The sequence below is a fragment of the Diadema antillarum genome, unplaced genomic scaffold, assembly GCF_040938485.1.
Source record: "Diadema antillarum isolate AM-2024a unplaced genomic scaffold, OU_Dant_1.0 scf00000040, whole genome shotgun sequence".
In the NCBI taxonomy this organism is placed as follows: domain Eukaryota; kingdom Metazoa; phylum Echinodermata; class Echinoidea; order Diadematoida; family Diadematidae; genus Diadema; species Diadema antillarum.
The window spans coordinates 379,417-523,595 of NW_027270929.1; the positions used below are offsets into that span (position 1 = coordinate 379,417).

Sequence of the window (144,179 nt, forward strand, 5' to 3'; positions counted from 1 at the left end):
GTGGTTGCAGGATGTAGTAACCTGTTGGACGGCAGACTCCATGTCAAGGGCACAGAAATACTGGGACGCAACAGTCTTCAGTTGGCAGGTTGGTGAGCATTAGGGTGCTCTAACTGGACATGGATGGCAGTGAGACCATTGATGACATACCGAGGGACGACAATGGCTTCGAGGGGTGGGGGGGGGGGGGGGGGGGTAGGGGGATACCAAAGCTTGCTCCTGACGGACCTGTTAGGAGTTCGTCCTGTGCGATTGTGGCTACCGGGATCACGAGGTAGCGCTGACACCCTGAACATTTGTGAGTTTCTTAGACGGTCGCGTACCCTGGACAAGATTTGCACGAGTGCGTCGTTAAGACGGACATTCAGAATGAATCTTGATCCAAGATGGTCGAGATGTGTAAGGGGGTGGGGGTGGGGACGAGTGTTCCCAGACAGCACGTCATCATTCTGCTGAAATGCGACGTGCATGCAGTAGAGTCCTCCAACTGTCTAACAAATGTGCACACTTGACATGATATGAGTCATTGCAGTCTGGTGCATGACGACTTGCGAAATCGGACTGGACACTTGTAGATCCAGAGTGGTGGCGGAGGGACAATTGGTGTGTGCTCATCGTTGACACGAAATTGGACACTTGGGAGCTGGCAGAAAATTCAACGCGACACAACGTCTCGAATGCCTGTACACATGGTTTGTTGTCCGTAAGGACACATGTGCGGTGCTTGGACTGAACAATTATAAATGTATAGGTTGACGAGGCAGCAATAGATAATTAGGCTTCCATCTCGCATGGGAGCCAGGGAATCTGTTGTTCCCCTAGCTTGGTACTGAAGAAAACGCACAAGAGGTTTCTGATTCCTCATGACATATAGAGTAGAACCGCTGCCATGCTTCTTTACTGATCCATCTGTGACTAGCCACAGTTGGTCAGTAAAGAGTGGGGGAGAGTGGTCGTGCGGGGGAGGTAAGGGCATGCTGGGCTTCCTGGAATGCAGAGCGGAGGTCATTAGTCCAGGAAATGGCATCCGGCCGAGACTATCGACCTGCAACGACGCCATCTATAAATGGAAAGATATAGGAAGCGCAGTAGGGGTTAACGCGGGTAAGCATCCTAAAATATCTTATTAAAGAATGCATACCTTTGACGATAGATAAATGGGAGCATGCTGCTAGAGCAGCGATACGATGGGGGCTAGCCCTGAGGGTGCCCTGAGACCATATCTAACAAAGTATGGTGGTAGTCTTGGGGGAGATGGTAGTCTTCGAAGCAGAGAGGTTGAGCCCTGACTTGCTCAGCGCATGAAGGACATGACCCCAGTTATGCAAGAGGGCTTCTGGTGTGTCACCACCACCGTACAGGTCATCAGGAAGTTTGACGACAACACCTTCCATCAGGAGATCACCCAGTACGCGACACATGAGTTCTGAGAGGTTTCTGAGCCAGGCATTCTCATAGCCAAGCGAATGTACACACGCACTCCACGGAAGGGCGTAGCAACACCATGTAATGTGCAGTACTTCATGGACTCATGGAGAAGGGATAGGATAAAACGCATATGTCAGATCTGAGGCTACAATATTCCACTGGCTGATCTTGCGCAGAGTGGAATCAACATCTGGTTTAAGTGATAGTTGAGGTTCAGAATACCGGCCAACATCAGCGAAGGCAGTCACGAGATTGTAACCACCAAGGGGTTTCTGTACCAGGGAAGAAGGATTGAGGTATTCCACAATGATACCAACATCTCCATCTTCATCCTACTTTTTATCCTTGTGACGACAAGGGTTGCCAGTAATGTCCTCCTTCATAGGTAAATTGGTGATCGACGCACGGGATTCAAGTTTCCAGCTGTCATCACACCAGTAATGAAGAACACAATCACAGAACTTCAGTGTAGTTCTCCAGGAACTTTATTATCAAAGTGTAGTAATTCTTGGGCGGAACCAACATAGCGCCTCATAACAAAACAGAGTGACATAACCAACAGACCAAGGGCGCAGATTCAAGTTGAAAACTTTTCCCGGGCTATATGCGCCATTCCATTGCAAAGTGATCTAACGCTTTTCCTTGTCATTTGAATGATCTGCTTTAAAAACATCAACAGTAACAACAATCTATCAAATAAAAAATAAAATTCCATGTCTCTCATGCTCTTGCCTGCCCCGAACACTGTGGCCAAAGTCATTGCCAGCATTCGCTTGACCTTGCTGCTGTTTGAGTTATGCATTCATCTATTATACACGGTGGTTTGCTGTTCATTCACAGTCACAATTATTAGGCGGACATTTCAAACTTCAAAATACGATGGTCCTTGCCTTCTAAAAAAAACTTAAATATGCCTTTCTAGTGATGGTATAGGCACAGGTAAATTAGACTTCTGTACCACCTTTCCTTTCGAAGAATATCACAATTACCCTAAATCGAAGTAATTTAAAGGGGATGGCTAGTAACAGATCAGTGGGAATCAGTTGGAATGCTGGGAGATGATTTTTCCAATCCTTGTGGGATTCATTTAAGAGTAGGCCTACATTATATCTATTGTTGTGTGAAAATGATTTGCTTTAGAATGGTTTCATATTCAAATAATAATATGCAGTTTAATGTTTCCAGGTTTGCATGCCTGTTGATCGCCCCGACACTGTACAGGCCATTCTGAATATGAGACCATTCTGAAGCAAATAATTTTCACACAACAATAGATAACAAATGTACTCTCAAATGAATCCCACAAGGATTGGAACAATCACCCCCCCCCCCCGCATTCCCGCTGATCAGTTACTAGCCATCCCCTTAACCTATTCTTTAGTAGCAATGAATGAACTTACATTGTTTAAACTATGGCACGTCAAATACACCATAGTTGTGTGCGTAAAGTGGAAATTCAAATTTACAACTTGACACAAACTATATGCTGTGTTTATGCTAGAATCTTGGAAATGACAAAATGAAAGAATTTTTTGCTCATCCCACAACGGGGAATGAACAACAGCAAAGAGAAAATCCATACGACGCGTCGTTGCCTGCTGGTAGATTGGATTGTTAGATAAATTACGTCTGTAAAAACCTGCTTCAGTTCTTTCATTACCCTAGACGTCGTATGGATTTTCTCTTTGCTGTTGTTCATTCCCCGTTGTGGGATGAGAAAAAATTCTTTCATTTTGTCATTTCCAAGATTCTAGCATAAACACAGCATATAGTTTGTGTCAAGTTGTAATTTTCTTTGAATTTCCACTTTACGCACACAACTATGGTGTATTTCGAGTAAAAGTAATATAGTCAGCTGATAGTTGTGGTAATAGTAATAAGAGAAGTAGCAGTAGAAGTCGTATAGTAGTAGTAGAAATAACAATGATAATCATAATGATAATAGTTATTTAAGTAGTAATGGTAATTGTAGAAGTAGCAGTAATAATAATAATGATAGTTGTAGTAGTATAAGAAGTAGTAAGTTAGCGAGTAGTAACAGATAAAAGAACTCGCAAAAGCTGTACTTCTACTGCTATTCTAAGTATACAACCCTGCTGTATACGAGTAGTAAAAGTAGTAGTAGTTAGTAAAAACAAAAACAGCGATATTACTCATTATAGTAACTGTAACAATGATAACAATGAGGAAGGTGATATTTACACAGATGATTATAATAATGATAAGGGTTTGTACATAAAACTACGTCGACGTAGTTTTATGTACAAACCCTCAGAAAAATAAACGCTGATGTTAGTTCATGAGTTATATGTCATAAAGAATAGGCGATTATGCGTTTACTCCCTAATTTTTACAAAAAAAGTTACAAATATGAACAACTATAATATAAACTTGAAATTTTGAAGGACAAATCATTTACTATGTAGAGACACAATAAGTCCTCTCCAACGTTCCTCAGTCTGATCAAAATTATTTCTGTATCTTACTGTTTCATTCAAGTCGGTCTTGTTATACGATCTTACGTAACAACAATTCCAGCGGTACCATTTCTTTTCGTACCTTCAATTGATTGTTTTTTAAAGACAAATCTAATACGAAGACAAATTTCAAATGTTTATATAATAATATACAATAGATTGTACACTCTTGAAACATCCGAGTCAGAACTGACCCGGAACTGGGTCCGTTGGGGTCACACACCGTTCCGGGTCAGAAATGACAAGGAATGGGGTCAGATATGAGGGTGACCCCATTTGGGGTCTTCATGACCAACTTCCAAGGCATTTGTGACCCGGAACGGTGTGTGACCCCAACGGACCCAGTTCCGGGTCGGTACTGACTCGGATGTTTTAAGAGTGTACAAGCAAAGGTAGGGCACTCACGAAATAGTTTAGCGGTTGGTCCCGCTGTATAATTTTTTCCATGTGTGGCGAAGATTGCGTTGACCATTTCATTTGCCGCATCCAGCTGATGACGCACATTAAAGGGAGAGGCAGAGAGAAAGAGAGAGAGAGAGAGAAAGGGGGGGGGGGAGGGAGGAGAGAGAATAAAGGGTTAAAAGGAAATGACATTCGCATTTCTACCGACTGTTTGAATATGATGCAGACACGAAGGAAATTTAAGTCGAAATGTCTCCTCTCGTATAAAGTGTACCTTTAATTTGATATTGTGTTATATTTTCATCTTTATAAGTATTGTTTTCCTTTATATACGAGTGTATTCCATAATGTGTTGTGCTTGGAGCATGCGGGGGTTATCGTGCATCTCCACTACTTAAACAATCACATTGTTCGTCTGTCGACAAGAGAGTCGCATATAAGATATGTTTGTTGGTTTTTCATTGCCTACACAATTCTGCTCTTAAATACTTGTCGCAGCTTTTGCACTCTCCCCAAAGTTCAGCTTATAAATTGCGCTCTGCCATGGATTCTACGGATACTACGGATACCAAGCGTGAAAACAAAGGCTGGTGAGCGTATAATTTATCATTTTTGCGGGCCAAAGGCATGGAATACCTTGCCAAAGGAACTCCACTCATCACCCTCGGTTTTTAATATACAAAAAGAATTTGAAAAAAAAGCTCCTATATTCTCTTTGACTTTGTCACTTGGACAAATGTGGCTGTAAAGCGCATTGATCAGTTCATTAGAGATGCGCTATAAAGATACCATTTATTATTATCATCATTATCATCATTATCATCATCATCATTGTCGTTATCATTATTATTACCATTATTATCATCATCTTCATCATTATTAATACAATTATCATGCGTACTGATGCATAGGAGCAGATGATACGATTCATGACATTTTGCTACATTCTGCCATATATCATATTGAAAACGGAATGAAGAAATAAAATTGGACTTAACTGACTTGAACTTGCATTGTGCATCAACAGAATAAAAGGTGAAAAAAGGAAATGAGATTCAAAATAGTTATCACGGTCTCAAACTAAGCTGTGGAGTGTATTTGGTTCACGCGTAATTGCAGATACAGAAAGAGTCAGAAAAACAAAACACAACACAGACAAAATGAGAAGGGGAAGATAGAGAGAGAGGGAGAGAGAGAGATAGAGAGTTAGATAGCTTGAGAGAGGGATAAATATATATATATATATATATATATATATATATATATATATATATATTATATGCGAACATATTAGATAGACGACAAAGACTAAGAAAAAAGTAAAATAAACAAAACGAGACCTAGCAAAGCACACGTACAGGTACAAATAAAATGAGGAAACAGGAGGGAGGCGAAGAAAGGGAGAGAGACAGAGAGAGAGAAAGGGGGAGGGAGAAGGGAAAGAGAAATCGATTTGTTACCATGGTTACATGCGTTACTATTGTCATGTAGAATCTGTCAAAAGACAGTAGGATCCCTTCCGTTTGAGAAGAAGACACACATTCTCTTTCTAAGAAACCCCCAAATTAAGTCCCTCCCTCTCACGCCACAAAATGTGCCTATCATACCTCCCAGTAGATGGCCAAGACACTGGAAGTACTCACAACTCTTTCATTTACCCAAAGCCATAGCCAACCTTTTTCGCCGCTATCGATGTTGATTACAAAAACACCGCCCCCTCTCACTCTTCATCTGTTTTAAGACCTGAAACAAGTCAACGACCTCGATCCTCCAAAGCAAGAACCTAACCAACAACCTTATAAAACAAATGCTTTTTGAATACGAGGAGAGCCATCGAAGGCACGAGGGGAAGAGGTTGTCCTCGATTATTCTCCTCATTCCTGCTCCACATTAATGTTAATACGCCAAGAGTGAACTTGTGTTGCAAGGAATGGTGTCGAATAACCAAAACTGACAAGTGAACTGACATGAATGGTATGGATTGAAGACCAGAGTACCACACAACACCATAGAAGGTTTGTACCTGATCATCCATGTCCTTCGGAACATCTTCCTCGGCTGAGAAGGACCACGGCGAGATGACAAGCTGCGTGTAGCTGTGCCAGTCGATGAACCAGATGAAGTCCTGTCCAGCAGCCTTTTTCTCCCTGAGGAAATCGACAACGGCTTCAACCTCTTGCTCGGATAGAGCTTTTTCGCCTCGGTACACGTTGGAGCAGGGAAAAACACTCGTGCCTTCTCCTGGAAGTTGGGTAAACAACAAAAGTGAATGATGGTGTCTTAAAGTCTCAACGCATCGATTAAAACATCCTCATTTGATGAGGGAGATATCAGAAAAACAACGGAAAATACTAATACTAATGATTGTGTAGCATTACAATTTGAATGTGATTTTTCGTTAGCATTTAGGCCTTGTTTGTTTGTAGAAGTCTTAGCATACTACATTAGAAAGTAAATCAGAAGGAGAACATGAAAACAGCAATTGTAAATTAGCTATAGATAATGATTGAATATTCATTCAAAGTATGTTATATCATTACGATAACGAAAATGTAGAAGAAAAGGGAATTACTTATTTTAGTTAATATTTGTAATTGTAAGAAAAAACCCCAGCAGGAATCCGCGATCATAAGCAGCTGCTTAACATGAATCGAGGCCTGGGATTAAATTTCACAAGTACGATGTAACTTACATATGAGGGATTTGTCTTCAAATTGAATTCCAAATCAGCTTCAATATTACTGCTTGTATGGTTGATACGACCAAGTAATCAAATGTCGGTATCAAACACATAACTGAGTTTATTAAAGAGACATTAGAGGCAAATCAGATGTCATAACGATGTGAAGTATAAGCGATACCTCCCCACTCGAATGGCCAGTTCCGGTTAGGATCAGTGCCCGTGCATCCTGATCCACCGGCGTGGTCGTTGTTGGAGCGAGTTTTACGCCAGAGGCGGTCCTGCACAGCATAGGTTATATAGTCAATAAATAAAAATGAGTAAAGGTTCAACAATAGTCACCAAGAAATCTGCATGTCAATATGGGTCTGTCGCTGTAGATATTATGATAAACTGTGGGCAAATCACTGCCACTCAGACTCTTGAAAATGGTAGAAATTACAACTATGAGACAAATTCACTTGATTATTGAATTTTTATATCAAACTATTTCTTGCAAAATGCACTAATTCAATAACTCATAAAATTATGAATGATACAACAGATAAAATCATCAAGCCTTATCTTTCCTTAAAACGTGTGGTCCAACTTCTATTTCTGGTGGCCCCGGACCACCCGCCTATGTCGACATATGTCGAGTCTTAAAGCTATTTCCAGTCATAAGGGGAAATGCGGAATAAATGATAGTTTGAGGAATTTTGATAAAAAAGCACGAAAATATTCAGAAAAAATGCAAATATTACCCTTTTTGAAAAATCATGCATTAATATGAACTCAATGCAGAATTGAACTGACAAGAGCACAAAATGCACCTTATACCTCTAAATTCTGTATGTTTATGAGAAAATACAATTTTTTGTGTGTGGAGAAAAAGCAGATAATATACCTATACCACATTCCCTCAATGACCCGTTTTCTATGCACATCCAATATATGCACTATTTTTTTTTTGCATCGCTGACAATCTTCCCTAAATTGTAATGATGGTACAGTCCTCAATCTACACACCTTACGCCATCTGTGTCCTAATGTGGAGTAGTTCTTGGGCCCTAGATCACTGATAAGTCATTGTTGCAGGCATGTCATGGAATGTTTCTCTATTTTTATATACAGATGTAACTGGTCCGTACGTTGCTACACCCAGCCGTTACCTGGCAACAGGGTGTATGCACCTGCAATAGTGTTGTATTTGCACAGTGTGTTATTGTACAGTGAACAAGGAGTCTTTCTATTTCTCTCTCTCTCTCTCCTGTTCTTTCTCACCATCTTTCATTATCGCTGTCCCCTTCTTCGTTGTTTTTCTTTCTTAGCATCACCTGCGTACATATCCGTGTATGTTTTGTTGTGTAACTGTTTTTGTTGTGTAAAACTAGTTTGTCTTGTTGTAGTTAAGTAAACCGACAGTTGGTTGAAACTGTTTATTCATTTATCTGTGTATGAGGCCCCAATATCAAGCTCGGCTTACTGGGGATCCTCCTGTATGGTACCTTGACTTTTTGTTTATTATCATTATGTCTTCGCTCTTTGTCACTAAGATTTGATTACCTGTCATGTGCAAAATCAGCCATGAATTATTATGAATCATATGTTTATTTCTGAAAGTGATCAGAGTTGATTATATTGTGCCATACAGAAACAATAAAATGAAATAAAAATGAAATGAAATGAAAAACATTGTCAAAACCTGATAAGGAAAAAAAAAATTCATTTGGAGCGAATTCCCCGTAGGATACTTCGTTTTAGTTTCCATACGTATATTCGCCCTATTGACAGTTTTATATATATATATATATATACACACACACAAACACACACACACACATAAATATATATACATATATATATAATTTATATATATATATATATATATATATGTATATATATTTATGAATACATCATACATATTATGTATAGTTAATGAATTTCATAAAAATATATATAATACATTTATATTCAATCATTCATGCATACATACATACGAATAATATTATGTGGAATAGGTAAGGAAGAGAGAGGGGGAGAGAGGGGAGATCACTTACATCTGTCCACGTGTATACATATCCGTCGACGTTCAGAGATGGGACAATGTACCAGTCTAACTTGTCGATGAGTTCCTGTACGTCTGGATCAGTACCGTATGAATAGTCTCTAAGCATCTATAGACAAGTATAAAGTAAGCAAAGGGAAATGTTGATAATCAGCCTGGTATCTTGGCATATGCTTGGGCGATATGTTCTAAAAGGCACTGTATTCATCTTGACCTTGGTGACTTTACCTGGTGCTTTGCAATATTTGGGGGTAATGATGATAACACACTCTGAAATAGTAGCGAGGCTTGGTTAACACACCACATTATATCTCATTGTGTTGGTCTATCATTGCTAAAGCGCTAATACTTCTCCTACCGCAGATAAGAATAATATCCAAAAGTTATGACGATGATACACACACTTCCGAATGCATTTTTTTGTTGTTGCTAGCATGATCTCCATTTCATCTGCTGATGTTGAAAGTTTTTTTTTTTTTGACAATATTTTACTCACAGTGGCAGTAATGTACATGACTGTTGCAGGAGATATCCACTCCCTGGCATGGATACCACCCTCGAAGTACACAGCCGGCTTACTCCCACCGCCCCCTGACGAGATCTGAAGAGAGAGAGAGAGAGAGAGAGAGAGAGTCACGTGACGACTTTGTATATGTCGTCATTGAGTGAATCCATCGTCTAATATATACGCAAAGGATTGGCAGATTATGATGTTTGATTAGATTTGTATGAGGACGGTTGTGGTGGGGTTAACGAATAACCCTGATGGAAAGAACACAGGGTCCCACAGAGTGTTAACAGTGGGTTCTTATAGTCGGTACTGTGGGAAGTCTCGAATTTAATAACGTGAAAACGATTTCACACTGTGATGTATTGCATTGCATTGTATTTACAGAGGGGTCCTTTACATGAGCAAAATAGACAAACAGTTACATAAGAAGAAAATACAAACATTCAGAGAAATATTTCAGCTGTGATGTTTCACAGTGTTCACATAGTATTGCTCTGTTTAACACTATGACTTGATGAGTCACAATATGTTCATGACATTACAGCACTTTATATCCCACATAAGTATGTTAGACCAGTAGGATTACTTGAATTTGGAACATGTGACCGAGAGATGCTTTTCTCCCAGCATCCATGCAGTGTTAGTATCACATAACTATGTGATATACTTTATCGTAAATACTTTTTGCCATACCCGCGATTGGCCACTGCTAAGTCCGCGAGATGCGGTTCTAATGGCACACACTGGTACACATCACATAATCATCGATACATCAGTGTCGCTTAGTTCGACCTCGATTATCCGGCCATGTCGGGACCGGCGGTCATCCGGATAAGCGAATTGGCCGGATATGGGAGACACAATCTTAAGCCGTCCAAGCTGCCGTCCCAGTGCAATGGCAGCTAGGCAGGTTGCGTGCCCCGCAACGATGGTGTAGGCCTAATCTATGCTAGCCTGCGCAAAATTGTAGTCCCTTCTTCACAAAAATAAAATATATCTTTATGTGAAAATCATACATGTTTTACCTCATTAGATATTGAGAAACCTATCATGCACATCTTATGAAATAACAGTGAAATAGATCCATGAAAAGATTTTAAAGTCTCTGTTTTTTCTCAATTTTTGGATGAAAAAAAAAGTCCTTCACTGCGTGAACGCGTCCGGATAATAGAGGTTTCCGGATATAAAATGAGGCCAGATAATCGAGGTCGAACTGTAATCTTAAGTGTTGACTGCCGTGGACAGCGGTTGTACCGCCTGTGTTGTAATATTCAACACGATTAGAAACCAAAAATCTGTGTGGTTGATACGGAATACAATTTTATCAAATCTCAAGTTTGTTAATAGATGTATTATATAGAGCAAATTGATAATCATCTCCTATTTCTCGGGCATTTGGGATGGATAAAATCGAACATAGTCTTCAAAAGGGAAGGGAATAAAAGGAACTTGAGACAGTTTCCGAACAATGAGGAAATGGACACAGACGAGTAAAGAGAGAAAGGAATGTGTCTTTATCATTTTTGTTCAGTTTGCTTCAGTGCGTAGGCCTCACCTTTAATCCGGAAATTACTCGGCTCTCATACGATTCACTCGGCAGCTCGAACCTTGTCACCAGACCAGTATACTCAGCCACCACGTCATCAACCCATTGCTGGATCTGAAATTTAAGTTAATATTTCATATTAACCTTCTATGCTACTGTACATACAGTTTTAAATATTGTATGCTCCCCCCCCCCAAAAAAAAAAATGCATTCGGATTTTTGCATTGATAACTTCCAAAATGTTTAAACTGTCTAAATGCCTCTTCAGGGTCTTGAAACAGAACATCTTAGCTATATTTCTCAGAAAACCCATCACAAAGAAATGTAAATCATTGTAAAGCATTTCATGTGTCTGATTCTTCCAAGTATAGCACTTGGATGCTCTTGGACTGTATATTGTGTGAACACAATCTACAGAACTTGGAGAGAATGGATTCCTGACATGCTCCTCATTTCTCCTTGACCACTGAAGCAAATTGGATGGGGTTTATTGTAAGATGTGGGTAATATGTTATAATTTCATACCCTGATATTATATTTGGATTGATTTTACTAATTTTAAAGTTATCATTGCGGAGGGTCCCGGTTTTTTTTTCGGGGGGGGGGGGGACATACAGTACAGTTACATAAGTTTGCTACAAAAGCAAAGGTCTCTAGTAAGGGATAAGAAATAATTTCATATACATATACAAAATAATCAAAGTAAAATCATATGCCTATATATAACTTTATATATATATATATATATATATACATATTTGTCACCACGTAAACCTTATCAAGTGCCTAAAACTTGATTTTTTAAATCTAAATCTAATTCCATTTTTAATTAAGTTCCCATACTTAAAGTTTCCATATCCTAGAGCGAACAGGAAATTAAGCAATTAAAAGCAGTTGGTAAAATCAAAACGCAAGGGTATATCATCATCAAAGACAGCAAATTTCGAATCTCCCATCTTTCTTTTTGACGTTGAAGTTATAAAGCAGGGAGAACCTAAAATTTTCAAGCGATATGGGGGGGGGGTTCAATGCTCACAATATCTGAACTAGTTTCGTAAGTCAGACAGTTATCCATGTACAAAAGATATGGATGAAACCTATAGAATTACAAATGCATATACAGAAGTCAATTAAGTAAACAGTAGTATTAATTAATTACCCATGAACAGATATTTGCATAAGTATCACATATGAGAACAGTTCAAGTGATAGATCCAAACTGTCATGCAATCGATCCCAAACACATTGTGATGAATATATCAAAAGTAAAAACATGTAGTTGAGCATCATTTGATTTCCTATTCTTTCTTTCATGATGTGTGTGTGTGTGCAGGGGCAGATTCAAGGAATTCCGTAAAAGGGAGGCGTCTTTACAAACTTAAACCCATTTTTTATTTCTGTTGTTTAAAAAGAGATAAAGAGGGGGCGCGCGCTCGGTGCACCCCCTTCATGATCGGCCACTGGTGTGAGTGTGTGTGTGTGTGTGTGTGTGTGTGTGTGTGTGTGTGTGTGTATTTAGGTTTGTGTATTAGAACTGGATATCATTTTTCTCTTAATCGCAAAAAGTGTTATTGATCATGCAATTTGCCAATCACCAACTTATCATCATCACCGTGCCGTCCATATTATCATACCTCTTTGTAGTTGTGATACATGGTGTAGTCAAAATCGCTCAGGGCTTGGGTGGAAGGTTGGGAGGCCCGTTGTTGGACTCGTTGTTGTTCCTGAGAGGCTAGAGTAGCCCCGACATCGGCCGTCATTACCGTGAATTCCAATCCCTTGGCTGCCAGAGTGTCGCGGATGTCCGCCTGGAGGGCCGGTGGAACCATGATGTCCACCGTCGAGCCGTCTATCTGTTTCACGTCTGACCAGAAGTCGAGCTATTATAGGGAGAGACATTTACAGTTAGGAATGACAGGGTCAGTTTACCAACTCAACAGGTACTATAATCATCCTGACAAGTTGAAGATACATTTTTTTCAAATATATACAGAGCATTTTGACCGTCCTATTAAAGTACAACAGGTGATGGATGTCTTTTCGGTACTGTTCCAGCCTCATCGTTATACAGGTGTTTTGAAATGCTATTCCAGGGAATCAATATCATTAATTCTGCATCTCTTTCTAATCACCTCGGCCCCAATTATCGACTACAATTATGTCCAACGTTCGGAAAGCTTTAAAAGTTTGAAGCCTTATAAGATCTATTCGATAATTTCGTTTAAAAAAGCTTTTAGATATTCGAAGAAGATCAAAGAATCAATGTTTTTGGAGGAATAATAGGTGTGAAAAGTTAACTTAATTTGAAAGTCAAATAGTCCACATATTCATGGTTGTCACGATTTCTGAAAAAAATTGAAACAGATCAAAATTAATAGTCTAAATCTAATTTCATTTGGCAAACAAAAACTTTAAAAGTGAAAGGAACAACCATGACCAAGCAGTTTAAAAAAGGAGGAGTGAATATTTAGATTGTTGACCTACAAATTCCAAATCTCAGCTTTCGAAGGGAATGCCTTAGGCGCACTTTCGATGCAAAGAGAGTAAATGTGAGTAAAATGGGTTTTAACTGGTTGAATCTTTTTGGGACATGATGTCTTTCAATTTGAGATATTAGTAATATGAAAAACCGATATGAATAAACAACTGTCAATAACTGACACTGAAAATTGAGAGGTTTTGTATACTAAGTGTTGTTTGAAATATGAACAGAAGGTAAAAGGAGTATAATGCAATTTTTTCTTACACGATTAAAATGAAACTCATTAAAACGCTCTTTTTTTTTGATGGCTACGTCGTATCATGCCGGATCTTTTCCTTCTGAACGATACATTTTTTAAAGAATAAAATTTTATATTTATAACCAAAAATTAAAACACGAAATTATAAGCAAAAAAAATATATAAACTTTATTATTTCAAGCTCTTCCTGAATCATTAAGACGTGATTATACAGAAACATCTACTATCGATATAGTAGTAGAATATTTGAAATGTCTATCATTTGTACAATAATTAGAAGAAAAACATAAACTTATTCATGATATCTCAAAGAAACAATTTTAAGACTTTTTCATTTAAATGAATACAAAACAATTGGTAAGTATGATGGAAAGAATTAGTTGATTATTCGACGAATGTTTATAAAAATGAATTTATGTTTCTGTAAAGAGAACATAATTATCAAAGTAATTTAATTCTAAGTACTATCCTATGTACAATCTATTATTAGTAAATCAGTAAAGATGGCATACCGCAGCGGAAAGGTGAGCTATGAACGCGACAGGATATATGAAAGTTATTAACACGCCGCTGTTGAGTGTAGTTTAAACATGTTTAAACATATTTGACTAAAATTAAACTCATTTTATGATGTTGAACTGAAATAACAAGATTGCATTCACTCAAAATCTCATAAAGAGATCAATTACACTTGCCTTTGGCAATTCCTTTTTGGTACATTTACATGCATGTTCTCTTAGGAAATAAAACAGGAAAATGACGTTTCAATTTCATTAACACTATCTATTCGAAGGAGAATTTTGTAAAAGAATTGAAGAAGATTTGAATTGCATGAAACAGTATCACAATCTATCAAAAGATGATGTGAATAATGAAAACTACTTAATAATAACTATGATAGTAATATTTTATGCCCAAGGGATCCTCTTCACTCTTACCACTCCTCCTCCTCTAGAGGACCTTCTTCACGTATCATTTATATCCTAGCATTGCCAGGTGCCTCTTTAAGGGGTCATCCCACGAGACCGACACCCACGAGTCATACGGTCCACAGACCGACATCAAAAATAGGTCCATGAGTCATACAGCCCATGAGTTATACGGCTCAGGAGTCATACAGCCCATTAGTTCGACACTACACAAAAAAAGACCCATGAGACCGACACTAAGCAACAAAGGCTCACGAGACCTACACTAAGCAAAGAAAGCCCACCTGACTGACAGTAGGCAAAGAAGGCCCACGAGACCGACACTAAGCAAAAAAAAAAAAAGGCTCACGAGACCTACACTAAGCAAAGAAAGCCCACCTGACCGACACTAGGCAAAGGAGGCCCACGAGACCGACACTAAGCAAAAAAGGCTCACGAGATCGACACTAAGCAAAGAAAGCCCACGAGACCGACAGTAGGCAAAGAAGGCCCACGAGACCGACAGGATAAACAGCGCCATCTACATGTCAATACCTTTACAGGGTGTTCCATGAACGGAAAAATTACATACTGGCGGGTGCAATTTCGTCACGCTATCAAGTGAAAGATGGTAACCATCTACATAATATGAACGACATCAAATATGTATTTCTACATACTTCTAGGGGGCAGGTCTGTCAGGGAGCGACATTGTTATCAATTAGAAAAATAGAATTGTATTCTTCATGTCCCCCCCCCCAAAAAAAAAAGAGGAAAAAAACAACAACCCACAAATGAATTAATAAAAGAGGACAAGAACGATGTATGGATTGATTTCAGAGCTTTGATAATGCCATCGTGCTATTGTTAATAGGCTGTCCCAGTTTTTAGCTAGAAGATGGACAGGATGCACTTTTTACCTCTTCTCTTTCTCGATTCACTATAGTTACTTTGGCTATATTAGATATCCTACCCTCCTGCTTACACGTTTTGGAGTAAGATCTATTTGTAATTTTCTCTGTAACTATAATGTATGTAACTCAACTCAACTGGAGGTATATCTTTATCAAACGGTGATTGGCCATATTGGGCCGAATGCATAAACGCTAGCAATTGCTTGTGCTAGCCTTTTACTCGAATCCGTATGCATAAAAACAAGCAATTGCTTGCAAGCAGAAGCTTTTGCTAGCAAGCACAAGCTATTGCTTGCTGCCCGCAAGCAATTGCTGAAAAACATGCATAAAACATACCATTTGCTAGTTAGCAATTGCTTACGATTTTCCAAGCTCTGTAAAATGAGCTTGAGCTTTTGCTTAACCGGAACGTTCCCTTTTAAGTGTCATTTTCATATTTATGAAAGAAAGACCACACTTGTGAAGAAGTGGTATAAATCTACAAGAAATTACTCATAAGTAGTGTAAGAAACTTTTTCGTTTCAACAACGAGAATGTCCAGTGGTTAGCACGCAAAATGTGATGAAAAACAGGTAGGATGGCCGACTTCGGTGGAGAGCGAGGAGACCTCTCTCCACGTGCGATCTGGCAGATCGGCTGCTGTAAGCTGCAGTGATGGGAATCAGCCAGTAATACGTGTGTGTGTATAGATGTGTGTGCATGTGTCTGTGTGTGCATTTCATAGCTCTTCTGCTATGTCAGGAAATGTTTCCACACACACATGCCCTTTAAAATACATGCTGCCACACTCGCCTTTGTTCTTGTGTTCGCACAGGCGTGACATCCCTTTTGTTGAAAACGCAAGCAATTGTTTGTGCGGGACAAGCAAAAGGTATTGGCATAAGCAAAAGATTATGCATATGGATTTAAGTAATTGCTTGAGCTAGACCTTTTGCTAGACGAGCTTGTGCTTTTGCTTGAAGCAATTGCTTACAAGCAATTGCTTGTTTTATGCATTCGGCCCAATGACGACGACTGCTTGAACTTGCCAGCACAAATATGGATCAACGGGACTTGCACTTAATATAGGTTTTACCGGCCAATTTTGCTCTTTTGTCAGTCAATTTGATAAAAGGTTCATTCAACTTAGCGAAAATCCTCGTCACTGCACATTCTGTCATTCAAAATTGCAACATGTTCATTCAATTTAGCATTTCGATGAATGAAATTCGCACATGTGCCTTTCGAATTCGTAAAACGGGCATTCAAATTGGCACGTGCTCTTCAGTCATTCAAATAGTAGAGACATTGGCAACATATGGCATGTATGGATATCAACTTAGATTTTTGACGTTGGAATTTCAACATTTGTTTTGTTTTGTTTTGGATGTCTATGAAAAGGACAGCATTAGACTGAGTATGAAATGCTCGCTTTCCATGTGTATGCTGCTGAATAAATTGTATCCCTTCATTTGTAACTTGACTGTAAGAGCTAACAATAGAGGGCGCACATTTTTCTGTTTCTTCTCTGATCAATGTACCGTTCAGTAATGCGCATCAGGGAATACAAGCATGGTGTATTGCATAAAATCGCTTTAAAAAGCACAAAGATAATTTCTATCGATATTCATGATCAAGATCAAGACAGTGACGGAAGTTTGATTGTTGACGTGTTCTTTTGTTCTGTTACATATCGGCGTGTTGTCTATGGCTTGCATGCACTGTGTATAATGGTACAAACGGCTCGTGTATTAAAGCAATAAAATATAGAAAGAACCGGTTGATTATAATTACTGTAACATTTCCATATTCTTATTCTTTACAGAGAATCCGTTTCTACGTGTTGCAGATCACGGTAAGTCTCTAATCTATAGGTAGGAGGTGCTATTTTCAAACAAATGTTTCGCCTATATGCTCTAAAAATTAATGATAATAGTCACATCACCCGTCGTTGATAAATTGGATTGATAGACATAAGATTCACTCTTTCTCAGTATAGCTTTAAAGTACCTGCACGAAGAAGCATAAAACAGAATTGACAAATTGCACTGATAAGACCGCAAAATAAATCATCTACCTTGAGGTTTATAATGTCAATGTGTAAGGCGATAAGCAGCAGTTTTCAAGACCTTTCTCAACACGAATGCACTTAGCTGAACACGAAATTTACCGAGTACAGAATAATGACGTCACAAGTGGGACCTGGGTCGATATCGGATCTCTCGCCTAAAGTAAGTTTAGAGCGCGACATGTTGCTGTATAATTATCATTCAGACTTAACATGACTCAGACTTATCAAATAGGCCAGCTGGTATGATAAAGATGGAATAACAATTTCTAGGAAATCAGGTACATTTATAGTTACACTTGATTACCATAACTATATAGAGGAGATTATCAAAATAGAAGATTGAATTTGCTAAAAAGATATGTCCAAATACCTTTCTATTTTGTGTAATTATTTTGTTGAGATGTTTTTGTACTCTGGTATAAAATGGTATGTAGCTCCAGCTTCCTGGCATAATGGGTAATGATGATGTTCTGTTCGTAGACCTGGCATGATGGCCATGATGAAAGTGATTCGTGAGCCTCCCATTACAATTATTATGTCGTTCTGTTCTAATTTCGGTGCATATTGCAGATATTCATTCGTTAACAACTAAAGATTAGTTATACTGGGAAAATAGTTTCAGAATGTATAGTGATTGGGACGAGGAATAAGAATGTTTTCAAAATTTATAACAAATTGCAATGAACAAGGATGATGACATAACAGCCTCACCATATGAATACGTGAGATGGGGCTCATGGAAGCAGAACAAAAGAAGAAGGCATGCATTATAGATTCTACACAGGTGAACTTGTTGAGCAAGCCATGCAAGCGGTATTGTAATGGAATTACAGTGCTACATTTCTGAGATTATGCGAGGCTCCTATGTCATCAACATTGTTCGGTGTAATTTGTTTAAACTTTTCCGAGTATTGGTTTCTTTGCTCAAGGGTCCACAATGAATTCCAGAAGTTTATACATGGTGCTGTCGATTTATGTACTACATAGTTTGAAATGTGGAAAATAGTCCGGAATGCCCCTTTAAAAACTGAATCCTCACCTCAACCAATATTAAACAATCCATTCAAATTTGCCAAAATAGCTCTACACATTAAAAAAATCAAACAAATAATGTATCGTCAAGGGTGGTTCCAGCTTACCACCAATGTAGATAACGGATCAATCGCCAGTTCAGCGGTGCAACAGCTCAGCGGCTCAGCCTCGACTAGTATAGTTCAGCTCGGGCAACAGTGCAGGCCCCCGTAAAGGGCTAATGCCGGCGCGCGCTCACAATAAAGTCAGAGCCCAGACCATCGCCCCGACCAATGCGCGAGTACCAGTGCAATACTAACACCCTCATCTCACTAGGAAGGCGACCATGGCGACCATGGCGATCTGTGACGATTTAACAAATTGTGGCGCGATCGCCGTCCGTCTCCATCTTTAGCCTCCCAGGCGATTGCACAACGGCTTCTCTACGCTCAACCTGCGCTGTAGGCGATTGTGCCACGATAAAGCTACGACGCTGCCACATTTTTGCCGCTTTTCCAAGCCGATGAGACGCGCTGCTTCTGCGATCAAAACGATGGTATTGCTATATTCGTACGCTTATCAAGACCTCACTACAACAGTGATATAATCGGAGCGACAGTGATACGTTTACGCTGGGCTCATGCTAGATCTCAAGCGATCGGGGTATAAAATGGGTTTCATGATTGAATGTCTTCAGGCAGATGTCAGTGTCAAACCAGCATGGATATGCAGAATATGGTTGTACCTTTACATCTTAGCATTCTAGAACACACCAGTGAGAACATGATGTGTAATTGCACTATTAGTTAAGTCATTCATTAAATTAAAAGGGTAAAATGCGTATATTATGAAAGAACCGGCTTACGAGCAAACTACAAATCGTATCCTATAATATTTTGAGACAATTTTATGAAGATAATATATTTGAAAAGATTACATTTAAATTCACTTTCATTGACTTGCAATGGTATATGACAAACAAACAATGTAACAAACAGAGTAGATTCGTACTGAGTGTACGTGGAAAAATGAATTTTATACGCTTTTCTCCATGTCCACCTTCCTGTTCTGGGCATCACTTTCTTTCGTTCATGGTTGGTTCTTGTTACGCGGTGGTAATTTTCATGGGCGATGAGGGCCGCTTTCGATGCGCTTGAGCAGCGCTTGAGTTACGCCTAACGCGTTGCTACCCCGTCAGAGTTACGAATGTGGCGCTTTTAATGCGCTCGTGAGGCGATTGTGATACGCTCTAAAACCACGAGGACCTCGCTACGTGAAGTTTTGGACATTTTCAAAACTTCCGTAGCGAGGTCGCCGACCATGGCGATGGTGGCGACCCTCCGCGCTTCAGAACCGCTCAAGATACGACGGAGAAGATTTAAAGTGATCAAGCCACGATCCGCCGCGCTTTGTCAATTTTTGATGATCACCGTCTAGTGAGATGGGGGTATAACCAAATATTCGAACGGCATTGAATGGTGAGAATGTTGTAATATAGCTCTCAGTAACATGTTCTATACAAATATTCTTCAGTTCTTTTGAATTAGAACTTATATCTCAAAGAAATATTTCATTAAACTCCCCCCCCCCCACCCCGCAGATCAGACATTTGATGAGATCTCTGGTGTTAGGCTCATCTGTGACAATCTTGGACAGGTGTTGGATAAAGAATTTAGTTATTTAGGAAGATTGTTTCATTTATCTTTAGCCTACATTTTGATACGTATTGCGTTATCTATAAGAGATGATATTGCAAGGAATTTTAACGCGAAAAAGAAATCATTGGAAGAAATGTTATTATCGTTACCGTATCGCCAAGGTTATGCTCAAGCTCCCGTAGCCATTGCCGATGTTCGTCGTGGGAGGGCGTTAGACGCAATACTTCGTACCTGTGCACGAAACATTATAAGAATTTAAGAATGGTTCGAACATTTTGGGAAAACAGCCTGAAGCTTACACAGTTGTTACAGGTACGAAAACTAACTTTTCGAGATGTAAAGTGTAGCATCGTTCAAGAATGAGTTCCTGTAGGGGAAAGTGGAGCTATGAGATCGAGGAAGATGTTTTAACTGTTTGAAAGGGCAGAACATGCATCCCTGAATTTTTTTTTTCATTTATTTTATTCATTCTCCACTCAAGTGTAAGATTCCCGGGACGGCGCGGAATTAAGGATTGTCTTTTCAGTAATTGTGATAGTTAGGGCAGATTCATAGACTTGCTAAATAACATATACTAAGTTCTCTGAAAATTAAGTAATAATTTATTGCCTCTTATCCATTAAGTCACTTTTTAAATTCAGAATTGACAGTATGGTCAAGAGTAATTGGATTTTGGTAGGAGAAAAAAAAAATTGAATCATCGGCAAAAAGTATAAAGAAAGTATGTTAGATGATCTGCAAAAATCGTTAATGTAAATGATGAAAAGTTAATGTCCTAAAATACTACCCTGAGGGACGCCACATTTAGTGACTTCAAGACTAGAGCTGTGCTCGTTCACAGATACATATTGTTTTCGGTTTTGCAGGTAACTCCTGGACCACTCCAAGGCCTTCCCTCGTATACCATAATGCGACAACTTATGAAGTAAAATGTCGTGATTAATTGTATCGAAGGCCTTGGAGAAGTCCAGGAAAATACCAACAAGGTGAGAATGGTTATCTATAGTGTGTGCGGCGTTATCAATAAACATCATGAATGTTGCTGTGTTTCTGACGAAACCCAAATTGGGAATTCGTAAAAGCATAATGATGATTAAGAAATTTAATCGTTCTTGTGAATATTAATTTTTCCAAAACTTTAGATAGGGATGAAAGTAAAGAAGTAGGTCTATGATTACTTATATAAAAACTGTCACCTTTTTTGAATAAAGGAAAAACCTTAGCAGTTTTCATACAATCAGGAAAAACACCATGCAATATGGATTTATCAAAAATTTGAGAAAGTGGATCAGTAATAGAAAATATAATTGCCTTTATAACAAAATTGCTTATATCATCATAACCGGCACTTCGTCTATTATTCATTGCAGTAACAACGTCTTTTATTTCATATTTCGTAGTTGGAGCAAAGAAAATAGAACTGGGATTGGATTGACCTAAAAATTTAGCAAAATGCGTATCAGACTGTGGTACTTCTTTTGCCAGATTCTCTCCAATCATTGAAAAATAAGAATTAAAAATATGTGCTATATCGCCAGAATCTTCAAAAAATTTATAATGAAATCTAACATTCAATTTCTTTTTTTTTTATATATTCATGGCCTGTTTTAGCATCTTCCATGTATTCTTTACATCATGTTCATATTTTTCTATCTGAATCATTTGTTTAATGCATCAATTCTTTATATCTTTTATCTGGTTGAATCAAGCAAATCTCTGCAACAAACATAATAAAATCACAAACGCAATTATCATTGTAACATTATGTAATTGTAACATTGTATGTCTTTGTGAAAGCTTTCCATTTTTGAGCCCATGGGGGCATATGCACTTTGTGTCATACCCTATGCAAGCACTGTTAATTATCAATCCTTATTATTACATCGATATTGTGAGTACTGGCGGATGTTCTAAACATAAATGGGAAGAGAAATAAAAACCACATTAATTTTACGAACTACCTTATGAACATATTTGAAATACTGCGCTTTGTTGAGGGCCAAGTAACGACATTTGTCAAGGGCAAGTATCGAAGTTATTTATCAATACACCCCCCCCCGTCACCCCATTAAAGTTTACTAAATCTATATTAAAAGTTAATTTCTTGCTTTTCTTCCAACAAAGAAGGAATGTATCAGAATAGAAAAAAAGAAGAAATGAAATGCGTCAATTTCCACTAGCCTGAAAATACAATTGGAATTAGCCACTAATGTTGATCATGATAATAGAGACCACCGGGATATTTCTTAGTGTACTTAAATTCATCTTTTGTATGTATTTAATATTTCTCCCCAGGCTTGCATTCAGCAATGCTCAATGAATTAGTATAAAAAAAATCGTCACCCTTTAACAGGCGTTTTCCATGCTTCCAGAAAAATTATTTAGGTTTACATTAAAAAAAAAGATAATGAAAGGAGTGAGTAAGAAATAGATAGAGATACGAAGAGATAAAAACAGGATGACTATGATACATGTATATGATGTATATACATATGTACATGTGATGATATATATATACATATTGGTGTATATATATATATATATATATATATATATATATATATATAAATCATGGTTTTGATACTTACCCATCGTAGTTCCGACCCAGCGCTGCGCAAGTACACGCCAACAAGAGAGTAATAGTCAAGCACGTCTTCATCCTGTTGATGTCGAGTTCTCTTCTGACCTTATCATACAGTTAATCCTCAGCAATATGTTACGAACCAATAAAGCTGTTCACATGTTCACATGTTTGTTCATATCCCGTGACTCGTATTACATGGTTCATACATTGATGGGAAAAGTGAGTGCTGTGACAATTTTTTAGAAGGAGGGGGCACAAACTTCGGTAAACGTTCGAACTGTTTACAGAACTCGATAACATGACCCACAGAGCCACAATTAACGTGATAAAGGCCGTGTCACACAAGCCTTGCGTGCGACTTGCAAAGAACATTTTTTACTACCCGGAGGTCCCCGCAGATGACCCACACATGACAGTATATAGCACGTATCTCAACCGTAGCAGCCCGGAGGTGCGCACGCGAATCTTTTTACCTGCGACCATATTTAGGCCCTGTCGCACCATTCCGGGCAATCTACGCGGGCTTGTTGGGTGCAGGGATTTTCCAGCATACCGGACGGACAAGGATTTGGGCAAGTCAGTGCATGTGTCTTACTTGCTGGACGCGTTCTACTTAAATTCTACTTGCGGGTATACTGTGTGACCTGTGTGCCAGGCGCGTTGGGGCTGACAACTCAGTGAAGGAATTCCTCTGAGGAATGGCAGAAGTCCCACAGAATGGCATTATCTTGGCTGCATACGGGGACTGCAAAGTACCTGAGTGGGAGTTGCCTGCGAAGTGCTGCCGCTACTGGCGTTCTGCGTGGACCTCTCTGGGCATCCCCGCGACTCACCTGGAAAAAGTTTTGGTCATGCTCAAAACTTGGTTGCGGTTAAATCGGACTTGCGTACGCACCTCATGGCTACTACACTTTCTTTTTAATATCATACAAAGAGAAATTTATAAATACTATGACTACCGTTTGATTTGAGAAAGAAACATTTTATTTGCACTAAAAAAAAATAAAATGCCACATTGATATAAAGTCAATCATGTCATCACATTAAATGAAGGTACAATTGTTATAAATGGCAATATATTGACAATTATAGGACTTCTTTTTACAATTCAATATCTTTATTGTATTGCACTTCAGTTTGGATTCGAACATTTTACAACATGAATAGTGAAAAACAGTATTAAAAGTAATTTTTGACAATTGATTTTGGACAATGTGTATATCTTGGCAAATCTAAAATTACAGACTCCTGCAATAAATAGGATCAAGTGATTCAAATCTTTTATTGTTTTGGATCTTTTTTTTTTTCTAGATGGAATATCGATTCCCACGTAGCGAAAATATCTCGCATACCGTCTAATTACATGAAATTTAGTGCAGCATAAAACAACAGCAAGAATAACAAAATGAAGAAATACCATGGTTTACCATTCGCGGGTTTAATGATTATTCGTGCTCAGAGGCGAATGGTAAATGCAAGGAACATTGGCGTATAGAGTACCAAAGTGATCGGATATCACAGTCTTTTGCTCTAGTTTATTTTAATTCTGATTCTAACCATGATATCCTGACACACAGGCTTCGGGTAGTTGGTTGGAGCCAGGTGCGAGCATGGTTAATAGCAACAATAGCGTTCACAGATATTTGGGCAAGGTGAGATTGTTTGGAAAGAAGTTCCATAGTGACAAATAGCTACGACGCCACACTTCCGTATTCTGCATATAGCAGCCAATTAACAATGATTAAGGGACACTTCTGAACTATTTTGTGGATTTGACCATTGTACGCATTATTAGTATATATTTCACAAATCTGTGAGAACAAATTAAAAAATAATGTTCTCTTTATACATATCATAAAGCAATACTAGCACATTGTATATTAGTGCAGTAAGGTATATCTCTGAAGGCACACGAGTAGTAGAAGGTGCGTCTGCACCAAACACACACAGATTATGCATTGATATTGCTGTCGAATTGTGTTAATATGCCCTTCTTGCGTTTTTGTTTCGCTATTATCCTCGTGAATGTTATGTCTTGAAGTACTGTCATAAATGACTCCTTCACAACTTAGCAGTCGAAAAGAGAGAATCACACTATATTTTGTTCGACAGGATAGATTATGTACATCATTGTTTTTCGAAGCATTCCTCACAGCGGAAACAAATAAAGTATGTATTATGATAAACGCAACTCGAAATCCCGCTTTAGGGAGACACTGTATGGAAAACGTGTATCAAACATTGTCATCAGAAACCCTGGATTGAATGGAGTATAAGATCGCTAAAAACGTTAAGGAGACACACATTGTCTCCTTAACGTCTTGTGTCCCCCCAAAGCTCCTTCAATAGTTATAGATACCTATGATGTACTTCATGTACTGACACAAAATGATGCATAGGAATAGATTTTCAAAGAATCTGATTATTATCTCCGTAATACTGAAAGACAGTGAAAAGAATGGTCCATGATGTGAAAGAATATATCTATGGGTTGTAATACTATCCGTCCATCAACAAATCACTGCTAGCAAAACACATATTGTTACACATAAGAGGATATATCCAAGTATGTACTAGCTCGCCTGGTAATACCTCCATGCTAGCATTAAATTCACTGAAGAATTGACGTTGAATTCAAGATTCACATCTGATTATCGTCTTTCAGTTCCATGACATTGTTTTGAGTATCATATATAATGCGCATCTTTCAAAATAAATAGTTTAGTCGCGATGGTCGCTGCAACCGATAGGACTATTGTGATTGGTTGGAAGAACGTTACGGACGCGCCGTTGTAACTCTTGGAAGTGGAGTTAGTTGGCCCACTCATAAGTCGCATGCGTCGTCTGCCACCGCAGCCCAGCCAGTCTGCGTGAAAATTTCGTGGGAATCCGCGATCGAGAGCACCAGTGTTGTGGTTATAGCGCCAGTAGTTGTTTCTCCTGACAAAGTATGTCGATCCTACAAACAAAATGAGGAAGGGAATGAAAAACAGACCAAAAACAAGACAAAACAAAAGCAAAACAAAACAAAATCAGCAAACCATTTACATTGTCACACGCAATCATACTCATTAACGTCGACGCAAAGAATGCTTAGTTTTGATATCAAACAATATAATATTGGTTTTTCTCTTATTCATAACATCAACATATGTACAAGAAAGTTTGATACACAATGGTAATCTAACACTACACTTATGTGTTTACTTTATCATAAATACATAGCACACAAAACAGTCTAAATAATCTAGAAAAATATCGAATATAAAACGGATGAATGATTAAAGGGGCTGTACAGTATTGGTTTAGGTGGGGATTCATGTTTTTTACATTCCTAAGTGAGATAATGAGAAACCTATTATTGAATATGAAAGAGCATGTAATTTTAAGAAGGATTCATTTCAAATGGCTGAAATATCCAAAAAAGTGATAATAATAAAAGACTACAGGCCATAACTTTATTAGGATCTCCTTGTTTCACCTTGTTTTTAGATATCTCGGCCACATCAAAACCGATTTTCATCAAATAAACTTTTGATACCCCTTAGAATTCCACGCTCTTTGACATCTCATAGAATGGTTTCTGAATATCTCGCAAAACATTAAAAGCTAAATCCTCACCTCGACCAGAACTGTACACACCCTTTAGGTAATCCAAAACTATCAAAAAAAAAAGATTCTTATATCATCTGCTTTGTAGTCAATTATCATATGCAGCAATATTATTTCAAAACGTTTAGCACTCAAAACTCAGTATATTGTCACTGAGGGCTAGAATTATTTTTCTGAATTATCATTCGTAACCTCTTTACGTATTAATAATAATTGCTTTCATAAATATTCTGGCAAATAGTCGATTAACAACCTATGTAGTTTCAACATAAATTCCCATGTCGTCGTTCTCTTATTTGTTGTAGTCTACAATTCAGTCTTGTAATTTCTTGTTATGTTTGTGGTTTATTTGTTAAAACGTGGAATATAGAACTAAAAAATAAATAAATAGACATTACGAGCATGAGTATAACCTCATCGCATGCAATAGTAAACACAAGAATCATCTAAGAGATAATTTGCAAAGATGTCCTGTGAGAGGACGTGGTGGCATACCTTTGGATGAGAAAGCGGCGTCGATTCGAGGGGGAAGTCCCGGTATATCATCCTGCACGTTTCGTGGATATTCGTTCAGATCGACTCCCATCTGGTAGCTGAACATTCCCCAGTAATCCTCGCCCCGGAAGAAGTAGATCATCTGGTCGGGCGGCCAGCTGAAGGCACCCTCTATGTTGTTAGGCAACCCCATGACTCTGAGAGGCCGCGGGAAACCGGGCTTGAGGTTCAACCCGTTATACTCCCAATACATTGAACCTGTTGAGCAGAGAATCAACGAATCCTACTCACTACAAAGCAGATCATTACGTCATTGGAACCCTTGGTACTTGCATAATCTGCGTTATGAAGTTCATGTGGAGAGATCTTAAAACAGGATCCAGGTTTTCATATTCACTCAATATTCACTTACCAGACAATTACAGAAGTCGATCTGTAGAGATAGGTGACAGAACTACGTCATTTTCCATCGAATATTTCTGACTATGAAGTCAGACAATGGTTAAAATCTTCTCTGAACAATTCAATTGACTTTTTATTTCATTTATGTATGGAAAAAGAAATTCAGAAATAAAATTAAAATCAATCAAATCAATTTTCATACATAGCTCTGGATACAAAAGAAAGAACATAGTATCCCTTTGCGCAAATTTTGTCAGACACAATCATGTCCGGCAAAGAGTTAGAAAACAGACGCGTTCATCACCAGTAAAGCAACGATATCAGAATCAGTAAGTCCTTGCGACAAAAATATTTCGAGTACAAACGTGCTTAATCTTACACATAATCTTCAGAACCACATCTTCGTGCCTTTCAATACTCTGATATATTCTTTAGAACTTCACAGGAAAGAGCAAAACCGAACGTATATTGAGATATCGAGCATAAAGTATATATAGATAACTTATGAATTGTCATCTGACTTTGATTTCATGTTCTCATAGTATGTTACAAGAAATTAGTTCATTATTGAGGATATATAGTCAGCCTTGGAGCTTATCATTTGCATTTCTACTCTTAGCTTAACATGTTGTTATCATGGTCTCACATCATACACATAGCAGTGACCTTTACATCTGCGACACGAACGCTAACTACACTAAGCAATTGCGTTATACACATGCTCGAGACAGCTCTTTCCATTGTTCAACCCCCGGAGGTTACGTCGTCTTAGCGTTCGCCTCGCAGATCTAAAGCTCGCCAATCACATTGCCGGGACGGGATAAGAACCTCACCCTTTAGCAAGACAGTGGTTCCGTCTTGTTTTTCGTAAGCGGCGTTAATATTACTAGGTGCCCTGCTGAAGAAGGAGGCGATTCTGATTGGATAGCCGGGAAACATCTGACCGTTGCTCCCAATCCGCCACATGTCAGCACCCTTAAAGGGAGAAGAAAAAAAAATCAATAACTACACACTGCCGGCTCAATCAAAACAACAACAACAACAACAACAACAACAAAATACACACACAAACATACACAGACAAACGTCTGTGTAGCATAGTGATATTCAATGGATAAAAGAAATACTTGTACACTTAATTAATCATATCAGAGTTTTGAAAATTGTGTTGTTACAATCACGGTTTTCCTTTTATATATCATTATGAAGAATATCACAATGTTATTTTGCTCTTCACTGAACGGGTTGCTCCAACACTCCTGCGTTTTGGCATAAATGAGCTTATAGCTCAGATTTTTCAATTTGTAAGGCTTTCGAAATAAGCATGATAAGATAATCTTTACACTACATTGCCCTACATCGACGTAAATAAAGCACTGAATTGATCAGGGTTTCAGTAGTAGCCATGATAAAAGAATCATGGGCAAACAAACTCCAGCAGGATTCGAACCCAATACCCAGTGATCACCGGACCTCCGAGCTTCTGCCCGCTTTGACAATTAGTTTCAATAAAAACAATTCCACGGAAGAACTTAGTCAATTTGAATGATATTACGCAGTACTCGCTGCATGTTATTAAAACCAACACTAGCTGGAAGCTCGGTGATCTGGTCGATAAGACGCCTCTCCAGTACCGATGATCAGGAATCGTGCTTGAGTATTATGTACGCCCATGGTTTCTTTTATCATGGCTTCTACTAAAACACTGATCGATTCAGTGCTTATAAATCGATGCACATGGGGCAATTTTTCAATCAGATGCAATCTAAAAAACTCGACGGAAGAATTTCATCAATATTTTGAACAAACAATGTTGTATCAGTTAGGACTGGAATTGAGGAACCTCTCAACTTCTGCAGATTTGTTTGATAGTTTGGTTGCTTTTTTTGTGAGTTTAACAGATCGTGAAGCTCTCCTACAATGGGACCATATTTATGTATGTATATCCCATCAGTTTAAACGCGCATTCTTTAATATTCTATTTGAAATAGAATCTCCAACAGCAGATTATCTAGAGGGAGTTCTCTTTTCAGCTCACTCATTCCCACCTACCTTGAAGAGGAAGAGTTCGTTTCTCAAACTGGCAATGGCGTCAAAGGTCACACTGCAGATGCTGCCTCCTCCTCCTCCACCTCCTCCTCCTCCACCTCCTCCTCCTCCTCCTCCTGGATATTGAGTCGGTTGTCCTGGGTAGTAAGGACTTCTGGTCGGTCGATAGGGTGGAACGGGATTTGGATTTGGACCTGTTTTTTTTTTTCAGTGAAAAAGACAAATAATTGCACATTCACTCTTAGCTTCCAGTCCGAAAAAAAAGCACCACAAATGCACAGATATGTTAACCAATTTATAGATTGGTATCTAAATGATGACATTAAAACAAAACAAGAAAAAATCATAGAAAATTGTGTAGATTCAGGTTTGATTGATGATGAACATTTTACCAACAAAGATTTTTATGGCAAACTTGTAGAAACACAACAAAGTGACTGGATTATTGAGATTCTAGTGTGCTTATATTTCGTTGGATTTTCCAATATATCTGATCGCATTCTAGCCTTTGACGCTGGAACGATAGGAAGCAAAGTTGTGTCACTTTACTTACAAAAATTGTAACTTATTTCTCTTGACACTGAAATATCAACAAATGAGATAGAAACACCCAAGTAGGCCATACTTACCATAGAGTTCTTGGATGGCCAAGCGATCGTCTTCCGGCAACCGAAAGTTAGGTTGATAGCCTTGGTAATAGGGCGCCATCAACGACCCTGCTACGTCAGAGTGGCCGAGGCCGAGACTATGGCCCAGCTCATGGGCAGCGACGAAAAATAGGTTTGTGCCTGGAAGGAGGTAAGCATAATAGGAGGGAATGGCAATGTGAGCATAGTGATATCATGGAGCTGCAGTGAATCAAGTCTGGCTTCCCAGAATATCAGCGCCCTCTAACGATGAAATAAGTATGTAGCAGGTTGAACTGGATGGTCCTGCTTGGTCCAGGGATCAGCGATAGCGTGCAATAAACTCCGCGAAAAGAAGCAAAGGCATTTGAATTTGTAACGGTCATTGAATCACCGTGCTAAGCGAAAGACAAAAACTCCCGAAAGTTTACCTTAGCGTATCTCCTTCATTTTTTTTTCACCAAACTCTCGAAACTTTCCATGTATATATAATAGCGATATTTCATGCTCCATGTGAATTTCGGGTGAAAATGCTCGTCAGGTGAATCTTTCGGGAAAATTGGTATTTTTCTATCTGAGTTGAGCCGGTGAGAAAGGGTTACGATAATTCCCAGACACAAGTCTATTCTGGTATAAATATGAAAATAATTAACATAATTATTCCTAGTTTGTGTACCCCAGCCTCACTATCTGAAAAAAATCTTTGTTTGTGCAACCAGTAGTTAAGTCAAAATCTAGACAAGCAGAACAACCAAGTTTATGAGAAAATGCTGGACATGCGCTACCAGATCTTCTCTATGAGCATCCTTAACGATCTGGTAGCAGACCATTGTATAAGGCGAAATTGGAGCCACTCCATCAATCTTTAACTTGGAGACTGTGTGATTCCAAAGGAGAATAAAAGTAGCAAATGGACTACCGCAGACGGCAAAATTGGAAGATACGCTACATCTATGTCTGTATTAATATTTGGAACGAATGTACTCCCAAAATTTGGCAATCATAGTTTACTCATTTCAGTGGCATTATAATGTTCGATTTTCTAAAAAGCCAAGTCAATATTTTTGTCACTTTCATATTCATTTCCTGTATAAATGGGGTATGTTAATTGTTCTAAAGTAAAGATCGTTCTGATCACCCCTTTCTTCCAACCCCCTTGCAGTGTTGTATAACAGAGCAATCTACTCGAAAAGTTCCTTCACAGCACTGATGAGTCGTTGTGTATTCAGAGTGACGGCGAAGCTGAGAAGGGGACAGCCATTTTATCAACTATACACATGTATGACTCAAGGTTTAATGCCGTTTGACATTCGTGCTAAAAATGTCTGGTGCTCTCCTCGCTTCCTCATCAACCCCCGTTCTTCTGGTCCTCCCCAGTCGTTAAAAGTGAGAATCGGCCTTTGACAGAACCGGTAGTTTTGGAATCCCCCTCGGCTTGCTTGGGTTAACGTTCCTGGGCAAAGGAGGAGGTGACTTCCGCCCCCGTCTCTTCCCTGAGAATGGTGTCATCCTGGCTCCCTTACCCCCCTCCTCCGCCCCCTTCTCCCAAGGATTTAGTAATTTCCCTGTAATTGAGATCGCCATGGCAACGCGGTTGTACCGATCTGGAGCGACGCAAGAATGAACTCCATGCGTAACCGGTATTGAGAGGTGATGTGTGCACATGTGCTCATGTTATCTGAATGCTTGCTGACGTGTTAATCCTTTAACTGAACCCCAAATGTCTCTTCATATTTAAGAGTCATTTCGTCACGTTCACACCCGAACATGAAACAGCAGTATCCTTTTTGCCAACATGAATATCGCTTCTGGGGTGAGGTTTGGTGTCAAAACCTTGCTAACAAACTTGCTAATTACTAAAAGGTGTCAATTAAAGGAGCTTCTAAATCGCTTTTACCATTGAATTCTCATCCTCTCAGTATGTATAAATTTGCCATTGATAGCATGTCTATTGATAGGTAACATGGCACTAACAATATTCCGCCATGTTAACATCTTTCAAACTACAACGTATAATCATAACTACAAAATTATGATGTAAGGTAACTCTCCATATCAACTTGTTCTTTTTTTGTATTATATTCACACGGGCCCTGTTTTGTGAAGAGTTACAATTGACTAGACAGTTGATTTCAACTGTAAGTCTATGGCAGCCTGTGTAGTAAGGAAATGTATAATCGATTTTATCGTTTGATAAAACGGGGCCCTGGGTACACACCTTCTGCATGAATATAATTAACCCGATGCCGTTGTTGTAAGAATGATAATGATGATATTGATGATCATATAGAATTAAGAGCAAGAAAAAATGGAAATGACGGGGAGAGCTTCTTAGCTTCGAGAGCAATCCATTTCGGTCCTTACAATTTATTTTGTTGATGTACATTGAATTTTCATGTGACACCCCTTCTATTGTACCCTTAATATGGGATACCCCGCTCTCTTGTCAGATGAAAACAAGAAAGAAAGAAAACAAACAAACAAACAATATGCTTTTGATATCACATCAGTATACAAACCTTCGTGAGTGCCGGCCGTGAACGTTTCGTCTTCGTCGAAATGCGCATCCCCTCCGAGTCCCTGGCCGGGGTAGAAAGCGTGTGCCAGCGTTCCTCCGGGTCCGTCGAACGAGTACTCGTCGTTGTGCTCGCCGGCGGCGAACAGGATGTGGATGTCGGGTTCCTGCCCGTAACTGACCTCACGGAACCTAAGCGGCGTCACGTCACTCCACACCTTCAGTCCGTCCTGAACGGATCGTCGAACTAGATTGATCGGCAAGTCCGGCGTGTAGTTGTCGAAACTGGGGCGGGGGAAAAGACGAGAGGGAAATATGCGAAACACATTCATATTGACCTTGATTCTATTAATCATCAAACCACTTTAACAATAGAGTCATTGTAGCAGAATATCACTTCTACTACACTAAAATATATAGTAACATGATGCCACTTACTCTGCTACTTCTACGGGACTTTTATAGTACAAAAACTACTAATATATTTCTACTACTACAATTACAGCAACAACAACAACTGCTGCTCTACTACTACTACTACTACTACTACTACTACTACTACTACTACTACCACTACTACTACTACTACTACTACTACTACTACTACTACTACTACTGACTACTACTACTACTACTACTACTACTACTACTACTTCTATATACTACCGTCAGTGCTATTTCAACTTCTAGTACCTGTACCATTACTGATAGTTCGCCAACTTTTAGTGCTACTACTATTGCTTTAACTATCACTTGCGCAATGACGATAATGGTGATAGACGATTTTGATGAAATGATCAAAATTACCACAAGTAGTAGCTTTGCATGAAGAAACAAAAAGAAAAAAAAAGATGATTTGAGTCATGTAATTCTATGGTTATCGAATGGAAAATACGTCAGTAAAATGAACAGGTGTGGAGCCATACAAAATGACCGGTTTTCTTCTTTTCTTTCTGGAGTAGAAAAAAAAAAACCTAAATGTAGGTCCACTTGCAATAATGTTCATCATTGTTCACAAAAGATGAGGAAAACACCTGCCAGGTTTAATGTACTTGATGGGAAGGCGGAATTATGGCGAGAGGAACACTGGACTAACAAAGGAGATAAGAAAAAATACACAAAAAAAATGAAAAGAAAAGTATCTAGGGATATGATTCAGAGCCACGCGAAGCTTTAAAGGGCTATTACACTGTATAGAACCATGTACTGCGGCAACAATGACTCTTTCTCATCAGCATACTTGCAAATTCAAACTTTTCAGTGTCTTTCCAAGATAAGACCTTGCGGGTCAGCAACAAACAAACTGACTAACGAAACAGTCATTAAAAATCGCATGTTTTGCTGCTAATTAGTTTCCCTGCTATCATGTCATTCGAACAAAGTGCATCTTTAGATTCGTACTTGCTACATTTACTTTTGTCTATTTCTATGGTATGTTACGAGGCAGCGGAAACCGGCTGATTGTGGGAAATGAGGTTTATTAAACTTTGCTTTGTCGGATTGGAATCGCGGAAAAACGGTTCGCGCCATGATGAAATCGGGGTGGGTGATGCGCTCTCATCAACAAAATACGGGCTCTTCCCCGTCTACCCTTTAGCTCAGGATGGATTTGAGTTACGATTTCTTTCCCGAGCGACCTGGGTGGGAGAGTCGAAAGTTCACCAGTCGTTCACTGTAGAAGCGCGAGTATTAAGAAAAGCTTGTCGACATATTTTTGGAAACAGATAATTTTCATCTTGCGCATTTAGGGTGACACTAGAGTGGGCTATCCGACTCGGTGTACATCGCAAAGAGGCCGGCAAGGAGAGATATGAGCGACAGAATATATTTCTAGCATCATGAGAAACGCTTGACGAAGTGAAAAAGAAATTAAGTAAAAAAAAAACAATAATCAATTATCGCTTTCGGTCTCTTGTTATTATACACCTGAAGTTTATGTCTGAGTGAGTGTTTGTGTGAGAGAGTATTATATTAAGTGGGTGCACTTTATCATCTGCATTGCATGTCTCCGTTCTGTTCTCACAAGATTGTATATACTTGAGGTGGCTTCATCAAATTTTTGGTTAGGGTTACGAACTAAAATTGACAGAGAAAAGAGATTCTCGAACGAATTTGACGAACTCATCAAAATGGACACTCGGGAAATAAGATCTTTTTGCTCTAGACCTATACAAACGTGAAGGATGTGAATGCAACAAGGTAAACTGTGAGTCTTACGTGGCTATCTTCGCTGTGCTCCATATACCCTCTCTACATTGTTCTACATTGCTTGAATCGAAGCTAAGAACATTTCACAGAATGTGTGCCCTAAAACAATCCACGATCCGATCAAAGATCTGCTGACGTTCAACAGTCATGACAATTATTATCATCTTTTACAGACTTGCGAAAAGAAAAAGTTGTATTTAAGTTACGTTTCTCCGCAGGGAAACTGGAAATCTCACGACGGTGAATCACGTACAGAGTGCCGAGCTGTCGCTTTTTGCTTTGATGGTTATCTCGTTCTGACAATGAAGCACTGAGCTGCTAAGATCTACTTGATATAAATTCAACCGGAAAAGTTCTTTCTCCGTGATCGACGGCAGAGGTCGATCTAAAACTGAGCAAATTCACATTTGGCTTTTCCTTGTTTAACTTCCAAAATAATAAGCTTTATATAATGTCTCTGAAATAATGTTCTGAGCAGCTGAATCAGAACTCTTAGGTACTGCTAGTTTCAAGGTTGAAGGCAGGTTTCAGGGAACGTTACCGGATTTAGCTAATTTACGATATTAAAGGCTAGTTAATCTGGAGCAGAGTATGTAAAAGTTTCAGATCTAAAACACTGATGTGGCTGAAATGCACGTGATGCATTATGTCGGATCTCACAAAAATATTCTGTTAATGGTTATCTGTGAGATGTTTGGGTTGGAATTTGAGAAAGAAAGCATTGGTGGCGTAAATGTGCTGGAAAGGAAGTGTGGTAAATCCTCATTTCGCAGCCTTTGAAGAGAAAGTGTTGATGAACTATACAACACTAAGGAATGTGAGGCTCAATAAAAGCAATATAACCGCTTTGTATACTAGTATATTAAACAACGTTGGTTCTCTGGGTGTATAAGGTCTAACATATGGGCGTATTCGTTAGCAGTCATATAATACACAACTGATTGCCACGTATACTCTGCATGTATATGTGCCTGCACGTTACTACGTAGTTCCAAGATTAAATCCAGTATTTATGTAATCAATACGATCTACGAAGCAGAGGAGCAAGTAACAAATAACGACACTGTGCCGTTTTCATTTCTATCGCCATTTTTTTCTATTTTTCATGACGTGTACCATAGAACAGTGACACGAGATGTATTTGACAGTAAGCGAGATTTATTTTTTCAATATTCTTTTACACGTGATTACTCTTTCACCATTTAACTTCCTATAATTAAAACGTTTTTGGATCCATTTTAGCAGGATTAAAGCCGGTGACAGATTATATTCCGCAACTCATTCATTTTGTGCAAATCGATTAGTGAAAGTATCATGTATAGGGGAGTAGTTCTCCTTTAATCCCACTCGGTGCATTTCGACGGAGGGTGTTGCATGAGGCCCAACGGAACATACTTTTCACACCTTATAAATTAATGAATTGATTTGAATCGAATTGAATAGTATAGAATAGAATAGAATAGAATAGAATAGAATAAAATTGGGTTGAATTGAATTGGATTGAATTGAATTGTATTGAATTGAGTTGAATTCAATTTAATTGAATGGAATGGGATGGACTTGAATTGAATTTAAATTGAATTTGAACTGAACAAGCAACAAAAATACGGCACTGTGCGGTTTTCATTTCTATTGTTACTTTTTCTCATGACGCATAGCATGAAATAATAACACGAATAATGTTAGTACCCCACAAGATAAGATGTTTTTCTTTATTGACTGACATTCCTTAGAAAGGAAGTGTATTTGACAATAAGCGACATTTTTTTTTCAATTTTCTTCGGCACGTGATTACTCTTTTACCATTTACCTTCCTATTGAAAAAGTTTATGGATCCTTTTTAGCAGGATTAATTAAATCCGGTGACGGATTATATTCCGCAACTCATTGATTTAGTGCAAATCGATTAGCGAAAGTATCATAAGGGGAGTAGTTCTCCTTTAATCCCACTCTGCACTTCGACGAAGGGTGTTGCATGAGGCACAACCGAACATATTTCTCACACCTTATAAATTATTCCATCGAAATGAATTGGATTGAATTGAATTGAAATGAATTGAATTGAATTGAATTGAATTAAATTGAATTGAATTGCATTGAATTGAATCGAATTGAATTGAATTTGAATTGAGCAAGTAACAAATACGGCACTGTGCCGTTTTCATTTTTATTATCACTTTTTCTAGCATGAAGCAATAACACAAATAATGTTAGTGGTCCATAAGGTAACATACTTTTGTTTATTGACGGATATTTCTTTGGAATATCCACAGGGAGATGTCTTTGAAAGTAAGCCGGAATATTTTTTTTCTTTTTGTTTTATACGTGATTACTCGTTCACCATTTTAGCTTCCTGTTAAAACGTTGATGGATCTTTCTCATCAGGATTAGAGCCGGTGACAGATTATATTCCGTAACTCATTAATTTAGTGCAAATCGATTAGTGAAAGTATCATGTGTAGGGGAGTAGTTCTCCTTTAATCCCACTCTGTGCACTTTGACGAAGGGTGTTGCATGAGGCCCAACGGAACATATTTTCCACACCTTATACATTTTGAGATAATCTAGCACAGGGGATATACGGCAAATCCCAATGGAAGCTGTAAGGAGATGCAGGATCATCACATTACACTGAGTATAGTCCCTCGCCTAAATCAATTATTTTCGTTTTATAAAGCATGGTATGTATATTATTTTTTTCAAACAAACTAGAAATTGTGCATGTAAAGATATAAAGATATTTCATGTTACCAAATAATTATTACACAAAAGAAGTTACAGAATGAAATTCCCTCGTTGAATTATCGCCGTTCAGAATTTATTGCGTAATGTTATGTAACCGACCATGACCTGTAACTGTTCACCTGTACCTCGGTGAGAAAATACTTTGCCATGCTTTACTATTCAGTGATCTAGGTGATCTAACTTTGTGTATTAGCGAAAGCAGACAGACCTCTCCTCTCTCCTTTCTCCTATCCTATCTCTATGCAAGTCATCCCTCCCCTTATTTTCCTATATGTTATGTATTATGTACGAGGGCTGCATGCAAATCAAGCAATGCTTAAGCTGTAGCCCTTCTACGTTATTCATTACATCACTGATGTTCTGTTGTACATTGTAAAGGCAATGAAGAAACTGTATTGCTGTACATTCTAAAGGTAATGAAGAAACTTACCTTGTTAGCAATTAATGTTTATGTATATCCATTTATATGTGTGGTACCATCAATGTATATGATATATGTGTATGTATCTGCATGAGCAATGATATAATGCAGGAACCAATAAAATCAAATCAAATCAAAATCAAAAACAGTCGACAAGCATCGCTATTAACATGGTTAGAGCAGAAAAAGTGTTTCTTTTGTTAGCCATTGAAATGTTTAAAACTGCCTCCATTCTTTAACAATTTTGAAAGTTTTTGATTTTTTTTATTCCGTTGAGGTTTTTATCAAACGGGTGCGCGTGCGTGGTTGTGCATATGTATAGTGTACATCACTCCAAAGAGTATCAATTTTCTCTGAAAGATGTGACCGAAAATTCAATTATTCCCCCCCCCCCCCCGAAAAACACAAAATAAACCTTCTTATTTCATAGAAGGTTGATTACATTGATGAATTGAAATTTGTAGGGTAACAATTGGTTGCGACCAAAATAACAAAATAGAGAGCTAGAAAGAGCGGAGGGACAGGGGGAGAAAGAGAGAGAGAGAGAAGAGAGAGAGAGAGAGAGAGAGAGAGAAGAGAGATAGATAGAAGGAGTGAGAGAGAGAAAAAACGAGAGGGAGGGAGGAGGAGAGAGAAAGATGCATGAAAGGTGATGTAGGTAGTCATTTCACCAAGCACTGTGTAGCTATGAAATGATTACCGACGTTATCTGCTTCAAGAACGTAGGCCTTGTATACACTATGAGGTTTTGGTAGGAGGGAAATCACGAAACACATGCCCCATATTTCCTAAAAAGGAATGTATTGACATATTGAGAAACTGTCGTGTCGAAAATGATTACAGTCAAATTTCTGACAGGAAGAAAAAAAAGAAGAGAAGAGTTAAATTACAAATGGTTCTTGTAAGGTTTGCGGCCTACGCGTGTCGACCCACGGGTGCCTTCATTTGTCGAGTCTTCGCGAATACCTGGCCCCGGTTTTCTTAGCAAAGTCTGCTCCTTGTTGAATGATACAAGATGACTCTTCGCATTATTAGCAGCTGCAGCTTTGCTATTACATCGCGTCGGAGGATTACTCACCCTATGCAAGGGGGTATACTAGTAATTGGTTAGGCAACATTGCGCCACAGGTGTACCAAGAACTATAGAGCTGAACCTGGATTCTCAGTACAACGCCAGATCATCAGGGCTAATATATTACCACGTATAATCATGCTATTTATCGAAATTGAAACAATTATTTCAAGTTCCGGATCGTGGTCCGGATCACTAATGTTAAAGCTGCACTTGACTATGTTATTAAAAAGTCACTTTATTGTCTGTCAGTTCTGAGGAAAAGAAAAGTGCAACTTGCTTTTGATTTACGCTCTCCCACTTTGGTTCTAATGACTAACATTTGTTGCAATATAATGTACTATACATATAATATGTTATCAGAATATACGTTTCGATTACTAGTATTTTTGTGCATCAACAAAGACAAATATTATTGTTCAGTAATATTCATTGTAACTTTGTTACGCTTGTTTGTTGTTTATCAAACCAAAAAGAAAAAAAAACTGAACAAAAGTAATTTATCTTATAGAAAGAATCTCGTATCTCGCTTTTGTCACTAGCCTAGTTGACCTAGAAAATCGATGCCCTACCGTGTCTGGAATTTTCTTGAAAAGAGATGTTAAAGTCCGGTTCGAATGGTCTGTAGTCATTGTCATGAAAAGTTGATACAGGTTAAGATTAATTTACTAGTAATTAATTTCAGTTGCATGTTTCCGACAGTTTCAACTCAAATGAGGCAAGATGCGACACCTCAAATTTGAACTGAAATTGGACATATTGGGGCATAAACTGAATTGTGCATCTGGTCGAATACACAAAAGCTCTGCTGCGAGTGCCTCAGCTCGTTTCTGAGTTGTATCGACTATATTATGAGTCCTCTGTAACATCACCACTGGTATTCATCACCTAAAAGTGCCGTTGAGTTGTAAATTCCGGATGCTGATCATTGCCACCACACCCCTCCAATTCCTTTCAAAGCAAATTGAATTTGGTCTTGGTAACAGCATGAACACGCAAATAATAATGTTGTATTCATGTACCCTCCCCTCCAGTTTGTTTTTGCCAGTTATCTTGACAACCTGAATATTTGTGTGTTTTAGACACCGCCATTCAACAATAATTATTACCTGTAAGTGATCGTGTTTTTGCCCCACTTCGCTCCCGATAGGGTGTATCTCTTCTTCCGCCTTGCTTGGATGAACAAATTGTACTTGTTCCCCTCGACAGGGGAGGCGGCCGCGGCGTCTCCCCCTTCCACCGCCATATCGACTAGGCTGACGTCGCTGACCCCGCACCGGGGCCGCCTCATCATCGACATCGTCATGGCGTCGAGCTCGCCGGTTTCAGGAATGTTGTAGAATCGTTGCATTCTAGCAAGGTTCGGTTTAATCTCCTCTCTGGTTACTAAGTGTCCCGGGACGTGTTTCTTCATGTAGCCGAACGACTCTAGAAACATCTGTAGCAACGTTAGAAAGAAACGGGAAGAAGGTTAATATTTGATTTGATTTGATTTGATTTGATTGATTTATTGATTAACGAGTCATTGCAGAAACGAGAGCAAGTTGACTGAGAAGCTAACATTGACCAGAAGGATCAGAGGTTTAGATGTTTTTGTGCAAGTTGGTATTTAGGTCAGCTCACACAGAATGAAACTCTCATATGACATTTCAGTAATTCTGTGTCGTTCCCATATCCCCTCCTTTATCGCTCTTTAAAGTAGATATTGAATTTAAGTATCCTTCTGCGGAAGACGACCGGCAGAGTGCAGGTACACTGTCGAGATTGAGTAAGAATTCTGATATCATCGTCCTAAGTCGAGCTCAGAAATTGGCTGCAAATGGCTTCAGCCTTCAGTGACAGTCATCTATCGGAAATTAAGATGATTATAAAAAAAGAAAGAGAATTATGTAACTCTCTTGGCAAACAGAGTACAAATAAGATCATAATCATGCGCATTCTCAACTTTTCCGAAGGGACTTGATCGTAATTTTGCATCTGAAGGCTCGGCGTTATATTTAGAAAGTCGAAACTGGCCTGTTACCAACGCGCTCCTGGATGGTATTATTCATTGCATTGTATTCGAGTTTAGTCATCTGCATAATGTCAGATGGCAATTGATCGACTGAGCTCGATTTGTTTTTCTAGGTCATCACGTACTAAGATGTGTCACAGAGCGCTTCGATGACAATATAAAAGTTATCAGACGTAGTCACCGGCATAGCCATTGCATTAGGTAAACAACAATCATGCCATCATATTCGCCTAGAGAATATCCAATATGAGACGATTTGTCAAAAAAGGAGAATTTTTAAACGTAGAGAATTATAATCTTTGTGTTAATAACCAACCGGAAAATGTAAAAGTCTTCAAATAGTATGAAATTCAACCTGTCCTTTTTTTTCTCTCATAGTAATCTAATATTACCCATTTCTGTGTACTGTCGTCACTACCAAAGTCACTTGTATCACCATATTTCAAGTGTTGTTGTTATCAAAGATAATACTTATTCTCGACATTTTTTTTTTGTTGTTGTTGTTCGCGGCAGCGGTTGCTTTACAGCCGAAAGGCTTCTTCGAAGGTCTTCGTCAATTTTTTTTTTCAGTTTAATTTCGCAAAGTCAATGCAAAACATGAGAAGGGAAACTGCTTTCACTTGTGTTTCCCTCGTTTATATTCTACTTGTCAGTGCTTGTTGTGGTTGATATATTCCCGATAAATGTCAGGTTTATGAGCCTGATTAATATTTTATTTGTTCCTTATATACTGGCATGCATCTTCACATAATTACAGATGCAATTACATATTTACTTTGTATGTGTGTAAAAGGACATCATCTTAGATTTCATTTCTGCTCCGTTTATGATCGCCACGCCACAGTGGCATCATTTGGATCACAGTAATAGGAGTGAATGATTTTTAAGTGAGAAGTACCCAGGACACGTGGAAATGTCAGCGCGAAGTGTCGTCACAGGTGGCTGCCGTCTTGAGCTCCAATGACAGTTCATGTTTCTACGAACTAGGAAGCTATGCTTCATGGCGCACTGAAAGGGTTATGACGTCACGACCTGTCTCAAGACGATTCCAAGGGTTAAATGCAACTGATGCTCAACTTCCTGATGAGATGATATTTAAGTCTGAATGGGCCGCTCGTTGCTATATTCATTGAACCGGCCAAGTTTCTAACTGCATTAGGCATCTACGTCAAATTCCTCATTAAGATTCGCTTCCGTTCCAAGAGTAAACATCAACGATTTTTTAAAGTTTTGATATAGCCTTAATTTCATCTTAAGAAGCAGTTTCACGTGTGTGATATTGATTCTCAACTTATCCATTTGCAACACGATTATCATGATGACACATCTTCATTAAAGTTCAATGAAATCAACGACACCGAATAAAGCGTCGACCGACAAACTCTGGAATAATGTTTACAAGCATTATTACAGCAAAGTGGCCAATTCCTTACGGCATTGAGTTGCGCATACTCTGAGGAACTAGTGGCTCGAAGCCAACACATTTCTATATGAAGGACAAATCACATCAACGACAAAGTTGGCAGAAAAAAATCTAACATAAAACCAGCAAACCATTTGAATTTAATGTTATTGAAATCATAGTAATGTTATATGATTGTCAACTCCTCCATGATTTAAGTCTTATCGTAGGTGTCCTGGGCCCTGTCTTATAAAGCCTTCAAATCAATCACAAGTCCCCAAATCAATCGCAACTTGCATTGCAGCTCACGAGAAACTTGTGATTGATTTCTATCACAAGTCTTTATTAAGACAGGCCCCTGACTTCGAAAGGGAGCCGGAAAAAATGAAAACGTCACGAGAATTATGGAGAACACGGTCAAGCAAACGTAGGGTTCCTGCACTCTTGCTAGAGACAACTCAACTATGATTGAATTCACAGATGTTACTTCATGAGAAAAATTCTTGCTTTTAATTACTAAGATGAAATAACACATCTCAGACCAGTTTGTCATTATATCCTTTTAATTCGTTGTTTCTATCGTGCTGCTTTCCCTATAAACAATTGATATTGATCGAAGCTTCCGAAATCACTAATTTAAATCCACCCTTTCCCTTCCCCCATCATAGCTCTTTTATATTCGTCAATACATCATTTTGCTAATCAAGGATAATTAACGCTGTAACCTTGGATCCCGAATCCTTCACTCAGGTAAATATATTCCACAGGTACAGTGTCAAAAATATAAAGTTCAGACCGACCTCCTTTCCTTTCAAAGTGTGCTTTAAACAATAGATTAAAAAACGTACTTAAAGGCACTCTGTTAAAGCAGTCAGAGCCGATAAGCCTTCCATTATTATGTAAATCATACAACTCGTTCCTAAATACGGAACTAACCGGTGAAATGGTATAAATTAAATTAATAATAATTATAAGAATACAATAATTGATACACATATTTACAGAAACTGCAATGAGCAGAAGCAGACGGCGTATCAGTGAACATTCGTTAACCTCATGCACATTAAATTGTACGTCAATCCTGTTATCATTTTCGCAAACTTTTCCCTTTCCCTTCTTTTCTATATTGCTTATACTACTGCGCCATTCGTACATTATTTTTACCGGTCATGCACTCCAATAACTATAACGTTCAGTGCCGTATACGGCAGTGACTGCATTCTATAATGTTAACGAGATATCCAATACTTTAATCACATCGGACCTGCAACTTGATATTAGGGCTAAAATCATATCAGCATTTTTCCTAGATTAATCAGCACCTCTTTATAAATCTGTTCTAGTTCCCTCTCTCTCATAAAATACGGAGAGATAAAGATTTTTGTCAGCTATTTGTATCGAGTACAGCTAGAGTACAGAAAAGACTGTGAAAAATGATGACAGATCGGTATAGAAATAGTAATTGTGATATTTTGTTTAATTTTACTATGAGTGTAATTTCATTGTTTACTTGTTCAGGAGCTTGCACACTAATGTAAGAGAAAGAGAGACAAAAAGACAACCATACAGACAAAACAAGAAGTACGAATTTTATACAGACAGATCTGTAGTGAGTGTGTTCATAATTGTGCATCTACGTAATACATTCATGCAAAAGTATGTACTATCTTCATACACCCAACCCAAGTGTAATTTGTTCTTCGTTGATCGACGACGTACACTATGATTTTGAGAAGATTCCTTGGTTGCACTTTTTATCTAATCATGCTAAATGAAGCGCAAATTATGTCGGCTTAAATTAGATTAACTCTATGAACACATGGTTACCGCGATGGGATTACCACGGACCGAGAGATTCCGCGCGGGGCCCCTGCAATAATGGAGAAACCTGGAAAGAGCGTGCATATGCATGCAGGCAATGAAGAGTTTGTCCCCTTAATCAGAGAAGCGCTCAATAATGGGTAAATCCGCCTAAAGAGGCGACGATTGAGCGGCATATGGAACTTTTAGTGACTGTTCTCTTCCTCTCCCCTAAAAAGGCACGAAAGAATGGATGGGGCACACTCAGGCAAAAGAACTAATCAATGCAACATCCGGTGCGGTCTACGGAAGATTCAGAAACGAATTGCTCGCGCACAATTCAGAAAGGATGATATCCTGTTCAAAGACTTCAAATGGTTGTACAACACCATTTGAAGTGTATACAATCATCACAAATGTTATCTTAACATCAGGGTATGGATAATAGGAAAATTTTGTGCGCTGGAACGTACAGAGCATGGAATGGAGTTGGATTCCTCCAGTCGACGATTTATGATAGTTGAAGACCCAACAAAATCTAGAAATACTTGGTCACTGTTATTTAAATCTCTGCTTTGATATGACTTCATTGAAGTTCCAACCTTATTATCAAGATCTATATGAAATTATTGTATTTTTGTTTCATATTCCTATATTCTCAAAACACATATATTGATCAAATATAATCTGTTTCTTAAATGGACTAACTTTTTTTTTTCAAAAATAAATTGACTCTTATCCTTTTTAATCAACATGAAATTAGATATTATTATGTTCAGATTCACTACAGGCAAACATATATTTGACTTTACCGTGTGTTAGGGTTAGTGAATATATCGTCCTGAAGACATGATAATTAACATAGCTTTACTTATCACAGTACTGTTTGCCATAGTAGATGTTCAAATGGATAGAGTTTCGCCTTTAGGGAGTTTAGGGGGCCCTTCCTCTTCTAATGAGTCATATCGTTCTGCCCAGGGAATTCGATTGTTTTGCAGCAGACAATAGTGATTTCCGCGAGCGTCAACTCCGTTTTGGGTTTCGCCTGTCGCTGACTTGCTGTGGCGTTCCCCGTAAAAGATCCGCGAAGATCTATAAAGCCAGAAGTCGTAGGGGGCACCTAAAATAACTTGCTTCACTAATAGATGTTTTGTCTTTTGTCACATTTTGTAGCAGGCCTCCTTTGATGTAACCTACAGAGTAATGCACTATTAAAGCTCTGTCATGTCTTCTGTTCGGCGTGCGTCACTAACGAGTCAAGCATTAAAGTGCAGCAATAAGTGACAACAAACTTTTCTTGTGAGAACCAGAATCTGCATTCCACTTATACATTATGAAGCGTATAAACTAAATTAAATGCTAGTTTTATTATTAGCATCACAACATTGTAAGCTATAAATGGAATGTGGAACGTCTTATGATGGAGTCCTCTCACAACAAGCGAATGCAGAGACAGTGATGTACCAACAGTTATAACACTCTATAGGGCAAAGAAGCTAATGGAACCTTAACGATAACTCTCGAATGCAGGCGACGATAAAATACCATCATTGGTAGATGGTACCGTATCCTAGTAAATGAATGATCCATTCTGTCATAAATATTAAGGTAATCTACAAAACGATCTGTACATGGAAAAATTGTAAATGATATTTAACATATCATCTGGGTAATATTTGATACGTATGTGTGGGTTTTTTTTTCAAGATCCTGAATTCAAGTATAGACCTAATCATGAAAATTCATGAATATGTACACATATAACGCACGATATTTGATATAGAAAATAAAATCTGTTTCTTATTGTTTACATGCACTGTGGTAAAATCCACGACGATCAAATCCACAATATTTGCTTTGCTTCCAATAATTGCTGTTGCATTTTGGGAAGAAGAACTTGGCCTGGGAGGTATCAGTATTTATTTGTCAATGATGATAAATCTTCCCCCATTCTACCGATTGAGCTATATATAGACCCGATCATTGCCTCCACTGAAAACAATACGTAATAAAAAGTATTAACCGACTACAGTTCCTATTCCTCATAATTCCATCAGGTCTCACAGCAAAGCAAAGTTAGTAATAATATCTTTTTAATGAAGTCATCGCAGCGTATGATTTCCATAGTTCCGGTCTGATTACATAGTAATTGAAAGCCACTTATATGTGTTACACACTCGTCAGAGGTACAAGTATTGTCACCCACGTAAAGAACCACCTGACGACAAGTCACTTATCTTCCTTCATCCTTTCATCTCGTCACCACGTTGTGTTCATTTACGTTTTGTGCGACGGATCGGCTTTCTAGGCAGTATTTCTATTTATGCATTATTCTTTGGCAGTGATAATGAAAAAAAAAAACCTCGTTCGAATAGAGAGAATCGATAAGGGGTATCTCCATCAGGTCATTTTGATCAACAACTATGATAGCCTAAAGCCAACGACCTGCGATTCACGTACTGATAGATCCCCAAGTTCAGCACAAATCAGGTGAATCCTGGTAATCCTGCTGCTAATCTGCAGTCCCATTAGCTCCCCACGTTTCCTTCACTATAGTCACGCTCAATACTGCTATGGAAGGGCACACCTCTCTCCTTTTCATCTTCGTACACAGTTGCTGTTTTCCTCCACCAGATTAAGCACAATGAATTTAAAAACCAGCCACAAAACTAATTTTCTTTCATGACGGAGATGTATCAATTTTTTTTTTATCACAGCATCATTGATGATACCATTATAGATGTCAAAACAAATCGTATGTTTATAATTATATTCAAGGTTTCATTGAAATACAACACAGCAAAAGAGTGAACAAAAGAGTGGAAGCTTTGATAGACCATTTGCCAATTGTTTGCAGTGAATATTAGATTGCGGAATACTACAGGGTTCCAATATACCGCAGCAAGGGTGTGCTCTATAAACTTGATAAGAGATACCGCTCAGTGATGCTACTCAATACTCACGAATTAAGAAATCATGTTTTATAAGAATGGAAGACGAATGTAAGATTTGAGTGAGACTCATTATATGCACAGAGGTTTTGTATTTCTTCAAGATATTAAATCCGGTGATATATAATCATATGAATGATATGTATAGCATGTAAAGTTTGTTAAATTTTGAATGTTCAGTTAACGTTGTGTGTCTTATCGGAGAATGAAAGAGGGCAATATCTGTCATTTCTCGAAAATTGAAGTACAATGACGAGGATACCGAGGATATACCCTTGAGTTTGTGACATAATGACATGCGAAATATAACCATAAATCAGTTCGTTCTTCTCCTATGGCTCTAAGGTAAGTGATTGTGTGCCCTACTTAAGATGGTATTCAATTCATAAACGTGTTGTCCCGCAGCCTCTCGTAGCCATGGTAACGGCGATGACAGCAAATTCCTGGGGCGATGTCGTGCTGTCAGACAGGTTCCGTTGAACCTTTGGCCAATTACACGGGTGCTTGGCCTTTAAAATCCTTACGGATCATGCTCTGTTTTGACGCCACACTGGACAGCTATGTCCCTGTAGGTCTATATGAGGAATTTGATATGATTTGTATAATATAATCGAGCCGGATGATATAGTTCTGTACAATGTCCAGGATCCTTGCATCTTAATTTAGATGGTAGATTTAGCTTTCACATCTCCCTTGACTTCTCAGGCGCTTCACAATCACCTGACCCCCTAAAGATCCAGAGTGCCATCCATTGTTCTTCATACATAATCGGCAGTAAAGTGCACAAAGGTCAGTTTCAAGTGTGATACACTTTTCTTCGCACCATTGATGATAGTGACCCAAACCTCAACGTCGTCGTCCCCCCCCCCCAAAAAAAAAAAAGTTTTTTCTTTTTTGTCACAGGTGTTATCCTTGCAGAGATTGACCAGCTTAAGTCATTAAACCCAAGGGGCCATTTAACAAAACAAAAACTCTTAATAATTTAACCATCTTCTATTTCCAGTATTCTAGATGTCCTAAAATCAGCCAAAAGTTATATGGTGCAACTTATTCTGCATGCTGTATGAAGGTCATTACAAACGACGCTTTGAATCGGTTAACAGAACTTCACCTTAATTTGCAAATGCACATCTTTATGCTGCTTTATTTTTCATGAAAGATCGTACTTCTTAACCCGTTACGAAATTTCCACATTATGAGAGCTTCAATCTCCGAAGGATGATTCGCGACGTGTGGGCGAAGAAATGGAACGGTTCGTAATGCGGAATCATTCTTACACAAATGTATCACTTAAATTGTATTTACAACTCTGACTTGTCGCCAGAGCAAATCTAATAATAGTAATAGTAACACTACCTTTCCTGTTTTGAATTCGGATATCTGCGAAAGCATATGAATAACTATATACCGTATGTCCTCCCCCCCCCCCCAAAAAAAAAGAAAGAAAAGAAAAAGAAAAATGCAATCGGACTTTCTACAACAATAACCTTCAAGTAGTGACTCAATTAAAATGCAATTTCAAAGTATGAAATTATAACTTATTACCTACGTCCTGCGGAATGCTTGTAAAGCATGTCAGAAGTAACTTCCCTCCATGTTTTGTAATGAGACGCATTGTCCATGTGTTCACACCTTACAAATGTCAAGTTGTTCTTTGTTTTCTCTGACAAAAATCTCCTTAGAAAAAATGAGTTCTTGTTTCTTTTCATTTTCAACTAAAGAAAAGAAAAATGAATGCCATCAATGAGGATGCAGATATCTGATCTTTGCAAACATTAGTAAAAGTATGACAATTAATGATTGAAGAAAGATATTAAATCATTAACTCGTTACAAGACTGGATTGAGGTCCTCTTCCTTTTTGGCCTTTGTTTTTGTTTGTTTTTGTTTTCTTTTTCTTTCTCTTTTTTCATCAAGGTGATCATGACAGCATCATTAAAATATTTACAAATGTGTATATTCACATATTGATGTAATGTTACGCACAAAATTTATTTCATTTGTTAGTCGCCCGGTCAGATGTGAGCGAGAGCAAGCATTTGCTAAACTTGGGGGAAATGAACCCATGCATGACATGCATTGATTACGAAGATCCACATTTCTCCATGACCACTGAACCAAATGGAATGGGGTTTTCTGCAAGATGTGGGCCTATACGTATAACAAATTATAGTTTCTTACCCTGAAATAGCATTTCGACTGATTAATTATTCTAAATGTTCTCAATGCAAAAATTGTATATTTTTTTTACATACTGTATATGAGGTCGAAAATGGTGAAGTGCGTCTTTTTTCTTCGATGACGATTATGTGTTAGTGTTCGGCAAAAGATGTTGATTTGAAGACAGATGTAATTTCATAGATATAACGAGACCGAGGTGATCTGTTTTACCTTGACTTCACCTATATCGCAAGATGCTTATCTGCTAAACCCTATGTGATTGGCCTTTTTTGTATTAATTCGTTCTTGAAATCCAGGGGAATTAAAACAAAATGAATCACCACGAAAAAGCGGAAAAGGGTCAGTCTGAGTTAGGACAGTCCGATCGAGGCCTTCAGACAAATCGCAGGGCTTTACAACCACCTCGCTGAGCAGGAGGAACCCCGGATGGACAGGTCCGCGTTTAATCACCGGACTACGGCCCCGCAGAACCGGAGAGGGATGCTGACCGGAAATCACTTTCTTCAACTACTACATGGTGCCATACGTACAGGTCGAAGTTCCCTAGTGCTCCCTGGCAAGTCGTGGTATCACCAACTTACCTCCTTCCCCTAATCAGTTTATTTTGCGGTACTGACAGAGGCAGCATTAGCAAACCCTCGTTTTCAAGCAAAACAAGAATAACAAGGAAAGTTCACAGGAGGGGTCGATGGGGGCTGTGGACTGCATGCAGCTGACAAGAGACAGTATATATGGGAAGCGATTTTTTATCATTCTTTTTTGAGTAATTCAACATTTAGTAACATCTTTTTTGTCTTGATAGTGTTAGAATAAAGTGTGACTGGAGGGCTTTTTATATGTAATCGCATAATGTTGAAAGTTTCCACTATTTTATAAATTCTATACACTTGCAGAAGATCGAATGATATTCTCAACAGGTATATATTTTCCAATCATTGAAGACGTTAAACGATCAATTTCTGCAGTTACGAAGCAAATGATAATCATAATCAAATGATAATGACACTGATGGTCATTATGTTATCATATACATATTATAGCGCAAACACACAAACATTCAGCACGCACGCACACAGAGAGAAGAAAACATGTTAAAAGCAGCTTCTCAGCTGAAGGAATCCTATATATGTGCTTATCCAAGAGGCTCGAATTTTCTTTGATTACTCAATTCGAGCGAATGATGACACAGTAATATATGACATAATTTCGTCATTTCTTTTATCGTATACATTGCTGTATTTTAGTTTTCACTGATAGCATTATAATTATGTCATATATCATCGTTTCGCGGGAAAATAAAAATACAATTATCAAGAATTACTTCTTCTGCCCTGAATAGGCCACTATTAAATTCTACGCTGAAAGATATCACCGCAGTCTGCTCAGCATTGCCTTTGTCAAATGTCTTTTCATGCTCTACCCCATGCACTAATCATGCCAGGTTAACGGATTTGTGGATGACGAATGCAATTCTCGCTCGCTTAGCTTGGATCGCGTTCAAAACTCTCCCTTTCATTTCAGTCCCGTCCCCTTGTCTGGCTTTGGAGTGGATTTGACGCCTAGAAATGAGAGGGGACCATTTTTGGCAAGAGAGAGGGGTGCATCGGCCTTGAGCAGTACCAGTTTAGGCAGTGCCCTCTTCGAGTTCCCCTTTTGTACGATCCGTGAGAAAAAAAAAATACTTTGCAGAAATACTCTCTGCAGTAGAAGACGTTAATACTATTTAAACGTATAAAAACCTACGCAACTTCTATGTTTCTGCGGGCAGATGAAGCGCGTTCTGACGCAAGATTAATCATAGCCGTTCAGTGGTGCGTTATTTTAATCAACAAAACTCCTGAGTAAGTTTTGTTTTCCATTCATGTGCATGCAAGAAAAAACGCCACGATCTCATCTGCGTTAAGACAATAGTGATCTCGTATCTTTACAATAATTTGGCACTACCCCTATAATAGAGTCAGCTTTTACTTGTTAAGATCCGAGGAATTCCCTCCCCCAGAATGGAGCAACGAGATGCCATGTGGTCTCGTTCTATGGACGGCAATCAAGATTCGGTCGTTCCGCAATGGAAAAAAAAATAGATAAGTTATGTATACTTTTGTTCTCACCAATAACTATTAAAAGTTGCTCAATCAAATAGACAAACTCGTTTCTCTTTAAGCATTTGAATTGAAGCCTTTATGGGGAGAGCACTCTAAAACGAAATTTGATACAAACGCATTACTAACACGCTAGCTCATATATGTATATCACATGACTTTGATATGTTTAATGTGAAAAAAAAACTGTAATGAAAACAGATCTTTGTTCTAGCTCGCCCACCCAGGATTTTAGAGTATCACTTTAGCAGATTTATTTTCCCTCAATGCCTCACGCCCGAAATCCCTCGCAAGGATTGGGCAGCCTTCTCAAACTATGACATCGTGTTGCGCCTATCATAAGCTTTACTGTTTGCAGGAGACTGCTTGTGGCTATGACCTGCACGACGCTTATTAAAGTTTATAACATCCCATATGGAAATATACAAATATAAACATACATGTCATACTCACACTGCATCCATTTCGGCAATTGCTATGATAGACAAATTGAATTCGTTTCGTTTCGTTTCATTTCATTTCATTTCATTTCATTTCATTTCATTTCATTTCATTTCATTTCATTTCATTTCATTTCATTTCATTTCATTTCATTTCATTTCATTTCATTTCATTTCATTTCATTTCATTTCATTTCATTTCATTTCATTTCATTTCATTTCATTAAACTTTACATATTTCTAAATGAAAAATGCACCGAATGGTTTAACAAAATAAAACGTGATATCCAGCCAGGATGCACAATTGCAGACATGATAGATGATGGTGGTCAATCTATGAAAGTTTGAATCTAATTATGAATACTAAAGAAATATGGTGGAACCTAGTTAAAAACAAGTTTTTTAACCGTACAGGTCCCAGTATTGGTTGATTGGATCCGAATGTAAAGATCAAGATATAATTGTGTTTTGGCCGTCTTTATCATACCAGACGGTGCCAGGGATACATATTTTTGGTCCTATAAAGAGCTAGGAGAAGCTAATGCCACCTGGTGCTAAAGAAAGTTCGTAAAAATATTGTTCATCCTCCCTTCTTTTACTATGTTTGATCAAGGTTAGCTGTTTAGCTTTCTGTATTCTCATTCCGAGAGTAATTTTCTTTACTTTTGTTTCAATAGAAGTATCATGAAAATATCACTAAGCGGAATGAAAGACTTAATAGGGAGCTTTAGATTTCGCGACGGGGACGTGCAGAGGACAAAAAAAAAAATGATCTAATCATGCGCAAAAGCGCGCATCGAGTCGATCTGATAGCTTGCGTCGTCTGAGTTTTCACTACGCGTTCTTGGGTATTTTTACGTCCGCTCAATTCACGACGTAGAGAGCTACTTCCTGTACCGATCAGCGCCATTTTATTTTTCATAGGTTGCGTCCTAGCGTAATCTATTAGGCCGTGTCACACCTTTCCGGGCAATCTACGCGGACTTGTTGCGAGCAGGGATTTTTCCAGCACGCTGGGGAATTTTCTGCGGGCTGCCAAGAATGTTTGCGAGTTTCGCACTTGTGTCTTACCTGCTAGATGAGTGTTACTTACGTTCTACTTGCGTGTATTCCGTGTGACCTGCGTGAGAGCTTTGGAACCGATCCGTTTTCTGTTACGAGCGACTTACGGGTACTGCGAAGTACCTAATTTGAAGTTGCCTGCGAGGTGCGGCCGGTAAGGGTCTCCTACCGGTGTTCTTCGTGTACCTCTGCGGGCTAACCCCCGCGAGTGACTGGGAACAAGTTTTGAGCATGCTCAAGGCCTTGTCATACAGTATCTGGGGATGTTTTGCGGGTCGACTTGAGGGGAAACAAATTTGTTACCCTGAGCTCTCCGCTGTTGGTCCGCACCTGACAGTGCCTATAGTGCGTATCTCGCCCGTAGTTGCCCGGAGGTGATCACGCAAGTCCGATTTACCAGCAGCCAAGTTTTGAGCATGACCAAAACTTTTTCCGGGTGAGTCGCGGGGACTGCCCGCAAAGATCCACGCAGAACGCCAGTAGGAGCTAGGCCCTTAGCAGCAGCACCTTGCAGGCAACTCCCACGCAGGTACTACGCAGTCCCCGTATGCGGCCAAGATAATGGCATTCTGTTAGGCTTCTGCTGTTCCATCAGAAGTCCTTCACTGAGTTGTCAGCCCCCATACGCCTGGCACGCAGTTCACACAAAATACCGGCAAATAGAACTTAAATAGAATGCGTCCAGCAAGTAAGACACATGCAAAACTCGCCCAAATCCTTGTCCGCCCTCAGAAACTGTCCGGTATGCTGGAAAATCCCCACACGTCATCCTCAACATGGTTGCGGGTAAAAAGGATTTGCGTGCGCACCTCCGGGCGACTACGCTAGAGATACGTACCAGGTACTGTCATGTGCGGGTAATCTGCGGGGGGACCTCCGGGTAGTAACAATTGTTCTTCGCAAATCGCACGCAAGGCTTGCACGGAAAGGTGTGACACGACCTCAAGCGTCCGCGCTGCAAATCGAAAGCTTCTTAATGGCATGCTATACAAATCTTGACACAAAACATTCCTCACTGAATTTATGGGTCCGTATTCCGATGAAATGAAGGTTAGATATTGTAATGAATATTCATGTGTCAATCAGTTGCATATCAGAATCAAAATACATCGATTTGAATATTCATGTGATTGGTTATCCAGGTAGAGACACTCTTGAACGGTTCATGATCTCATATGCAGGTTAAATCTCTCGGCATCTCATGACCTTCCTTGAAATCATGCCATAGCAACAATAATTGTACAAAGTGGATCGCAAATTGTACATGACGTAACATTATGTCACATCGGGGCCTGACTGCTGCAACCTTTAATCACAGTCTATCTTTAGAACTCCAGGTCTTTTCCTTGACAGCATGGGAGTGTAGTCCCGCGTGTAGGTACTCCTGTTTCCTGGCGCTATAAACGTGCGCAGTCCATGCATGCGTTAAAAAAAAACAGATAGTGTGACATAATCGTCTCTAGACAACCTGGAGGTGATTTAGGAGAACGCTGTATCCGAGAGAAAAGGCAGAGGCCGGGGTGTGTGACTCACGATGTCTACCCAGTTGTAGTCTTGTCGAGGAATATGGAGAATGAACCACTGGTTCTGGGATTTCATTTTATGCCTTACAGAGAAAACGCTCACACACATCACATTACACACACAGATGTATTCATACTCATTAGCAGTGGCCCAGTGGCGCCCGGGCCCAATTAAAAATTATGTCGGGCCACCAAAATGTCCAAAAAGGTTATCTTTGGTGGTCCGATCGGACGACTAAATTTCAAAATCGATCATTATGTTTCTTTTTATTACGGACCAATACATTTGTTTTCGGACCACCAAAAACTGAAATTAAACTAAAGATATCAGTGGTCCGATCGGGCCAGCTGAGGAAAAAAAAAGTTAGTGTCGAGCCCTGATATAGGCCTATGTATTGTATCCGTACGGGTGTACCATGAAAATATCATACATGTACGTTTTGTTTTCGTTATTGTCGTATGTTGAGAAAACGTATGTCATGTTCATACAATAGGAGAATAAGTGGCACAATATCGAGAAATATCTGAATTTGCTCCTTTCTACCGGTAAAGGGCACATACTTGGCGAGACGACAAAATTCGTCGTATAACATCGCTCTAAAAATAAAACATTTTTCTCTGCCAGACAGGAACTCAAAGAGAACCTCAAATCCCCCGACACTGTAATTCGACACAAATTCGTTCATTATTTGGTGTATTAACCTCTATATCAACATCCCCGCGAGGTTCAGAGTATACCTTTGCTGAAACATTCCAACCTGAGTAGTTGTTGAACAAATCCTCTGGGGCTCTTTCCTCGGGCTCTTTAGATATTAGCGAGATGAAAGAAACAGGAATTGAAAGTTGACTATGTTTGCCTACTTTCTTTTCTCAATACCCTTAACAGGCATTTCACATCCATTTAAATTTTAGTTCAAATTTCAATGAGCAACATACCAATATCGATGTAATATCTGTTGAAGCCACTATTTCCCTTCAGTGGTAAAATGATGAATATGTGATCAGACTAGTTTTGTAGGTTATACAATAATCACAAAACAAAGCTAATGCGATGTTTGCTTTAATCATGCAGGGTAGTATTACGAAGATCCAAGGATCTTTTCTGCGTGATCATTACAGAGCAAATTTGCGTTAGAAAATATTTTCTCCTCTCTCTCTCTCGTCTAAAGGGCTAAACCTCAGAAGGATTCTCACTTCCTGTGTATAGTCGAGGTTTCTGCAATTCTGCCATGGCAACTGTAGACCGGTTTAACTGTATGAGCCAGTCTCTAACTAGGCCTATAGTAAGATTGGGCAATTTAACGTTCGATCATGTATAGTGGCACATATATAAGGCACATATTACACTGTGCCTTCATGAATTTATCTACTTCTTATCCCCTTCTTTAATTCATAATAGACCATTTTACTGCACAAGCACACTTTGGGTGCACCTTTGCATTGACGAAGGGCATGTGTATATTCTAATAAACTCAAATTAATGTGCTTGATTCAGTTATTGCGTCTCAGCTAACTTCTTAACTCCTTAATCTTCTTGTTAACTTGACTTGCTATCTTGTTTCAGTTGAATTAAGTGAGTTTATTCTATTATATGTCTTCTTCCGATCGTTTTCCCCTGTTTAATCTCTTCATCATCATGAAATATCAACAGATTGTGCGTGTGATGACTATTATACGAGTTTATCAGTAAGTTGTTTATAAGACTGGCAGTGTGCATAAGTGTGCCGTGTGCAATAAGCAAACGACATATCATAATCTTGCAAGGAACTATTTTGATTAATATAGCTGTAATTAAAATAACAAGTTATAGTGAATTTCCGCTCTATGTTAAAGTTTGTTAAAGTTTGTTTTGATAAACACGGTTAAATCAATAAGACAATAGGAATGATGGAAATGTGATTAAAATGACGTTAAATTAGCTTATGGCATTTTCAATTTTTACTCGTAAGTTTCCCATCGACCTACCATTTCATTCGTAGTTGCTGTTCTTTTTTAAGATGAAATGTTCCAGACAAAAATTATATTCATCACATCAAATTGTAGGAGTGATGTTTCAAACACACACTGGAGACCAGAAAGGTGTTGAAGTTGCATGAATTATCGACAGCACATATCAAATTTGTCAAATGCATAGTACTCATCACGAGTATAACACCATCAAGAGAGTGGAAAAGATACGATATCACATCATCCAGCTAGAACATGACTGTGATTGCAACCGATATGACTCTGATGAAAACACGTGAAACCTAAAGATTCCATAAATTTCATATCTCTTTTTTATTTCAATGAGACACTTTTTCATTTTTTGTCATACCCATAATAAGAAATTCAAATCAGCTTGAATATGGAGATGCATTAAAACTTTTGGTGTTTTCTTGCATATTCACGAAATTGAAGGCGCTTTTGTTTCTTAACTAATTATGATATGTGACTCCTGGTGAGTTGCGTCTTTATGTATGCGTTTTTATATCTAGAATGACGTTATCTGCACGATCCAACAGAATCGCTAGAATCAGTGCAGTATCCTGTTACAGAGCAGAGTTGGCCAATAAACTGTAAACCTTTTCAAACATCAAGTTAACTCATTAAAGTTAACAAAAGGGGGAATTGAAGGGTCTTCAATAATTCATAGTTGCTCAACTAGCAATCTTACCGTTCCTTCTGCTAAATCATTGTCGTCATCGTCGTCGTCTTCACTCGAGGCTCGAACCGTCACCATCAGCAACATCGCCAGGTGCGCGGATACCAGCAACATCCGCCTCCAGCTTGGCACGAGAATCCGACTACCTCTCATTTTCTTTATAAGGATGCGGTGTGAAGACATCAACAAGCTTCCAGCTTCATAAGCCGCTAAGCATTAAAGAGACATGCGTTCCCTGGTCTGAATCTTTTCCACGAGAAGCTGTCAGGAGCATGCGAAAGTAGAGGGATATTACGAGAATGGCTAATGCTGTAACTAATTTCCTTTGATGAATCAACCTAAACTCAGAGCAGTGATTCAAGGTAGGGTATATCCTCTCTGCCCTCCTTTTCCCCAGATAATTTCTGCGCCAGCGGCGAGGTAGTACGGTTGTTGTCTGCCGGGCGGCACTGAGTTTGGATCTGAAGCGGGAAACGTTGAAAAAGTTGGCTTCGCGGAGATGGAACTTTCAACGCGCAGTCCACAATAACGGCACGTGCGCTTTGAATAACTCTCTGTTACATGCCTCCCGCAGGTCTGGCGACATTCGCGAGCGCGCGCGTCATAATCACGCTATCTGCTGACGATATCCATCTCAAGAAGTAACCGATCTCGAAGGTACACGAACTATCGAAGTCTCCGTTACGTCAAGCATTACATCAATTAGCAGAGGTGACATCCATAACTGAATGTGACGATCGCGGATGGCAGGTGTTGAAAAACTCGAGGTTAAAAAAGGAGCAGCGTGCCTCTTGAGATGTATACTCTTTCATTTTACGTCTATTCTATCTCGTAATGTCGCCATTTGGTGTCTCAAATCAAATGCATACAGATTACTACGTTACCGAGATGCTATTTTCTTACATCACGTCAAGGACTAGGACCATTATTCTATTTTGAATGTCATGGAGAGGGAATGCAAATCTCAAACTACTGGCTCAGCTTAGATCATTCCAACGTTATACATGATATAGTTCTGATATTTTACTTTAGGCAAAAAAAAAAAGAAAAGGCAAGATCATTTATCACTGAGGCAAAACTTCTGTATCATGATACAGGACTGACTGCTATATAAATAACTAAAACAACTTAGTAGATGAAGACTGATGGTACATACCTTCAATGAAATCAGTGCTGCTAAACAGTAAAACGCGGCGCAGAAATATAACACTAAATCACAAACACATCAAGGATGCTATAAGATTTATTTTTTTCTCTCTCTTTCGCAATATTGCTTTCTTTTGTTCTTCATTCTTTTCTTCTCTCATTTTCTCGTCATTTTTCATATATCTATTTATTTATGACTAAATCTATCATTATTTCTTTTTCTCCGTCTCCACCCATCTCTTTCTCTTTCTCTATTTCTCGTATCATGAAGTATTTTCCTTTATTATGAATTCATTAGATTAATATTAGAAACAGATTGGAGAGAATCGAGTAACAATCTTGCTGAACTATCAGCTTGTTACTTTGCACCATCAATGTCAGTCATTTGTCAAGTAAAATTTTGTAATCGTAGCTGCTATGATCTGTTTCAGTTGATTACGAATCACACGAAAATGAGTGTCTTCACCGAAGTCGATTAGAGAGAGAGAGAAAAACGTATACAGAAAAGATCTCTCCATCTCTCTCCTTCTGTTTCTATCTCCCTTTATTTCTCTTCATCTATACTCCCCCTCTGACACACACACAAACACTTACACACGTGCACTAATGAGTCGTTGTCAGCATTCGCCATTATCGGCTTTCTATCAATCTCTCCTAACTGCCTAACATGCCTATATAATGACTCATCAGTGATGATAATAACATGCCATACACTTTCCTAATACACTGTATACAATTGCAAAAATCCTCGGCAACTGTGTTTCAGTCTCGACTGGAATTCTTTTTTTCTGTTATCAAATCAGATCAAAACGCCAAATGTACCTATCAACCAGAAGCAATATGGCTGTTTATAAGGAGAGAGAGGAAAGAATGTTTGGTTCAATCATTCCACACTTGACACAAAAGATTCTAGGACAACGTTGACCCCATAGAAATTACCCCCGTGACTTCTACCCTAGAACATCCACCCCAGGACAACTATCTCTAAAACAATTACGTCAACGACAAACAACTAACCAAGAACAACTATCCCAACCATAATTGATCCCCGGACAACAACCGTCAAGACAACTACCCCGACAACTACCCCCAGGACAAACACCCATTCGACAATTATGTCTTCTTCTTGGCTTGACCAGGGAGATGAGTCTCACCTCCCTGGCTTGACACTGCGAACGACAATTTATAGGGGGAGAAGTCCACGTCTCTTTGGATTGCACGATACTTGGTGACTAAAAAGGGACTGATGCGGGACAGGCAGGCACGGCTGCTGTGGTTGCAAGAGAAAATTGATTGGTTGAGGATGGTCTTTGGGGTGTTCCTCCTTTGTCTTTTTTCAGTGAGGTGGGCTCTGCCGTTGTCCTCGAAGGAAGTTGCTGACCGCCCAGTAGTGAGTCGCCAAGATGCACTGTCAGAGGCGATATCAGGTCAATGCCGATGGTCAATGTTGCAGACACTAAAGGAATTCTTTAGGAAGTCCTTCAACCTGATATCCGCCTGGTTGCACCTCTGTCTCGGTAAGCAGTGGAGAGGTCGATATACATCTTGATCTTGGGAAGGCTCAAGGAAGTACACGAGATTATTAGTAATTTTCTCACCATGGTATTGTCTGTGGATGAAGAAATGACAATATCCGAACTGAACTGTAGGCAATGTTCTGGATTCTGAAAACATGACCAGCCCAGCGCAGTTGTCTTTATCAACATACATAGTAGCGTAATTGGGATGCTAGAGGTCTCTATCAGCTTAAGTACCTTGATGTTGGTGATGAAGTCACTCCAATGAATGTTGAGGATGGCGTGGAGACAGCGCTGATGGAAGCGTTCAAGGAGACGTATGTGATACCGGTATAGGGCCCTCGGAGCCGTAAAAGAGAGTGGGTATGGCAACGGCTCTATACACGGTGATCTTGGTCAGTTTCTTCAAGTGGTTGTCAACTGTTCCAGACTCTTTTGTACAGTCTACGAAAAGCCTTGTTTGCCTTGGCGAGTCTGATGTTGCCTATTTCCTTGTCAATCCTTGCATCGCACGTGATAGCGCAGCCGAAGGAGGTGATCGATTGTTTGAGTACTGTGTGCCCGATGGCGAAGTAGGTAAATGTAAATTGTCCAGAGGGGAAGTTTCCGGAGGAAAATTGTCCTGGGGATAGTTATCCAGGGTAGTTAACCTTGGGGTGATTGTTCCAGAGGAAACTGTCCTCGGGTAGTCTTTCTAGGGGGTAGTTGTCCTTCTGGGGTAGTTGTCCTGCTGATGTAGTTGTCCTCGGAGTAATTATCCTGGGAGTTGTCCTTGGAGCAATTTCAATTTCTGGAGTTGTCCTTGAGAATCAGTAGTCCAAACGGGGTAGTTTTTTGGGGGGCAGATGCTGTGGGGATCGACAATTGTCCATAGGGTGTTGGGCCTTGTTGTAATTGTCCAGCAAGAAACTGTCCTTAGGGTAGTTGCCCTCCGGGGCTAAGCACGTGTTTTGAGGATAGGTGTCCTTATTGGGGTAGTTGTCTTGGGGAAGTCGTCCAGTTAAGATTAACAAGGTGAGTGTTACGAAGTGCCACCACTACACTCTCATTGCGGTCAGAAGGTAGGCTGATCTTCTTTTCTTATTCAGGGATCACACTGTTTAGAACTTTGAACGATCAGGTGCATGTTAAGAATGAAGAGGTGGCTTCTTAGTTGTTTCTGGTTTTGAACTGAGGTAAGCTGTGATACATTATTTTGAGTTGACTTGGATATCAGAGAGTTAATATCTTCTTTTTCCCTTCTTCTTTTTGAAGTGATGGTATAGCTTCAACATAATTTCAACAGAATTTACCACAGCGATGTGCTTTAACTTTAACCGATATGCATATGAAAAATGAGGGGGCAGTAACTTTATGCAAAATGACCACCCAGGTATGTGACCAACATACTAGCAGTCTCTCACTGGCCAGACTGAGGTCACGTCATGACGTTTGCTACTCCGACCCCCTTCCCCCTGTCTGAACTGTCCAGTCAGGAGGGGCTGTTATCCGGGTCTTGCTCGCTGACCAAGCGCGCAAGATTCGGCCCCATAGCTGGAAGCCAGTGGTACATCAAAGCTGCCACGTTTCGATGTGACTAATTATACGGGCAGGTGTGTGGAAGGACAGATCAGGGAACAGACAGCCGATTAGGATATATTGCTGTTACATGTGTGTGTACATAAATAGCATACGTTTTAGTTAAATGTTTGCGAACAAATTATTCTGATATTTGTATTGACTAAAAAAAAAAAATGTTTGTTTGTATAGACGCCCAAGATTAATGAGCAGAAATTATGGGTACTTGTATTCCAACTAGTATACTTTCTCTGCTATTTTCAAGTTAGCCGTGACGACCATGTAAACCTAATCAATGGCTGCTTTTGAGATATTCATTTGGTGGAAATATGAGAATTCTAAGTTCTGGAAACCATCAAAGCACTGCTAAGGAGAAAGCCTACGATAATGTAAGTGACTTATGATTACCAAAGTCGAAATTTTTGATATTTACGAATCTTAGACAAGAAAATGCCGGTCAATACCATGGCCATAATAAAAAGTACCTACTGATTGAATAGCCATATAGGATCCTACTCTAGTATACAATCCCCAAACATAAATGTGCCCAAATCCGAACAGAGTATCTATAATCCTACATATACTATGTACACATACATACCACACACATAATGCACAAACATCCGACCATCCGAACATATAAGCTTACAAACATACAGGCATACGTAAATACCAATATATCTGTATGTATATCGCCCCCCCCCCCCCCTTCTGCAAAAATAGATTAAGTCACACACAGATGACGCCGTGGAATGTAATAGTAACAAACCGTTGAATATACAAGAAAATCCTCACTCAATTCGTTAGTTCAAAGTTGAACTACATGTATTCCTCCTTTCTCGCAGTGTTCTATCAAAGGTTTGGCACCATGTACAATGTATGTATCCTGAAAGATCGGCTCGATTGTTTTCGGAGGACCTTGGAATGCAGCTGACACAGAAACGGTGTGCCAAATGTTGCCAAAGCAAAAACAGTTTAAGACGTATATCTTAACTAAGGTTCTACTGTACTTCATACGAGGTCAATGTAAATTTGCTCTCGTACACTTTGAAAACTGCACTCACAAACATCGATGAATCATAGCTATTCTGCAGCGAATCTTAGAAATTAGCGATGCGTAATCGTCATGTATTATTTTTTTGCCATGAATTTTAGGGATAAACGGAGTGTTTGGGTTTTACATGGACAACCAGATCACAACAACATTCGAATAATCACGAACTATACATCAACACAGACATGTTACGACTTATAGTCGCTGTTGCCAGAGATCATGTCAATCGGGTAAATCAACTGCTACTATAGCAGTCACCTATTATATTTCGTGGCAGAGAATTTCAGGTCAAAATCTTCAACAAGGAGATGATAGTCTGAAGTCTTTGCCTCATACGCTCTTCACACCAAGGGCACAAAAAGGCTGATTTTTCCCTTACATTTTTCATTTACTTAATCTTTCTCTAACCCCCAGTGTTAATCATCTCCTTCTTCTACCTGTTACCTTGATCCAAAACGCCCCATGCTTTAATCGCCGAATGAATCATAACCAGGTTTGTCATTTTGTCTGAATTTAAAAAAGAAAGCTCTCCTTGAGAGCTCAATTGGGGGCTCGCCATTATCCCAGGGGCTTGAACACTCATTCGGAAAATCTTAAGCAGCATCATTCTATTGTGTTTGAAAGACCAGTGATCTAAATATCATAGGAGACTTATCTTTTCAACTCAATCTACAGGAAGTCATTTGCAGACCAGCCTCATCTCTTCTTAAGTCCCACACGGACATACAGAGTCACAGATTCCAAGTACATTTGAATCTTACGATGTTAAGCTAGATATGACGCTATAAGGCTGAGTAGATTTAGTTACGTTCAAGGTATAAGAGGCCATGATCAGGCAGCGAGCCTCGCGTTGCTAATTATTATCATTATTTTTTTTTTGCGAATAGTCTCTGAGTTCAGGAGACATCATTGAACAAAAAATAATGACTAGCTTGCAGTATTCGTTTAACCATGGAAATTAACATAAGAATTACCTTTATTTACTCTTTGGCAAGACACTTCTTATACATACTCTGGTTGGGTACTTTACGACGAAGACATAGGTCCTGTATCTAGATACGACTTTAATCAAATTAGTGTACCCTTGAACTCGGCCACCAGACATTTAATATCCCTGTTCAAGTGGGTCTTGGGACTTGCGGTATCCTGCAACTTGTGACACAGAGGCGTGGGCAGGTCCTATTTTAATTGTGAAGAAGGGGATGGGGTGGCGAGGAGGAGAAATGTTAACTCTTCGATATGATATACCTTACGTCCATCCATTCACACATTAGACGTCTATATCATAAATTCATATTCACATATCTCCATATAATAATTTATGTAATATCCTTCTACTAAAATTATCTGACAAAGAAGATTGGTTGAGATTGAGAAGTGAATAAACGGAGAAAAGTTCTCACGACTGTGTATGTACACCCTACATAGAGATTGTTTAGTACATGTATTACATTATATACATATTGAGCAAAAAGTAATGACAACATTTCTGAGTAGAGGTTAAAGATGAAGGTAAATATCCTGGTCATATTCAAAGAATGATTATAAAGTAGAAGTACTAATCTCGCAAAGGTGATCATTTTATAGTTGCCAAAAACGAGCACAGTGCAACATGGTGGTATAATGATAGCTTGTCAAATGAGAATGGGCGTGTTGGATACGTGAGCGGATAATCTCCTAAATTAGGGTAGGATTGTGCAGGGTGCGTGTATAATAATTAATTTGGGAGTTGTTCCTCAACACTTCAAGGGAACATTCGACCCGAGCACTCCTTGGAAAAGTGATCATCTCCCAAACACAAAATTACAAGCGGCGGTCTATCGTTTGTGGCTGATAATGCATTTCAAATGCAATTTTTCTCTAAAGTTCAATTCTAATTTTTGGTCTTTTTACAGAACACACAGTGTAAGAAATTACAAATGATCTTGAGTACACATTGGTTGACTGTAAAGATAGAAAGAGATAATCAATAAAATAAAAGGAAGTAGGACATATTATGCACAATTTTCAAACTAAAATTGTAATTTTGTGTATGTATGTATTGAGAAAAAAATGAGGGGTCCGCGAAAATACAGTGCTCGTATATTCTGGATAACTCATGCAATCGACGCCAAAACATTGACTATCTATATTACGTTATTCGACACAGGACAGATATTACAGGACAGACAGAAAATAAACATAACGACAAAAAAAAAAAAACAACAACAACAACAACAAACAAACAACTTATTGATTTGGAGATAAAGAATGACCTACATTAAAGGGGATGGCTAGTAACTGATCAGTGGGAATCAGTGGGGATGTTGGGAGATGATTGTTCCAATTCTTGTATGATACTTTTAAGAGTACTTTATAATTATATTTATTGTTGTGTGAAAATTATTTGATTCAGAATGGTCTCATATTCAAGTAATGTGCAGTTTAATGGTTCCATGCTATCATGCCTGTACAGTGACGGGGCATTAAACTGCACATTAGTTGAATATGAGACCGTTCTGAAGCAAATGATTTTCACACAACAATAGATATATAATGTACTCTTAAATGAATCCCACAAGGATTGGAACAATCATCCCCAGCATTCCCACTAATTCCCACTGATCAATTACTAGCCATCCCCTTTAAATTATTCGACACAGGATTGATGTCACAGGACAGATAGGACAGAAAAGAAACATAAAGACTAAAATAAAAACTTATTGATTTAGAGATAAAGAGTGGTCTATGATAGGAACAGATATGTTGTCACCGTGGTAAATTTGCAGTCGCTGTATGGTTTGGATAGTATCCATCGTACAATGTCCTATGTCTCGCAGCTCAATTGTGAGGTAATCGTATCTCTGTGTCTCTTTGTCAACCTCGTAAAATATCAAGTTCGTAGAGTGTGGAAAGGGATCACTCAATTAAGATTCCACACCACTTTCAAGTTGCTTTCAAGAATTGAAGTAAACCAGACGTACAGAATACTAAAACCCCCATCAAAACTGGACCTAGAATAAGAAAGTTCTGGAGTTGTAACGATTCCCATTTTTCGCGAATCAGTGGTATACTAAGTAGCAGCTTTATACATAGGCCTACGTAATTGGCAGTACTGATGTAATTGGCTCGAAGTCAAAGTTTCATTTTTTTTTATTTCGGTAAGTTACCAAGAATAAGACATATCCTATTTATAAAATTTTCGCAGTTGTGTTAATTACCTACAATGACCCACGGACGCTGAATATGAGGGAGAAAGAGATTGCAGTCTCTAAATCACCAACCCCAAACAAGATTATTATTTTATTCAAACTTCGTCTTCTTCTACTTCTTTTTATTGTTATTATTATTATTATTATTATCATTATTATTACACGTATTATCATTATTATTATTATCATCATCATCATCATCAATTATTATCATCATTATTTTACTTACAAACGAACGAAAGATGCAATCATCTCCTCTTCGTATTTCGAGTGTGTCCTATATATGAAAACTTGTGAAACTTAACAACTCGATGATTTCCAAATCCTATGTCCTATTTTGATGAAATTTCCCCTATTCTGTTCTTCCTATTTGTACACCCTGAACGTGGAATGTGGTAGTTGTTAACTCCATCCCCCGCCCGTCTCTCTCTTTCTCTCTCTCTCCCCCTCTCTCTTTCTCTTTCTCTCTTCTTTTGTCTCTCTTTCTCTATCTTACTATCTCTGTATGTGTCTCTCTATTTCTCTTTAATATACCAACCAACGACAACCAAAACACACAGACAAATGTAGCTATATATCAAATCTTTTGAGACGATTGTTGTGCAAAGATATAAAAACATAGGACGCTATCGGTCAATAAGAATGAGGCCGCAGTAAACTTAAGAGAGCCTCTCAACGAAATTAGTTTCTCATTGAGGCGTTAGTACGCTTGCACAAAACAACAACAACAACAAACAAACAAACAAACTGACTCCAGTGCAGATTCAGGCCATACGTTTCCATGGCAAAGAACAGCCGTTTTGGGATTATCAGACAGTTCCGGTTTTATTTTTAAAGAGTACAACAGGGGATTGGATCGTTCATGGGTCTCGTAATAACCAGATGCCATGTGTATACAGAGTTGCAGGCTGGTATATATCCGGCGCTCTTTTCCCAAATCTAACTCGGTTGATGATTAAAACCATTTGTGGTATCAAATGTTATCTAGGATCTGGAGAAAATAATGTCATGTCATCCACAGAATCGGAATGGAAAGATCATATTTTCAGCTTCCTGTTTGTAATAGGAACCGAATGTTGGATATCCATCTGTGATATCATTGTCGATGTCAACATATTACAGACAAAAAGGGGAAAAAAACGAGAAAAAAAAAAAGCCGATTAGAGGCAAGAACATTATAGTGCATCCAACCGGAGTGCTCAACGATATGAGCACATGCAGCGTAAACATTGTCACCGATCTATAGTAGCGTGTCTATGGTAATCATGGTAACTGAATAGCATTGTCCACTACAGGATAAGCAATCTGAGTGCCATATACTAGTTTTAAGAAATTGTATCAGATCATTTTTGACATTATTATATCATTCATTCGACTTGTAAGAACTGTCATCGCATGGGAGGCTCTCCATGTTCTCCTTTCTCCAACCCTGTCCAAATTCATACGAACCCAAATAGTCTATTCTTAACAGGGAGTGATGTAAGCTTTGGAAAAGAACAAAAATTTATGTGTAGACATGTCATCGATTTTCATTTTTGTTTTTATTTTGGGGAAACCCTTTGAAAGTAGGCAGAATGTACATGTCCAGAACAATTCCCGCTCAAGGTAATTCATTATCATTTTTTTTAATGCGATGACAATCTGGGAACACACATCAGCATGATCAGTAAGTGTGCTTTTATTTCCATTTAAACATTTTGACCTCCTATTCTGTTCTCTCGCGAAAGATATTTTAGTCTGTGCGTGGTTTTTTTTTTATAATCTTAGTTATATTCATGAACAACATTTGATAACAATATATTGGTTCTTATTTCCATGTAAACATTTTTACTTTCTATTCTGTCCTCTCGAGAAAGGTCTTTTTTAAAAATAATCTTTAAAAAGTACTAAATACGATACCAAAATTGCTAAAAGTTGATCGATTCTTCTAGTACATTGTGTCTCCCTCAACTCCCACCCTCTCTCTTTCTTTATCTTTTCTCTCTTTGATTGAAATTGTGAGATTTACTGAAGAGAAATTAATTAAAATTTCCCGCTGATTCACCCATGACTTTTATCTCTTAAGTGTGACGAAAATGATTATAAAACAGGTTTCCAAGAATTATCTCAGTTATAACAGTCACATACCTGATTTTCAGGATGTAGAAAACATAGAAATTACGAAGAGGGGAAGAAAATCAGTAATTTTGTAGTTTTAAGTGTAATGTTCAATGTTGAAGAATGGTATTCCTTTTATATTGTTCCTTGTTTAAGCGTTTATTACGCGCACTATACTCGTCCGTTTTGTCAATCCATTGTTACCTATCCAGATGTGATTTTTTTTTTGGTGTGTGTGTGTGCGCGCGCGCGTGTGTGTGCAGCACAAGTGTTTAATAAAGCAGATATGAATTGGCTTTATTGAGTTAATCAAGATAGCTTTTTCTGAGATTCATGCAGAATTTTTATGTTGACTTTTTATGCAGGTATGATTTGTAAATGTATAAACCGCCGGTAGCAGACAAGGCACCAAAACACAGGTACGCCTAATATGCTCTGCTTTACAGCATTGAGCACTTTTCGACCCTCAACAAACCATATATTCCCGACGGATATATACCCAACGGATATATATGTATATATATATATATATATATATATATATATATATATATATACATATATATATATATATATATATATATATGTTGCACAATAATATGTTAAAACAATACAGCTGCTTGTTCATAATGTCATTGTATATATGGGTCTGATATCGAGTGTGTTTGCGCGCACGCATGTGTGCAGATAGTAAAATTTGAATGTCAAGAGTTGTTAAAGGGTTACAGTTGAAGAACAAGGTCCTGTATAATTAGTTTGACTTGTATGAACTGACTAGTATGAAAAAAAAATGAAAGATGACGTAAAAAACTGTTTCTTTGTTTTTTATCAATAACCCACAAAGACAGTTTACAGGGTACTGCAAAGTATTTTTTCGTAACTTTCTACATACAAGAGTACGTGGATTTTTCACTGCTTAGCTTAAATGAAAAAGAAACATGGGATTGAATAGGCCAGTGGTTACGTGCGGGGTACAGACAGAATCCGATACTGCGCGTACTGACACACATTACCATAATCTCATGATTGAATCGAAGACTGATTCGGTATACCGCAATGGACGGTCCTTACCTATATTAATGCGGAGATATGTAATGGTTTAGTCCTTTTCCGAGGGGCACCCTAGCTGGATAAAGGCGATAAGCATGCACCCATGTAATCCCAAGGATTGTCGAAGCAATCAACCTTCCTCCCTTTCACACCTCGAGGTGTGTTAGATTTCAACACTGATTAGATTTCATCCGATTCAATTACATCGCTGGGGCTATCATTTTGCCGAATTGCTCGGATCTCCTAAAATTTTCCCCTGCCAATGCACAGGCCGGTCCAACGTTCCCTGTTTCCGTCAGAAATACACTATTATTTTCTATCTAAAGTCCTAATTATGATGTCACATAAAATCCAAACGTACTTTTCCGTGAAATTTCTCGCGAATTGCTCTTTTCAAATACATTTTTCAGAGAGAGAAAGGGAGGGGGAGGAGAGAGAGAGAGTGAACGTTATTGGTAGTGTTTGTGTGTACAAGTGAGTTCATTTCATTAAGAAACCTCTTTGCTCTTTCCTCTTTGTGTGTATGTTGTTGTTCATGTAAGTTACGGAAAAACATTAAAAATGAAAATGATTACAAAGACATCCGTCCTCATTCCCCTTGCCATAATACCAAATAAAACAAGTAAAAGAAGACAAGTCATTTTTTTTTTTGTCTCAATCTAAGACTCATCACGATTTGTACACGCAGGATGAGTAATCGTTGCTGGGATACCTAAGCCCTTAACCTCTAATACACAAAGCTTAGGATCACGAAGAAGCCTTGACATGTCTATCACCTTGACTACAAGTCATCTTGGGGGCGGTGAAGGGGTAAGGTGTGTCAGTATGTGTGTGTATTTGTTCGTTTGTTCGTTCGGAGCGTCACGGGGCTCACTTTATCCAACAACGAGCGACTAGTTATAGCATCATATATGTCTTTGACCCCCCCCCTCCTCCCCCGCACGTACACATACACACACGCACACACTTACGCACACGAACCCCCCCCCCCCACAACACAACCAAACAAAACGTTCCGCGGCCCTTGATGTGTAAAAGTTACGAGTATAGTCTTCTATTCAACGTTTTCTATTTCTGATATGGAAAGGTGAGATCATGTTCCAAAATTTCATGGACTCTTCTCCCATTGATACCAAGTTATTCTTGGAGATTATCACAAAATATGACAGATTATGTCGGTAAGACTGAGAAGAGAGAAAGGAGAAAAAAAGGAAAGAAGAATAAAGACAGGATGAGAGCGAAAAACAGACAAGCAGACTTTAGCAATTACATCATGACTAAGAACAAGGGCTATGAATGGTTACACATTTCAAAGCCATCCACCAAATTATTCGACGCAACCATTAATGATCGTGTTTATCTCGTCTTCTAAACCATCAATACTGAATGCAAAGTGTAATACCTAAAAGAGTGTGCACAACTATTCAGGACAGAACCGCTTCCGAGTTTCGAAAATGATCAAAAAGAAAATAATTTATTTTCTATAACAGAAACGAACGCACTGCAAAAACCATTACGTCCGTTGAAAAATAATACAAGTGAACGTGTGATTCAAAACTACTGGTTCATCACATTAGACAGAAATGACTTAGATATCTAGGGAATGATGATATATACTTACAAATGTTGAGGAAAGGATAAAAGCTGTAAAGAATACAATTATCACAGAAAACACACAGTACTTCTGTTTCGCCTTACACACATAGGAGTATACACCAAATGTCAACTGTATAAAATGGGGCGCAGCAAATTATGTTTGTTAGTTCATGTAATTTCCATTCAGCACTTTTGTTCAGCTCGTATCCTAAGTGTTAACTGAATTCATGCACTTGCTAGACACTAATGAATGTGAATAAACGACAACCTTTCGCTGTTTCTTGTTGAGCTTTGCTTTTCTTCTTCATGAAAGTAAACTGATCACAACATCCAAAGTTACTCGTTATTTAATTTATTTTAGAATATATCTATACAATGTAATTTTGGATTTTCACAGAAAACAAATTATCCTAACAATTGTTCATACAAATAGATTGAAGAGATTCCAGTATCACTTTGATATTACGTTTGGTGTTTGTTTGTTTGTTTGCTGTTTTTCCCACTCCTCTCAGTGGTGGAATGAAGAAGGCGACATTCATGATCGTACAATTTGGAGACGTTTATAAACTCTCAGTTACTATTGCCTAAAAACAAATCAATAAGGAAGAAAAGACTGATTGAAAATGTGACCGTGTACCTCAAAACGAACATAAAGTCGCACACACTGATTTTGCGTGAGGACTGAAAATAAGTGAAATGGGTCAACCTAGCCGAACTTGACTTTTTCATATTTTCTGAAAGAGCGGGTCTTCTTTTACATTATGCTAAAATTTGGTATCTTAAAACGGGCAGGAAAGTGTGTTTTTTTAGCAGTTTATCTCGAACATTTTTGGTAGAATAGTGTGATAGGGTGTGTCTTTAGAATCCCTTTTTCATTTCTAAAAAACCTTGTCCTCACTCTTCACTTTCAACTCTAATAACTTTTGAAAGGATAGTGCTACTGCTTTGAAAGTTGGCATTAATTATGGACAGAGTGTGTTAATGAGGTATGCTGAATTTCAGTTTAATCTGATAATCCCTTCATTGTTGTTACTCTGGTCGTTTACTTCCTGTTTTTTGTCCCATTCATCGCACAGCCAGCACGGTTTGGTAAAGATTAAGCGATTGAATAGACACTGTACTTCAGAGCCTCTTTTCTCAGTTCACACTTTTCCTGAGTTTGTGCTTTCTTTCCAATATTAAGATAGGTTAGGAGAGTCTATTTGATTTCAGTTATACATCATTTTAAAGCTTAAAGTCTGCTCTTTCAGAATATGGTCTTAACTAAAAAATCATGTCTGGCGACTTTTTGTTTGTTTTGAGGTGCAGGGTCACAAATATCCGACGTTTGGAAAATCTGCGATACTATGATTTTGCGAGTCGGATATAAACGTAAGATATGGGTGAAAATGACAAAGCTTTATTTGGCTTTCTATGTGCCACTTGATGACACTACCGGAGATTTCATTGTAATCATACAATACTGGTAGCATTGATCGCTATACGACTATACTATGTATGAAAAAAGGCACGATGTAAACAACAACAAATGCACCCAAACGTTGTATGGAAGGCCATAGGTCCCATATTTAGATTATACAACTGCCCGCAGTTGCTGTTTGTTGCTATTTTCTGTCCCGGCAGCATTGGGCGCGATGAATCATGGGACGAAACGATTCCATAACAAAAACAGGGCGGCGGATTAGAAAACACACGAACACAACATGCAGACAACGACACGAAAAAGTTGCGGATAAGAGCGAAGGTCTGAATATCCCACTGATATAATAATCTACCGCGACCTTTGCGGCAGCCTATAGCCATGAACAAAGCGAAAGCACGCCAGCTGTGACAGCTTCATGTTAAACCAGAAGCTTTGTTGCCATGGCTAGGTGATAGGATGTGATATAAGATGAGATTCTTTCAGAATTAATCTAATCACATGTTATAAATCAAAAGGAATATTGATAGCAATAGCTACATGCAATTACATTGATATCAGAGTGAAGGCAAACTACACGAGCTTTTCAACACAAACAGTCGTACTTACTGCACAACCACAAGTCTTCGAGTAATTTACTATACAAACGTTAAAATGAATAAAAACAGATATTCCTGCATCATAAATGATACTAGTGTTGTACAATTAATTATATCACCTTGCCAGCACTTATTCCAGAAAGAAAACACCTTTGGATTATCAACATTGTACACTTAACATTGGAAACATTGGAATATCGTAAAAACGGAATCCATATACAGTACGTGGTTTGCATTGCAGATAAAAGGCACCACGGTAAAGGCTTACCTGACGATTACAATACTTTCACCTCATTGAGAGACTGGTGACGTAGAATGTGTGGTGACATTGCACGCGTTGATTGGATGCTCGCCAGCGAGCAAGTGACGTAATTACAACACACGCGAGTGGAATCACGATTAGAAATGATGCAGCTAAAATGTATTTACAGCACACTAGAGAGGAAAGCGACTTAAAGTAATGTAAAGACTTAGCATGACATAATGTGTTGGTTACACAAATCAGCTCTACATGGTACACACATCATACACCCCTCTCTGCACAGTTTACGATATCATTTCACAAACGAGGTCCTATTATTATGCAAGTCAGTATGTCTTCATGGAAAACAAATTAATGATGACAGCACTTGATCGTTGCCAAGTGAACATTATCACACAACACATACCAACGACGATCTTAAGAATCGTGATGGTAAGAATTTCATATTATTGGATTTTTTTTGTTTGTTTCCAGCTTGCGTCAGCCGGCATAATAAGAAACGAAACAAAACACGAACTTGCGTCTAAACAGTATCTCGGCTATACTTGATACTGCCACTTACAAGTGATTTAGAACTGAATGCAAGTCTTGAAGGAAGACAAAATGATAAAATCTAATCATCATGTAGTTTTCATTGGAATTAGACAGCTATCTATAAGCAGTAAACCGCTTCTGGTATTTTCACCATTATAATATTATAATACTAATGTCATCGATAACGTTGGTCCGGATTCTCAACGAAGGAGCAACGTAACCTCCAAATGCTCCTCCGTGTTTGAAAAAAACCCAACAAAAACAAAATAATAACCACAGTTATCATGTTTTCCTTGTCACTTAGGAATTATGAAAGCTTAAGACTAACTTTAGAAATGGATGCTAAAAACCTGAGCAGAACCTCGCAAGTAGGCCTACTTGTGAAAATTTCTTCTGTTTGATGCCATGTATATAAATATTTATGTCATTATCATAACCCCTTTTGGCAACTTTTACATTGTAGTCCTGGTCACATGCCTATACAATGACATCATTTGTGTAAAATACTAGTATTGCTCACTAGATGTGTACTCACAGCAGTATACAGAGGACCACACCATGAGTTAGTCACAATTGTACAAAGTAATCAACATCCTATGTCTCGAAATATGAGTAATGCCATCACAAACACCACACGTTTATATCACAGATCCTTTGCATACCTTGAAAACGCAGAGAAATGTAGCATTAAGGCACGTTTACACCGCATCCTGAACGGCAACACGGCGCGGCAAGACGTTTTCCCATTTCCACAGCACGTGGCACGGCACCGTTGCAGTGTGAACGGCATCACAGAATTTCGTGGGGAGCTGTGTGCCGTGTTGCCGAACGGACCTTTAGTCATACAGCCATTATCATTAAGAAACAAGAATACCAAGTATTATTGCGCGAGAGCTGTCATAATTCTGAGACTTGAGACTCCATATTAATGATATGTCAAATGAGTAACCGACATGCAAAAGATCATAAGAATTTGTTTTACTTCCTCATCACTGTTATCAATTCGAAGTTGCAGTTATACTCATTTCGTAGACTCTAAATTCCTTCTGGGAAGTATATCCCATTAGAACGGGTGTCTTCGTGACGTCACCGTGACGTGTATTGGCGTAGTACTGCTTGTCTGTTATGTGAACAAAATGCTGCCGCAATTTATTGTTCTCTCCGAAGATATATTTTGGTTAAAACTTTGTTGCTATGAATTCGTCAACAGAGAGAAGGACAATTCCTCCACAGGAATCACAGGTAAAATCATATCTTCCTGGGTTACAAAACAAAAATAAACCACTGCACTCAGCATGATGGTGTCTGGTTGGTTAAATTACTTGTAACATCAAGTAAATACGGTTCCTGATTTAATGAATGCTCAGTAATGTCTGATTTGATCAAGCGCCATTCTTTTCATTGCAGTCGTTGTGTTCTTGGACATACTGGACATCCTGAACGTCTAAAACATCCATACAGTCAGTATGAAAGTCTATCGCAAACTGGAAGCTAAAAGAGCCAAAATTAGCGAGATGGTAACGCAGAGGTTCCCCGGGCAGAGGTCATTACCCTTCCCAGTTCCGCCACTGTCCGTCGAATTCTGACCTAGATCGACTAGCTTCTGCGGGTCGCAGCCCAAGAAGTCCACGCCGAATCGCCGCGGATAGCCATCCTCCACTCGCTTGAGCGTATCATTGTAGCGGTAGTATTCGAACCCCTTGAGAAAGTACGCGGCTCCATCTAAAGTACGGCAAATGTAAGAGAAAATGAAACATTCATGATATCCCTAGAGAAAAATAAATTTCTAAAATAACGTGTGTGGGTTTTTTTTCACTCTTGACGAGCTATTTGAGTCTCCTGTTATAATATTATTATATAACACACTTTCGAATATTGAAATTTTACTCGTTTTGGGGTTTGTTTGTTTTTTTACGTAATAGTTGTTGCTGAGTCGGTAATGCGTCGTGGATGTCTGAAGCAATGTATCTAAATTCCATCAAGACTGAATACTGATTTATCTACTAATCTATCAAAGGGAGGGAGGGAAAGAGTATACAATTGTGTTGTTATCGTTGTTGTTGTCGTCGTTATGTGTTTGTGGCCGATAGCATATCTTCCTTTCCGGTCAATTTTCCTGGTATACCTGGCCCCATAGTGTCTGTGCCACAAATGTGATATGTTATATAGTTTATATGTTTGCATTCTAAAATCATAGTAAGTATTGTTCATAATATCAGCATCATGAGTAAATGTACAATAGTATATAGAAGAATTGAAAATGATGACATGTTTTACTGGTATAACAAATTGGTGCTGTTGTTGTTTTGTTCCAGTGTTCCACGTCTTACAAACTTGGCTTTTTTAGTGGAACACTGTTTTCCATCATTGCGATTATTTACTATTTCTGTTGCCATGGCAAAGTGCATTGTTTCTTTTTTATGACATCATTCGTGCATATACTTTATATTGTATTTGAAAAAAAAATCCTTTATCAGACGAGAGTAAGAAAAATGAAAAAATTGTATCACTTTGGATTATTTCAACTTTTTCTTTTCTTTTTGATGATGGAAATAAATAAACTGTTGAATTGAATTGAATTGAAAAATTGAAAAATAATCATGATAATGGGGATCGTGCTGCTGAAAAAGTCGTGTCGGATATTAAAAATGCTACATGAAGTCCAGTTGGTTTACAAACTAGATATATTAGCTTTATGCGAATATTGCTGACCATAAAATTGTGCCCTGGCTATATCTATATTTGCATCACATTAAACATTTCATGCAAGATAACTGTTATATTCTCAATGTTGGATTGTGGTCTAACTCCTTGAGCGCGTAATGATGTGCATTTACAAACGTAAACAAGTAAAAGTAAAATTTTCATTGAAATCGTGACCAAGAGAATTTGGAATCATGCTCCGTAAGTTTCAAATACAAGACTATTAATGATACATATTTTGTATTTCACGTATTACCTAAAGAAACCGAGCATCTTAAAGGGATTGTATAGTTTTGGTTGACACCTAACTGTAGGTTTTTAACGTGTTTTTTTTTTTGAGAGAGAGAGAGATAATGAGAAACCTCTTATGAAATGCGAAAGAGCATGTAATCCCGGAGGAACTCCTGGTTTATTTGATGAAAATTTGGTTTGAAACTTCTGAGATGTCAAAAACAGAGCGATCCCAATAAAAGGCTGACTCCCCTTTTATTACGATCGCTTTACTTTACTTTGTTTTTGGATGTCTCAGTCATTCCAACCAAATTCTATCAAATAAACTTTGAATTCCTCCTACAATGGTACGTTCTGCACTATTTCATAGGTGGTTTCTTGGTATCTTGCAAAAAGTTAAAAGCCGAGTCGTCATTTCCACTAATGTACCTACTATACCATCCCTTTAAATTCAGTTCTTACCTTTGTGGAGAAAAGCTGATGATACAGGAGTTGGCACGCCCGGAAATACTCTCTTGATGTTGACCGGATACCCAGCATCCACGGTCTTCAGCTCTTCATCATACCGCCAAACCTTTCGCCCCTTTATAAAATATGTCTTGGGATAATCCCTGAATCCGATAACCGCATCCAGATTGCCTGGCAGATTCGGGTCGAGATCCTTGATTGGCTTCGGATATCCGGGCAGCATCCTCAGTCCATCGTACTTGTAATATTTAGTTCCTGTTAGCAATTAGACAGAGAGAAAGTTTTGGGCTGATATTATCATAAACAGTGCTGAACAAGCAGAACACTATCATTTTATCTATCTATCTATTTTTGACGGGGGCATAATCATTCACTTACATCATTTCCATAAAGGGTAACGGCTGATCTAACGCTCAATTCACTGAGCGAAACTCAGCGAAATCGAGAGTAAGATTAATACTGATCGTAAATCTGCCTCACGAAGATACTTATGCTAGATTAAAAAATCTCGGCAGGTCGAAAGTTACTTTTGTCGATACATTCAACTTGAGATCAAGTTTTATGATGTTTACGTCAATCACAAAAACATAATGGCATAGGGTATGTTTATAACTAGACTACTACACAGATATTTAAAAAAAATACATTGTCAAACTATTGTGTCAAGGCATCTTAAATTATATCAATCGAGGTACTCCAGGGGTAGCTTTTGGCTTCGACACAATATTATATAGGAGTGCTCCAGAGAAGGCACAGAAGTGTAAACACTGTCACTACCTCATGATCTCAGGCTTACGCACAGGGATAAACATTACGCATTTCCCAAACCGTTTTTTATGATCTGCGTATATGAAAAGTGTTCTAGATGACATCATCTTTGCTTTCATTTATGGCAAGATTATATCAAATACGTTGACATGAAAGGACAAGTACTCTCTAATTATTCATTCCTGACACTTTCAATGTGCCTGCGTCGCATGCACATTACAGTGAATGGTTGATTATACCATACTACGCAATAATCATTTTATGATTTTTCAGCTTTGCATTGAGGTTTCTTGGCTTTGTACTTGATTCCGCCTGATCACCAAAATAAACGATGGGGTGATTGTGTTCAAGTGGTGACGCCGTAGTTTTGAAGAAGGAAAAGGGGGATGGCTTAGTCAGCAGCATTAGTCATTAATAGTCTATAAAAGGCCTGGATTCGAGGCCCAGTGAAACCAGCTGAGCAATGTTATGTATATATCATTATGATGTCCCCTTTGACCAAAAAAAAAAAAAAAATATATATATATAGGCACGCACACACACACACATACACACATACACACACTCACATCTCGCAAAAACGCGAGTGATGCCGAACCCTTTTAATTCGCCCAAATATACAGTAGCACAAGCGCTAACTGTGGCAAGCAAATGAACTAACATTATAAGGGCAATGTTAACAACAGCAATAACAATGATAATGATAACAATGACAACAGCAATGATAATGGTAATAATAACAAAAATAGTAAGTGAATAGAAGACAAGAGAAAATTATACCTTTAAAGAAAAATATCTTCTGGTCGTAGAATCTCTCGTAGGCGGCGTCGATGTCGTTGGGGAAAGCCCGCCAGAAAAGCTCGGTCAGCTCCCCGGTAGATCGCGAGATCAGCTGCTGGGGGAATCGGAGCCGCCAGTACTTGGCCCCCTGGATGGATGACACATGAAACAGAGAGGTGGGGGGGGGGGGGGGGTAACAATTATCATTCATACTTACTCATCACTTTGATGAAAATATATATTTTTTTCCAATAGAGGGAAAATGTGACGTACATGTCATATATGACGGAAGCGTAACAGGACACAAAGGCATTCTGATGACAAAGATTATGCTGCGTTTACACCATTCCCGGCAACCACGGCAGCCACGTTTCAGGCCACCGTGGACAAAACGGGATGGACGTGAAAACCGCGGTGAGACGGGATAGGCAGACCGTGATTGCCGTGGATGCCGCGTCAGATTTTTAAACTGTCAAAGAAAAAATAATAATAATGCCTCCGGCACCCTTCGGCCGGAGGCATAAAAATGCCACGGCAGTCCCGGTGCTACTGAAGAATCTTGTATGCCGTGATTAAACGGGGTGAACGCAACGAAACAAGATGGCACGTAATAGGTCGTAAAAAAAAAACAAGCTTGGAGGCGGTCCGTAGCGGGAAGTGACGGAAAATATTGATAGTCTAGCCTAACCGTATGCTGTGAGAACAGCGTCTGATAGCTATATTACTATGTTCACAGGGACGAGGACTGGAACGAACAAGACTAGAATGCGAAGGAGGAGAGGGGACAGGAGGAATGTCTCATCTACCCCCGGCGAACTACGTTTCGGGCAAATGTGGCTGCCGTGGCCGCCGGGAGCATGGTGTAAACGCAACTTTAATTGCGAGGACCATACTATCCACGAGACAAGTTATTCACAATTGCCCAAAAGCAGGTGATGGCGCTGTTTCTCTTTACCAGTCCTCTTCTGTTGCGTCTTTCGCACATTTAGAGAGAGGAAAATGGGGTTGATACTCCATCAAATCGATATTCAAGAGAAAATGCTTATTTGCTTATTTTGATACACCCCCTGTGAATTAGGACACGAAACTGAAAATTTTCTCCTCGTGGAAATCACTGCGAAGCCCGCCGGTTCGTAAAGATAGGTTTTCATGCTGTAGGAAGAACGTCTGATGTACTTATCGTTGCCCGTAATAATAATGGAAGTAAAGGTGATGACTAGCATGGTAGAGAGCAGAGATAACGACTCATACAAAGGATCTAAAAAGCTAATGAGAGAGGTTATTAGTCCTAATGATGCGCCAGTCTTCATCTTTTCGCGCGTCGCTTTTTTTTCAGTTGGTCATTTCCAGTTGTCGCTTGGTAAACGTGGCCCGTTTAATAGCGGCACGTCCGTGCACAGCTGCATGTTGCAAATGGACACGGCCATGTCCACATGGCTGATGAGTGGTCCAAAATATTGTCAAGTTCTCTCAATGCAAATGCTCTTTGTTATTTCTTGAATTCATTTGTTTAACGAGATGTCGGGTGACACTCTTCAAGTATTTACAACAATGTCTTCTGCCTTGATTTTAGAGTCATGGGGAGAGGGTGTAGTTAAATTGAATATATCTCTGATATATTACTTTACTGCAGTCAGAAAAGATAATTCAGATGGCACTCAATACATTTAGCCAGTTGGCAATCTTGACGCTGAGCAGGTTGAAGGTTGAGATGACGCATTTCCTGACATACTACTCTACACAGTGTTTGGGCAGAGACGAGTTTAGAAGGGCCTCTGGTGTGTTTGCAGGACAGAGTGCATTTGTCCCTCTATGGACCTAGGACCGGCTTGACGTACGATTGGCTGACGTAAATGCTTTTCAGGTCTTATTACCCCCCTCTATCTCTTAACGAGTAGTGATTTTGGCTCAAGATCCAAAGGACCCTGGTTCTATTCTCGAGTCTAACTGAGCAATTTTGTGAGCAATCGTACCGTCCTCTCAATAAAGAGGCAGATTACTCTGTTCCTCGGATAGGACATTGAAATTGGAGGTCCCGTGTGTGCGAGAGTCACAACTCACACACGTAAAATATTCCGCTTCAATCATTCATGGTGCATAACCCAGTGAAGTGGTTCCGCCTAATATCTTAATGGACCCCATGGAAGACCGACTATTGCAGCCGAATATGGGCTAGCCAGCCATGGAAAAATGAAATAAACTAACAAACTATGTTAGTATCGGTGTTCAATTTAAACGTCATGCTTTTGGGTACGGATGGACGAAACAACTTATGATTTAACTGGATTGGCAGCGAAGCTGTAGGATATTGCTGCAAACTCTTTGGCTGCAGAGCTGCATTTACATTCGGAAATGTTGGAGCTTAGAGAAGACATAATTTTAAAAGAAATGTTTGACAAGAAATTAGTTATTTGATTTCCTTTCTTGTAGTTTCACGTTTATGGTAGCGTCTAGCACAATAGTCTTGATTCCCATGACACTGGAATAAAGAAATAAGTTACCTGGAATGCAAATAGTTCTCCTCTGATGAGAGAGATAGCATCGTAGTCATTTCGGCATCGTGAGTCCGGCGATTTCGTTGGGGGAACTAGAGTTGAGCCAGGATCTGGGCCGGGGTTTGGGCCGGGGTTTGGGCCTGGGTCGGGCTTTTGGGTCGTAGGATCTGACGGTCTGTCGGGTGGGCCTATAGTGCAAAGAACAGGACTTAGTTAATTGTAGAGTTAGTTGATTTCTAACGAACTAGTGATATCATATAGCTCCATAATTCGGTACAAATCCCGCACGTCATACAATTACCAATTGTACCAATTGATTATAAAGACCTGACATAATATCGGAAATTAATTTTTAAAGATATTGCATGTATCTCACAAAATAGCACTACAAAGTTACTTGAAACTGAGATCGCATATTCGCATTTATTTTGACCACTTACTGAACTTTTAGTGGTCGACAGCAGACGCAGACGGCCGGCGACCACTGTTCTGGTTTAGATACGTGAATGAACTATTAGGAGTGACACCGACATTGGTTAACATTATGCAATATCGCTCTCACCGTAGATCATCTGTATCCCGAGCTGGTCGTCGTAAGGAAGCCGGAAGTTTTCGATGTAGCCCGGGTAAAACGGAGCCATGAGCGCTCTGCTATCCGTGGAGTGGGCCAGACCCAGACTGTGGCCGATCTCGTGGGCGGCTACTTGGAACAAGTTCGTGCCTGGAAGTCGTTTCGTGGTCCAGAAAACGATAACAAGAACAACACACAAAGGGGGGGGGGGGGGGGGAGAGAGAGACAAAAACAAAATACATAAAAACAGGTTAGTTACCATAGAAACCTTTGTGGCTTGGCAGATAAAACAACCCAGAGGACCCTATTTTGAGCGCCCCTGGTAGCAATGGTTGTGCCCCTAGGCAAGGATTTTATCCTCATTGCCTATTATTGAAGATGATTACAATGCCGATGATTTCCATGTTACCTACGTATAATCACGGTGATAATAATCTTTTACTTAGCGTCCACATGAAATCTTTCACATTTTAACTCAGTTTAACTACAGCACTATACCCCACAAAAACATCATTGTAAACATTGAAAGGTCAAGTTTCAAAGCTATAGTTTTAAATGAAGTGGTGTTGCTAGTGGGAGTTAAGAGTGGACAGACGTGTATGTCAAAAACAATGAGAGACCGAAGACAACAACAGCGACGAGAATGAATTACTCTTACTTTCAGATAATTTCGTATTATGGAGCAGTATTCGACTACACTTTACGATCGCGTAATTCACGTTTGCTTGTACATTTATCGATGAACAGTCAGGATGGGATCTAAAGCCCGCCGCACACTACACGACTCACGATTATATGACTGACAAACTTCGGATCTGAAATAAACAAGCGTGTTTATTCTGAGACTATTGTGATTTATTTTGGATCCAAAGTCAGTCGTATAGTCGTGAGTCGCATAGTGTGCGGCGGGCTTAATACTGAAAAAAAAAATAGAGAAATGGGTTTGGATATAAAGGATTTAAAACCCTGAACAGATTCATCATAGACTTCTTTGGAAAAGGATTTAAAACCCTGAACAGATTCATCGCGGACTTCTTTGGAAATGACAACCTACCGTCGTAGGAGTTAATGGTGAATGTTTCTTCGTCATCGAAGTGGACGTCGCCGTCGAGTTCGCCCCAGCCACTCTGGGGAGGGTAGGCGTGGGCGAGGGTGAAGCCGGGCCCATCAAAAGGGTACTGGTCACCGTGGTCTCTGACGCCGAAGCTGAGGTAGATGTCGGCACGCCCGCTCGTCACCTCGGTGAACTGCAGAGGGGTGACTTTTTCCCAGATCTTAAAGGCCCGCCTGAGCTCCGTGTCAGTATCTCGAGAGGACATATCCGTGGTTCTCCTCAAAATACTGTTAAAAATGAAAATAAGCACGTAAGAAGGAGACCGAAGTAATTCATTTGGGAATAAAGGCTTAGTAGAAATGTTTTACCTCGGGACGGTCCATCCCACTTTATTCTGTTGTGAATTCTTTGGCCTTCGGAGCGCAAGTATGTCCCCTATCAACTTCATTTCTTTGCTTACGAAATTGTCGGCGGTAGGTATGGCATTTCTGAAAAGATTTTTGAAATTCTATTTGCAATATCATTTTATGAATCTAGAGACTTCTTGTGGATAAGATGCTCTGTCGATCGGCGGTTTAGGTATGTCGTGAACTTATGAGAAAAATTGGTTGGAGAAATCTTGATAGATGAGTGAAAAAGAAAAAAAAAACTTGATTCCAATAAAAGGCAAAAATCTGCATTTCTGACAAATTTTCAAAAGAATACTAAAATACTAATCACATTGTCTTTGCAAAAAGTGACGGATGGACGGACATGAGGTTGGTATGATTTTCTCATTGCAACGTACCGGAATGTCAGCTTTCTCTTTGTCCATTTGCCTCCTGTGTGTGCGTATCTGCGCATTCTTCCACCGAGGACGTGTCCGTCGCTATCCTGGCCCGACGGGTCGGGGACCCCGCATCGTGGTTGGCGCATCTTCGCGAGAGTCACTTCGTCAACGCGGCCAGTAAGGGGTACATCCATGTACAGCTGCATGTTGCGAATGGACGCGGCCATGTCGGCGTGGCTGATAAGTCTCTCAACGCTGGATGGATCGTTCAAGGGAAGGCCCTGGTACTTCTGCATGTAGTTCTATTGACAGAAAAGAAATCAGAAACACATCCACAGTTAGATTTTACTTTGAGATGCGATTTATTGCACAGGAAACGTTAGTAGTGTTGGATCAACGAGCTATTTCCATAAAACTTGAGTTTCGTTTGAACAAAAGTGATCAATGAAAATAAGAGTCTCATATGATAATTTTTTTTTTTCAGTGCATGGAAAAGAAGCATTGTTATCAGTGGCGGTACTGTGGAATGGTGGAATGGAGGATAAGACTCGTGACTTTCATTGGAGGCTAAGTTCGAATCCCGAGTTCGAATACCGTCATGTGGCTACGTCCTTTGACAACACTTTTTTTACCACTATATCCATCTCGACCCAGGTGTATAAATGGGTACTTGGGAATGCTGGGCCCTCTGGTAGCAGTGGTATCACTGAAAAGACTTCGCTGGATAAAGAAGACCATATTATCATTATAATATTGTAACATATCAGATTAGACTTTCATATTATAATATCCCATGCCCCCCCCCCCCCACCCGATCAGGTTTACTATGTGCAGATCGATGAAATAGAAACCAAAAATGCCACCGGACAGACAGTTTCCAATCCCTCTGAAGGACTGAGCAATGAGGACAGTACCTTGCCTTCGGACACAATCACTGCTGCAAGCAGACTTGAACCAAGGACATCACAATCAAAATTCCATTGTCTCATATGCACTGAGCTGCAGTGGCTCCTCAACTTTGGTGCTAATGGTGTTGACACGAGGCTACAGGAATTAACCCATCACGTGATTGTACTTGCTGATGATTCAATGTCATGTGATCATTATCAAGGTCACACAGAGTGTGACAATGCCCGGGGGTTCTGCGAGTACTTGGATGAATTTATTTCTGACTTCACTCCGTGGTAAAAGTCCTCGGAGGCCAATGATGAAGTTACAACAAAACAAAGTAACTAACTAACTAACTAACTAACTAACTAACTAACTAACTAACTAACTAACTAATTAATTAATTGACTAAATTAATGACAGAAACTCTGCTACACATCACGTGTCCTTTGAAGACTACACCGCATATCGTCGAGTCTCCGTTTTGTCCACATTTCCAATAACTTGTCCAGGGGTATTCTATTGTGTCACTTTGAATCAAACACATCTCCATCATCAAATGATAAGGGTCAAGGGGACCAGGATGTTCATTACAAGCTTTTGTTTGTTTGTGTGCTTGTTTGTTTTTATTCTTGTTTTGTTTTCTTATTCTGGGTTTTTGCAGAAACATTTTTCATCTGTATCAATATTGGTCTTCAAATTCCGATGTCTCTTTAAAGGTCCCTCCCTTTTCACATGTCTCTGTGTAAGTAAAGTAAATCTTTGGAAAGGTTACTTCTACTTGGTTCCATATCCAATTGGCAAAAAACTTCATTTGTGCTTGAGCAAAGGAAAATAGCGATGTGACATTCTTAACGGTGGTTGTGGAGGTTTCGTTTTAATCATAAGCACAATCACACGCACTGGTATAATTTTACCACGGGAGAGTTCATTTGTGACGGAATATTGATTTGAAGGCAGATAAATACAGTGAAAACAGAATGAAGTTCGAATATAAAAGTACTCCTACTAAATGGGTCGACACACAATTTACTGGAAGTTTAATCTCAAAGATAAGCTGTCGGTGTACGAAGGGTAGCATCGGGAAAATGAACCCTATACTTTTTTGTATCTTTGTTTCCCGCTGTTGGCGGTTTCGGAGTAATTAGACCACCGCCCTTTTGTGATTTTCGGTATTCTGGTTTTCGTTTCGACACTTTTGTCTTCTCGACCTCAAAGTATACAACAATTTCAGATAGATGTATTTTATATTTTCCGAATTCATAATCACTGATATTCAAAAATACTGAAAAGAACAATCACAGGCTTTGGTAGTACACGTATCGTTATTTAAACCAACGCCCTGAAGTAGGTCTCTTGCAAAACACAATTGTGAAAGTTCGTTAAAAGTCTAATGACATGGGTGTCATGTGATGTATGATAGCTATCAACTTTGCCTGTCATTCAAACTTTCAACAATTGCCGTCTCTTGATACAGAAGAACGGAAGAACTGTAGAAGAGTTCTGACACGTGTGTATTGTATAGGCTCATAGGCTATTAGCAACAGTACTTCATTGATTCGAGGCAGTGAGGAATCTTCTAACTGGTAGTTGAAATATGTCATGATGCAACCATACGTCATTAAATTATGGCAGGCACGTGAAGGGAAGGGGACGTGTATTAGTTAGGGGAAGTCTCCTTGGTCAGAAATTCCATACAAAGGAGTTATGCTACCCACCTCTGTCTCATTTCGTATTGTTTCCTCTGTACCTCCGCGGATGTGCAGGCTCGGAGTTTAAATTAAAATAGTCATAATTTGACAACTTTGACAACTTTGACAAGAAATGACGTCAATAACGATTATGCTTCATATTTGACTCACATTGGAAGATTGGGAGATATAGTGAGGGTTGATAAAATAAGATAAGATCGTGATAATCATGACGATCATGAAAATGTCACCAGATGCTGTCACACTTTCCTTTCTACTGACAGAGGTAATTACCTTCTTACTATACAATTTCATTGATGTTACTTAGTTATTTGTTTGAGCAAGTTTAATAATATTAGACATTTATATAGAGCGCCTTTTCCACTGGATGCAAAGCGCTATGGCATGTCATCCCTGGTCGCCATAGGAGATAAAATGTATACAAAATATCAGGCAGTGACAGTATAAGTCCAGTGCACATCAATAGGGACATCAAAATAAATAAGTCTTCAAGATTTGTTTGAAATGATCAAGTGTGGGTGACGATTTGAGAAGAGGAGGAAGCTTATTCCACAGCCTAGGAGCAGAAGAAGAGAAAACTGCATCTCCGGCTAGTTTTTGTTTGTTCGTTTGTTCGTTTGTTTTTGTGTTTTTGTGGGGTTTTTTTTTGTTGTTGTTGAACGCGTTGAACGGAACGCGCATTCGTCCAATATGACTGGCATTTCAGAACAAAGTACATTGTAGGCCTACTTCCACACAATACCGTATAAGTCAAAACATCACTGTAATTATACCCAGTGTTGCCAGATGGTGATTTCGGGAACCAAAAAGGGTGAAATTTGGTGATTTTTGAAGTTGTTTGGTGACAAATTTTAGCCTGGTAACCAAATCAAAATTTGGTGATTTTTGGTAACTTTTTGGTGATTTTTAGACCCATAAAAAATAATCACACTAATTGAAAAAGAAAATGCATTTTGCCCAAAGTTTTCCCCTTATTTCCTGCAGAAACATAACATGTGCCCCCCCTTTTTTTTTTTGGTCACAGCGACACACACAAACACTCATAGTCATATATCCATACACATCGTACACATTTTGCACTTAGTGTGTGTGACTACGGTGCGCCGAAAATTGCACCGAGACTCGCGCAGTGTTTGATAAAGGTTTATTGATATAATTTTGTCTTGAAATTGAAGCTTTACCTACGCTTTTCCAAATTTGGTGATTTTTGATGGCTTTTGGTGATTTTTACAAGCCTTTTGGTGATTTTGCTCTGTTGGGACCTGGCAACGCTGATTATACCAACAGTTGAAGATCCTTTTTCTTGGTCATACCCGTTACAACATTTTGCCGCTCTGGCGAGGTTTTATCTAGTTTACAGACGTTGTATGAATCCTGTTTAACATGCTTGATCATGCCATGTTCGGTCAAGTCAAGAATGAAACAAGCACACCGACCTATTGACCAAGAAACGGCTAGCCACGGCTAGGTCTCTGCAATCATCTTGCTGAATTACATTTCTCACATTTCAGCCTTACATGTACACATAATCTATAAAACTTCATTTTAGTTTCCTTTATAGTTACGACATTATTTTCTTTCGTTTATTCTTGCCTGATCATTTCGCCTTCTAAGTGCGACATTTTTATTGCCATACTCCTTCAAGACTGTATGTGAAGAAGAAAGTGATTAAGAAACCTACGCCTGCTGGGGATGCGAAAGCCAATAATTAGAAAGGAGTCGATCTATACCTTTGAATTTATACCATAAAATGCCTTCTTATCGCACGTTGTGCACTCTCGTCATTCCAGCTATTTATCTACCTTCCATATCGTATAGTAACCAAGCTGCTTCCCGCGGACCTCCTATCTTTCGTATCGTGCATCTATTTGTTGTTATTTTCTTTCCCTATTTAGTTAGGGACACTGTTGTTTTAATGGGTATACTAGCACGTATTTCGGACATTTACGACCAAGTGCTTCAGTAGATACGATTGGATTTACAAACAGTTTCTATGGAATGGACGAGCAAGTAATCTCTTTTATTGTGCAGGTAGGTCAAATCGGTTCGCCGCTCCGCAAACAAAGGCATAGGTAATAAAGATTCGCCAGTCCTCATTCTGTCTGGAGCCCTGCATCAGGAGTGACAGATAACTCTTCCACAAAAAGCCCAGACAAGCGAACAAAACAAAAAGACCAAAAAAGTTTGAAAAGAGAGAAATATACCCAAGAATTACAAAAGAAAAGGAGAAAGACAACTTTGAGAACCCTGCACCACATTTTCACTCCCTTTCCATTATTCCCTCTCCCTCTCGCTTACGTCAGTGCGACGGTCCCACGTGCTAAGACTTGTGTATGGTCAATGCTTCAAATGTCACAGCATCCCACACGCATCCCGTTGACAGAGTACGAGTCTCCAAGGTGCTTGGTAGGTATGATGTGCGTTAGTCACATGCCCCAATATAGATTGTGTGGTGAAGTTTGCATCAGTTGTCAGTGGCTGGTCGGAAAGAGGTTATAAGGGCAATTTAACCCCGGTTAAAGGGTTCGTGCAGCCAGCAACCATAAGAGTTAATCTCTTAGCAGAAACTTTCAATAATAAATAACGATATGAAATTCGAGGTAGCCCTGAACACCGGATGGACCTAGCACTGCCTGGATCATTTTCAACTATAAAATACGTGTGACATCTCAGAGCATCATCCTGTTACCAGTCTTAAGAAAGGTAGAAGGGAAACACGAAATTACTATGACTGTTGGGATGTACATATACTGTATCACAAAATTCATACTGATAGGATTAATATGGACGAAGACTTTGGTGTGCTTGCAAGCAACAGGGGTTCCCTTTTACAAATCTCACTTATACAATTATGCACTTTGAAACTGGTCATCAGGAAGTGTTGCCTGACATCTGAACAAGAGACTGTTGCTACAATCGCAATTCCTCATGCTCTTTATTTGCATGAGGAGCGACATGTGTTTCTAAAGTTTCCTTCCGTCCATGATTATTGTGTAATTGTTCAACGCGGCTTTCACTTTCTTTAGAGGATAAAAGACCTATTGTATATCCGTCGATCGAGGGGAAGTGGCCTGATAGATTCTTCAAAAGGCAAAGTACATTATACAAATAGTCAATGGTCATGAGAGGAACGGTGCAGGATTTCATACGATCAATAGATGAGGAGATCTAGTAAGCTGGGTATAGATTGGATATACTGCATCCCGCCTTTCACCGAGTTCAAATTGAAAACTGTGATGAATTGTACAGGCAAATACTTCACAGCTATTCGACTGTTTAAATGGTTTGATACCCATCATATAAACCCGTCCAGTGATTTGAAGAATGAATGAATCATCGTACGCCAGTGTTAAAGGGCACGTTTGCCCAAAAAAGGACACTTCCGCACAGTCCGTCTCAGCTCAGTTAATTCAAACCGGGAGTCATAAAAAAATAAACAATGAATGAAAAATCAGGGTGGATTCGGCAGTCTGCGCGTGTGATACTCTCACTTGTGACGTGACAATGAAGTTCCCGTTTCGAATCAATACAAATTGATTAAGTGGAATTTCCTTTGTGTTTGGTCAGGAATCGGATCGTTTTTGTACTCTAATTGAGTCAAGTCAGTGACTCACATGAAATACGTGGAGTGAGTCGACGTGTGACCGAACTACACTTGAACCTGCGTACAGAGAGCAGCATATTATCAATCATTGAATGAATGACATGATTGTGACTAAAGGAATATTTTGTCACTTTGAATTCGCAGTTACAGTGAACATCAAAGAAAATGGCGTTAAATAACGGCAAAGTGTTCTCCTTGTCTTCCTTTATTCGAAAAAGATCTCATCATGAAATAGGCTAACACTTTACGGTCATGTTTTTTTTTTCTTTTTGTTCATTAAGTCATTTCCATCAAGTCTGATGACGCTATAATTCACAAATTCGTTGATATATCATGCAAGCCAGCATGGTCTCAATACCTCTACACTCCTCTGTGTAAAGGAAGCTGATTTTCTCCGGAGCTCTGTTCTTGTGATATCACGTTTGGAAGACAGCGTGAGGATTTAGGGGGGGGGGGGGGGAGGAGGAGGAGAAAGGAAAGTAAAGCAAAATGAGGTGTCATTGGTCTAATCACCTCGCTAAGTGCTGGAAACGAATGTGAGTTTGGTGCGTCTTAACGCCATTTTGAGATGACTCCCACACATCTACACTCACACTGAACTGAAAGTCATCTACGTTGAGTCATTAGAATCACCGGATATCTCACCTTTTCTTCTTTTCTTCTTTTTCTACATCTAAAGAAATCTAAGTCATCAGGTAATGCTTGAATAGAGACGGAGAGAGAGAGAGAGACATATGTTAAAGCTGTAATATTGTGGGTTCGCTGTTTAAACACAGCGGTTTGTCTTGCTTCACTTCATTTCTTACCCGGGAAAGACAGTATAATTATTTGTCCCATTGTCAGTGAGCTTAATCAATTCAAGCAAATACAATATGATCTGCTGAACCAGAAAAGAGGAAAGTAAGCTAGGGACTGCAATCTCGCTTCTTCTGAGCAAACCTTCAGATTACACTGCTCCAGGAATTCCAACGCCAGGCAACAATACAAATTGAAGTTCAGTGTGTACAATTATACAGCTCGCAAAAAAAAAAAAAAAAAAAAATGACGCATTTTATAACGATTAGTGGTTTCTACCACAATGTCATCAGCGACAGCGTGCAGACTACGGTTGACATGTTCACAAACAATCAACTATTTGAAACAATTTTAATCTCTCTCTAAGTATGAGATAATGACTCATTTCAGATACCTATCCTGCAACAAAACCTGAATGTAGACCAGCCTGTAAACCCTATTCACACAATAAAAAGGATTTAATGTGAAGGATAAGAGTAATGTGAGAAGAGTAATTTCCTGGGCATAATCTATATCGAACGGTGGCTTGAATTAAGGCAATGGTGCAAATCAAATTGGAAATCCGCTGTTTTTTTTTTATTTCATGTTGGCTTTAATGAGAAAAAGCAGTTAAACAACCCAAGTAAGCCGGACTATAAGCTAGCAAAGCTGCCGAATTTCGAAGTATCGAAAATCACGCGGTTTCATGACTCAATCCGCCACAATCACATAGACAAATCAGACGCAGTGACGACCTAGATCACATGTAAAAATCTGTCCATTATCACACTAAAATATAGGAGTGCAAATATGGACCTCTAGGGGTACAGACGCTTGTCCCTATACAAACCACCCTAAAGGTACACATCTGCACCCCTATTTTTGGTGCAGACATGCACAATAAGGGGTACTTATTTACACCTCTGAGGTGACAAGGGAGTACCCCTAGGGGTTCATTTAAGTACCCTTAATGATACAAATCAGTACCCCTATTTTTTTTTTTTGCAGAGTACCCCTAAGGGTGCATAAAAGTACCTATGATGATACAAATTATTACCCTTGAAGGTACAAATAAGTACCCCATAGGGTGCATGTCTGCACTCTAGGTAGGGGTGCAAACTGTGTACCCCTGTATGGGGTGCAGATATGTACCTTTAGGGTGGCTTGTATAAAGACAAGCGTCTGCACCCCCATAGGGGTCCATATTTGCACTCCTATTTTTTTAGTGTGTAATGTATAGTTACACTATTGAGCTACATTGTTTTAGTAGCTCCATGGTTACCCAATCTATAACCCTACCTCCATTTCGACAAAGTAGACATTGCTATCAGTTGTTACGAATCTGAATCAATTTGAAGGATATTTTGTAGTCTTTCTTCAATTAATGTTACTTAAGAGAAGGAAGCAAGTGACGATTTTGTGTGCTTGTGTGTATGTGTGAATGTGTGAGCGTGCGTTTGTTCATGTGTGTGTGTGTGTGTGTGTATGCGTGTGTGTGTGTGTGCAAGTGAAAGGAAACCGTATAGTCATGACATCATCACCCTACTATTCATTACCGCTATCACTATTCTGGGAGGTATAGAACGCAAAATTTTGAAAATGCATTTTCGTTTGTTTGTTTGAGTTTACTTGAACTTGGACGGGAATATCCCTGAGCGCGATGTTCTAAGAAATGGTCTATCACAGAGGTAGTGCGATTGCATTGCCAAAGAAGGAATTATAGTTATAAAGCCAATTTCTGTTTTCCTTTCTGTCTCGATCTCGAAATGATAATTAAGATGATAATGATTAAAAAACAAACAAACATGAGACCAAGTGCGTATATAAAGCGCCCCAGAGTCCTCTGAATATTGACAGTTCACCTTGCTGGATGATGTCACGTAATTTTCAAGAAGAAAAAAAAAATGATCGCGTTCCGGTCCTATATGATAGCATGCCATATGATGCACTGGAATACGGAATTTCCGAAAAATATACAAATTCTCTATAAAATACGAGAAAAATAATATATGTGACATCAGGAGGCGAGACTAGAGCTAAAGGGTAGGCCCCATTGCTTATGACCACTATCAACCACAAGTTGAATGTGTGATTATGTGGTTGCATCTACCGTCTAATCACAATGACACGTCCCTTAATTTGCTGACGCGGATGACTTCACAAATTACTAGACTAATTTAGAGAGCCCGCTGCTTCCGTTGCTTGATAGTAGGCCTGGGGTGTGGTATACTGCACATCAACACAAAGTTCAAATCCAATTCCATCGACGATGACTTAAGTATATTGAGCAGATTAAACAAACAGAATAGAGGAAATTCTAGCAATATCGGATATAAGTTAAGATCTCACGAAATAGTTTATTACATGAGATGAGATGATGATGTGATCACCTCACGAGTCTCCAACTAAACCGCACACCAATCTGCATTAAATTGTTTCCTCTTTGACAAACAGTCAAGAGAAAATATTGCAAACTAGGCCCAATAACTTTGTTTTACGAACTTAACAGCCATAAAACTTTAAGGAAATGGGTAAAAATTGTTACAATATTGATTGCAAACACATCATCTCTTTTAGAACTTGAGAATTTTGACCAAAAAAGGAAAATGTTTATACAATACTATAGTCACCATGACCAAAAAGTGGAAATGTGCAAATATCAACTAAGAAAAAGAAACTTCCCTGGTGTATTAGACGTACTGCTCCGTCTGCAATTCTATATGCAACAATTACTGTCATTGTCTGCAGAATTAATTTTAATATTTCCAGATAACCAAGACAACAACAACAACAACAACAACAATAAAGAGCCTGAGAAATGAACTACAGTAATGACGTATAGACAGCGTCACAAGTGAAACTCTTGTGACACACACAATGAAACCCCTGTGACATTAACAACTAATTCAATGGGCAGGCCGATACAACAGGTGTCCATTTATCCATGGAGCTACAAGATACAAAGCGACATCTCTCTCGGCCTACCCACGTGGGTGGGGTCGAGGAGGTAGAGCAAAGGAAAGGAAATACGCGAAAGATGACTCATAAAGAGTGACAGAGAAAAGGAGCTATTTTACCAAGATTCCTGGAGACACGGCCGTTTTATAGTGTAATTGATACTACCATGGTCTTGAGTATGATCAGCTTCCTGTCTAATTAAATGACAGAAAGCAATTTGATTTGGTTAAAACAAGATCAGAGTCAGATGAGCTCTTCCATTCTCCCCATTAGAAAGAGTAAAAGTGATCAATAGAGCGAAGTTTACTCTACACGATTACACCATTTTCGGTCTATTGGGACTTTTGCATTCTGCCTTACGATGGTTATCATGTTCACGCAGTTGTTTCAGTATTCTGTAGTGTTAATGATATAGTCATTAATCTGTTGCATTTCATTATTAGATTCTTATTGGCCAAACAACTTGCAATTTCATTCTTTCTCACTAAAAGGGAGGACCTTCTTTACAATCATGCATTGGTGAAGGTTAATTAAGTATGAATGCTAAAGTCAGTGCGATGATCGAACATGGATGAACATACGGATTTAAGGAATGTTTGAAGATTGTGAAGCTGCTGATTTGTTTGCACATCCTAGTTTTGAATATGTATAAACGTACGTGTGTAATATGTGTGTGTGCGTGTGTGTTTGTGTGTGTGTATGTGTGTGCATTCTATGGTTTGTAATAATAACATATGAAGTGATGAACCCCATTTCAAGCATTTCAGTATAATCAAAATATTCTGTAAACTTATCTTTTATCATGCATTCTGATGTAATTTATGTATCCAATTTCTGTAAAATATCTATATGTTTCTGCTGGGAATGGAAAAATAAATGAATGAATGAATGAATGAATAAAGATGTAGTAGGCCTATATGATATGCGATTTACGCATGACTATTTGAAAGTCAAAGAAAGTCATCTTGGGGAGTGTGTGTATACGTGTGTGAGTGTGTACTAATCAAGACAAGTGAGAGAACGTTGTGTACCAAAAATAGAGAGACTGTGTGATGAACAACAACAATAACAACAAAAACAACAAACAACCAAGACATAAAAGATACTCGGAAAGGTCAGCACCAATTTGTGATACATCATCCAAAGGATTTCTGGTGTATATCCTGAGAAGATATTTTTGACAATATAATTGAGCTCTGCTGTTTCTCCTCATTACATGCAAAAATTGTGACCATGACAGTTGTTTCTTTTCACACCATAATTGTGTCAGTAGACTTTAAAGTCTGAAGATTTTCGATGAGTAACTTTCCCCGCGACAAAGAAGGGAAATCCAGGCCTTCGGGCATGCGTCATTTCGTTACCATGGTAACACGATCACAGAACGGCTCGGATGTTTACCTGGATTATGCCTGCAGACAAAAGGAGGGACAATACACAACATCCGGGATCCTCGTACAAATGTGGGGTCAAATGTCATTGGTGTGATACATACACCGGCCATCAAAACAATAACAACATTACAGATACATGAATAGCAAAAGGAAATCTGTAAAAACATGAGGAGGCGTGGCTTTATCGTACCCTTAGTGGGATTAAGAGATCTGTTTTAAATTTCGTGGTGATAAAGCATGATGCCTATTGTTTATTCCTTGTCCGTTTGTTAGTTGTGGTTGTTGTTTTTTATTCTGCTAGACATTGCCTGAAAGCAACACATAGCATAAAGCACAGTGAAAAAATGCCCTGGTCATAAGAGCAGAACTTCTAGAAATCATTCTACCTAATTCAATTCAATTCAATTCAATCATAGTTTATTTCCAATCAACAAAATCAAAACATAATACAAAGTATACATGTCATGAAATGATATTGTCCAAACGTTTACAAAAGATTCGTGTAGTATAGGAAATAAATTATATACAACAACATAATGTACAATAATTACGAGGAACAATGCATGTATACTTCGTGAGCGTTCGGAAAATAACTTCAATTATGGAAAATAGCGATCCACTAAAAAGCAAAGCTTGTTGGACGTGGATCGCTAGATAAATAATAAGTAAACAATATATTATTCAAGGTGTTTGTTTTTTTTACAGCTGTTGTATCAAATGTAAATTACTTAAGTCATTTGTAATGATATAGTTATTTTGAGATACGCTGGCTTCGGCAATATTAATAAGAAATAAGAATAGAGTATCAATGCTAATGCCCAGACAGTGTTCATTGAACTGCGTGTACCGGGAAAATATGACAAGGACGACACACTCGTACAGACCTATAATCCTTCAGTGCACTCTTTTAGCACAATATAAAGTAGTTTCATACATACTTATCAGCTCATCGCGATTTCTTTCTTTTTTTTTAGTGGAAAAAGACACAATGATATACATCCTTGAATTAATTTGTACTCAACAGCATTACGGTTTCACTACAGTCAGTAGTTCTCTTTTACTATCGTTCATTGCCAAGTTGTGATATGGAATCAAACCAAACAGGATTTTATTAAAGAAGGACCCTCCGCGTTTTGAGGGCATGAACACAGATGACTTTATTTCTATTCAGAGAACAAAAAAAAAAAATATAGCTTTGATCCTCGCTCATCGCTAATAAAGTATTTTCATTCCAATTAGGACCTGTGGCAGCATTTCCTTGTGAAGATGTATAGATAAACGTGCCTTTGCATAAAACACCATTTAATAACCGATGGTAATAGCTATCTTTAAACTGCAAATCATCGACAAAAAAAAAAAAAAATATCAAGACCTGCAGCATAGATACACTGCATGTACCAGGAAGTGGGGAGCAAGATGAGAAATGAGAGCAAGCAAACAAGTTAAGGATCGCCGTCATCTCTTAATTAAAGAAAACCTCGCACATCTTGTCATTGAATTCTTCTTACTCGATTCCAATGCGTTGTTTGTTTGTTTTTTAATAAAGCACACAATAACAAAGATACGAAGAACAATACGGTTACAATAACAAGCTATACATATTATACCCTGATAAATTTTATGCCTCGAATAGTCATGATGCAGTATTTCATTTGGCGAGGGGTGAGTGTGGGGTTCAATAATGTTAACAGTGATCACTGTTGCGCAAGTAGTATTTGTGAACTTGCAGATTGTTGTGGACGAATCTAGATGTCAATTTGAAACTTGATAGCTCTTGCATAGCTGTTTATAGCCATGATAACACAATGTCTCAAAGCGCATTGCACAGATTTCTTTTTTTCTGACTATGATCGTTGCCACTGAACCGACTTCGTCTTTTTGAACCACACGGAAAAAAAAAGGAAGAAAGAAAAAGAAAATAAAAGATTTAAACTTAGTCGTGAGGCCTTGCCTACCTCTAGCAGTCTCGTGATCGGATATTGCATTAGACATTGACTATATTAGGACTTATACGAACTCGGTCAGTTTCGTGATTTGTCTCGGCAACGAGAACGCATTTGGCGGTTCTCCTCCGGGAGCGGAGAAACTGATTTGGCCGCAGTGTGGCAATGAATCGCACTTTAAGCAGTGTACATTGTAGAAAGATCTTGCAAGTGCACCTTGACGTGGTTATACCTGGCTTTTAAAATCCTCTGTAGGGAAAAGTGGGGTCCACTGAAGGATCGAATTTCATACCAATGACCAGAACTGGGAAACGTTTCCATTGCCGCTTTCAGGGACTGTGCCCGACATTAAAGGTATACAATTCAAAATAAATGGAATAAAAGAGAAGTGAGTTCCTCGTGTGGTCGACCTTCACAAGTGCAAAACTGTGAAAGTAAGAGGAACCAACTGTATAATTAACAAGATGTGAGATCAAACGAAATGAAGATTATAATGGGGCGAACTTCTGCAGTAGAGCCCGCGGTTCAGTATTATCGAAATATGGCTGATATTTTTGGGATAGTGCTTTACAAAGAGAGTTAAGGGTCGTCAAGATGACGAACAAGACGAGGTGTTCCATGTTCGAAATGACACTTATACGAGTTATAGTGCGCATCGGTGCATATAATTTCCTGAAAATAAGAGGCATTTTGATCGCAGGTATTGCTTTGCATTAAGATTGAAAACATAATATATCTTGTATGCCTGCAGAACTGTCGATTATAACTGCTCCAAAATCTTAACGTACGCCTTAAAATCTGTGAAATGACGCTGTAATAACAGTACACGATTTAAGACAGGTAACTACGCAAATGCGAAGTATTAGCAAAGGGGGGGGGGGGGGGAGGGGGTATCGGAAAATATACTACAATGTCATAGGCTATTCAAAGCTTTGAGTACCCGATCTTGGTTACTACGCATTTTTCGAATCAATTATCGATAATCGACAAATCGGGACACAATATTATCCACCGATCTTGCTCGCTAGATTGAATCGCATCCAACTTGTTGGAAAATACGATTGCTAGGGGAACGTTCTACCTACCCACAATGCTGTTGTGAAAACAAGAGTCATAGGCATACGAAATTATTCTACACTTTTCATTCAAAATACTCCAAAACAACTCATCATCCTGGCCAATCGCGTCAGTCAGGTAAGTTTCTTGGTAGACCCCTTCGATGTATTGCGAGCAAATTCCAAACGGTGGAAGACGAATTTTGAGCCCTCCTGCACTGTTTTAGTTTTAAACATGGCCATCGTATGGAGACATCCGTGTATGGAGACATCCGTGAATGAGTGTCAAGTTACAAGATATTCGCATTCTGCTGGCACTGGTCATGTTGGGAGGCCCAACGCAGTCATTGCATCAGAAGACAATCTACAACATACAATGACAATCCTACCACAATGCCAAACCATAACGAGTGTGATGGCACCGTGTTGCTGGTATCATCATCTTTAATAATGTTATGCAGCAATACGGATCTCGAAATCCGTTTTCATCAAGTGTATAGAGATTTGCATAATTTTGAAGACAGAATTACGTTCGCGGAAAATCATATATACAGGTATCTCGGACCAAGCGTACATAAAAGCAGGCACAAGACCGAAGGCGTGACTACCTACAAGTCGCTCCCTTTAAAACGAACAGGGTTAATTACGAAAGTCCTTCGCATAGAAGTGAAAATATAGGTTCCCAAATTACTTTCTTTTTAATTTATATAATAATAAAGATAGTAATTTGGGGACCTAAACAGAACATGATAATGAAGTACGAATAAAATATTATCTTCCTTACATTTAATCGAGGATCGCTAGTACTATTAATATTTCTAGAGTTCTATCAGCATTGACCAGATGTTACAATGTTAACAAGTCGAACCGCTAAACATCCTTTATTATAATTAACCCGGTCGCGAGGTATACAGCGGATATGATTAAAAAACAAGTTATTAAGAGAAGAGCTAACATTCCATTTCCGATTGGGCTGCGTTTTGTTTCCGGGGACGTCTCTAAAATGAAAGAGGATACGGAAGGCACTGAAAAGAAATGTCTATCACGCCTCCATACACGCTGGGTTCTTCTTCGCACCTGAATGGCTTAGTTAGATGATACATGTATTCTCATGGTTCTGTAAAATCAGTTGTAGGATACAGTTATAGAAGAGCCAGAGCCTGTGTATAAACCATAAAAATGTTTTTGTACGTCATGAAAACTTATTTGCATGCATCCTTTTGCGACTGTAATAACTTCTCCTTTTTTATCTTCTTGCTGCATATCAGCTCATGAGATATCAACAAAACGGACAGAGATAAAGATAAAGACGTATTAAATAAAAAAGGACGTAAATATATGAGAGAGTCGTGGTCATTGCAAAGAGTAGGCCCTTCGTTAAGAACGAGGGTTAATTGGAAGGTAAATGAAAGGTGATGTACATTTGAAGTGAAGGCATTTGCACTGTCGAGTGTAATAACACTCGATACCCTAGAATCACATCGGTCTGAAAGAGCGTCAACCTATACCGATCGTGAACACTTTGGAATTCCTTGTATTTTCACGTTTCATCATGTTTCATACCTTCAAAAATTATCAGAAGTGCAGGTTTAATACATAGCGATGATTGACAGATGGGCTCATAAAAAATAAGCAAAAGCCATAACCACCAATAAGGAGAATGCGTGTAGTGTCGCGATCTTGTGAGCGATTGTGCATCTCCGTCAATGAAGCTCTATTACCTTATCATATGTCTGGAGTCAAGATCACGAAATCACTTACCAGCGCCTCAATGAAATCAGCTTGTGAGTTCGCAACCCCGCCGACAGAGCCCTGACCGGACACTGCTCCAATAACTGCAAGCACGACGAGAAAGAAGTTCGCGAGAACTTTCGTACATTGTATCGACAGTTCCATGGCTGCAAGCAATACAAAGCCGCCAAGTTCACGAAGTGACCTCTGATTGTACCACTTCACCCGTACCAGTTCACCTTACACAGCGAGAGGAAAAATCACCTCTCCTTTTCAAGACGGCAAGATAGGGTTTGACCATCCAGTAGATTGTACCAATCGACTGTTTCACCGGATCTTTGTTCTCCTCCTTCGTATAGTCAATCCTTGACTTCAGTGACAGCCACTCTACTATGGAGTCTTAGTCATCCGATTCGCAGATGATGTGATATGATTCAGAGCTGAGCTGTCGATGCAAAGAATTCAGCTTGACCAAGATGTTGGCCGTACCGTTTCTTCAAGCAATCTTTCCAGCATGCAAGTTTTTAGTAGGCTCGTTTATGACTTCTCGGTCCTGTCTGAAGTTTTTCGAGCCATTTTAAAAGCTTTATAGCTTTGTGCCACATCATGCATGTGTGCGCACAACCTCCGTGTCTCCGTGTATACAGACCGCACTTGTGGTGAACGAATAGTCTCTGATTTCGAGTCGCTTGAACGTAACCCTTAGATGCAAACTAACTCGTCAAGCTTCCTTGGCGTTTGCCAGAGCGTGCGTGCAAAGAGACTGAGGTTTGCATGTAGTAGTACTCAAAGAGATGGGTGTATGTTGAGATGAGGAGTGAGCTTTTAACTTTTTTTTTTTTGCAAGATACTAAGACACCACTTATGGAATGTTAAAGAGCATTATACTCTAAGAGGACTTCAAAGTTAATTTAATGAGAATCGATTTTGAAATAGCTGAAATATCCAAAAACAGAATAAAACAGAGCGAACCTAATAAAAGGTGGTGGTGTTATAACGATCCCTTTGGTTTGGATATCTCAGCCATTTGTAAACCAATTTTCATCAAATAAATTTTGAACCCCTCTTAGGATTACATGCTCTTTCATATTTCATGAGAGGTTTCTCATTATCTCACACACAAAAAAAGCCGAGAATCTGAAGCCCCACCTTAACTATACAATCTATCAAAACTATACAATCCCTTTAACTTGCGTCTACTAGATTTCTACTTTTAGGAGATTTAAAAAAAGAAGAACTGCAGAGAAATAAAGCCAAAGAGTGAAAAATCAAAAGCTAGAATCTGATATACATTGAGTTTCCTGCCCTCAATGAAGTGGAATGCAAGAATATTGACAAATATCACATGAACTTTCTTTCTTGAAGTTTTTATTGAACGAGATCAAGAAACAAACCAAACAAATCAGAGTTATTATTCACAAGATTATACAGAGCAGCAAAAAAAAGAAAAAAAAGTACACGTAGCAAGTCACAAAAAAAATGAGTTCAAGATGATATCACAGCAGTTGCTAAATAAAACACCAAGGTGAAGTTATATGTCAAACTTCCATTTCTTAAAATGCAGAGGCAACTTACTATTTTTCTTTGATATATAAAATTTTCTGTCCTTACCCTTCAAACGTGCTCTAAATTCCACATCAATGTCATTCAATAAAAATTGCTGAAACATGGCGTTTACTAAGATAAGTATTGATCATTCCGATTATACGTTATGTAAAGAAGAAAAAAAAAACGATAAAAGTATCAGATATGGAATTAGTGACCTAAAGTGTCAATTCAAACTTCTACTGTCAGCTATTATTTTATTTTTAACAGAACTTTACATGAAAACACATTACTCGCCAGTGTTTCCATTGGAGATGAATGTAGTGTAGAGTCTCGTGTTGTAAAATTTAATCTCAATTATATTGTAATCCTTCACATTTATTTAAAGAAGAATTCCAATCCAGTCAAATTAGTCTGAGAAGAAAGAGTGACATCTTACGAGTACAGCAGAGGAAATTTTATCAAAATCGAATAAAAAGTATGTCAGTTGAATGGTGAAGTTTCGCTTATTTCTGCACAGCTTTTCTCGTAATATCAAAATAATACAAGCAATATACAAATGAATGATCTGATGATGTCATCACCTCAGAATATTCCATTGATTGAAGGCTGTACAGTTGTACTGTTTCCTGAAAAACTAGCGAAACTTTATGATGGCATAACTTCCTTATTTTTCATGAATCAGTGATTAATTAATTAAATCAATATTTTGGTTAAACTTTCGTTGTTGGCCGAGAAAATGAACCACTTCTTTTCAAACTAACTTTGTGATCTATACTGGAGTTATCCCTTTAAACAAAAATTATTACGTTCTAACGAAAAATAAGGCTCATTAAACGACAACATCACAACCTAAAGCAAAATGTTTCGACGTAAAAGCTTTTGGTAACGCGGCTTTTTATGAGAGAGCGCTCTCATGATATCTTGGAAACATAATTCGTAACTAGAGATTGTAATTTGTCATCACTGACAAATTAAGGTGATCCGATTTTTTTTATCAATGATTCGAGTCCTGATCGCAATAGGCATGACCATACAAGTTCCATCTCTGTTTAGAGACATTGGCCGTGTGATGTTTGCATTCTCATTTAGAAAAGGGAGTCATATCTGCCATCTTTGGTACCAAATTCTGTATACACTGAATAACGAAGATACAGCAATGAATACATATGACCTTTGACCCACCTTTGCACTCCCAAGATTGCATCTGATGAAATAGTGGTTATTTTGTGAAATGATTCTCGCGACATCGTCTATACGTGTGAAAAATATGGGAAAGATAGGACAGGTATTCACTAAGATACAAGATGAAACATTTATGACCTTTGACCCTAATTTACATTCCCAAGATGTCCGATCTAGTAGTTGTTATTTTATGAAATAATGTACGAGACATGAACTAAACATGTGCAAAATATGGGGGTGATAGGGCGTGTTTTTCTTGAGTTATTGCAAAGAAAGTTGCAGAAAGAAAGAAATATCTCAATACATAGAAGATAAGCTTTAATTTCAACCAATTTTTTATCGTCATCCCGACATCGTATGAAAAAACAAAGGAAACTAAACGATAGCGCAAAGTCTCAGCTACAACATATTAAAATCTGGGAGAAATTCACCGAAGGGTAAGTGAGCTAGTGCTCGATAAAGACAATCATGTCAATTTTCACATTAAAGAAAATTCCCTCCCATAGAGATAACACGTCATAACGAAGATACAAAAAGAAGTACATATGACCTTTGACCTCAATTTGTACAGACAAGATGGCATCTGAGTAAAAAGTGGTTATTTTGTGAAATGATTCTTGTAACATGGTCTTTGCGTATGCAAAATATGGGAAAGATAGGACATGTATTCACTAAGATACAGGGTGAAACACTTATGACCTTTGACCCTAATTTACATACCCAAGATGGTGTCCGATCAAGTAATTGTTTTTTTATGAAATAATTCACGTGACATGAACTAAACATGTGCAAAATATAGAAGTGATAGAGGCCGTTTTTCTTGAGTTATTGCAAAGAAAGTTGCAGAAAGAAAGAAATATCTCAATACATCGAAGATAAGCCTGAATTTCAACCCAATTTTTTGACGTGATTCTGACATCGTATGAAAAAACAAAGGGCACACTTACGGTAGCGTAAAGTCTCAGCTACAACATATTAAAATCTGGGAGAAATTTACCGAAGCTTAAGTGAGCTAGTGCTCGATAAAGATAGTCATGTCAATTTTCATTTCCAGAAAAACTGCACTCCCATAGAGATAACACGTAAACTGGTCAAATTTGACAAGATTACTTTCAATCCATTTTTACGAGGTGATACCGTTATCCAATCAAAATATTGTAATTTTATGTTTGAAAGAACATGAAATAAGCTACATCATACTGAAATCTGGGTGAAAATTGACAAAGGACTAGTGAGATATGCTCGAATGAACTTAAAATTTGATGACGTCATTTTGAAAATTTACTTTTTTTACTTTATTAAGAAATTTGATATCTTTTAATCATTTTGTCAGCATTGCCACCCCATGAAATGACATGTACAACTCATCAGCTTTCAAAATATGTACAGAAAATGGGGGGTCACCGTCCATCCTGACGAGTAAAATCGGATTTAAAATTGGCAGTTTTTTGGCATAGTTGCACTGTATATCGCCATTGACGCGCGCGCGGAATTTCAACTTTGACGGGCCCGTATGACGTCATATTGAGTCGGATTGACTTGAAACTTGGTATAAATATTCCTTAACATTTCAGACATCCGATCAAAGTGAAAAAACTGGAAATTTCAATTGCACATGAGCTGTGCGTGCGTATATGCGCGCGCGCGTACGCGTCCGTCCGATTTTTTCAATTTTTCAAAAAATGCTCCAAATGGTCTGAAACGTGTGCAAAAAAATTTTGAGCTCGATTGGAGCATACAAATATTTCAACGCGCGCGTACGCGCACGTTTTAAGAGAAAATATGAATTTTGAGAACATGAGTAGAATGCGCATAATTTGAAATATATGTGACGTAAATTTCATTGAAAAATTTCATTCCATTAATGAGATATGATTGAGAATGTGTTTTCATATAATGACGTCATAGTGACGTCACGGTCCACTGATCACAATGATACATTAGATTTGTCGTCTTTGGGACATGATGCATACATGGTATAATTTTGAAATTGATAGGCAGCGGACTTTCTGAGCTAACCTCTGCACAACTTTTGCGGAGAAATAAAGAAAGAAAGAAGAAGAAAGAATCCGTACAGATACAGAAGGTGATCCGAAGGATACTCGGATCACCTAATTCAAGAAAAGATATATGCTGCAATAACTTTGTAAGGTAAGGAATTAGAGACTAGTGCATTCCGGCAGTCGGGGATTCCGTTCTGGCGTCTACTCCGGTGCGCGTGCAGGGTCGTGGGTCAGCCATCCGGATGACTCACGTTGACGGAATTCGGTGGCGAGTGAGGTCGGGATACACCGTGAACTGACCTTGGACCTACCAGGTGTGGAATAGTAGAAATTTATCCTCTTCGGTTTTCTTTTTTCTTCTCCCTTTTGATTGTCAACAAAGAGCTGGCTGACAGTTCCCGAGACAATGCCACCTGTATGATTTCAGTGAGGATCTTCTGGAAACCATCGTAGGTTGCTTACCGAAGGGTAACCCCGAATGAAATGGAAATCTATAAAGTTGTATAGCATGAATGAATACCGTCAGTGGGCACATGTTTGACCTGCAGTGATTCAAATGTTTGTATATGATGTGCGTCATCTGAACACATCTCGGAATTGTATGGTATACTAATCATGCCAGCCATTGATAGCCAGAGTGACTAATGTACCAGGGCTCGATGCAGTCTTGATAAACTTGAGTTTTTCGTTTTCATTCGTGTGTTGTTGTTGTTGCTTTTTTTAACAAAGCTCATGTAGACACACACATCAGTCGATTATGCCTAAGCATATCGCAAAGCAAATATATCGTATGCATGTTCTGGTTGCAGACTGTTAATTCAGATCTTGGTGCCTAATTCCAAGCCATGTTATGTAATATTGTTCGCCCCTTATTCAGGTATGAATTTCTCTTTCAAACACCATCTTTTAAGGGTCTTTTGTTTCCTTTTCTCCCTGGTTGTGAAGTATAAAAAAAAGAAGAAAAAAGTGCATTAAAAGATGATGGTGACGGAGAAGGCATTGATTATCAACTTGCATGCATAAACGTCGCAGAGGAATTTTTTATTCCCTGTGCTTTGCTAGTGCTGACTCTAAAGTTATCTAGTTGACCTGCATGTATTTGCACGTAGGCAAAGCACACTGTTTAAGAGTTTCCCGGAGATTTATAGTGAACTTTAAACCACAAAACACAATGTTGTGTTTTTACCTTCTGCCGTATTTTTGTGGATTCGTTGTTCACGAGTTTGTTCATCTGTTATTCTTGGAGTCTGGAAGTGCATTGTTGCTGTAAGGTTTCCTGAAGGGTCATAAACTTGACGTCATTTCAAGGTGACATCAGCACAGCGTTAGATCAACTAGGTACTGGTTAGATGGACTTCATAACGTAGTCCGTTAGTAATGGGACTCGAGTGGTAACGTAATAGGTCATAATCTCTTCTCATCCATTACATATGTAAAGACGGTATATGTTTTAAGGGGGACATTTCCCGACAGCTATTAGTATTTGTAGATTCAGTGAATGTAGAACTGAGCATGACATAATAATCACAACGAAACACAGAGTATCTTAAAGGACAAGTTCACCTTCATAATGTGGAATGAGTGAATGCAGCAATATTATTAGAACACATCAATGAAAGTTTGGGGAAAATCGGACAATCCATTCACAAGTTATGAATCTTTAAAGTGTCTGCGCAGTCACTGCTGGATGAGAAGACTACTACAGTGTATGATGTCACATGCGTACAACGATATAAGGAAAATATACAGAGAATTTCATAAATTTGTATTTTTTGAAAAAAGTGCTCATTTCCTCGACTTGTCGCTGACGTATGTTAAGGGTAATACTATTCCCCTGCCTTCTGAAAGAGGCAAGTCAAGAGTTCTTTTATTATGCGAGAAAAGTGAAAATATGCTGAATTTTCTTTATGTTTTTCTTTATATCGTTGTACACATATGACATCACAGGCTGTAGTAGTCTTCTCATCCTGCAGTGACTGAGCAGAAACGTCAAAGATTCATAACTTGTTTAACGGGTTGTCCAATTTTCCTCAAATCCTCACTGATGTGTTCTACTATACATTGCTGCATTCACTCAATCCACATGTCTATGAAGGTGTAGTTGTCCTCTAAGATCGTATGCATGATGTCTTCCAACATAATAAAACTTAAGTATACTAAATCTTCACGTACAGCGTTAACACTTTTAAAAAATATGCCTTGTCATAATCCGTTAAAAAGCGTTGTCAAATATGTCCAACATGAACTTGATAAAACATGAAAAGACATGCACAAGAACTAGAAAAGAAGTTACTGTTAGCACTAAATGGACCAAACGGTTCTTAGAGTGCAATTCCACGCTATAATATGCTTAACCCTCTGTTTTCCATATTATTATTTCCTGACCATAGATGTGAATTTGTGCACATTTTACACACTTGCACGGAAAGGGCTAAGTTAACTTAACTCAACAGATTAAACTCAGATACAAAAAATTTATTGTTTTATTTACTATATTAATTCATCAGAACCAACTTGAAACTGAATGGGAATGGCCCTCAAAGGGGAATTTCAGCGCAAATGAAAGTTAGTCTGAAAAGGAGTACAGAGTTTTGTAGCACAGCAATGAAAATTTGATCAAAATCAGATGAAAAATAAGCAAATAATGACATTTTGAAGTTTCGCTAATTTTTCAGGAAATAGTTCATGAACAGACATACGAGTAGTCATAATAGTGAAATGATGCTGTCATCCCCTCACATATTGCAATATCATTATGATTATTTTGTACTAAAGATTGTGAAATTTCCAGTTTTTTCATTCAAACGAAATAAGGCCAAAGTCTCAAATCCTGATTAGCTAAGTGATCATTATTCAGAAGATATTCAACTAGAAATAACATCGTGTTTTACACCTCAATAACAGAAACATTGAAGTTTCGTCAGGCTGTTTTAACACTATCAAATAAAGATAATTGTGAGGTGATGACGTCATCAGCTTATTCATTTGCATGCTCATGTCATGCGAGAACAGTTCTGCAGAAATTATAGAAACTTCGAGATTTCATAACTTGCCATTTTTTTTAAAGATTTTTATTTAAAAAAATGCTCACTGCTGTACACGTAGGACTTTTTCTTATCACGTTGACTTATACCCTATAAGTGATAACTGGACAAAAACTCCTTCTTTGAATTGTCAATTGACTAAACTCAGAAAGAAAAAGAAAATTGTTTTATTTATTGTGTTAGTTCATCAAAGCCAACTTGAAACTGAAATTGAATCATAGTTACCTAAAGGATCTTTTAAGAACTATCAAGTACAAGGTAATTGAGAATAAAAGAAGTTTCGGATGAAGAGCAAGTGTTACGTAAAGGGTTGTGTAAAAATAAAAGACGTCGAATAATGAACATGATACCGGATATGAATTCACGTCCTCGTCATTTACTATGAACTTGAACTAAGGCATGAGTTTACTTTGGGTTACAACCATATTTCATGACATCATGTTGTGACTTGGTTACATTTTCAGGTTCATAATGTTGATGACGGTCAAGGGATGATTTTTCCTTTCGGAAAGGAACTACGGTTAATGAAATGAATTGGAGATTTGAAGAATGATCACTTTATCTGTCATGTAGACCTATCTAAAAACAGAGTTTCTAACTTGGTTGTGCATTTGCATCTTTGCCCAAATTTGGACGTATGACATTGAACTAATCTGCTAATGAACAGTGAAACATGCCAGTTACCATGAACTTCAAAGGTCAGCTAAACGTGGTGCCAATCACCTCCGGGCCCTGGTCCTTCCACTATGTGTAGGGAGTGTTTGACTGCACCTTTCTCACACGCTTGCTGATCACAGCTGGTAAGTGTATTGAGAATCCTTATAATAATGTGGGTAGGTTGGTAAAAATAAAAACTTGTGTTTTCTTTTGTTTGACTTTTCTGAGTCAGAAAATATCGAGCCGATTGCGGATGTCATGAGAACCGTCAACTTTCTTTTGCTTACCAGGAACTACTTACCAATCACAAAGTTAATGGGCAAAATGTTGATACTAACATGCATTCCCTTTATTGACTGGCGAAATTATCGGGTATGCCACCCAGTAGAACGAATCCCAATTAATGCACTATACAGAAAACGCTTACAGAAACAAGAAGCAAACAAAAATCAGACAAAAACAAAACAAAACAAAACAAACGCAGATTGTCTGAAACTGTAATCCTGGGAAACCTCTTCATGATCTGTCGGCCTACATCACCTGATACACCAGCATGTTCCAAGCCCAAATTTGGTAATATTAATGATTACGATGACATAATGTATATTCATGATAGTTCAGTCATTTCCCATTAGACACAACCATTGGGCCTGCTCTTCGAGGAATACAAATTGATAAAGTTTTCTTCTGCTATATTCATACAAAATCTGTATATGTAATACACCCAGACGGCTTCAAATGACTAGACCTGAATAAGGATAAATTGTAAAAATAACTCTTAGGATGTTATATAGAACATTCGTCACTGTTAATTATTTTGCGATTTGTCTTGAGCCTTTATAACCCTCGATGTCACACACACGCTTGTCGCTCAGAAAAACAAATCGTCATGACATGTCTAGGTTATTTCCGAATTAGATTTATTGGGAACACTATAAAAAAAGACGGAAAATGACAGTGCTATTATTATATCTCAAAGAGGAACCGCAGACCACCAAAACGCATTTTCTCCAACTTCATTTCACTCCATTAATAGATACGTGGGACAACACTATCGCGTAATGCAGTTTCTTTTCAACCATTTATTTATCTATTTATTTATTTATTTATTTATTTATTTATTCAGTCTTGTTTCAACGGGGTAGCCCCATCATGTCTGTATGTATATACAGTATATATATATATATATATATATATATATATACGAACTCGAACAGTTTTCGCTAAAAACACAATTATGTACACAGGTCCTAAATATTGGAATGATCTCCCAACAGAGGTTAAAAGCTGTTTGTCATTATCATCCTTTAAGCGTAAACTCAGACAGCATGTATTGAATAGCTACAACACACAAGTGCACTAACATTCCTTTTTATTATGCTCATGGATGCTCTGTTATACTACTCGGTTGTTGCCATGTGAACAGACTCATGCATATAAATTTTAGTTGCATGCTCTCTCGAATTCCTGCCCATCGGTGTTTTTCCTTCCACTTCTAGTAAGACCTTGGTCGTGTCGCATCGTTTCCCCTCCTTTCTTTCTTTCCTTTCTTTTATGCGTCATTGCAGCTGGCTGGTATATCACATAATATAGAATTGCAATTGATTCATGTTCTCCATTTTTCAAATCTTTCCCCGTGTCTATACAAGCCGGAATGTTTAAACCCTAAAATTATATAGTACTTACATATTTACGTCATTATCACTCCCATGTCTAAATTGCTACTAGAGCAACTGCTATAGTGAGCAGCATGTGGTTACTTGTTTTCATTTTATCACACACATAAATACATGTGAGAAGAATCTTTTGTGCCCCGAGTATTAATAGTCATTCTCTTTTGTTTATCCTTACTTTTGGTCTTAATTGTATCCGTGCTCCTCATCCTGTTCCCCTCACTAGCCTTTTGTTGGGACCTACACTCAACAAGCTTTGCTTTTTAGTAGGTTCCATCGTATTTCTCTTCGCATCCTTTACTTTGATTGAAAATGACACATCGACCGTTATGTATTACTTTTGTATTCCTATTTCTTCATGTATATATCCAAGCTGGACATTCTGTATTATATTTTGTTATATACCATGTATTTTCCATCGAGAAATACGAAAATGAATTGAAATTGAAATTTAAATATATATATATATATGTAATAGTGCGATGATGCTGATACTCGTACCGTACGCTTCTGTCATCTTAGGAAGAGTTATAGTCGAGACAATGTAATGATGACAAAAGATGTTGCAGGAAGCCGGCTATATATATATATATATATATATATATATATATATATATATATATATATATATATATATATATATACATATATTAGCTACATATATACACATATACATCTCCCCTCCATCCTTTGCTTCGTGCTCTCATTCAATACGACATTCAGCTCAGCTCAGGACAACATAACTGCGAGTCATAACCGACATGCGCCTAAACATAGATACAAGAGATGTTGAGGTATGCCACACCTTGCATCCGAACAAGATTTCTCCCCTCCCCTAAAAAAAGAAGAAATTATGCAAGAATGATTAAGCAACAGAGAGATAAAACGTTGACATAAACATATGAAAGAGCAAAATGGGAAATAGTAAGTTGGACTGTAAAGGCAATTTTCACTCAAGTTTTGCTGTCAATTCAAGAAAAAAAAAATAGAATGGCCATAATATACAGCTGCTCGTTGATGTGCAGGTCCGATGGATGTAGTCTTGAGCACAGTCATGACTCATGTTATAACCAAATTCTGCACAATAACAGTGGAAAGAGAGAGAGAGGGGGGGGGGAGGAGGGGGTGGGAGGATAGGGAGGGAGGGAGCGAGGGAGACCTTTTATCAGAACTGGGTCAGGTAGTATCCTTTATAGGTGACATAAAATGTTGATAATGCATGAAATGTGAAATGCTTACATTGTGAGTCACCAGTTACCGTTACTCGACCTCCGAAAGAGACATCCCTCGATGTTCTGTAATGTGAGAGAGAGCATAGAGGTGTGACTGGTAAAGGAAACTGGGCTGGACTTTGGTGAGAGCTCTGATCTGCAGAAAGGAGTAATATCATTATTCCCGTTACGTTGATGTTGATCCACCCAACATGTCCCTCTTGATTCAAGTCAAGACCTAGCAGCTGTTATGTGCTGATACTGATGAGAGCAGAATCCCGAATATAGAGAAGTATTGACAATGGGGACATGCAAATTCTTATTCGATTCAATAATTTTTGTTCACTGTTTTTGATAAACACTATTATACTAACGATTGCCATTAGCAGTATAGTTATCATCATCATCATCATCATCATCACCATCATCATCATCATCATCATCATCATCATCATCATCATCAGTATCGTTCTTCTAATCATAAGCATCATCATTATGAACTGAGAGTATATCTGTATTTAATTTATGAAGCCACTGGAATATTTTGGACCAACTTGGATCAGCTGTGTTGTGCAGAAGCGGCCCATCAATGTGGGTAACGTTGAGAAGAGTGGAGATTGTACGTGGACACATAAAAAGAAGGAAAACGGAAAATGAACGGAAGGAGAAAGCCCGTGGAAGGTAGGGAGACGTTGATGGCGTTCTTCATAATCATGAGATAATTAATGGTGATGGCGACGATGACGATACTGATGATTGTAACATAACAATGACACCTGGTGACAGTAATGGTGATTGGGAAGAGGAGAATGGTACATTCAAATGTTATAGTACTCAGTGATGATGAGGAGAATGGTACATTCAAACGTAGTAATCAGTGATGATGACGACGATGATGGTGATGGTGGAGGTGGTGGTCAGTATGGCAAAGATCAAGTGACTGATTATTACATTCAACCATGACCTTCGAAATAAGACAAGGGTTCTCAAAATATGTAATGGTGGACAACAATTTCAGACGGTAACAATATACTGCTACTACATTCACGATGTCGGGGCTTAAAACAGCCTTTTCCTCATGTGAGGTCAAAAGTTCGACTGCGGAATCGTTGCTGTGGTATCGCAGTCACCACGGATCCCCGCCAGGTACCAAACCAATCGACACTCACATTGTGATTCGAAGGACCCGGAGACCGTACGTCAACAAAACTGTCAAAGATGTCTTTGTATAGTTTATTATGGCGATGAGTCATTTTCACAGTCAAAGCTACTCAGAAAGCAACAACCCTGAGATATTTTGATATCAGACGTCGGGTTTGGTCTTTCATTAAAAAGCATAGATTTCGTTCGCTTACTAACAGAAAGCCTCTATTGAAAGCGTTCAGACACACGATTTCAGCTGTGGTTGTGGGTGACGAATACAGTAACCGCTATCAAACAATGATTACTGAATATCCTTTTACAGCTGTAATTACAATTCATAATGAGCATGTGTAGAATCATTTGTAGAATTGTGTGAAAGACATCTATCGTTTTCATTTCATTTTTCATTTCATTTCATTTATTTTTATTCGAAATAAAATGAAATGAAATGAATCTATCAGTTGAACTTCATCGAAGACGTTTCATCCTTTTTATGTTCCTGTCGCAGATTCAGCATGCAGGGACCTAATTCAATGATGTCAGTCTTCAGGGTCGGATCCAGGAATTCCGTAAGGGGGAAGGGGCGCTGACAAATTTAAGATGGGTTCTTTGAAAATAAAAAAATGAATAAATAAATAAAAGGAGCGCACGTGCCCCCTTTCGTTTTGTCTTATGTTTTAACAAAAAGTTACAGGGGCGCTCCGGGTGCGCCTCCCCCCCCCCCCCGGATCCGCCACTGGTCTTAATGACGTTAGGAGATCATATTTTTGTAGAGCATGAATGAATCGCTTGATTGATACCATTTGCTATGTATTGTCAATCATACTTCTGTGAACGAGAGTGCAATTCCAAACGACTTCAAGTGGGTTTCAATAACTAGAGTGAATTTATAAGCATGCAGGAATGTGAAGGTTCCATCAATAATAATGATGTACCGAAAATTTAAAAAAAAAAACTGTAAACAAAGCGTGGAACTTAAAAGTTTTGCAGGTTTCATGAAATATTGATATCATTCGTAGTAAGCTCATGTATACCAAAATACCCTTATAGTCTGAAGCTTTAGACGACTTTTACCATAAATCTTGACGTTGAGAGTCTCCAAACAAAGTTCACACGGACTCACACTCTGAAAAACCAAACAATAAAAAAAAAGATAGAAATCGCGACAAGAAACTTTCACGAATCAAAAACAAAACAAAAAACTAAATAGTTCTACGCAAGTGACATCATAAATTGTAGTAGTGTTCTCGTCCAGCGGTGGCGGCACTGAAATTTCAAAAATGCATAACTTTTCAATGGATTGTCATATTTTGCTCAAACTTTTATTGATGTGTTCTACTCATATTGCTGTATTCATTCAATCCACACATAATTGTTTCATGGAGAACTTGCCCTTTGAGAATCGGGCCTGTTCCTGATTTTATTGTACTGAGAAGATGGATGGTGCAGGTGAAGCCTTTACCAATATGATAATAGCGCCCTCTCCCATTGATCGTCGGTCATTGTCGGTTGTCATAATTATCAGTCTTGTCATTCTTGTCTGCAGCTTCCAAAGTGAATATAGGCCCTATTATTCTTTTGCCTATTTTTTTTTCTTTCTCCAGAGGTACCTACATATAACAAGTGTTTGTCTTTTCAGTGGGTCCTTCCATTCTAGTATATTACATGTCGTTTAAACTTGTTTTTTATTACATTTCTCTTTTTTGTATTATTTTGCAACGTTTTGTCAGTAACCTGTCAAGTGCATCTCACGATATCGTCTACAGTCACATAGTGTTCCTTTGCTACACAAACAACAACATCAACAACAATGAGTGAAGTGTATGCCATGTTCATACCGAAATTGAATATAAGATTTTAACTGAACTGAATTAAACTGAACTGAACTGAGATGAACTGACATATGTGGATATTACAAGGTTGGCTGGGATCTTGCAGCTTCGCAAGGTAATGATTATCTCCATGTTCTTCATCATAGACGGAGTGGATACAAACAAATTTAGCCAGGAAAAAAGTAAGGGAATTAAAAAAAATGGCATTCTTTTCGAGATATAATGGTCATACCCTCTCAAAATGTTCCACTTCCTTGTATTCTAATTTCTTATTCCTCTTTGGGTTTTTTTTTTCTAGATTATCATAAAAGAAGATGTTACGGTTTTGTGGTGATGACTTTGTAGAAGAAAAGCCAACAAATGGTCACAATTGTGATGAGATGATGATTGTACAATATTTTAATGTATATTTTTTTTACCTTATCTCACTTACAAATTTGACTGTGCTTGGTGTCACTGTATCAATTTTGCAAGAGTGGCCAGATATAGATAACTGTATGGACAAATGCACGTATCGTTGTTCTACTCTTCTTGCTGAAGTCAATTTGACCTCGAAGTAATGGAAACTATTTATTTGAAACGTGCTTATAGAGGAGACGACGAGAATTATGAATATCATGCATAGTCATTGTTTGCCTGAATTTTTCAAGAAAATATACTGCGTTCTAAAAGATTATCGATAGCGCGCAGTGAACCATCTACTTTATAGTCAGCAGTATCACATAGACCAAAACAGCGACGACATTAGTATTTTGAAAAGCTCACACAAATACTGATTTATTTATATATATAGGTCAACAACATGGTACCCGACTAAAGTGATATTTGCCCTAGCAGAAACAAAATGATAAGTATTTGCCCGCGACAAATATGACGCAGCACAAATTCTAAACTGCACATTAATGTCACACTCCGTGCATACTTCCAACGCTCTTCATTGTCTTATTACCTTATGTCATTGTCGGATATATAGCGAACCTCCACCATAACGAGCATTATTCCATTCTCAGAATCACCAACCTTCGAAATAACGAACCTGCGGAATAAAGAGAGTATATCTGAATATAAGAACGACCCAAGTCCATGGAAGACCATTTCGAGTAAACTTTAAAAAAAACTTCATATCTTTTTTATCTGTCCAATAATATTATATTTAATCTTGATGGGAAGGCAGCATTGTATTTACAAATTAGAACACATACTATTATGACAATTAACATTTACATTAATTGTGGAGAGGCCATTTTGTGTGATGGACTTGGGTCGTTCTTTGAATCATATGGACTTGGGTCGTTCTTTGATTCATATACATGATATTCTGCTATATAGAGATGAGAGAAGGATCAGAGAGGGCGCTATAATATGAATGTAAGAATGACCCAAGTCCTTCATTCTCACATTCATAAAAGATTTAACTCATTAATTTCAGGCACTTCCGGGGGTAATTAGGATTTATCATTTATACACAAGAAGAGTCCATGCATAAGCTACAATTTCCCATGTCAAACTGAATTTGGCCAAAATTTGGACTTGGGTCGTTCTTATATTCAGGTCTTCAACTGTAACCCCACTCCACTTAGTATCAGGTGGTATCGGGTAGGGAGGATTGAAAGGGTATTAGAAGATGAATTGGTGATTATCATGGTCTCCTTTCTCTTTCCGTTTCAAGTAGAAAACACACAAAAACCTGTTATTTGACTAGAGAGTGATGTGCAAACTAGTACACTGTAGTATGGACACATCTTATTTTATCAAAATCTTATAATGACGGTGAACTATACCTATGGCATGTTTACTGTGATAATGTATGAGGTAGAACACAGAAATGAAAAATAAAATGTACGCCATAGAGGTAAACCATTTTCAATATTTCAAACTGCAACATGACATACACTTGTATATCTAATCGTTGTTTTTGTTTTTTGTCTTCGACGGACTGCTACCCTTTAAGTTTGTGTACTTATTTTACTGCACAGGCTATCGAGCACTATTAAAATAGAACATGTTTACTTGTTTTCACATAAGTTCTTGCAGAAGGATGATTGTAAATGGACTTTGCCTCAAGTAGGCAATTGAAATGTGACCTCTTACCAAATGATATTTGCGCCTGAAGGCAAGTATGACCGGGCACGAAATTGACGTATGTGATACATGTTGGCAGTGCATGCACAGCACCTAACCAAAGTTAATCTGCCGAAAGCAATCTGCACAGAAGTCTTAGTTGTGCCATCACGACGTGCTGTTTCCGTTAGAGTTACTTGGAAAGTGATTTAAAACTTCCCAAAATGCCCATTTTACACGTGTCTACCAATGTAAAAGATGTCGACATCCCGAGTGACTTCCAAGCGAATCTATCCTCGGTGTTCCAGAAGGCAATTGGAAAGCCAGAAAAGGTACAGATGGTTTTTTCATATTTATGTTGTTCGCTTTCTTTTTCTTCTTAACCTGCAAGATTCGATAGTCATCATGATCATTGATGACAGACTAGCAGTGCTATGGCATTGACGAGCGATCCTTCATATTTGATAGAAGTATGATTATTCACCTGATCGTTGATTTACATAATTATTATAGTGCAGGTGAACCCGTTATAACGATCACTTATACAATGAGGTTTCATCATACATGAGCATCACCATTTTCCCGGAACAAATTCCAAAAACACCGAAAATCGTCTGTGGCAAAACTAGCAGGCTGACTAGCGTGATCCGGCGAGCTAATTTCAAAAACACACATTACAACATTTCATTATTACGCATTATTACGCAATATAGACAATATTCTCAAGGTCCCAATTATAATACCTCGTCAAAACAAAGTTTGCCTTTCACAGCACCAGCGCAAGGTCACGTCGAGTATTGATGACCGGAATATAAGCCTTCATCAGTTTATTATGCCTTCGAAGGTAATGGAGGGATAAAGCAAGGGCAAACCCATCAACGTTATATCGATCACTTTCTATTTTCTGCTATCCTCTTATTCAAAATGAGAGAATAACAGAAAATAGAAGGTGATCGATCTAACATTGGGATTGTCGAGTTTCATTCATGACAGAAACATTCTTCTTCACCGAAGGATAGATGCATTACAAACGATGACTACAGAATGTGTCATTAATAGGCAAAAATCACAATACGAATGAGGATGATGAGTCTGGTTATAATGACAGTAATGACTTTATATTATTCATCATTCAAAATTGTTTGATAATGAATGGTTATATTGAAGACAATTTTGATCATATTCATGATGGCACTGACGGTCATCATTTTCTCCTGTTTATGTGGAACAGAAGGATTTTTTTTTTGCTGAAAATATTTCTTTCTTTCTTTCTTTTCTAACATAGTATATCATGGTCCATTTGCTCCCTAATCAAATGATGATGTTCGGAGGGTCCAGAGAACCACTCGCAAAGGTGGACTTGGCATCCATTGGAAACCTAGGCGTGGAAGAAAACAAGGTTCTTACTCAAGTCATCTCAGCTGAGTTGGGGAAGATTGGAATAAAACCTGATAGGTAAGTGAGGTTCTTTCCAAAGATAGCACGCCATAATTTATCAGTCCATGGCTTTTGCTTCGTCGACTTGCGATTCACAAAGTACCGATTTCTGTCTGCAGTGAGTATAGGTCTAAGTTACGTCCCTGCAACAAACTCTGATCGTCCATTCTGTTTCCTGTTCAAAGATCCGATCACGAAGATTGAAACGTTGAGTGAGTATAATCGGTCGTCAGTCACAATGGCCGGAGCCTAACACTAGCTATTGAAACATTTAGAGGGGTTTCACTATTGACTCCTCTCATTCTTGATGATATAGATATAACTTCAGACTTCAACTTTAAAAAGACTTCAAGACGCAGCATGTACATTATGGTTCGCAACAGATGATTGCTATTATCTGACTGTAATTGTATAGTTCTATAGAGAGCAAATTGGTAAGGTCAACCTAATCTGACATCACGGGCCAGTTTTATAAGGAGTAACAATTGATCTTATGCGCTCGAATTATCAAGAATAACTCGGTGAATCGAACGTAAGATCAAGATTGATCGTAAGTCTGTTTCATAAAGCTATACTTACGTTTGATTTCTAGCACAAGTTTTTAGCAGATAGAGCGTAACTTTTCTAAATGGCATTAATCTCACGATCAATCTTAAGATGAATCTTTATGAAGCAGGGGGTGTTTCATAAAGCTGTTCTTAAAGTTACGAACGACTTAAGAACAACTGGCGACCAGTTCTTGTGCTGAATTATTGAAATTCTGAGAAGTATAGCACACAAGAACTGATCAACATTCGTTCTTAAGTCGTTCGTAACATTAAGAACAGTTTTATAAAACACCCCAGGTCTCTGATCTGATATTGCTCCTCTTGATCTCTACACACATGCAGATTTTTTTTTTAAAGATATGCTTCTTCCTATTCTTTGTGATTTTGTTTGTGTGGTCAATTTTAAGTGTTTTAACCTTTATGATTTTTGTTTCCTATGCCGTCTCTTCTGTGCTTGTTGTATGCATTCAACCTTTTGTCTGTGACCAGATGCCTTATTGCTAAAGATAAAATTGTTTATGAATCCATCTTCCAACTACAGAATCGTGGTTGTTTTCAAGGACATCGCAGCCCAAGACGCAGGTTGGAACAACACAACTTTTGCATTCTCCAAAGAGCCAGTCTAGCAGACTGTACGATGGAACGAACCTTCACCTTTCTCGAAGTAAAGAGTTCTAAAAAATATATGAGTGATTGCTGTACAAACATAGGCCCATAGCTTAGGCAATGGTTATATATATATATATGGATATGTCATATCTATTTTTCCCGATCGTTACACTTCATTTTCACAATTACTTTTTATATGTTATTCCATGACCATAGCTCGGGGAAAGATGAAGGAATAAGAAAGATAAAGGAATGGAGGTAGGTATAAGAGCATTCCAAGGATAAGCAAGAGACGTCTCATCTAAAATAAATCTAAATGAATATCTAAATAATAATGATAGATATTAAGGTTTATCCCCTTATCGAGTGCTTGTATGTTTCCTTAAATAAGTTTCACTTTCGACGCATGTTCATACTCTCATTTTGTAGAAATGATACCGAAAGAACAATAAAATTGTTCAAATAGGCTATATATAGTTACCGTGGTCAGTAGAATATGCCAACAACACTCTCAAAGATACAGTTAAAAATTATGTGCTAAATTCTATTATGACAATGTTGCGAATAGAACATAGGTTTTGTAATATGTAAAAGCAAGTGCTTGATTTTTCCACGTGTGCATGAAGAAGTTCATATAAGTTCAAGTTTATTAAGTGAATTTGTTTCGAATAATGTATAACATGCATTCAAATGCGGAAAAAAAAATCACTGTACTTTATATTGATCTGAGCTCAAGTGAAGAAATATATTTATTTAATTTACATCTGAGTGAAGGAAAAGGACAATAAACTAGGAGAAGAATAGTAGACGGATAAGAAACATTAGCCTTTGCGATTTAAAACAGATGAATCAGGTTTTCGAGATTCTATTGCATGACTCACATCTAAAGATAGAAAAAAACCCTGAATATATTTTCTGAAGACCAACCAAACATGAGAGTTATAAGACTTGACAGCCTGTCGTTCGATGACATTCCTATGTAAATTACCGCCCAAGTACTATTGAATGTTTTCATGGATGTCATTACCATGATTTCTTTATCATCTATAACAAATATTTACTCGTATATGAAAACTGATACCTTTTGCTGTACATTGTGTAAAGGCAATGACGAAAAAATATTTTGTAAACAACTTAATGTTTATGTATGCCTATATACATGTACATGTATAAGTGCATTACAATGATAATACAGAAACCAATAAATCAAATTAAATCAAATTAAATCAAAAATCAAATCAAATCAAATCAAATCAAAAGGAAAGAGGGAGTTCCATGCATGGTTTTCAAAGAAATGCATGGGTTTCAAAGAAATTAATCTTTTCACAATTATCCAACAAGGCGATCAAATGACTTCCATTCGCCATTTCTGAGAACATTGTTGGCTCAAAACACATTCATCTACGATGAATGGGCCAAAGTATTGGAATTCACTTCACAACAATATTACAACAGCTCAATCGCTGATCTCCTTCAAGAATGAATTAAAATTATTTCTATTGAAACCTTACAACACCCAACCGAGTTACTTTCGTTTTCCCATCTCAGTCAAGTCATCATTTCTTTGAATATGAAACAATTATGAACCTCCTTTTTTTTTTACATAAGTCCTCCTTATAATTATGTTCCTGTCAGTGTTCCGCACATATCGAAGTGTCTATTCTCTGTTTCTCCTGCATTCTTACCAATATAATCATGTATGAAGATTTTTGCATTATGTTCAATCCAGGTTGTATTTCATCACTTATTTTACATCATGGAATCCAGATTGCTTGCGTCCACGATGGCACGTGCTGTAGTGTTGTCCCCTTTTTTTCTTTTTTTTTTCTTTATTTTTCCCTTCGCAATTATTTTGATGTCAGTTGACATCGGTTCGTTTTATTTTGTTTCATATTGCTGTCTTGTGTATTTTCTGAGGGTCCCATATCGTACAAGCTCTGCTTCATAGTGGGACCCTCCACTTCCATCCTCATCATTAGTTGACTTGTATTACACGCTTTATGTATATATTCACAAAGATATCATTGCGGTTTTTTTCTTCATCTGCTTCTCATTTTCATATGTACTTTGTCAAATCACATTCTGCAATTATTACAAATATCCTGTACGTATGCAATGTATATAATTTCTTTGTTTATTTGATGGAAGTGAAAATAAATTTGAATCTTGAATCTTGTTTTCACCATTAAAATGGCTTTGAGCTAAATCAACATCAGGTATCTGACATTATGATTTCCTTTCTGAGCCCCAGATTTGGTCTAAAAAGGCAATCAGGCTGAAAACTATTAGAAACTTAATTCTTCTGAAAATGAAAGATATTCATTCATTCATTTATTTTTCCATTTCCAACAGAAACATATAAATATTGATTGATTGACTGATATACATTAAAAAGTGGAGGAAAAAAGAAACTAAAGACATGGAGACCAAAACTAACCTAACAAACCCGAAGCAAACACCCTGAACAAATCTCTACACTATATAAAGATTTTATCTCGCTGATGTACGAACAATACTGTAACATCCTGCAGAATTGTATGTTCACAGATTAATCATCTGTCACTGTCTGTGCCCGTGTGCATGTAGAAGTATACGTGAGGGTTTTTGTGTGCGTTGATGTGTGTGTGTGTGTGTGTGTGTGTGTGTGTTTGTGGGTGTAAATAGTGATTTAAAGGGATCGTACAGTTTTGGTTGAGACCTAATTTCAGGTTTCTAACATTTTTTGGTGACATAATGAGAAACTTCTTATGAAATATGAAAGAACATGTAATTCTATGAGGAATTCAATGTTTATTTGACAAAAATTGGTTTTGAAATGGCTGAGATATCCAAAAAAGAGCAATTCTAATAAAGTGTGGGACTCACACTTTATTACGACCGTTTTGTTTTACTTTGTTTTTGGATGTTTCAGTCATTCCAACCCGATTTTCGTCAAATAAACTTCGAATTCCTCTTAAAATGGTATGCTCTGTACTATATCATAAGTGTTTTCTCGGTATCGCGTAAAAAGTTGAAAGCCCAATTCTCATCTCCACCAATACTGTACCATCCCTTTAATGTGGGTTAAACAATCGTGGCTGCATGACAGCAACTGCTATGCTCTCAATGGTGCATCGGAATATTGTAACATGCACACACACGAATAAAGCAAAAACAATTTCAAATTATGAATCACAAATTAACAATTTTCTGTAGTAAAAGATCTGAAAAGATAAAATGACAAAATTCGCTGAATCAAAATTAGCAACTGATTCATAAACGTGAAAACGCGGATAAAAATACTTACGTTGAGGTGTGTGTAAGCTTTCCTGATTGTGTAATTTTTGGGAGCGTGTATATTTTGTGTCTGTGTGTTTGAGTATGTGTAGAGATAATATATATATATATATATATGTATATATATATATATATATATATATATATATATATATATATATAATGTATGTATGTGTGTGTGTGTGTGTGTGTTTAACGAGATATGAATGTAGCCGAAGGTTAGCTAAAAAAAAAGTGGTCACAAAGACTAGAAAAGAAAAAATGAGGCAATCTAAACAGCTGTGCCCGAAATAGCTTATGGCATTGAAGAATTAGCATCAAAAAAGTATAGTGTGAGGAAGAATTATATTCCTGCAAAACACATCTAAGTACAAATGGCTATAACATAAAAAATCGACGATTCAGGTCAGATCGTGCAAGACAAAGCCATCGGTCGATGTTCATTGTTCCGGAGATTCGTTTTTCTGAAACAGAATAAGATGAAAATAAAGTGAACGGTAAAAAAAAATGAAATAGGGTTCGTTAATCCGAACATTTTCGGCGTTATTTCGAAGGTTTGTTTATCCGAAAATGAAATAAGGTATTTTATCTTTTAGTGCATGATTATGCGAGCTGATTATGCGCGCATAATCAGCTCGCGAGACGTAAGTCAACATGGCTGACGGCCGGCGATTTCAACATCATGCACGAGAGGAAATCAGCGAGAAGAAGGTTAGCACTTACACTTAAAAGGATAAAATCGTTACCCCCTGCTTGTTCTCACGAAATACGGGAAAATTCTATGGTCTGGTGACATATTCCATTCGGCCTCCGGCCTCATGGAATATGGCACCAGATCGTAAATATTTGCCCGTATTTCGTGAACAAGCAGGGGGCAACTAATATTATTTCGAAGGTTCATTCATCCGAAAGTGAAATGAGGTACATTATTTAGGAGGTCCGTTAATCCGAAAATGAGAGAAAGATGCGTTATAACTAAACCTTAGAAATAACGAAAATTATTTCATTTTCGGACTACTAACATCCGGGATAGGAGCCATCAACGATGGGACGGTGACTCATGTATTTTTGTCAGCCCTCTGCCCAATTTAACAGCCAGCTTTTCGCGTCTGCCATCTGGGATCGGTTGACACGGCGTTTACAAAACATGGTTTTGCTGTCTACAGCTCCCCGAGAATGATGTAACAAGCCCTAGATTCACTAAATTTATGTTTGTTTGTTTGTTTGTTTGTTTGTTTGTTTTGTTTTATTTTTTTCCATTTTTCGTCAGAGAAGAATGCCAAACTGGGACACAGTACTGCACCACAGGCCGCACATTCAAACAATAAACAGAATGATGATTGATCATAAAAGGGAAAAAAAAAAATTGGTGCGTGTTCAGTCTTATGTTCTCCTGCTTCATATTATTGCTATAGCCCGTCCCTTCCACAGTTCTCAGAGAGCCTTTAATGTTTCCAAACAAAATTCATTTTGGCCATTGACAAAGAACGGACAGGCTGCGGGTGATCGGCCTGTGCGTGAGGAGTCAAGTTATGAAAATTCCATTTGAGGCATTTTAAACCATGCTCCAAGTCTAGTTCAACAACAGTCACATTTCGTTTATCGTCTGGTTACAAAAGGGTATTTTCGACGAGATTGTTTTGGTGCTCATGAAATTGATATCCATTACAACACATTGCTTTACGTTTAATTTCATGTCATCATTTTCTGGTCCAATCATCTACACGTGGTTCATTTACAGCTCTTTTAATGCTGTAGTTGAGGGCGCTATAACTGGCGTCATTGATCACACAGGAAAATAATATGATTGAACCGTAGAGATTTACGGTCTGGACCCAGCAAAGATCCTTTTGGCGTTTCCGCCGAAACTTTCAACCAGTCAGAAAACGTGGACACTTTCTAATAACACACTGCAGAGAGAGAGAGAGAGAGAGAGAGAGAGAGAGAGAGAGAGCTCTAGATGCACGTGACGACTGCTGGTGGGGCTGTCATTTTATTCAAAGCATCCTTGTGCAGTTATCACAATGTCGCGCTTAATCAAACGCTTTACTGAAAACCACAGCTGCCAGCTAAATGCCACAGTTTTAGTTTAGAGGTAAAAATTAAAGTATTGATAACACATACCACATAAAAATCAGAAGTAACGATGTATGGAGAAACAGGGGTACGTGGCAACACAGTGACTGAGAAAAATATCAGACAAAAAAAAACCAACAACAAGAAGAAAGAAACAAAACACACATCCCAATCAACAAACAAGTCATATAATACAAATGTTATACATGCGATGGAATAATATATCATTCTTATCGTCTCAAAAACGTATGTCTAACATATACGTGTTACCAGTTGTAATCTGGATTGTTTTGGCAGTGCTCACTTAATGATTTTATTTCTATCCTTCCGCTAGTGTCAATGGTGTTGTGAAATTCTGGGCTCGACTTCCGATGTGTGACAAATTAAAATGTATTTCAGGGCTTGTTAGACATTTTTGCTTGTCATTAGTTGGTCATGGTCAAATCCTTAGCGCTCTACAATCAGAAACGAGCGAGTTGATATTAAGCGAAATCATATTTGTATACTGCAACATGTCTAACAACCGGGTGCTGATAAATTATATGAGGAATTTTCGCTACAGTCGTTTGTTTGCAATGTCTCGTCAAAGAAGGAGGGTAAAATAATAGACTTTGCTCCATTTGAAGCACCGGAATTTCCACCTTTAGATAAGACAAGTGGTTTTATTGTATTCCACGCAGAGATGACAAAGCTAAAGCTTGCCACATTCAAAAAGGCGTGAGGTATTAAAAGTTTTATTATTAAGTTCACATGTTGGTCGACAACCATCACGACAATACATGAAGGTCTCACACAGTTCTCAACCATAATTCAGTTCTGTCGTCTCTTTCACAAACTGAATTAATTTTCACGTGTTCTGGATCGTCTCTTCGGCCTAAAAATGCCTCTTTTACAGGTTTTTACCAACGTCAAGGGTTCTGACATCCCCAGTGATTTCCTGTCGGGCATGTCCACGATGTTCCAGAAAGCCATTGGAAAGCCAATGCAGGTAATGTTTCCTGTGAGTTTATTTTCCAAGTGGGAATTAGGGGGAAGGGCTAAGATTAACATTAATATTTTGAAAACGGGCTCTATTTTTATATTCTATATTTATTCTTCGTAACTAGAAAGCTAAGTTCTCATTGAAGGGGAAAAACTGTTGGCAAGGATTGGTTTCCTATACAGCTGTTAACTGATTCTTTGTAAAATACTAGGAGAGGAATATCAGGAAGGAATAATTATTATGCTTATTATAGAGAATAAACTGATAGTCCGTGAAATATAAAGTGTGGCAATCTTCAGTTTCTGTTGCAGTTAAAACATGAATAGCATTTACTTTATAATCTATGTACAGTCAAAGATGCCTTTCGTGATGTTGGAACAGAAACTACTTTTCAAAGACAATAGATGAGAGCTATTCGGTGAACAATGTCATTGGTAGTCTGAGCTGAATCCAGACATCTTCTTCTGATACTTTTTCTCTGAAATACTCGTATTATGATAAGGTGAACAAGATATTTCTATCATTTTATTCTTGCTCACACTGTCTTTCCCCATGGTCCTTACAGAATATGCCATTAACATGCGAGCACTAAATGGTGGTTGGTATTTTCTTCCGCCGATACAGTACATAGAGGTTCATCTGGTTCCGAACCAGATGATGATGTTCGGAGGATCCGACGCTCCCTGTGCCTACGCCAACCTGGTTTGTATTGGAAAGCTCGGTAAGGAGGAGAACAAGCTCCTGACGCAGGCCGTATCAGCTGAACTAGCGAAAATTGGCATCAAGGCAGACAGGTAAGTAACATATTTTTGAAAGCTTGTCATAATTTTCCCTCGCGATGTGTAGCCACTCTCCAAACTTTCGCCAGTCTTAGTTTCATATGCGGAAATCAATTGGCTTGACCGTTGTTCCTTGCAGTTTACCATCAGACACATCATGCAATGAAAAGCATGGTCGTGATAGGCCAACTGTGATCTATTTATCCATGGGATTTGGAAGAAGGCTTTCTATCATTCCGCAGATATTAGAAAAAAAAACAACGAGCATTATGAAGCGTTTAAATGCAAATATTTCTACACGCTGTGTATCATGTTTATATTTAAAAAAAAATGTTCTTATAGAGAGAGGGAAATGGGGTTATGGAGAAGACTGAACAATGAAGGCAACTAAAAGCACTCGACTCCTTGTGTAGCACAAAAGCATTGAGCTTTATAATTCATTTTGTCGTACCCTTTGCCCAGAAATATAAATCAAAAGACATAAACTTATCTCTCTTTTTTTAAGTACAGTGTCTAAGTGGTTGGTAAAAACAACAACAACAAATCAACAACACAAAACAAAGATCACCTTCAACAGGCATCGTGATATTCTGAATCAAATCGGCATCATAATATTCTGAATCAAATCAAATCAAATCAAATCAAATCAATCCACACAAGATTATTCTTCAATGACATTTGTCTTGTTTGTTTGCACCAGGATGTATCTAGTTTTCAGAGACCTGGAACCTCAAAACTGCGGATATAACAACACTGTATTTACGTCCTAAGATGTGACGCTGACCAAACTCATCGCTGGACCTTCATCTGCATTTGATGGAAAAATGCAATTCTGAAACAATTTAGAAAACACTGTAAGATAGTTGCGAAAGACCAAATCACCTATCATTGTTAGTGAAAGCTGTAAAATGTTGTCTGCCGAAAACTCACGAATCAGAATTCAGATTCAGCAGGGATCCAATCTGGCTAGAAATTTACGAGCCCATATAATTACGTGTCATTCAGATAAATCTGACAGTGTCGACCATGCTACAAATTTCCATTAGGCCTTATGACTTATTCCTGATCTATTAGACAATTTTCATTGCAGTGGTTGTACTGGTAAACTTTCTTGTATGGCGAACTAAGGATTCAGTAAGTTTTTTTTAACACCTTTAAGTTATTTTAGTGTATGAAACAAAGTTCGCAATTACTTTAATCAATTATCTACAAGCAACTGCAGTAAAAACAAATATACTTGTCTCGTAAGATAATTTTGCTCAACGAATAGCAAAAAGATTTCATCATTATAAGTACGTAATAATACCTTGTGGTAATTGAAGAATATATTTTTTGCAAAATGTTTTACGACTATCATGTTTTCATGTCAGTAACTATCATTCTTCAGCAGATGAGCAGGCAAGAAGCAAAACACAATTTTTCAGACTTGTTATCCTACGTGGATTTAGAGCAACTTATATCGTAGCTACCGAAAGACTTTTAGTGCTACAGATTTACCTGTAACTTGTTTTTGTTTTTTCTTCTATTTTTCTGAAAACGTGAGAAGGATCCCATCTGCGTATGATACATAATGTCTTTATGTCTCTGTCTTTTTATGTCCCAGGATATACTATTGATGTACTTTTTTCAAAGATGATAAAGAACTGTCTGTTCGTATCCTTTGGGATTTTCAAAGTCTGAAGAAGTATAAAATCAACGATACTACATAATAATCTCAAACTAAACAATCTTGATGTTTCCTTTATCATTCATGGAAGTAATCGTTGCTTGTATCAGACAACAAGCAATAACAATGAAACAATTGAGTCGATATGAAAATGATATGGACCTTAAAAGAAATTCGGTTCAGCTTAAAATGCTCAATATCTAGACAGTTTTGACCTTTCGAGTACAGTGCCGGAAAATGACTTACACGTTTTTCATATACGTTGCAGATGCGTTTTAATGTGTTTCTTTGTCAAGTGTAAGCGTACGATAATAGTAAACTTTAATTCGCAAGCCATCAGGGGATATTCACTGATCTGTAAACCGATGGTAATGCATAGTAGTTTGATACTGTGTCATAAAGGTAGAGTGTGGATACGTGCATAATATCTGTATGTATATAATGATATATATATATATATATATATATATATATATATATATATATATACACTGATTACACTGTGTATGTATATGTATTTCAATTCAATTCAATACATTTATTTCATTCTCATTTTTCTTCCAATAAAACATAACACAAAGTAAATCAGGAATTCTATCATAAGCATCATTACATATATTACTATGTACGACAAATAAGCGATAGTCAACAAACTAATAAAGATAAATTATGTATACATACCGAAAAATACAAACTTATGTTTACAGGGGAATATATTATATATGTATATATATTATATATATATATATATATATATATATATATATATATATATCATATATCATATATATTCCCCTTATATATTTATATAAGAAGGAATTACTTCCCCTTATAATGACAATGGCATACCTTTTGAATGAATAGGTTTTGAGAAAATTACGTTTGCAGGGATATTTCTACACATTCTTATTGACTAACTTCGGTCTGAAAATGAGAGCAGACTTATGCAATATACATATCAACTGTAGGCCTACATATTTCTTGCTCCATCTTTATAATGAACTCACTCAACCACAACATAGCGACTCAGCAGGGAAACATACACAAGAAACAGAATGTTTCACAGACCCCTAAAAATCACTCTTATGACTTTTGAAAAGTGATCATTATGTTGTCTTTGTGCTCACTCATACATGACTCAGCAGATCACTGATTATCACGCAGAAGTTTGTCAATAAATGAATATCTCTGCCAAGGTATCTTGTATGACGTGTATTTGTATGATTGTGTGTGTGTGTGTGTGTGTGTGTGTGTGTTTGTGTGTGTGTGTGTGAGGGAGGAGGTTGCGTGCACGCGCGCGTGTGTATTTTCATAGATGTATACCATTTTGATCCTTCGTCTCATTTGGCCGCATTATCTCTATCCAAGAAAAACGAGATGGACAATAATTTATTATAATCAAATTTTTGAAGCCCTGAAGGAGAATGGTATAAGAGTCTTTGCGATTCCCATCTTGTATTTGCTAAAATGTCTATAATCTATTGTATATTCATTGTATTTATTGCTTCAATAAATGCGGGAAAAGCAGAGCTGCAGCCAAAATACCAACAGAGCACAGTTACACAGAAACACACACAACACTGCCTCAAAAACAAATACATCAAATGTCATTTAATACACGGTATTGTAGATATATACACCATAGAGGAAAGTTCTAGATTCACAGAAATCTCGCAACTGCTGTTATGTGTCTTCTGCCCATTTATTGTTTACAGGACAATCGACCATTTCAATTTTCTCCAGCATGCTCGATGTATGGCGAATTGAACCAAACTTTTAAACCGTTCCGGCCTACACAAGAGCTAGGTGGATGTTAATGAAATTCTACAGGTCTCTCAGTTACACTGACACACGCACCTAAACAATCAGACAAAGAAATTAGATTGATTAGACAAGCCTGAGATTAGATGAGTTGTAAATTAAGCGATGTCACGCTTACTTGTGTAAACTAGAACGTTTGGGGACAGTAAACGTAGGTTGGTTATATTAGTTATTGTGCATTGACTGTTATTAAGATAGGCCTTATAGTGTCCTCGTTTACCCAACCCCCCCCCCCCAAAAAAAAAAAAAAAATGATAGATTTGGTTTCATTATCACATGTCGTAAAGTTATCTCAGAATATCAACTTTAGAATGATATTTTGTATACAGGTGGTGATGACGATGCAAAATTTGACACAAAGATATCAAAGAAAAGAAGGTACTTCATTATCAGCATTAGTGACGCAATTATTCACACCATCTCGCCTATTTGACCCAGCATACACTTCACTGAAATGCGTTTAATTGTGATATGCAAGCGGGGGTAGCTGGCAGAACGTCGCAAACAGATGTTATCGCCTACGCAGTTTGCCTTCGACAAAAGTCAATAGTTCATGAACAGAAAAGTGCCCTTGATAGATAAGCATGAGTGCTCATGTATAGGTCTATTCTAATTCTCTCGTGCAGGTGGGACGTTGCATTGTTGATGGAGAACCATCTCTCGCTTTTAAAGCTTCAGACAGTTCAACGTCCCAAAACAGTAAAAACGAAAAGTTAGAAAATGCCTATGTCACACGATACCTGAACAACATTACGATGACGCCTCGCACCCCCCCCCCCCCTTTGACTGCTTGGTTATTTGGGCTTGCCTTTGTGACTTTGAATGCAAAATAATAGACCTTGCTCCAGCTTTCAGCACGGGAAGTTTGACCCAGAAAAATTTAAATAGTTAATTGCACTCAAAGTAGAGACGACGAGGGAAAACGATGAAAAATAACTCAACTGAAACGAACGTGGGATATGTATATCAAAGGCCTAGAAGTGGTGATGTTCTCATTTATCTGCAAAGCATTTTACGTGGCGCAAAGGTACAAAGTTGTATTCCTATAGGCTCTACTGCTGGACTCCCGGGTTCCTTACCTGTTGTTTCGAGGACTAGCTGTCTTTTCTGATTGGAGTGGGGTTTTTATTTGCCAGTGTTGAAGACAAAATGCCACTTTTACAAGTTTTCACAAACGTCAGGGATTCCAAGATCCCCGACGGTTTCTTGTCTGACATGTCTGACATGTTCCAGAAAGCGATAGGAAAGCCAATGGAGGTACGTAATAATTATAATAGATTTATGAGAGTGTGATTACTATAGCTTTTATCATGCTAGCAGAAATTTGTGATTTTCAGGGATTACTGACATGTTGACAGTGGGTCCAAATCAATACAGCTTTAGGAATCTTTCTTGTTACGTGAAAAAGGTTAGTGGTGCTGATACAAAAGTGTTGTTTTGCTTTGTTTTGTTTTGTTTTGGTTTTGGTAGCAGGCTGTATAACCTGCATGGTTTCGCAAATCACGGGGAGAGGATTCCAGCAGGAACAGACTGGTTGCGTGGTTCGAAATAAAAAGTGCATGATATTGCTAGTTTTTGACATTCAGTTCGTATATATGAATGACGCAAAGCGAGACATAACTTTTATAATCTCACGGCAGTAGAAAGTTGCATTTCACCTTACAGAACGAGAGCACGCCAAGGAGACTTAACGGTCCAGAAGATAGGCCTGTATCTGATATTTCTGGATAGAATTAATGGATAGAGTTTCTTTTAATTTTAATGATTCAAATACATGCATAAAATTGACAGCAAATTGTGTCCTTTTATGTGTGTAGTGGAATATTATAGGGACGTCTATGGTGGTCAATGCTAGGGTGGTATTGTAAATATAACTATACTTTATTGTAAATATGATATACACCATGGAAGAAGGTTCTAGATAATAAGTGTGACATCGCTTAATACAATATGTATATTTACAATAAAGTATATATAATATAGGGCCTACACCATGTATACTTCGCCAGGTTTTTTCTAACTAGTAACCTAGCTGAGCTAACTAACAAACAAACAAACTAACTAACTAACCAGGGGCGGATCCAGGAATTTCGTAAAGAGGGGGCGCGTTTACAAAATTAAAGGGAGGCGCATGCACCCCTCCCCCCCCCCCATTTTTTCTTTTTATTTCTTTTGTTTCAACAAAAAATAAAGGGGGGCGTGCGCCTGTTGCGGTCCTCCCTGGATTCGCCCCTGCTAACTTACTTACTAACTAACTAAGTTTTGCACGTAATACACGATGAGTGTACGCATTATAGTCTGCTTGTGAGTAAACAGGTTTGGTATTTCCTACCGATACAGTACATAGAGGTCCATGTGGTTCCAAACCAGATGTTGATGTTCGCAAAGTCCGACGCTCCCTGCGCCGTTGTCAACTTGGTCAGTATCGGACAACTTGGTGTGGAAGAGAACAAGGTCATTTCCCAGACAGTATCAACTACGCTGAAGGACAAACTCGGTATCCCAGCTGACCGGTAAGTATTATATTCTTGAGAAAGATATCTTTGCTGTGCTTTGGAGTCAACTGATATCTAAATTGTGGCATCTGAATCACCTATGAATTGCATAATATACTCTCATTAACCTGAGATGACGCAAGAATTTCCAGTGCATGGATATTTGACATGGCTATGGACATCTTATCTATTTTACAGGATATTTGTCTTGCTAAGTAGACATTTGATTTCCCTATTGACATTTGACTTACCTAATGTGGCACTTGATCTGATATTGCGAATATTACTGACCTGGAAAACCTATATAACATCCCCTGTTTACACGCTGGTCATTTTGAGGGGACACAACAGTAAGCTTTTACTATTTCCCTTTTCAGCTTTTATACCCTTGATCTTGGCACACAACCACATACTTTTTTGGGGGTTTTATCATATTCGTTATTTGAGTTTCATTCGATATCAGGCCCACGTTCACAATGCAATTAATATGAACAAAACAAGCAGCTGTATTCTCTCTTGTACTGCTAAATCATATCTTTTTAAACATACAATATAACATTTTTTTTTTTACAAACCGTGCATAAAAAATGGACGTAAAATTCTGCATGAATCACAGAAAAAGCTATCTTAAATAACTTAATCAAGCCAATCCATAGATGCGTTATTACTCAAACACCATTGCTGCTGAAGACATTTTTTAACATTATATATATATATATATATATATATATATATATATATTATAAACATATATATATATATTATATTATGTACATATATACATACATATATATATATATATACATATATAATATAAGTATATATACACATATATATATATATATATATATATATATATATATATATTGCAGAGCAAATTCGCTATACCCTATACTGAAAAATTATATAAAATTATATAAGATTCTGCACACACACACACACGGACACCCACCCTCACACACACACACACACACACACACACACACACATCTAAAGACATAAACCCTACATTCAGTCGATGAATTCTTCATGATTTGCCTTTAGGTATACGGGGATTTGATGCACATTTTGTCAAGCTCACCGCTGTAGCGAAATCGTTAGCACTTCAACACTTTAGGAATAACGTGGCCGAAATTCAAAGCCAGTATTGTAAAATGGTTTTACTGAGAACTTTGCATTCAAAGTGAGCCAAGGTTTACGATATAAACAGAACGAGAGCCTTGCACAGAGCTGGGTGACCTGCATTAAACAAGGATTTATTTTTCGTTTTGTGCGAAGCCCACTCAAGATTCATTTTCATTCGATTATGCCAATTTTTTGTACCACTTCCGAGTTTCATCAGCTGACAAGCAAAAAAAAAAATGCAAAAAAAAAAGTGGGGGCCGAAGTGATAGACAGGGCTTCAGCGAGAGCCGATATTGAATAATAGGTTTACAATTAACATCAACGATAAGTCTAAAAAAACTTGACTGTAGTAACAAGGTAAAAGTATATTTCAGATATTTGCATGAATTCGGTTTTCTTGCTCCTTTTGTTTTGTTTTGTGCAAGTTGTCTGAAATTTTAGAGATGTGGACACTATTCCAAGTCCACGACTGATGGATATCTTTATGGCATTGTGCCACACGCAGTGATTATGTGTTTGTTTTTATTTCTAGAATGTATATTGTCTTCAGGGACCTAGAACCCCAAAACTGTGGATACAAGGGTTCAACCTTCGCGAAATAGATCGTCCGGGGATATTCAACCGACTCCTCGTTGGAAGTGACACCTCTACTGATATGAAACTTACAGTAATAAAATATGTGCGTTCCCAATCTCAATAATTACAATAATCAGATAATCAGTTGTAGGTGGAAGCTGCAGTATGCAATGATCTATAATAACGAATGATAATTAGATCTTCTGTCTTACAGGGCTTAAGTTAGGTATAACTAAGCTATGCAAAACTACATGATTATAAATTATAATATGCACGCTGTTGTCAGTTTCAGTCATTGTTTTGCAGCTGCGCAATGATCATTTCATCGTTCCTGTACACGAAGAGTTTTAATTGTGTCTGTATCATGTTTTCACGGCTCAAAATACAGATTGTGTGTGCGTGAGTGTGTGTGTGTGTGTGTATGTGTGTGTGTGTGCTTACAAGCAGTACAAGTCTTTTGTATAGAAGGAAACATGTGAAGCAACTTGAATAAAGACGACGCAGCAAGAAGAGAAGGCTAGAGATAAAGAAGGATTGAAAACTTGCAGCCATTGAAAAATATAAATGAACACAGGATTACATGTCAGATATAATTCCGATTTATTTGCTTGAGAGACAAGGAGCAAGACGGAAAACAAAGTAAATTTGTTTAGAGATGAAAATGAAAAGTTGGCATTGCTTCTTTTTTTTATTAAAGGGGCATCAATGATTTTATGTGTATGGTTCACATTGCATCGTTTAAATTACAGGGCAGACCAGCGTTTGTTCATGTATTAATAAAGGGTGTGTACAGTTCTGGTCGAGGTGAAGATTTAGCTTTTAACGTTTTGCGAGATATTCAGAAACCACTCTATGAGATATCAAAGAGCATGCAGTTCTATGGTGTATCAAAAGTTTATTCGATGAAAATCGGTTTTGAAATGGCTGATATATCCAAAAACAAGGTGAAACAAAGAGATCCTAATAAAGTTGTGGCATGTCGCCTTTTATTGTTAGCACTTTTTTGGATATATCAGCCATTTGAAAACCAATTTTCATCAAATAAACGTTGAATCCTTCTTAAAATTACATGCTCTTTCATATTTCATAAGAGGCTTTTCATTATCTCACTTAGGAATGTTCAACACATGAATCCCTACCGCAACCAGTACTGTACAGTCCCGTTAAGACTGAAAACATTTGTGGAGTAATTACCATAATGTAAACTATAGGCCATCAAAGCGAAAATATCATTCAAGGCGAAAAATACACCAAAAACATACTTGGATATGGCCAAAATGGAAGGGGAGTATGAGCCAATTAACAAATGTCAACACCGTTTTACATCTTCAGTACAGCGATTTTGAAAAAGAAAGTGAAATTTTGTGAATATCTTTATGTTGAGTATAAACTAATACAACAAATTAATAAAGTGTACGATGCAAAAATTGCGAGAATTCTCGTGACTTGATTGTTCTCTCTCTCTCTCTCTTTCTCTTTGAATATAGCACTATGAATAAAGATATATCATATGTATAAATATACAGTACACACCTATATATATATATATATATATATATAATATATATATACATATAATCAGTCTATATGCCATAGTATATAAATATATATAATGGAAATATATATATATATATATTTGCATCAATGATGAGGATATGTGATGTGTAAGCAACTTTTCCTAACTACCGAGGCAAATGGCGGTTGATTATGTTTTTACAACCAAAGCACCATGTCTTGCATGCATGATTTTTGAACTGATTTTGTAATAATAAGAAAGATGTTTTACTTTTTATTTTGCAAAGTGAAGACGCACACACGAAACAATAAGTGACGGATACCACTATTGAGGCACTATTTTTTCCCCACTTTTTTACTATTTTTTAATATTCCACCAATTTTCCCTAAACATATGTTTTCTTATTTTTCTGGCTGAATTTTCTCAAAACATGTCGGAAAATATATAAAGTCGTGACGAAGGACGAGGGTTGATAGTGGACGTTGCAGTAGTTCACTTATTGCCTTGTATTGCTGTTAAGCTTTCATCCCTTTTAGAGGTCTTCGTCAGGGCTTGGGACGTGAACATAACAAAAAGCAACAAACTTGGAAACACTGAACAGAATAAGGCAAAAACAAGGCAAAAATAAAAGACCAAAATATGATAAATGTATATATACATTATATACTGTTTATATCTATATATATATATATATATATATGCAGTATATATAAGCAAAGAGAGGGAAATCTGACCAGAAACAAAAATAGTGAAAACTTTGAGCAAAGAAAATGGGTTTCCATCGGTAGTCTAGTAATCCGGAGGTCTCGGGTTCGAATCCCGATGGAAACCCATTTTCTTTGCTCAAAGTTTTCACTATATACATATATATATATGTATAGCTGTATAGCGGTTAATATGTCCATTTTCAGGTGTACCGAGGCTCATCTTTTTACTGATTAGATTGTTGACTGGCCAAGCATTTTTCAAGTAACATGAGTGTCCCATATTTCTCCCCGTGTCCCATTTCTCCCCGGTCTCCCCCGTGCTTTATTTCAGAAGGCACGAAAAGCGCGTATTGCGAGAAAGGTGTAGGAAACATGAAGAAAAAAAATCTGTCACTTTTACCTCGTCCTCTTGCATTTCAACGACTAAATTTTTATCAATGGCATTTTTATCTCTAGCATTTTGACCACAGACATTTCGACCGCTGACAACTTTACCCCTGCCATTTTCACCTCTGCCATTTTTACCTCTGCCATTTTTACCTCTGCCATTTTTACCCCTGCCATTTTTACCCCTGCCATTTTTACCCCTGCCATTTTTACCCCTGCCATTTTTACCTCTGCCATTTTTACCCCTGCCATTTTTACCCCTGCCATTTTCACCCATGCCATTTTTACCCCTGCCATTTTTACCCCTGCCATTTTTACCTCTGCCATTTTTACCTCTGCCATTTTTACCCCTGCCATTTTTACCTCTGCCATTTTTACCTCTGCCATTTTTACCCCTGCCATTTTTACCCCTGCCATTTTCACCTCTGCCATTTTTACCTCTGCCATTTTTACCTCTGCCATTTTTACCCCTGCCATTTTTACTTCTGCCATTTTTACCTCTGCCATTTTTACCCCTGCCATTTTTACTTCTGCCATTTTTACCTCTGCCATTTTTACCTCTGCCATTTTTACCTCTGCCATTCTTACCTCTGCCATTTTTACACCTGCCATTTTTACCTCTGCCATTTTTACCTCTGCCATTTTTACCTCTGCCATTTTTACCATTGCCATTTTTACCCCTGCCATTTTTACCTCTGCCATTTTTACCTCTGCCATTTTTACCTCTGCCATTTTTACCCCTGCCATTTTTACCTCTGCCATTTTTACCTCTGCCATTTTTACCCCTGCCATTTTACCCCTGCCATTTTCACCTCTGCCATTTTTACCTCTGCCATTTTTACCTCTGCCATTTTTACCCCTACCATTTTTACTTCTGCCATTTTTACCTCTGCCATTTTTACCCCTGCCATTTTTACTTCTGCCATTTTTACCTCTGCCATTTTTACCTCTGCCATTTTTACCTCTGCCATTTTTACCTCTGCCATTTTTACCCCTGCCATTTTACCCCTGCCATTTTTACCTCTGCCATTTTTATCTCTGCCATTTTTACCTCTGCCATTTTTACCCCTGCCATTTTTACCTCTGCCATTTTTACCTCTGCCATTTTTACACCGAACCGCTTTTGCCACATGTGATGAATGCTAATTCCTAAGTTTTGCAATTTTGCATTCATTGCTGTGTACACTTTAGTTTTGTTTTTCGGTATATATTTTTTTTCTTCATTTTTTCTCCTCATAGGCTATCTTGGTTAGTGTGGTCCCAAACCAGACGATGATGTTCGGAGGGTCCAGTGATGCATGTGCTCTGGCAAAAATGACGTCCATTGGGAGCCTGGGAATTGAGGAAAATAAGAACCTAACCAAGGTCATCACAGCTGCGATGGCAAAGATGAACGTTGCAGCAGACGGGTAAAACTTAATGACATACAATAATTGATTTGTCAGTTATCTTCGCCCAATCTTGTCAGTTACCTTCACACATTAACTTATTTCCTAAACATCACAGATCGAATGCTTATCAACGACACATTTGCCATAATATTATCATAAACGAATGCTTATCAACGACATAGTTTTATGCACCTTATTTTCTGTTACCAAACACTGCCAAAAGTGCGTGATGTCTTTATGTTTTTGTCGAAAATTGAAATAAAGATTGAGATTGAAATTGAAAAATTATACAATCCTCCTGTTTGTTTAAAAAAAAGAAATTCAAATTGGCAGTATCCAAAACGTAGGAAATACACTGATAATTATCTTACTGAATTTCTAAAATTTGACTAAAACACAAGAATAATGGGCTGATAGTTTTCAAATGGATGATGTCAAGAAATCCATCAATTACTAGAAGGGTATTCTAACTACCTTTCTCACGATGTGCTGTCTGCTTCAATTCTTCGTCTTTAACATAAATGTTTTATTCCTGCACATGTATCAATATAAAGGACTAAATATCTTCTTTCTTCTTTTTTTTTTTTTGGTTTGGTTTGGTTTGGTTTTATTTCTGCCTTTTTCAAAATCACACATAACAAAAGAATACAAGCATTGAGAAATTAACATTACACGACGCATTGGCAAGCATACTGTCTTACAAATTAATTCAAAGTACATGTATATGAGCATTGGATTTTTCTATGAAAAAGAAATCAAACAGAGAAACGCACATTCACTCTTGATTAAGAAAAAAAGAAGCGCCGTCAAAGCACTCACACGAGAGTGAAATTGACTTCTTCTTCTTCTTCTTCTTCTTCTTTTTCGTTATTAGAAGTGAACCATATAGCAATAAACTCTAACTGAACACATCAGTATCCTCATCCCCCATGGCCCCGACCCATCTGCATCCCCCATTAAAAAAAAACTGAAATGTCGAGTTTTAAGCTAATGAAAACAGATTGATGGTCTTATAGTAATAGTGCAAATACATGTTGTTATTTTGATCCTGAATAATAATTTCTTCTACAATCCTAATCAAAAGTCCATACTCTCTAACTCTCTCTCTCTCTCTCTCTCTCTCTCTCTCTCTCTCATTGTACTCCAGAATGTATGTGATCTTCAGAGACATAGCTCCTCAAGATGTTGGCTTTAACAACACAACTTTCGCAAGCTAAGATGTTGCGTCATACCATCTGCTTCAGGAAAGGGAAAATATCAACTCAAACGAAGAGTGAAGAGAACTTCTAGCTTCCTAACATTGAATGTAGAAGAGTAATTTACCTTGGCTGATGTATTTTTGTAGCAAACTATTATGCTGATTATGGTGAGCAGTTGCAAGACATTTTGTTGGGAAAATTTAAATGGTAACTAACTAAAATTGTTATGATTTGAATTCCTGATGGTTAGTTTTGTAAAATTGGCCTTTCATATACATTTTGATCGAATCATACAATGAATTTAGAATTTTACACTATGGTACTACAAACAGTCTAAAGGTTTTTGTGTTTATGGTATGTGCTGACCATATGTTTGTTGTGTCTTGTGCTGCCCTAGCCTACAGAAAAGTTTTTTTATAGTTTGAGAAGATTGATGATGTTTGGACATTGTGTTGCATAAATCCTTTTTTCATTATACCTATACCTTTTTTGTACTGTGGTTCATCAGAATGGCATATAATCTGACTTGGATGCACATGGGGCACGAGAATATTGACTCTTTCTTGTCTGTACCATTTTTTGGGTCGTTTTTTATTTAAATCTTGGCACTCCTGATGTAGACAAGAACAAGATGATATGTGAAAAGCTCTTTCTTAGAGTTCAGTACAACGTACAAGAGGCTGTTGAAACTATATATCTGTACATCGTGTGTTGGACAATCTTGTGAATAAAACTTTTTTTTTACTATACTGCTTTATCACCATGTAGTCACAACTTCAGTCCCTCTTTATCAGTTTTTATATTTTCATGTATCATACTTTGTAAGGTATGTTCCTCATGGACATGTGCTGAGAATTGTCTTTTCGTTAGTTAAACTTGTGAACATTATCAAAGTCACTTGCAGGAGAAATGACGCTTATTTCATCGAAGATTGGTGACAATCACATGTAATCTAATCGTCTTCCAAAATTTTCTTTCTCTCTCTCTCTCTCTCTCTCCTTATGAAGCTGGTCCCCTACATTTCAAATCTTATTCATATACATGTATTCTCTCTCAGAAATTAAATCCAAATGTTCTCTGCCGTAATATTGTGCCTTCAATGCTGACATTGCTTTATATTTTCCTCTTCATCATTAATGTTGACAATGGTTGTACTCCATAATGTGTAATTGCGAATAGGAACAATCAAAACAGTTTATAACACTTTGTTGAATTTTGTTATGCAATGTATATTGTATTGGAAATGGATGCAGAAATAAATTGAACTGAACTGAACTGAACTGAATCTAGACGCATACACATATCCGTTATTGCAATTAGACAGAGTCAATGATATATGTCAATGATATATGTATACGTGATTATAGTAAACGAATCAGTAGAAAAAGAACGCCGTAAAAAATAATAATAAATCCTAGATCTTGAAGATCTTAAAAACGGAGCATAGCTCTCAAATACTGAAAGGCAAGGTCACACTCTTCATCAGTGCCCATGGTGTGACAAAAGATCTTAATCAAACCCGTTTCTGAAACAGACATGCAAACACGTCTGATCATGGGCAGACGTGGTATTTGTACCACAAATACCACAAATACCACAAGTACCACGTGGTATTTGTATTTGTCTGATCATGGGCAGACGTGTTTTCATGTCTGTTTCAGAAACGGGTTTGATTAAGATCTTTTGTCACACCATGGGCACTGATGAAGAGTGTGACCTTGCCTTTCAGTATTTGAGAGCTATGCTCCGTTTTTAAGATCTTCAAGATCTAGGATTTATTATTATTTTTTACGGCGTTCTTTTTCTACTGATTCGTTTACTTATTATCATCAAGATGCCGAGCAGACCAATTTTCTTATATATATATAATTTCTTTAAGATTTCACGTATTTGCTCCACGAAGAAGTGAAGAAACAAACTGGAAATGCATTTTTGGCCAATAAAGCATTCAGTTTATTCGACTCAAAATTTCGGCGTCCTACGCCTTCTTCGGGAGTCTTGACAATGACGGTTTCAAAACAAAGCAAAGCCGTCAATTTTCAGTCAAATAAACTCATGCTTTATTGGCCAAAAATGCATTACCAGTTTGTTTCTTCGTTTTATATGTATAAATGCATATACTTGAGTTGGATTTTTCCCAAAACTTTTTATCCCTCAATGGACTATTTTATTGTCTCATTTACTCATAATTTTCAGCCATAATCTCGTTTCTTCTTAAAATATCTCTCGTTATCATATATGCCTAAACAGTTTTGTAGTGACGTCCAATCTAATTTGCAAAATGATTCAACTCATATATTGTTTTCATTATTTCATGTATTGTTGGAGAGAGTGAAGTACTGAGTATGTGTGCGTGAGTTTGTATGTATTGTATGTGTGTAAGTACAATAGTCTGTCACTGTTCTTGTACCATGATTATAAAAAAAAAAGATATTCTAACACACAACTCTGAACTTGAAGGAAAGGGAATAGCTAGTTACAACGAGTTTTTCTGCACCAAGACAGAAACGCTCTTCTGAAGGTCAGTTTATTGTACTTTTGATTGTGAAATTAACTTTTGCTGAAAGCTGGCATGACTCAACAGATTGTTTTTCGTTGATCCTGTTCTGTTTGACAGCAAATGCAGGACTTGCTTGCATAACTAAGTATCAGAGAACGTTGGCGAATTCTTTCGCAGACTGTTATTTTCTGTATATAATTCAGAACAATGGCCACCACAAAGACAACTCTGTGGTTCCACTGAGTTCTCGATCCTGTTCTGTTTGACAACAAAGGATTTACTTGCATAACCAAATATCTGAGAATGTTGGAGAATGCTTCTGCATACTGTGATTTTCTCTTTATAGTTCAGAACAATGGACACCACCAGCAAGACAACTCAGTACAAGTAGTTCTATGGCATCTTGGCTTTGTGAGGTACTAGTATAACACGAGACATGAAAACTCGTCACATTGAGGACGAGTTAGGTGATACGCTTGTGGTCATGAGATGACAGTCATCTGTGATCGACAAAGAAAAGAATGTGATATAGGCACCTTGAAGTTATATTGAGCGTGCATGCGAAACCGTATCTGTAACCACTCGACCACGGGTCATCCACGGAAATGGTAAGACAAAAAAACAACAACAATGTATAGATATAACGGGGGGAAAGTCAATGCCCACTCAACTAACGTGGCCGTGTGAACATCTATTGCATTGCTAGACGGAAAAGCGGCCTTGTAACGACTGAGGTCGCTATGCCATTTCTGGCAACTTGGGAAAAATACGTCCCGCAGACATAAAACCTATAATCGGCTGGTTTTGATACCTTGCCTTTAATCACAATTTTCAGTGTAATGACGTCATCAAATTACAAAACAATGACATGGTCTTGAAAGAAAATTGTTCAAAGTACAACACCTCAGTCGTCGTCATTACATACTATGATCGGTTTGACAAAGTCAACCTGCAAAATGTTGCTGCAGTCGAAGCAATGTGGTCTCCAACACACAAAAAAGAGGGATATGGCGTGTGTGTGTGTCTGTGTGTGTGTATAGGTGCGTTTATATACGAACGTGATTTCTACATGGACGAATATGTAATACAAAATTGAAGAAAAAAAAAACAGTAAAGTAGCTAATTATTTTGTTTCGTGATCTTGTGGGGTTCGAACCCGCAACCTCACGTCTCTGAGACGTCGCCTTTAACCACTCGGCGACACGTCTCGACGGGAAAATATGGGGAACGTTATGGACTTGAAAGACAGTTGTTCAATATATAACACATTCATCGTACGTTGTCAGTTTGCTATTGACATGACGATCTATCATTTGAATATGAGGCAGGCATTAGTACCTGTATGAAATTATTATAGGCATGGTTATCAAATTGCCCTAAAATATCCTTATAATTGCCTTATTTTTACACACAGTTACGCTATCCCTTTAAACTCGTCACAGTTTAATCAGAATCATTAACATCATACATTAGTACCATATTCAGTTCCATAGCTGATCACGTTTGCTAATCAATTAAGAGTAATTGTCTAGCATGTGTCATATGGCCAACCTGTATACACACGTATATACACACACACAATGCTAAATGTATGTATCAAACATCTGTAACACAGCTTTGAACTAACTATAGGAATTATCGCTGCACTTATCATCCATACTTTTTATCACTATCTGAAACTCCACAAAAACCACTAATTGACAAATAATCATCAATACAGAAGACTGAATACCTTTTTTACAATGTATAGCTTGTTACATGTATAAATCAGCACAAAGTAACCACGACTACATTGTGTTACTGAATTAATATGAACAAATTTCATGTTGTGACAGTATACTATATCAGTTTGAAAAGCCCAACCTGCAAAACTATAATTTTGCAGCAGTCGAAGTAATGCAGTCTCCAACGCAAAACAAAGGTATACTGTGTGAGTGTGTGCGTATAGGTGTGTTTACATGCAAACGTGATTTCTACATGGACGAAGGTGTAGTACTCTATTGAAGAAAAAAAGTAAAAAAAATATATTATTTTCTTTCGTGCTCTTGTGAGGATCGAACCCGTACGTGTGCAACCTCACGTTTCTAAGACGACGCCTCTAACCACTCGACCATACGTCTCGACGAGAAAATTAGAGGAACGTAAGCTTATGTACGTGAAAGATGAATCAGGAATCGTTTGGTCCGCATTCCATTCTCATTTTCAGTTTTAAATTGCAAAATTGTCAACCTCATGAGGAGATTTCAAAGAATAAAATGCATGATTACTGCAGCTTATTGTCACAGCTACAACATAAATAAGTTTCAGAGGAAATGAAGCCAAATCAGCTGAGATAAAGGTGCTTAAACGTTGTCAAGTCAATGCATGGTTTCTAAAAAAATCACCTCCCATAGACATAACACGTAAACTTGTCCGATTTTGCGTCTTTACCTTTAAACACAATTTAAAGCATGATGACGTCATCAAATTTCAAAACCATGACATGGACTTGAAAGGCAAATGTTCAAAGTACAACATATCTGAATTTGGGATAATATTGAGCTTAAACAACAGAGATACGAGCAAATGAATGTCAGAAACAGTACCTCAAAAAAATTAATTCCACTTTTTTGATTTCAGATGACGATATGATGACGTCATAATGTAATTATGGAAATAATGATACTTGAAACGTCATGTCCAATTTATATGCTTTTGTAATATGCAATAAAAACATAGGGTCACCTGACGTTTTAAAGAGCTATGGCGAAATAAACAAAGACATGTTTTTTCACTATATTTGCACATAGACGCGCACGCGAAATTTGAACTTTGACGCAAGTGCATTGCTTTGTTATTTGTAGGAATCGATTAGAAATCAATGGATATTGTTGCTCAAAGTATCAGGAATCCAAATCTGTCAAAAAAAGTGTATTTTCATGTTGCTGACGCGCTGTGCGCGCGAAAATGCGCGGACGGACGCGCACGCGCAAAATTGTTTGAAACGCATAAAATTGTCTGAAACTTCGAGATTTCCCATTGGAAAGTTGTTTTGAGCCTTTTAAAATTTTGACGCGCGCTTACGCGCACTTAATGATGTCCTAGGTAATTAGCATCAAAAGAAGTAAGATAGAACGTGACCTGAACTTTATGTCCACAAAAAATGATACAGAAATGACCTTTAGTTATGAAGTTATGATCGATCATGTAACATGGTCCAAAAATCACAAAATGGCGCCTAGACGACGTCATAGATATGTTACTGTCATGAAAACCTTATTGTGGCTAGATATTGTCATGAGACATGTTCCCTGAAAATGTCATGTTATTCCGTAATGTCATTCTTGAGATATTGATGACACAAAATTGTCCAGAAAGAAAGAAGAATAAAAAGAAATAAAGAGAGATTTTGACAATCACAATAGGTGATACGCTGATAGCGTATCACCTAATTATTGCCAAACCATCGAACTCGATAAGAGTTCTTCGTCTTCAGTTTATGATCCCATCCACGTGACTGCATCTTCAACCTATTTATACAATACCAAGTAGAGCATTAAAACTGTATACATTCACGGTGGAGGGAACGGATAACCCCCCCCCCCTCCCTCCTGCACACAA

At 38.1% G+C, this 144,179-nt stretch overlaps 6 protein-coding genes across 6 annotated transcripts; 3 read left to right on the forward strand and 3 right to left on the reverse strand.

Moving 5' to 3' along the window:
* Positions 1–1,529: 1,529 nt before the first annotated feature.
* Positions 1,530–23,461, reverse strand: LOC139711224 (carboxypeptidase B-like). Its single transcript, XM_071623145.1, has 10 exons — positions 23,431–23,461; positions 22,962–22,983; positions 20,523–20,604; positions 12,726–12,971; positions 11,101–11,205; positions 9,531–9,635; positions 9,027–9,143; positions 7,169–7,268; positions 6,331–6,548; positions 1,530–1,700 (listed from the first exon to the last, which is right to left on the reverse strand). The coding sequence occupies exons 1-10, from the start codon at positions 23,459–23,461 to the stop codon at positions 1,530–1,532; spliced, it is 1,197 nt and encodes a 398-aa protein (XP_071479246.1).
* A 2,183-nt stretch (positions 23,462–25,644) lies between these two features.
* LOC139711233 (matrix metalloproteinase-18-like) lies at positions 25,645–57,370 on the reverse strand. Its single transcript, XM_071623153.1, has 8 exons — positions 57,230–57,370; positions 40,212–40,540; positions 32,661–32,941; positions 30,145–30,303; positions 29,519–29,709; positions 28,300–28,441; positions 27,065–27,322; positions 25,645–25,916 (listed from the first exon to the last, which is right to left on the reverse strand). The coding sequence occupies exons 1-8, from the start codon at positions 57,368–57,370 to the stop codon at positions 25,645–25,647; spliced, it is 1,773 nt and encodes a 590-aa protein (XP_071479254.1).
* A 17,344-nt stretch (positions 57,371–74,714) lies between these two features.
* Positions 74,715–99,300, reverse strand: LOC139711245 (collagenase 3-like). The gene is made up of 8 exons (XM_071623163.1): positions 99,166–99,300; positions 83,098–83,381; positions 82,311–82,597; positions 81,248–81,406; positions 80,692–80,873; positions 78,191–78,338; positions 76,637–76,897; positions 74,715–74,962 (listed from the first exon to the last, which is right to left on the reverse strand). Exons 1-8 carry the CDS (start codon positions 99,298–99,300, stop codon positions 74,715–74,717), a joined length of 1,704 nt encoding a protein of 567 aa, XP_071479264.1.
* Positions 99,301–115,606: 16,306 nt separating this feature from the next.
* Positions 115,607–118,807, forward strand: LOC139711721 (macrophage migration inhibitory factor-like). The gene is made up of 3 exons (XM_071623582.1): positions 115,607–115,821; positions 116,775–116,944; positions 118,016–118,807. Exons 1-3 carry the CDS (start codon positions 115,714–115,716, stop codon positions 118,098–118,100), a joined length of 363 nt encoding a protein of 120 aa, XP_071479683.1. The 5' UTR covers positions 115,607–115,713; the 3' UTR covers positions 118,101–118,807.
* Positions 118,808–124,315: 5,508 nt separating this feature from the next.
* On the forward strand, positions 124,316–125,966 carry LOC139711732 (macrophage migration inhibitory factor-like). The gene is made up of 3 exons (XM_071623592.1): positions 124,316–124,423; positions 125,042–125,211; positions 125,897–125,966. Exons 1-3 carry the CDS (start codon positions 124,316–124,318, stop codon positions 125,964–125,966), a joined length of 348 nt encoding a protein of 115 aa, XP_071479693.1.
* Positions 125,967–129,832: 3,866 nt separating this feature from the next.
* Positions 129,833–138,097, forward strand: LOC139711743 (macrophage migration inhibitory factor-like). The gene is made up of 3 exons (XM_071623601.1): positions 129,833–129,940; positions 131,024–131,196; positions 138,028–138,097. The coding sequence occupies exons 1-3, from the start codon at positions 129,833–129,835 to the stop codon at positions 138,095–138,097; spliced, it is 351 nt and encodes a 116-aa protein (XP_071479702.1).
* The last annotated feature ends 6,082 nt before the right edge of the window (positions 138,098–144,179 follow it).

Excerpts from the sequence above, each read along its gene's own strand:
- LOC139711224 (XM_071623145.1), bottom strand. The coding sequence starts at position 23,461 with ATGGTGCGACAGGGCCTAAATATGGTCGCAG. Across the intron at positions 9,636-11,100 it reads GAGTAATTTCCGGATTAAAG|ATCTCGTCAGGGGGCGGTGG; the intron begins GTGAGGCCTACG and ends CTCTCTCTTCAG. Across the intron at positions 7,269-9,026 it reads ATGTATACACGTGGACAGAT|GACCGCCTCTGGCGTAAAAC; the intron begins GTAAGTGATCTC and ends TATGCTGTGCAG.
- LOC139711233 (XM_071623153.1), bottom strand. The coding sequence starts at position 57,370 with ATGAGAGGTAGTCGGATTCTCGTGCCAAGCTGGAGGCGGATGTTGCTG. Across the intron at positions 40,541-57,229 it reads ATGATTTAGCAGAAGGAACG|ATGTTTCTAGAGTCGTTCGG; the intron begins GTAAGATTGCTA and ends ACGTTGCTACAG. Across the intron at positions 27,323-28,299 it reads AACCACTGTCTTGCTAAAGG|GTTCAATGTATTGGGAGTAT; the intron begins GTGAGGTTCTTA and ends TCTGCTCAACAG.
- LOC139711245 (XM_071623163.1), bottom strand. The coding sequence starts at position 99,300 with ATGGAACTGTCGATACAATGTACGAAAGTTCTCGCGAACTTCTTTCTC. Across the intron at positions 83,382-99,165 it reads CTGATTTCATTGAGGCGCTG|AACTACATGCAGAAGTACCA; the intron begins GTAAGTGATTTC and ends TTCTGTCAATAG. Across the intron at positions 78,339-80,691 it reads GAGAACTATTTGCATTCCAG|GGGGCCAAGTACTGGCGGCT; the intron begins GTAACTTATTTC and ends TCATCCATCCAG.
- LOC139711721 (XM_071623582.1), top strand. The coding sequence starts at position 115,714 with ATGCCCATTTTACACGTGTCTACCAATGTAAAAGATGTCGACATCCCG. Across the intron at positions 115,822-116,774 it reads CAATTGGAAAGCCAGAAAAG|TATATCATGGTCCATTTGCT; the intron begins GTACAGATGGTT and ends TTTCTAACATAG. Across the intron at positions 116,945-118,015 it reads ATTGGAATAAAACCTGATAG|AATCGTGGTTGTTTTCAAGG; the intron begins GTAAGTGAGGTT and ends TTCCAACTACAG.
- LOC139711732 (XM_071623592.1), top strand. The coding sequence starts at position 124,316 with ATGCCTCTTTTACAGGTTTTTACCAACGTCAAGGGTTCTGACATCCCC. Across the intron at positions 124,424-125,041 it reads CCATTGGAAAGCCAATGCAG|TACATAGAGGTTCATCTGGT; the intron begins GTAATGTTTCCT and ends CCGCCGATACAG. Across the intron at positions 125,212-125,896 it reads ATTGGCATCAAGGCAGACAG|GATGTATCTAGTTTTCAGAG; the intron begins GTAAGTAACATA and ends TGTTTGCACCAG.
- LOC139711743 (XM_071623601.1), top strand. The coding sequence starts at position 129,833 with ATGCCACTTTTACAAGTTTTCACAAACGTCAGGGATTCCAAGATCCCC. Across the intron at positions 129,941-131,023 it reads CGATAGGAAAGCCAATGGAG|TACATAGAGGTCCATGTGGT; the intron begins GTACGTAATAAT and ends CTACCGATACAG. Across the intron at positions 131,197-138,027 it reads CTCGGTATCCCAGCTGACCG|AATGTATGTGATCTTCAGAG; the intron begins GTAAGTATTATA and ends ATTGTACTCCAG.